Here is a 144179-nt window from a genome sequence, read left to right as displayed (position 1 = left end):
CGCCAAACACAAACGATCAGTTCAATCAAAACTGTTTGAACTAAAGTAAAGATACATTTAACGTCAAATATAGTTCGATTTAACTAAATAAATAGTCTGCACTAACAGAATCAAACGAAATTCACAGCGGAACAGGTTCGAATTTTCACTCGAAACCTCGTATTTGTCATTTAGCATTACAACACGTAAAATGAAATATATTATACTACAGTTCAACTACAAAATAGTGTACATGATATTACGAATCTGGCGACCCTAACCACGTCTCGGAAACCGCAAGGATCCATTCAACCGCGACCACGCATTATGTCTTTATAACCCTTACATGCTATCTGAATCCTCTTTATAGTAAAGATATTATTTATTTATAGTAATAGTTTAAAAGCTGTTACATCACGTAAACAGGCATTAAATAGTTAAGTTAAAAAAAATATAACAAATGAGTCCACAAATTCTAATAGAATTCGTTAGTAACAAATTAACTGAATATGGATTAATAACACTAAAAAGAAAATATGGATTTGTTGTTAATATACGTACATAAATCAAGTTGATTTACACTACAGATCTATTAAAACTTTATGGATATAGTAGTTCAGTTTACGCTCTCTCTGTAATCCAAGTTTCATTCAAATCCATCTATTCTTATGAGTATTAGAGTAAGAAACATGCAAACTTATCTACAACTTTTACAGTAATATGAGAGAAGCGGAATATTAGAACTTATAGGTACTGTTTGTAAAAAGAGTACGAGTATTACAAATATTTATTCTAAAGAAGCAGTTTACCGAGACTTTGCTTCGGTTAAGCACTCATTTCTCGTTCTGTTTAGATTAGTACCACATACCAAATAAATGAATGAAATGAAAATACAATGAATGTTACACCACATGCAAAATTGTAATATAGAATAGTTTAATTCTATATCATGCGCGTATAATTCAAGATATTATTTATAATAAATACAAATATATATTCTAAAATTATAATTTATACATACTACATTTGTATTGTATAAAATAACAAAAGTAAACAAACACATTTTAGTCACAATGTCAAAGTTCAGATGAGCATAACGTATCGGACGTCATGGACAGATGGACAGACATATCCGAAGAGGGGACGTCAGGAACACGCAGTGATTCAATCCAGCATATAACAATTACTCTGATAGATTCAATCTCGTAAGTTTATATAACGAACGTAGCAATTATATATATCTATAAGACCACCAACAAATCACGATGAAAAGAAATCAAAGAATTTCATATACGTGCTAACAGTGTCCTATGTTAGGTTGACCTCCACGCGGACCCCTCTGGAAATTATTATGGTTAATTCTGTTAAATTTCGTGGTCATACTATTAACTTGTACTGGTACACCTTCAGCTATATACAATGTTCAGTTAGCAAATAGTGCACCATACTATTTTAATCCATTAAAAATACTGTTCATTTAAGTTGAACATACTATTGCTTTTCAGTTTATTCTCCTAAAAAGCAACCGAAAATAACTTATCGTCAAATGATATATCGATCAGTTATATTTGAAAGAATAGCATTTGAGAAAAATAAAAGGAGTTACTGAAAAAAGGCACCGACCTGGAGGGCGATGCCTTTAAAAACACGCGATAAGGTGACTGTTTATTATCCGGTACTTGGGTTTGTATGTTACACATGGTACAAAATATATACAGCTTAAAAAAATATATATTTTAAATTTTATGTTCACCATCTGTCATAAATGACACAGATAGGATAATATCTAATAGTCAGGTAATATTTAATAACATTTAATAAAATCAACCAAATTAGAACGTCATTAGAAAAAGCAAGAGAAAAATAAACAAATAATCCTGCAACAATAGTGAACCAAAAACATGATGAATCTGAATTAATTAATTAATATTAGAAATGTATAATTAATTTGTGTGTTTCCCTGGCATCTACATTGAAATTTAAATGAAAAAACAATTTAAAAAATAAACAAATTTAACCTTATATTTACGATGTGGATAATATACGCTTACTAACAAGCGAAGTAGTACTTTGCTTGTTAGTTGGTTATTGATTAGCTGCGTTTGAGAGATCTGTGTATGGACACGGAACAATAAACGCCTTATAAATTTTCGTATATAATATTGGATAAGAAATCATAAACACAACATAGTCACGCGAGAAGCGAGAATCGAACATTGCGCTAAAACTATGTACATAATGATACAAATATTATTCGTTTCAGATATTAAAGTGCTTTAAACACAAACGGCCACGGAATCATGAATAATTTTATATTCTGTGACAGAATATATAATAGTATTCCGTAGCAGAGCGAAAGAACAACAAGTGACGTGACAAATGACGTGCAGGTGTCACGCTCGCTATCAGCCCGCCACAGCTGGGGGTGTGCCGTGATCGCGAATACGTATGCCATCCTATAACACAATGGGTGTGGTTACTTAATTGGAAAACTTATAAACGTTCAATTTGAGGTTGAATGTTAACAGGTACTTTTAAATAAAGCAAACAATCTTCTTGTTGATTTATGAAAGAATGTTTATATTGCTTTAACAGTTATATCCAATATAGCCTTATCCGGGAATTATAGTTATGTAGTTTGGAATGGAGTTAATATACAACTAAAGTTCCACATATAGACTTTATAAAAAGTCTGCGGTACCTATGTGTTGTCTTACCCATTACAACCAACCGCGAAGCAGTTTCTTTTGTGTTTCAGTTGGAAAATTTGATCTGGCAGTGTCATTACAGGGTGCATCACATAAGGGCGTGATATCCATGGTGCTTTTCATTTATAAAAGCGACATGGTTACCCACGTCTAGTTACATTAAAAATAAAACATTGTATAATATTAGTAAACTACTATACAGCTTACTGATTATTATAAAATAGACGCCGCTATCTCTAATCTTAGATATTTTTAATTAAAAAAATCTAGCAGCGGATTTATTTCAGTTTTCAGCTATTGTTAGTGATTCAAGAGGACTGTTTACGTGTATAATGCATATTACAATACAGAAAAATAAAATTGGAAGACTTGTAATGCACCTGTGGAAAGCCTGGTCGAGTCGCTAGTACAGCATAAGTAAATTAAAGTGATACCTATAAAACTTACACGGACTCTGGATTATAACGAGAGCTTGAATAATTCCCAGAATGAATACCCAATTCCATCGGTCAAAAATTAGATTCCACAAAATCAAATTAAATGCAGAGCGTTATAAATTAATACATTTTTTAAACATCAATCTTGAAGATCGAACATGAATATCTTTGTTTTATTTACTTATATTGTAAAGTAAAAGAGACTTTGTTTATTTCTTAACAGTTTAACCAATTAATTTGAAATAAAATTAACCAGTTCCAGTAGAAAATTTACGCATAAATTATATCGACGGTACAGTATCGTATTTGCCACCAAATATTTACATACATCACAGTAGGTACTTGCAGATGAGAAATATAATGTTGAATATTATATGTTGTCAAACTATTATTCATATTTCTTAACGTATGATGCACTCACATTAATGTACACTTCTTAACTCACCCCAGGGTATATCAGAGCAGGGTTGTCACTTAGCTTTGAACTGAGAAATAAAAATATCTGATAAAATCTCGTACATTAGCTCAATTTGGCTCTTTTTACCACGTATTATCATAGCATTTTGATCGATCTTCTTTTGACCTATTTTAGGTTGTAGGAGGATGAAATTTGTATTTGTAAGAGGATTCTCTTACGGTTGGTATCCCTGTATCAGACATCGTAGTCCGCAGACAGATGTAGTTCGCAAGTTTGCGTTGCCCACGCGAAGGAATAAAAATATCTAATGAAATCTCGTACATTAGCTCAATTTGGCTATTTTTACCACCTCCAGCCATCATTAAAAAGAAAATCAAGAAAATCCATCAAAATACTATTATCAAAGTATTTTGATGAATTTTCTTGATTTTATTTTTAAGATGTAGGTCCCTCCTACATCTTAAAAAGAAAATAAAGAAACTCAGAAAGATCATTCGGCAACACTGACTATTATATTGATAAACATCTCTAGTTTACGAATATATATGTCACATTAATGCAGGCAATGGGATTCAGACCAAAATATGAAAAATAATAATTAAGGTTAATTGTAATGAGTTAATTGTAAAATATAAAAAAATAATATATTAAGGTTAATTGTAATGAGGTTTCGGATATTAATATTGGTTGCTTTATTTATTTAACAGAATGCTTCATTGAAATTGTTTTATCTAAACATTTTATATATAAAATGCTTACTGAATATTTTTTTTAACTTTTTTTAAAGCATGGGAATAAAAATAAGCATTAAATTTATAGTTGGTTAGATTTTTTGTAGGAAAACTTTTGTTAACAGGGTCAGATTTTGCCCAATGACTCTTGTATTTGTATGATGATTACGGTTGACATCCCTGTATCAGATATAGTAGTCCACAGACAGATAAGTGTAGTTCGCGAGTTTGCGATGCCCGCGCCGCCGGAGGGCACCGTGACAAATGACATGCGCGCCGCGACTTTCGAAACGTCACGCTCCTTATCAGCACAAGTACGAAGTGAAGCAAGCACGTTAATGTGGTTGTGTACTTTGTGAGAGATGTAATTTATGTTTGTTGGAGTTAATGTTAAATAAGGACTTTGTCATGGTTAATAAAGCTTACGAGTTAAATAATTGCTTTTTTGGCAATAAAGAATTATATCATTAAATGTATTTGCAAGAAAAGTAGGATATATATATATATACCCCTATCTTTGCCTATCATCCGGGTTCGTGAAGCCTCAATCCACATGGAATCTTTATTTTGTAGGTCCGTTACAGAATAACTGATTGTTTGGAATGAAGTTTAATGTAAGAAGAAAATGAATGGTAGTACGTACGTACATTTACTACTGTAATATTATAATGTGTTTATACATTATAATATTACATAGTAAATGTACGTAAATTTAAAAACAATATTTTATTTTAGTGGTCTATGCTATCAGTAGAGTATATGATAAAAAGTTCTGGTCTGTAAACTGCAAGGATTAACTTTCCAAGCGAAAGGAATTTCCAAGCTGTCGGTAAATTACTTTATCACTACTCTTTTAGCTGCAAAAAGATTTGAAAATTTTATAGAAGAAAATTAACAAGGATGAAATTGTTTAGAATTAAAAAGACTGAAATAAAAGAGATATTTTTACATATATATGTAGTTTGTGCGTTTTTTATGTTTGTGTTTTTTTTATGTTCGTGGTACTAATGATTCAATTTTGAAAATTTATTTTAGTGTTAGATGACTTATTTATCAAGAGAGTCTTATAGCTTATATAATATTACGGTACGACCAAAGGGAGCAGAGTTGTATTGAAAAATCTTGCAAAAACGGGGTTACGGAGATGCGGACCAGTTAGATATATTAGGTGTAGTTATAATAAGAAGACTAGTTCGCTTAGAAAAAATCTACTTAAATTTTTACAGTAAGTTAACACCACGTTTCCCTACAATTATGTTATAAAATATTATTCTGTAGCCATTGGTCCGTCCACCAATAGTGAACGATACTTGTAATTGTATGACAGTTCCGTTTTTACCATTCGTACTCCTAAAATGACAGATGAAACCAAGAAAAGTCAGATAATATCAGTGGGATAACATTTTATACTTATTATACGTACAGAATAATCCTTTACCTCTGTAAGTACCTATTAACTTTCAACCATTTCCTGAATACAAAGTATAATTTTGATGTAAATGTACAATGGTTCAATTGTCTCATAATGTATGCAAATACCCCTTTGAACTCAGTCATAATAGGTATTATTTCAAGCCCCAAAACCACAGAATTCGGGATGATATCTCTAGCGATTCAGTTCCATTTTGTTTTCTTTTACACTGTACAGCCACGTACCTGTAATAACATTGAACTAAAGCAGGGACATTACATACTTTGTCCGCTGAATCCACACACAGTTTTATGTCCTACTGCTCTAGTAATAAGAACTGCGAGAGTAGTGGAACTATTGCTGATGTAGTTAGTGTTATCACCCATTACAGCCACGTGTGTAGTTGGAAGATAAAACGTGGCCGTTGTTATAAGGGTAACATTGAATTGCAAAGTCCTATTTTTTCGTATGTAACTACTATGTCACACCTTTAACGTCTAGTCTATACAATATGTAATAATAACTGATAATAATTAATTAAACTATCTAATATTACTTAGAAATTATGTTAATAAAAAATGCACGACAATTACAAATATGTGATATTCAATGATCACAAAATATTATATATGTATGTGATATCGAGATAATCGGAACACATTGTATTATAGAGAAGAAAAGCATAAAATGTTATGCCAACATTTTATGATACTAACACAATTACAATATACCAACCGAGCTATGAAGATCTCCGTTTTGCGGTCGATTAAAGATCTCAAAATACTAGTGGTAGCCCAGTGGTCGAAATTTGGTCATGTTGGTTCATTTGTAAAAGACTATGCTTGTCAAATACATATTGCGTATGATTTTTTTTTTATTGATCAAACATATATTTTATTCATTATTTAATAAAAAAAATAGCATTCTGCACTCTTTCTCTATATACGAGTAAACTATAAGTGTGCGAAATTACACCTTCGTTTTTGTAAAAAGGGGTACAAAGTTTTTACTTCTCATATACTATAGAGCATATCTGCACTATATAGATAATTAGGTATAGAGTACCATATTATACTTGCTAGTTACCATTTAACGACGCGGACGTTGATTCGCTTCGTCATTTTCGGGCCAATAAACAATTAAACAGCTGACAGTTCTGCCAACATCAACCGACGTTAATGCCCGCCGAATTAACTATTGGAATTTGTTTCTCGAATAAAAGTTTTACTTACTCTATATACATATATTTATAGATAGAGTACGGAATGTCAAGTACAGTATAAAGTAGTCTGTATTATCTCTACTGCCAAGCTGCAAGTTGCAATCTTTTTGCAAGCTACTTCCCTTCGAAGTTCAAAGAGAGAGATAACATATGACAGTGCAATTATTAGTATACAAGCGTTATATCTTAGTCCTTAAGAATAGTATTATATTAGGAGTGTCATTGGCTTCGTAATACATTTTATCATGGTTATAGTTTTCTTTTAGTACACATAGATATAGTTTTAATATTAAAATAATCTAATAATACTTTAAAATCTTGAATACAAATCGACTGGTTGAATAAATTGAAAACTCCAGAAATCTATTCATATGAAAACTACGAACGGCACGTACTAAAGAACGACTTCAAAGTTACAATAACACTGCTTTTGCGTCGGGGATAAAACTTAACATCAAATAAAATATCATATCAGTGATCCCGGAGAAGCATCGAAGCGTAATGAAATTGCAAACAACGATATATCCAGTAAAAGAATACAGAACAGCGAAGCTAATTCAGAAGCGCACGTGTTATATTCCACTCACGTAGTCCGTAAGTAACGGCGTCTTCGTACAGGGCATGTGACACCTAGCGTTAGGTGCTGTGAAAAATGGTCCATTTCCCGACGCGCGGATAAATTTATCTTCCCGGGACTATTCCGACGCGCCGCGTTATTCGAGTGTTAATATTCATTGTGGCACAACAACGTGACTTTTTAGATTGTAATCTTAAGGGTTTGTGGGCCAAATGGGGACACATGAGAGAAATTTTATATCGGCCTTGCGGGTTGTGTTGCGAATTAAGAATTAATAAAAGAAATCTCTTTGATTTAAAGTAAATGGATTAATAATGTGAAAGTATAAACAGTAACTTTCACCAAAAAGAAGTATGTTAATGAAATGAAAAAATCTTTATAAACTATTTTTTGTTATTAACTGTATAGTACTAGAAAACTATAAAATGGGCAAACCTCATTAGTTAATAGTTTATTGAAATTGAAAATATACTAAATGTTTTCATTTTATTTAAAGTCGTTATTTAATTCTGCGAAAATGGGCCTCGATGAAATTTTAAACCGATGACAAAGGCAATGCATCGAAAATGTCATGCGACCGCAATGCCAAACCAATTAAGCGTGTCTGTGGCTATAATTTTGCGCGGGAAAATGGCGCGCAGAGGGCGAAAATATGACGAAAATAGTAGAAACCAGACGACAGTAATTCAATTGTCTCCAGTCCGAAATTATCAGTGTTAGGCAGATCAACGTGAAATCTGATATTTGGTGGGGACCGCCAATTTCCTTACATCGTTAATGGATAGCGAGGGGTCTACACAATTACCCTAGTTACTGGCCACCAACGTTTGATCAAAATGATATATTGATATAGAAATATGAAACTCAATTAGTTATGAATTTAATCTGATATATGAAATAAAAAAGGAACTATAGTTACGTTAAAATATTTGCTCAAAATTGATTCTCTATATTGTCATCTGTAAGGTCATCTGAAAGGTTTTGTTAGACCCTATAATAGGTATGATTGTTTGTGTTAGTACAGGGTTTTTCTATGTGCCATTATATACCTATGTATTTACAAGAATAATATTATTTTGAATACTGCTCAGTTTGAAACTATACTTGACGTTGTGCAAATGTGCTGTTATTATCATCTTTATGATAACGCCGTGTGAATTGTTCAGGATTGTTTATTTAAGTTAATAACATTAAAACAATGTCAAACTTTTAAATAATAGTTTCAATGACCAAAAAAGTTCGTTGATACACGAATATGTCATATGTCAACGAATGTAAAGCGCTGTCCAGTACAGATCTGTAAGTGGTGGCGACACTCGACGATACCATGTCCAGTCCGCCCCCCCATGCATACAAATCGAGTTCTCGGCTCTCATTCGATTGACAAGTGAACAGTCGCTGCATTAATGTCATTTTACAATTGGATTAATCGATTGACTATTTTGAAATATATATTTATTATATTTTCGTGGTGACTGCGACTTCATTCGCCTGTACTTTTGTAGATACCGTGTAATGATAAATAAAACGTTTATAGGTGTAACTACGTTTATTATTTTATTACTGCATAAATTAACAATAAGAAACATACTTTTACCCCTTTTAGTATTTTTCTGAAATTTCTTCAGCTTATTTGACCTACACATTTACTCAAAACATTTTATTTTCGTCATTTGTTTTTATATAAAATCATTGCATCCAAACAGCAACCATTTCGCCACATCATAATTTTTATGTTATGATATGTAAAGTTTGTAGAATTAAATAACGATACCACTTTAATATTACTTATTTTTAATTCTTATAATAGACATTCAATAAACACTCCAGTCAGGCTTTTAAAATTTACTAATATAAACCAAATGTGGTCTGACATAAGGGTTGCCAACCATACTTTATAATAACGTATCCTATTTTATTTTAGGTAATTATGCTTTTACATAAAGCATGCAAAAATACTTTATTTTCAACCTTTACTGTGATGCGTAAAACAAATTACTCATTATGGGTACTTAACGATTTATAATTATTGAACGAAATCTTAGATGTCAATTGTGAGTTATGACAGTTGTAACAGCTCTAGTGTTAAAACACATAAAATTACGATTTGTATGCAAAAATAAACATTTTCTTCCTTAAACTTTATTTTTTTCCTATCCAAACTAACCAGTTTATGCGTACTTTTTGTCAAAAAAAAGTTGGCAACCCTGGTCTGACATTCAAATCATGTGTTGGAATTACTAAAAGCTTGCTGAATATTTGTTTAGATTTTATTTATGTCTAGGAGCATCAAATTCAATATAAGAACTACGTGTTGGTCCTGAAACAACAGAACAATGTAAAGTATATTAAATTTATTTAGGACATGTTTGTGTACATTAAACTTTACTTTGGGCCTTATATTAAGACTTAACTTAATAAAAACCGAACATTGAACTTTGAAGCCATAAGTCACTTAAAGTTGTCCTTTGAACAATATAGTTTGTTTTTTGTCCCGTTTCTAGTATTTTATCCGTTTATCGAAGTGATGATTTTAAATACTGTAAAGTAATTTAATTGGCAAATAGGCTAACGGTCATCTTATAGATAGTTGTGACTTCCACTTATACATAAATTAAAAAGAAATAATGATCCAGTGATATACAAGATGTATCATTGGGATCACATTCGTAAGGACCTCATATTCTACAATTTCTAAGTATTATTACATGTACTAACATGACTAAATTACTTATGTATCTTGCAGCCAAGATTAAAATTACTTCGTAAATACTATTGGATAAGATACCTCAGTCAGTAGTTTGTAGATTGTTGTTGCCGTAACTTCGCCGGAACTTTGATGGCATTGATCAAATTAATACTCTGTCTAGATATTCGTAGCAGAATTTTGATCATTAGTGTGCGGGTTTCTACGTTTACAATGTTGTTAGTTAGGAAATGTTCATTACTTTATATCATTTAGAAACAACTTCCTATAGCTTTATAGATATTTCAACATTGTATTTCTTATTTCTTATATAGTCTGCTCGCGTGATAAGCACGAAACGAAATATCCTTGTATTTATCTTTAAATATATGTAAAACGCCTTATTCTAATGTACAGAGTTATTCATCATCACAATCTGAAATTTTGAATATAGCTTCCACTTATAGCGTAAATATTCAATTCAAATAATATTTTTTTAGATAATTGAGTAGAAGATAATGAATTTGTATATAATCTATTGCTATTGATTAAGTAATAGACTCATGAACATACCTACATCATAACGATATTTGTTATATACAATGGCTTTTAGAAACTATTCACTAATTCCTCTCGGCTTAGTAGGTACTATACTGTGTAACCTTCTTGGAATTAGTTCAAATAATCCGACCAAAGTAAATATTTACTAATAGAAATTACATAACAATTTCCATATAACTTGTATACGAGAACGAGTATTTCGTATTTGACTATTTCATTGATCTAAATTACAAGTTGAAACTGTAATTACTTATACGAACTAGCATCGTACATTTAAAAAATTACCTTCTCACTTAACACTTTAAACGAGGTGAGAAGGTAATTTTTTCCTATCATATAAATTATGTAATTATTATATACTATGTGAAATATTTTTGCGCATGATATTAAACATAAAAACTATTCTATTAAACGGACATGTTAAAAGTCTTTATCATAAAAAAGAAATATTAAATTCACAAGTATATAATTTATAAAAAATATATGAATAATTTATAACTAAACTTTATTTACAATTTATATAAAAAACTACTTAAGGATATTGCGATATCGTTTGTGCTTATTCATAAGTATCAGATGAGATGTGAGTTAGTCCGATTAGTAAAATCAGTAATATAACTTAAGAGTGACCTATAGACTTATACATACATAAGAAACATTATAATCTCTATAATGAAATACAATAATAGTGGCACATCTTGGCTTCGCACTAACGGACGTTTAACAGTATTTTTTTTATGCCTTTGATAATCCAAGGTACAAAAAAATACTATAAAAATTTTGGATTCCTTTTAAAACCTAAATAATGTATACATTATGTAATGTAATACATTATTTCGTTTTAAGAGGAATCCAAATTTCTTTTCTAGTAAATAAATATAGCCATGTACACAAGGATTATTATATAGTATTCCAATACTGATTAAATGGGTTCAGTAGTTTTCGAGTTTGTTGATTACAAACATACAAATAAAAAGCTATCCTCTTTATAGTACTAAAACATTTATCATCGTATATCACTTGGCATCATCCGCCTGAGATAATACCAAGAAAGCCCACACAAAACAATAACCCTATGGTTGTAAGTCAATAAATCTGGTTAGTTCTTGAATTTCAAAGCTGTTAACAGTTTAAACAGCACTACTAGCGAGAAGTAATCTTGTTAGCTAACAACCTGCGAGGGAAGGGCTCTCGCTGTGAAGTTGAGGCAATTCCCTTTACTTCCAACTAATGTTGTAAGGTGTTTCGATCTACGGAGTAGGTAAGCCACGATTTTCCCAATTCATCGCTAAACATAAGTGCAATAATCAAATTAATTGAATATAAAAATAATGAAACAATGTTATTATTAAATACAAATGTGAATAGCAGGAGTTATTAGTGCATTGTATAATTATATTATCCTAATAAGGTTTATCGATAATATTAGGTATTAAATTTAACTCAATGTCATTTCAATTATAAATAAATGTAAACCATTTACTTTATTTCATTTAAGTGATAAATCATATTTTCTTTAAACTCGATAGGATATTGATAGCTTTACTTAGTAAAATAAGATGTATAATATTTTAACTTTAATAAAAAATACATTCTGTCTAGATAAATACGTTATCTTGAAATTGTATTATAATATAGAATATATACTACATACAACATTGAACTACGTGAAACTACCAATATAAAACCATATTTCGTCATATATTAATTTTCAATAAACCATTATTATGACTTTTGTTATATAGTATGCATATTTTTAATACGCACGTCGAATATTGAGAATAAGCATTGCAAAATGAATAATTTGAAAGTCATTGTTAAAGCAAGGGGAGCAGCAAGTTTAACTCCCTAGACTTAACAATGGAATAAGTAGCACAGACACCCTACTCTGGAGAGTTCCCAAACGAGTCTTCACGTAAAGCCCCAGGTCACGTCTGTCAACGTACTAGTTGATTTGCATCTCCACACTGATAGTTTGTGACATATAAGACAAATGAAATACACCACACTCTGATTTACGTCTACAGTAACCTACTACTTTAGCTCGGTTACGCAGACAATGAATTTAAGGTAAATATGAATAGGAGTATTAGCTTTGAATTTAATCATATAATTTAATGCATAACGTGAAAATTTAGTTATTGTTTAACTTGGTAATAGTTTGAATGCTTTGTCTTTAAGTAAATAATTTACATAAAAGATAATATGATAAAGCAAATAAAGAAGTATTAAATATAACACGCTCTATTTTCATTATTATTTACAACGATACGATCGATATATCGATATTTGATTAGTTTGTTATATAAAGAGCAGAAAAGGCGTAATATTATGTAACTAGATGATAGAAGAAACATATATGCAAAGCAAAAAGTATTCAAAACCTGTTACGAGCAGACGTCACTCTACCCAGCTGTAACAACATACTTTAGTGCAGCGAAACTTTTCAATTGGCATAAAGTTACGCGTACTGGGCGCCTGATCAAATTATTACCATGTTGCGGCTGTAGCTGCTACGGCGAAGTTACACGTCGTTTTCATTTGAAAATGCCCTATGTTCTTCATAGTCTTAAGCCGCATGCGACCTCAAGTACATAAATGTAGATAGAGTGATATTCACTTCAAAGACTTTAGAGTTCCAGTCATAATCCCGCATCCACCAGGGAAGTTAACAAGAATGATTACAGACTATGTGTTGGAACTTCTTAATAAGTCTTCACAACATTTGCATTGCCAACACCGCCCTTCTGAAATGTATACCAACTTGGGATGTTCGTACTCCTGTTGAATATACAAGTTTGGGTAAAGTCTTGATTTTAAGTTTAGTTAAAGTTTGGGACTAAAGTGTTAATGATTAGATACTTACAGCTAAAGGAAGTTTAATATTAGTTATAATCACTCGGGAAACCAGGCCTAATTATTTACTGTGTAAACACAGGCAGATATGCCAAAGAATTAGAAACCATTAGCACATCTGCTCTTTTTGACCATGTCAGTAATGAGAATACAGATTAAAGAAATAAATTGCCTTCAATTAACAAAAGCGCTACATACTCGTACTTAAAAGTGACAAAGATAGTACATAAAGAATATGTATTTTTTCTGCACAAATAAAAACACTTAACGATCTAATCGTGACAATTATTGTGCAGGACTAATACTTTTATTTAGAATATTTGCGATTTTATAAGAAATCTGGAGAGAAATTTGCTATCAGTTGCAAAACTAATAGAAATGACAATTTTCTTTTCTAAAGTAAGCCAAAACCTGTAAGTGGTCGATATTTTAAATACCCATACAATATGATGCATATGCTGGATAATTGGGGCGTTGTGCCGTATCTTGTATTTTCGCTAACATTCAAGACGTTGAAATGGCGAATCTTATTTGAAACTTGCTTACCATAAAATAATTATAAATCTATGATTGATGCGAATAATCCCATAATGAAAACAAGGATAACGAATTAAGTCTTCTACTTTTTCTTTTTCTAGTACTGGAAAAATCGTTGCTCGGAGCGGGTGATCAGTCAAGCCGAGTGGCTGCTATTGGACCGCACAGACAAGGGGATTGTTCTCAATGCACTTTATGAATTTATAGTTCGCCACGTTTCATTTTCTTCAGTCGTTTGTCATTTCCCTGTCAAAGTACATGAAAAATGTGAATGGAACTTAAAGATTTTTAAAACGATTAAGTACTTATAAGATTTGTACTGTTCCTTAAATAAATGAAATAAAATGTATATATTTTTTAATTTAACACTTAATCTAAAATTGCTATAGCAAGCACCCATTGATAAACTATTTGCTACAATGAATCTTGTACGCGACTCTGATAACGTTGCACTTAGGCAGTTTTTGTCACTTATTGTAGTAAAGTAAAATGTATTTAAAAAAAATAAGAAAATCTTCACTAGCTCATTAAATTATATAAACGATGTCAACAGATACAAGTGGAATTCATAGTGGCCAGACCCACTATGAATTCCACTTGTAGTCTGAACAATATAAGGGTGGTAGAGATTTTTATCCGCGTGGCGCACAGGAGTCATCAGTCAGACGAAGTGTTCCTCCCGTCTCTTAGCACTGACAAAGAAATGGTGGTATTTATTTTGTCGCTCATGCAGTTTTGTTATATTGTTTCTAGGTGTAAAACTACTTGTTCAAATGTATTATATAGTTTATTTACATTTAGTTTTATCTGTGCAATTTGAATAAATTATGGAAGATACTATGTAGACTGGATCTTTAAAATAGTATTGGAATGATCACGGGTTCAATTCTCACACAATGCAAAAAGTATCACTTTGGGACTAAATGGAGCACAGTGACGATATTAATTGTTGTGAGTTATTATTATTATTATTATTAATGGTAATTTAAAATACTAATTGTAAATAAACTTTTAAATATATAAAAATAATATTTCGGATACTAGGAACTTCTTTATCAAAATCGGGTAATAACTATTTGTGTTTATAAAGCGTTTTTTATAATTTCTCAAAATATTGTGTAGTTAACAGGAATTTGTCTTTTAAAAACTCATAGAAATCTTAAATATCTAATAAAATTAGACTAATAATATTTATTCTAGATTTTAATTAGAGTTTATCACATTGGTTTCATTGTATCATTGTAGCAATATACATTTATGTGGTATATTGCTACAATGATAAATTGACGTACAAATAAACAATAATAAAGTAACATTACTCATTAGTTCAAATGAAAACTCCATCTCTAAATATTTTTAATATAACATATGTTAGGAATAATTCATTTTTATATCTATAAAAAAGGATAAGTCATAATTTAACCGTCCTTTTTCTATAACCGAAACAACTGTCACATTAAAATCAAGTTTCAGGACATTTAAGGCTTTAAATTACAGCGGGAAGCATAAACACGTACGGAGTAAACCGGGTTGCGGCATTCCGGGCACATTATTATTACAGCCAGTGTCCCAATGTCATCCCATTCGCAAAGCAAATGTTCCAATTATCATAGCTAATGTCCCGAAGAGATGAGTGCGCGAACACGCGAAATATTCTCCGTTTCCCTTCAGATGTTCTCAGCTCTTTTTGTTTGGATTTGAGATTGACTTTGTAATTTACAACAATGACACATATTCCTATTTGTAATATAAAGAAATAACTATGTATTTGTGTATAATATACAATATAGGTATATATTTTTTTCATTGTTATTGTGCTGATATTCAAGTAGAATTTTTTTCTTTCATTAATCTATCGCCTATTTTAGCTGTCAAGCAGTTATAAGATGTGTTTCGGTTGAAGGGCGTAATAAGGTTCTGAAATTACACAACACGATGATGATATCATGGCCGTCATATGATAATACTGCATTTGTGGTGGTATTAAAGTATACATAGCGACTGTTCCCACTTACCATCAAGTGGACCATCAGCTTATTATTTAAAAATAAATAGCCGAATTATCACTTGTGAAATTATAAAATGAAATTGACATTTTTGGAAATAACTTATTTTGTAAAGTTTTGATTAAATATAAAAGCCAAATTTAGTTTATTTTATTGTTTACAGGTAAATTATAATGAGCTAAATGTTACTAATATTACGTGGCAAATAAATTAATCTTATATCTTATATACATATTAATCTCATATATAAAAATCCTTTTAAAGTTTTCAAAAAATTTTAATATTATGAAATATTTTTAAAATATACAACGAAAGTCTATTTTATATGTGTATTTTGTATGGTAGTTATACATATGTTTTTAATCTAAACTTACAATTGGCTGAAGTTTTGATCTGAAATTTCTGATAGACGTAAAATCATTGTTTGTTTTTGTAATATCTTATTATTAAATTAATGCTAACTGCATTGCAAAAATTTATTCAAATTAATAATAATAATAATCTCAGGACAGTTCACACAGTGCCATCTAGTCCCAAGTTAAGCTAGCTGAAGCTTGTGTTATGGGTATTAGATAACTGATATAAATACTTTGTACTTTTTTTTCGTAAATACATACATACTAGATAGAAAACATCCAAACCGATACAAACGACATACTCATGAATACAAATGTTTGCACCGTGCGATGAATCGAACCCACGACCATCGGTAGTAAGGCGGTGTACAAAACCGTTAGACCACTGAGGCTATCATTAAATTAGATAATTGTTATATTAGTACACACATATACTGTAAGTCATTTTTATTTAAAATATATTGTACCGAAAGACTTTATTTCGCGAGTGTCACTTTGCGACCCTTCAAAGAACAGAGATAGCGTGACCAGATTTTTTAGGCTCCAATTTTTATGCCTTACTTAGGCCTCAAGGCACGCTCGTTTATCTTACGAGAGAGATGTTAAATTGAGTTTAACTGCTTGCGAATAAAGATGTCCTTCTTAGATAAAAATATCCAATGGGGGAGGAAAGAATTTTCTAGTTTTCTTCGAAACGGTCTCGGTAGCAGAGGGTTCGACGGACGGCGACGAGTGACAATAAAATTAGATAAGTAGAGGATAGTCCAGCTTTGGACGACCATTCGGCATTTACTATTTGATTTCTTTTCACTTGGTAAAATTTTTATAGCAATTGAGTATTTTTATCATAAATATGTATACGGAATAATTTCCCATTTATATATTACGTACAAAATTGTAATTCTGGCAACAATTTAAATTAGATTTCATTTTTGTAAATAATTTCAGACTATTGTAATATTGTCGATTGAAATTGTACTCGTCGAAAATGTATAGGTATGTCTACTTTGGCAATGCTTAGTGATAAGATATAGTCTTTCCTACTATGCTGATTTTGTTGTTCTAATAAATTTGTGGTAAGATAATTAATCATCTAGATTTGATGAAATATTCTAAAAAAACCTGTAATGTAATTTTATATGACACATTTTTTTTAAATAAGTGTGCACTATCTGAAAATAATATCTGACTTTAAGCTACTACATTAATTACAATTAATTATTTTATTTCGTGCCCAAATAAAAAAACACCAAATAAGCCTAACCCGACGTCTGTCTTGCGGACAGAATCAATCGCAGTAAAACATGGTACAGAAGGAACCACTAGATTTGCTGTTTCAATTTCATTTATCACTAGATTTTCAACCTTATTTCATACGTATAAGAGTTTTAATAGCACGTTGAATAGTAAATGTAACGTGGCAAATGTGTATATCTGTTCGTTTTGCCGTAATGACACGAAACGAGTGGACTTTGAACGAAAACGAGGATATCAGAATGGATTACAGACATCTCTCCTGTAAATGGACCAGTAGAAAATGCATTACTTACTTTTAAAGTAGTGAAACCTCTTGAATATTAAATGTTTAAGATTGAGAAGGAATATAGCCTACTATAGCATAGAGTGGGCTCATTTTTAAGTGTAGAAAGATATCTTTTACGTGTTTCTAATAGTACGAGCAGTATAGATGTCAAGGAAAAAGTATTAGTTCTATAGATATTTTGAAATTAAATTAATAGGCTTTTATTAATGTAGATATTACAACGAAACATTACGATATATCTGATCTCTTTCTAATTTATTTAAGCACTAAACTATTAAGTTAAACTCTCGTCAGAAACAAAAACTATTTACTATACCTACCTGCATATCTGGACACATTGAGAAGAAATAAATTAATGTTATACAAAGGATATATTTGGGTGAATGCCGGTGATGACACACTGATAAAAATAAATCGCCTGTGAACGTTTTTTCCTAGTACTAAGTACATATGTTTTATTTACCTTAGAAGCTTAGAATTTCAAGGGAGAATTATAACAGCGAATGTGAACTCTAAAATAGTACCATCACTGTATATCGTAAATATACATAAAGATTACTTCTCTTTGCCATTTGGGTACATAGAAATAATTTCAAATACAATAAAACAGACAAATATTATACGATTACAATACTATATAAGAACACAAATAGGTACCATTTTTATTCTATTCTTTTGAAACCTTCACTGAACTTTATAAATTTAGTTTATGTAGTTTTTTTGTTATAGTTTTTACTACTACTACTAGAAGAGTATACTCTACAAATAAATCTAACAACCATATACGAATTTGATCTTTCATGTTTACGATAAATTAATTTTGTTTACTTAATATTTTCATCATTAAACAAAAACAAGTTAAGTACAATAAAATGTGCCTATAAGGTATATCCCTATCTAAATAATATAAATAAGCATTGCAGTACATTTGCATCCACGTAAATCGAAGATTTAACTGCGGTTTCGAACGCCATAATATTATAGGACGTGTCGAAAAATGAAATTGATTTTGCCCCCGCATCCGACTGCGTGCCGTATCAGCGAGCCTCGAGTGGATGGGGAGGCAGCGCTAATAACTAGGGATGCTGTAGATGTTTATTTAATGGCGTACCCATAGACGTTCTAATGGGGATCACACTCTTGCCGCCTATCTAAGGCAGGCGATGGTGAATTTGTTTATTTCAGAAAAAGAAATATGGTGATAAAAATGCACTGATATCTGATCGGTTGTTAAAATATAAGTATACAGTCGATATGTTAGGAATTTTATATTACTTGCACTAAAAAATATTAACTATAACAAAATAAATCTTCAAGAATAATCTAATAAGAATATCGAATTAAATTGTTGAATTAATATTATTAATATATTACAATATTGTATGAAGAAAATCAAAATAAATATTTACTGCAATTTAACTTTGAATATCTATACTACCTTTGTATCTATATTTTGTATCTGTTGAATTTATAGATGTAAAGTGCCTTGATTCTCTATTATTTGATTTATCAATCCTCTCAACACTAAGGTGGATAGTACACATATATCAATGTGTTATATATATTATCTTTATCTTTAAGAACACTTACAATATTACATTAATAGATATTTACAAAAAATTAGTTATTTACATTTGGTACTTAGAAATACTACTAATTGGTACAATATTTTATATTTTGTTATAAAGTAAACAAAATATTGGTTTCAAATTTAAAACTTAACACAACGCCCCGAGGCAATCTCAATGCTAAATTACATACTTACTTGGATAATATTTGTTTCAGAAAAAATAAAATATTTTCGGTAGAATATTAAAAGTTAAATAGCTTTAGATTATAAATGTTTAGAAAGCTAAAATATTTATGAAAAACACACGGTAGGCGTCAAATCCGTAGACACGACAACACAGAGAAAAAAAGAATTTCAACTCTTTTAATTTGAACTCGATTGAATTTCTGATCGCACACTACAGTCACGTGAGTCACTGCAAAAGTACTTTATAATTCATTTAAATATATCTACATATATAGAATATATTATTAAATTATATATATATATATATATATATATATATATATATATATATATAATATTATATTATTATTATTTATTAAACACATTTCGAAGGCTTATTATTCTATATTTATATACTATATAAAAACAAGCATCTTATCATCAATCATACAATTATTCTAAACCTTTTCTATGAAAAGTCAAACGACAAATTTATAGGGATACTAAACAAAACATCCAGATAAAGAAAAAACCGGAATGTTAATTTTTAAAATTACTACTATTGCGCGAGAGATCGTCAATATTTAATTTTATTAGCTCTGATCAACGGCAATCTGAGTATTATCTATATTGACATTTTTCTATCTTTATAACTGTATTCATTAGCCTATTTTAGAGATCATTCACCTTTACAATTGTGAGGTACCCTTAAATCAAGCTAATGTGACATTTCTGGCGTAGGCCCACCGTTCAGTTACACGAATGGTTCGGGGAGCGTATGCCCGGATTATCATTTGAATGTTCCCTCCGAGTCCTCAGACGATTGTTGGATTTCGTGACAGTCGTACAATGGGATGGCTGCCCTGAAGCAAAATATTTTCCGCATAAAAACCGGTGTTTTTGGTAACCGAGGAAATTACATTTTTATCACAAGTCACATTTCGTGTTTTTCCTTCTATCTTGGTCTTCCGCTTTTGTAATAGAGAGTACTTTATGACTTATTTTAATTATATTAAACTCTTTTGTTGTTATTATAATATACATGTATTATTATTATTTTATATCTCCACTTAGTTATGGTTAACTATGTTTTTTTATTTTAATGTAAATTATTGTATTTTCATAACAAATCTTTTCCACCTACGTGACTGTTTTTCAGGTGTTGATTAATTACATTATTTCATACCTGTACTAGGCTAACCTAATCTAATATCAAACAAATGTTTTCGCCAGTCATTGGCAATCTTCATAATGGTTTAAAAATGGTGTCATTTTGTTATTTCTCCATAAACAAAACTGAAATGGCAATGATAAGGCACGAATAATGGAAGCGAGAAATTACATCCAAAAGCAATCTTTTAAATTTATGCTATAATCTACATGACTAGGTAACTTGAATAAAAACTTGTCTGTTATAATTTATAGTGATAACATTTATGAATTAGCGTTTTGTACTTCCGAATATATACTTGCAATTATAGACATAGACTTAGTCGTCTAAAGGCTATATCAGCTACAAAGCAGCTTGCTTTGTAAGATTTGATTCGGTTGAAGGGAAGATAAGGCAGAGAAATTACGGGATATACATACGAATGGCAGCGCATGAGTAATATTACGGGCATCACATTATAACATGATGTCCGTAATGCTGTTCATATTAGGCGGCTGTAATCACTTACTAAGAAATAGGCCGTCAACGAAATTGCGATTTAAATTTATAAAAATACAACAGCGAAGAAAGTACACACCTAAATTTTTTTGTCAAAACGTTATAACTAGTTTTATTTTTGAAATAGAGCTGGTGATTAGCTAGCGATAAATTATTAATTTATATTTTCTAGCCAAAGTAACTTAACATTAAATCTATTGTATTATTATATAGAGGTTATAAGTGGACTATCCTCAGCGAGATTGTATTTGTATTTATCATTATAATTTAATACTTAAAAACAGAGTTCGTTAAACTAAAATAATTAATTCTGTCGGTTCTAAGGAATTAGTCACCCTGATTGTTTCACTAATGTAGATCGATGTACTAGGTTGTTTAAATTTATTTTACAACTCCAGAGCACCGATACTGCCGTATTATAAACCAAATGACCAACAATTATTCAATTCTCGCAGCGATAGTTTTAATTTAAAAAAATAGTTACAACCGTCCCGTCAGTCACTATTGATTAATGTCTGAATTGTCGCATTGAGTTCCCAATCAATCTCTCTGGTTGGGAGCTGATTGCGCGTGCAAGGCTAAAAGCAGATTTTTTCGCTATAAAGATTCATATGAAACTAATTATAGACGTGAAACAGATAATATTTTCTATGTCAATGGTGAGTTTACCTAATGAAATAAGCAAGTAGCATAATTATACCTGTATAGCGTATAATTATATATGAACAATTATACGAGTATTGGATTTTTTGCTAGTGCACGTGCCTGTCTGAAAAATAAATATTATCTAATAAAATAAAAAGTATTTATTCGATTTTCTACATAGGTAGTACTTTTTATACTGCGGCTACGTTACAAATAAAATAGATCTCAAAAGAGAACCTGAAAAGTATAACAAAGAAAACAAACGAAGACTCAAATAGAATTCAGCAATCCCTCCAAATTCAACAATTCTATTTAAAATAACCATAATAACGTATGCCGTTCGTGTATTCACATAGTTTATTTAGGCTTAGATCTATTTTATAGCTCCAATTGAATTTCAACCCTATTCTTTCCTAATAGAAATCTTAATATTAAGACTATATGCACACATGTTCTTTATGCTGTGCCATTCAAAAATTTAGTTGCTTATTTGACTTATTAGTAAAGTGCTTTGCTAGGTTACATAGTAATTATATTATAATGTTTATATTTTCTACAGACTAGGTCTGATATACAATTTTTGTAGTAAAAAACAGAATATACCACTGTTTTGTTATATTTTACTTACATGCACACATGTCACATATGTTGTTTGTTAATCATTAATAATGTTATTACATTTATTATGGTGGTTAATTAAAAAAAAGCTCTTTATAGTAAATTCATTAAGAATTAACCACAATAATTTCCAGAAAGACAATCTGACATAGTATGTTGCTGCCAATAGAATCACTGTTACTACTGATCCCCTCCACTATTTATTATTGCTTAGTAAACATATTAGTTAATCGATCAACATGAATGTCCAAATTAATATAGTTTCTATAAAAAATACTGTAAAAACTTTTTCGTTATAAATAAGGTTTTTCCATTAAAATAAATAACCGTTTATTTTTGTTAAACCCCGAAAATAGCTTCCCAATGGTACCTAGATGAAAAACAACCACGTGACCGCAGCAGTCTGCGGTCATCGAATTCATTTTACAAAATTTATTACATTTCGATAATCTGTTATTTTCATCTACCCGTACTCGGTTTTTAACAATGTAATAGAGCAATTGACAAATATACTCTCAATTTTTCATCGACTGTCAAATTTAATTATGTGGATAAATACACTTCTAAATTCCCACATTATTACTAATAATGTCTGTAAAAGAATAGCAGACAGGGTGGACCCACTGTCCTCTTTGAGTTATAGACCGTTTTGTCTCGATTCTTACTTCTACATGTTATTATAAGCAGCAATTGTAATAGTTTATTAATGAGACAAATAAAGATGATTATTATTATTATTATTATTTTAGGCAACTTATGTAAGTAAAAATAATATTTATTATTTCATTTTCGTATCTGGCTAACTCGTCGCTTTCTTTAAACAATAATATCTAAGACATAATATAGGCAAACTATGTATATTTCAAAAAGATTTTCACATTATTATCATAACGTACAAGAATCGAACCCTCGGCCATATGTTACCTATAACTTCTATATCACCAAAGTAAATTCATCAATTAATATATTAGTCTATGTATATATAATCATATAACTATATATACATTTCTACCGAACACTTGCTTTGAATAGCTAACAGTTCAATCTAAGACAAACTTCTTATATATAGAAATTCAGTCTGCAAATATACGGACATTATTCAACACAAGTAGCTGAGACATGTTCGAGTTTCGAGCTCCGGCATCTTAACGCAAAATCAGCGAAATATATTTCACGTAACACGCCCTGTCCGCCTTTACATGTAGGTAAACTATTCTTCATTGCGATAAGATAATATACAGCAACAATCATGAATTATGCCGTTCTGACATCGTATGGTGGTATTGAATTTATTTTCTGCCTACTAGATATGTATAAAGCCGTTCCTTTGCTTGATAATGTAAATCACATCCCACACTTTACGCACGCAGCGCCATCTAGTACAGTCTACGTCGATCGGTAATGGACAATTTACTTGAATATATTTTTTTTTAATAGTCTATTCTTATATTAGGTATACAGAAAAAATCCGTGACTAATTTCCTTGGTATAATAGAAACAAATATTTTGTATTATGAGAGAAATAGAGCCCCATAAAATACGTTATCAAATTACTAAACCAACGAAGTCTTCATCTATACTCTATAATATCATAATGAGTATGTGGAGTTTATTTGTAATTAATAAACCCAAAGAATATATACAGAATGGATTCTAATATACTTACATTAAACTATTATTAGTCTAATGTATCAGTAGAAGACATAATAATATTAAGAATAACCCAAGATAATCCTGATAGCGTCATCTAGTCCTAAGGTAAGCAAAGCATGTGTTATGGCCACTTATATTTGTATTTTTATTGCAATGCACTTATAATTTACATAAAAAATACCCAGATCGTTATAAACAATCAAATCTATAAAAATGTATGTATCGTGCGGAGAATCGAACCGGCGACTATCAAAAGTAAAGTAGTGTGCTAAATCACTAGGCCACTGAGGACGGAAATAGACTACACACGATCAGCGTCCCCGGATACAGTTTGTAATTATTTGATAACCTCGGTGGTCTAGCGATTTGGCACACCGCCTTACTTCCGATGTTCGCGGGTCCGAGTCTACTAACATTTGTACACATGAGTATGATTATCTGGGTGTTTTTTAATTATGTTAGGTACATATATAGTTACAAAAAAAGGTATTCAAGTATTTCTTACAATTTTTACTATGGCTATTAAACCGTAACACAAGTTCTGCTTAGCTTGGAATTATATATCGCTGTGTGAATTATCCTGATTTATTATTATTATATAAAACAAAAACAAATTATTTATTTATTAAAATAAGTATTTTAATAATTTAAAAAAAAACCTGAACAATTTTCCTTTCAGATATAAATTACATTTGTAATAAAAATTTTATTATACTTTGTATCATTATTTAAACTATTATAAATAATGAATGACAGTTAGCTAGTAAGAGATGGATGTCATTTGACATTTCAAAAACAGTTGTACCTATCAGGCAGTTACAGCCCGTAGGCACCTAATCTACGGAAGTAAGCGGATCACGTCAGCTTATTTGTGTTTGTTATGAGATCGTAGCCCCTTGGCGCCTTACAGTGCAGTTCTGCCGACAAACTATTGTGCGACAGTAGTATAATTCCTATTTATTCAGCTTACAGGGCCTTATATACTTTTATAAGTCAAGGGTAGTAATATTTTACATTTAAAAAAAAAATAACTTCGCACGTCACGTGGCGATTAAAGGATCACTACTAACTAGGAAGTTCAATTTCATTTCTTAAGTAAAATCTTATTTTATATTTCGTGTTTGAAAAGATAAATTAATAATATTGAAAATTAAATCTTATTTTCAAGTTTGTTTAATTGTTCAAATAAATCATTCATCTAGGACAAGTTAAGCACTCATGCAGGTCAAGTTTTTTGTTTTATTATTTCTTTCTGCACCGTCCAGTTTAAGTATTATTACTACGATAAGAACAAACATTTAATTCATGTGCATATTCTACATTACATTTACATGTTCATTACGAAGCATCCCCATTATTAATCGTAAAGCTAGGTAGACATTATATAACTGTTAGCATGGGTACCTCTGTGTCACCTATTTCTGCCGTCAAACAGTTTACATTTTGGTTGAAGACGGTGAAATAACAGGGTACAGAGGTTTGAAATCTTAGTCTTCTCTATTTCCAATACATGAGTGATATAATAGGGATCACACGATGACGAGATGTCCGTGGTGCCGTCCATATATGTATATAGGGGTACCACTTGCGTTCAAATTGTCCGAAAACATGTTTAAAAAATTGACAAGCTTATTTATATATATCTTTTATATTTATTTTTAAAATATATGTAGTTATTAAAACAAGGAGGTTTAAGTGGAGAAGTTTAGATAGAGATAATTAACACTTCATACATTGCACTATTACTATTAACTATTACTTTTATTACTTTTTATGAATTGAACATAAATATTCTTTACTGCACTTAAAAATACAGTAATAATATTAATTAGATACAATGTAATTAAGAGTGAATTATCTCAAATAGAGTTTTCTTCCAGCCAACCCAATAACATAAAAAACATGAGATTTAATTATTGTTATTATTCATGGTCTTTACAAAAGACATTAAATCTATTATTTGACCACTGTTCTATTAAACCCCGATCGACCTATAACGAGTATTAATCTACTGTTTCCGTTTATAATACCAGACCGTTGAATTGCAATCGCCCTTTCCATTGTGCAAACAGAACTAGTCCATAATACCTATCCGGTTTGAGGAACAATACCGTACCTAATTTATGTTGGTCTCACGAGTGATGACAATGCTAACAAGCCACAGAATAATGATTTATAATTCATTGTTTTATGATAAATAAATAATTTCACGGATATCTATGGGTACACAACCACGGTTACCTATGGATGTCGTTGTTACCTACGGATGATGTTGATGATTGTCATGTGCTTATCACTGCTTACGCGTACGCATATAGCAGAGAGATCCTACTTTCAACTAAGATCATTCATAGGCTACGGTAACTATTTACCATCAGATGGGCCGTATGCTTGATTACCACCATATTGCCATGGTAGTATAAAAAAAAAGATCAACCGTTTCTATACTAATCTAACTATAAAGAATTTCACATACTATAGCAACTATTTGTAATATAAAGGGGACTTGTAAAATAATTGTGTAATAATATCAATATTTTCCTCTTATGTAAGAAAAGGAATTTAGTCTACTAATGTCACAGATTACATACTATTAACACCCTGGGCGGTTTAGTTTAAGATTTAACTTTAAGTTGTGTAAACCTTCTTTTAATAGTGGCTAAAGAAAACATGATAAACAATATTATTACTAAAAAAATCATTAGTAGCTATTTCTCGGTACCCTGTAAATATTGTGCCATAAAAACCCTTCAAACCCTTGAAACAGAAACGCAAATTGCAAAGCAAGCTAATTTGGCGGCAAAAATAATTAGGAACCGGACAACACATACAAATGACATTGTACATAGTTTCTTTTTGAAAAATGAATTCTATATTAATAGGCAAGATATAATTCTTCGGCTAATTTTCTATTTGTGTTCTCTGTCGACTTGTTTATGAAAAGTATCTAAGTAAAGATTGTATATTTTATTTGCACGCATATGTAGAATATTTTTACGAGAACCTTTTCGTAAATAGAATTTAGGTTCTGTCTCCTAATTTAGTAACATCGATAGACTTACATTATGGATAAATATTGTTATATGAAGTTTTCACTTTGTGTGCTTGTATTCACAAAACGTATTATTATAATATAATAATAATATATATATATATAATAACAGGACAATTCACACAGCGCTATCTAAACTCAAGTTAAGCTAGCTAAAGCTTGTGTTATGAGTACAAATACATATATAATATTTTTTTTCGTAAATACCATCGGACGTAAAGCGGTGTGCTAGACCGCTAGATCGAGGTCGTCGTATTATGTCCTGGTCGGTTGAGTATACATATTAGGGGTTCCTTTAGCTACATACGAGTACAAACTTATATGAAAATCGTACTAAGACAGTTATGGTAGTTGTACTGAGCACAAAATAAATGCATAAAAGAACTCCATACATTTTTATTTTCATCGACAACAAGAACTAATAGGGTACATATAACATCGCGATGTAATATAATGTAATGTTATATTATGGAACAACAATGTACAAATATACAATAAAAATTGCGTGTTACTCGCAGCTTTTTACGACTTGTTCCTATTCCATTATTAAAAGGTATAACTCGTTTTCTCGAACTTTCTCAGAACGTCGGTTTGTGGAGAAAATATAAATATTGGTATTATACAACAACAAAGGAGACAATCTGGATCAGTATAAACAGATCGTTTTAATAAACAGCCGAGCACGCGCTGCCACATTTTAAATGTGAATACATGTTTACTTGAGCGTTAGTACAAATGCTCCATTTTTTCATATTAACAATCCAAATAGTATAAAGGCATTTGTTATGTGATTGTAATGGCAAATAAGTGACCTACCTACAACAGGTAAGTAACCCGATAATAAGCGGTAAATATTATAATTATGCCATACTCTTTAAATGTATAGAATAGAGATCGATATAGACTGTATAAAATACCATAGCATGGACTGTAAAACATAGAAATGTATTAATTATAATTATACAATCAATTTATTTGATCTAAAGGATCAAACCAAATTGTACTACAATTAGTTACATAAATATTTACTATTGGCAGTTCGTAATAAAAAAAGCATCCAGGTTTAAATTCATCATTGGCCATATACTTACACTATCATTGGATTGTATTAGGATGTCTAAGGTGTAGAAATTAGGTTTGATTTTTCGAAAGTTTTATAATTTAAAACAGTTTTTATTTTAGTTTTATTTATAATTATTCTTTGTAAAATACAAATCGTCCTCTTTTGTTTAGAAGGTGAAATATAATGTGTTGCGGACCACGAGACGGCATCGAAAATGTGTAAATAAATGTAGTTTTTATGTATAAATTTGTATTGTTTATGTTTAGACTATTGTTTGTGAATACCTTTTGTAGCGGCATAGATACTGTGAATTCTATGTCCGCCTATTGTTAAATTCTTAGGGATCATAGCTTTAGTTTAGCATGAACACATGGTATTTAGTCGCACGTGGTATTTGTATTGTTTTTATATTTTTAGTTTAAATGTATTGTATTTAGTTTAAATGTGTGAGTATTCGCTGTGCCGTTCCATCGGTCACCGATACGTGTTCAGGTATTGTCGGGGGAGTGAGGCGGCGGAACGCTCACGGCGCGGCAGGAGTGGGGAAGGACGCGCTCGGGCGCCCGTAAAAGGCGGGTCGATTCTCAGTCGGGCTTCTCTCCTCTCTTACACATTCGTCACCGACCAAGAACCACCGCTGGCGCAACGACAAGAAAACCCCACTCTGGCCGGCCGACCCATAGGATAAGAAAACGTAGGAAATAAGAAACAACACGAAATATAGTCCACATTTATTATTGTACCCCACAAAATTGTGGTCCATCGCAGCCGAATAACAAAACCGAAGATCACCCAATGGTGCGACGAATCGCCGCGGAAGATCACCCAATGGTGCGACGTACCTCGCCGAGGAAGATCACTCTAGCAGCTTACCGAATTTAGCTGCCGTTTTAAGGTGAAAACTGGAGGGTACGGCGAGGATAGGATAAATAACGTCTACGCGGTGTTTCCGCGGCTCGCATTTCTTACCACCTAACGGTGTCAAACGGTCGGAGTGTTACGGTCGTATTGGTTAAAGCCATTGAGCGGTGCAGTGAGTGGTGTGTCACTGCCGATTGTAGCGCAACCGAATAGCAGTTTTACGCCTGTACGTGTGTAACGTATAGCGGGGGCTGGATTGTCAGCACTGCCAAAGGGATCGGAAAGTCCGAACCGGCCCAGAACGCCCCATCTGTACATACGCACCACTGCAGGGTAATTCCTACCCTCCTATCCCCTCTGGTGTTATTCTGAGGGATTGTTAAGCGTTGACTTCAGAAATCACGCAGATGTCCGCGTCCTCCGCGCCACAGGCACAAGCCTCCCGCGCCGCGTTTACCTCGGACTCCGCACTGACGCCACCATCGAAGCCGCCTACGACAGATGTACGTCCGGCCCACACTACGTCTGTGCGATCGCGCCGGTCTAAAGCTAGCGGTATAGCTAAATTAAAGAGACTGGAGTACGAGGCAGCGCTACAGATGGCGGAATTAAAGGCCGATTTAATTAAAAAGAAGTTGGCAGCCGATGTCGCCGCTGTACAGGAAGAGACCAACAGAGATAGCGTGTGCTCCGAGGATAGTGCCGGCCTTCAACGTATAACAGACTGGTTTCAACGTACCGAAGTATCTGCTACAGAACCGTCGCAGATTATGAGGACGTTGGAGCTGCGGTACGGCCGGACAGAGTCCATCATTGACCGCGCCCTCGAGGATCTGAGAACGATGCCGGTACTGGGAACATCGACAGCAGAGGTGATTGACTTCGCCATTAAACTACAGAACATCACCACAATCATCGCGGGTATCGACAGAGGGGCGGGATACCTGCACAATCCCGCACTTGATAGACAAGTGTCAGAGAAGCTGACCCCTCACTTACAAGTCCACTGGTGTCACTACGCTGAAAGAAACAAGGAGGACACCAGACCCATGATCATCAAGATGGCAGAGTATTTAATGAACGAAGCCGATCTCATATCCCGGCATCTGCGAATAACATCACCAACGAGACGAATGAGCACGCCCCCGAAGCAACCCACACCGAAAGCAACGACGTCGACACCTCGGCGACAGACAACGGATCGTGGTGCGGCCGTATACACCGCCGTAAAAAAGAGTGAACAGAGTACCGAATGCCTCTGTTGCGGCGCCGCCCACGTAACGCCGAAGTGTAAGAAGCTGAACGACATGTCGCTATCGGACAGGTGGCAGTGGGCGAAAACGAATAAGACGTGCTTCCAGTGCATGAACAGCACACACAAAAGGTTTAAGTGCAAGGCACGCAAATGTGGTGTGAGAGAATGTCGTAAGTCACACCACGCCCTGCTGCATCCTCCAGAAGAGCCGCCGAAGCGGCAGGAGGACACCGCGATTAAAGCCGCAGCTCGCTTGCCAGAGAACAGCCAAGTGTTGTTAAATGTGTGACGGTTACGCTCATCGATGCTGAAATCGCAGAACAGATCGGAGCCGAAGGTTCGACACGATCTCTGAGAATTCAGCCCGTTCTGCTCGTTCAAGCCCGTTTGACCGCAGTCTCAACAAATGTTAAGTGATAAACCTGTCTAAGCATTTACTAAGATGGGCTAATTGACATAGTTAATCTTCATCCTGGAGGTGCACCAGTATCTGTGAACGCCATTATAGACTACCAAAAGGTGGAAGATCTGAACTTTTCGATGTCTTTTTATTTATCAATATTATACGATATATATTACATAACTATACGGATTTCGATAATACTCAGTCGCGATCAATATATGTATTTACATATATGTATTTCATTTATACTCACTCTGGCATTTCGTATTGCTCTCTTATTAACGGTATAAAGATTAGTAGTCAGTTTTATGGAAAAAAATAGTTGAATCATTTCAACGATTTACTTTGTTCTTCATGGTATATCTAATAATAAGGATTGATCATATTTATCACGTGACTTTTATAATTAACTGCAGGCAGACCTGCGTCGCTTGCATCATATATTGAGAGAAGCTCTGAAAAAAAACATTTTCGTTATTTTTGCAATAGTTTTCATTTAGGCTCCGCTCCTATTAGTTTAGCTTTCTGTGATGAATGGTCTACTTAACACTAAAATAATTTCTCAATTCGAACCTCTAAATTCGAATTCTCAATTCGTTACTAAGATTAGCGCGTTTAAACGAAGAATACAAACTAAGAAACAAACTCTTTAGCCTTATAATATTAGTATAGTTTTACATATATATATTTTATAATATCTAAGAAATAATATGCATTAAATACGTTGATATTTATTTTATATTACTAGGGTTGTAGTAATTGATATCGAAATTGCTTAAAAATGATAAATTGAATAGGGAATAGTATACAATTTTATTCTTGTAGATGATAGGATTACAATCTGTTTTATTATATCCTTATTTGTTAAATACTAAAATGACTAAAATACTTTTTTTTGACGTGGAATGTATATTTCTTTTCTCCTTTCTGTTAAAGTATAATTAATTCGGTCGTTCATGTACATTTCAGACTTTCATGTAAATTACCCTTCATCGGTCATACCACACAAATACTACCTAACGCGTGTAATGAATTGCTTCGCAAATATGCTAATAATATAATTCTCTAACATTAAAATGTTTGTAAAAAAAAACAGTATTCGCAATGTCTTTAAGGGTTGTAAAAAAAAATTAATAGTATTAAATTTAATCTTATATTATAATAACTTGTAAAAAATTAATAACATGTTTAATAAAGAATGGTTATTGATTACCTTCAAATTTTTTTGTTACTACTGTCAATAAATTATTATGTCTATATATTTTATTCAAAAAGTTGAACTTAAAAAAATAGTATTTTGAAATAATTATTTAGTATATATTCTTCACTAAATTGTATACATGGCGGGTTTGATGCCTGATGGGATTCTCTACCAGTCAACCGTCGCGTTGATCAGAGATAATGAAAAGGTGCAATTTAATAGTTAATATTTTATTATATACAGTTATTCTATGGTAATACTATGTACCGTTGACAAACACAATAACGATCCAATAATCCATTAAAAAAAATCGTTGGTAATCAGACAACGTATTAAAAATCAGAGATGACAGTTGTCGAATATAAACACAATAAAAGTAATTCCTGACCAATTAATAGTTGACAACCCTAGTTGTCGGTAACACGTAAACACAAGTTGCTAACGAACCGATGCGGCCCCTGCACAAATTTGCAATTTCGATTGGGACTGTTTGCGTGTACCTGCGCTATACCTACTCAACAGCCACATGACTGTGTGTTGCCATTTTAAAAATTTAAAAAGTTACCGCGTTTATGTATCTTGGATGTTTTATAAAATTGGAGTGGTCCTTTTAATGTGTTGTTAACGGCAAATGATTTTAGTATTTTTTATTTATTTTTTAACTCAACTTCAAAATACTTTTCAATATTGTGGGAAAGTAAATCTGAAATCATTTTACCAATACTTTATAATTAGGTAATTATAATGCGCTAGTAAAAATTTATTATTTCAATTATTTTATGAATTATTATTGGTAGCTCGCTACTTACGAACGATATTATGAGAAATACCAGTATTTTGTAGTGAGGACTATTGTATAGCAATACATTAAATTATTTCTGTACATAAAATAAGCAATAAAGTGATATAGAAAATATTTTCCAAAGATAATAATCCACCCCAATTAATAATAACTTAAATGTAACTGTATTCTCAGGTTGACATTACTTAAACTATAGTTATTATTCTGTAATAAGTCCAGTCCTAGTAAAAAATATCTAATTAAGCCACCACGGCACTAGATATATAGTAACAGAGGCTGTTATAGTCTATGTTATAGAGGTAAATTAATAACAATATATACATGCAATGCATTCGATGTTAAAATGTATCATGTAACCCATTCCCATTACTGCATAACCACCAAATTGCATAGTGAATATTAACATTATTGAAATATAGAATTCTATTCTAGTCTCTTTATATCCCCAAAAAGATTAATGAATACGGGATTTTTAATTATTATTATGTCCTTCAAAAACATGTTTAAGTAACTTTACAAGTCGACATGCTACTTCTACAGCTCCATCGATTCTCTTATAAAGATGAAATAATAGCCTTGTTTCTTTACGATAAGATCGTAATTATATTTTTTTACAAGTCATATTTAGTATTAATAAATGATTATGGATTAAGACACGCGTTCTATCCCTATTCAATATATGCCTTTCGGTAAAAAGACTCGTTGGATTTCACTAATTTGCTCCTGCGTGTTGTCTAAAAATCCCTATGTCTCCCTGGTCATACCATAACTTGAGAACGAGTATAATCGAAACAATGAAATAATATCATTTATAATTTTATTGTTTACTACTTACCTCGTACTTGTTTACTACTTTACTGTTTACCTTGTAGAAATTTCTTACAGAATGATAAATTTAGAAAATCCGCAGAAAACTAGAAAATTTGAGAAACAAGAAGACTAGTTCTTCACTACTGTTCGACATTGTGAATATTAAATTTAATTGTTCATTCGCCTTACATACCTACTATGACAGGACAACGTCTGTTAGATTCACAGATATTTTATTTTTTCTAACAAAGAAGAATCAATAAATTTGTATTTATACAGCATAAAATATCTGTAAATATACAATTATACCAACATAAACAGTCTCCTGTGGATACTCGCAACAAATACCGCTTGATGATTATAAATTAAAAATATTTATGTACTTAAACGAATTCAAGGGTCAAGACCTTGGGAATTAGTATGCAAGCAGTTACTTATTCTATCAATACTTAACGTAAATCTCTCTAGCAATTGGATTCGACAATCGAAATTAGTTATTCAGTTTGAGGGGTAGGAAATTTGGATTCCCGGGAGATAGGGTCTGGTGGAGAGAATTATACTGACAAAACCACGGGGCGATAGAAAGATGATGTATTCTTTCACTAAACTAGCCTCTAAGGCATTTAACATATAATTTTATTTATCATTGTAAAGGGTAGAAAGTTTACTTACTCAAAAATTTAGGTACTCAAAATATTAATCATTCATTCATTTTATTATAGGCAATGGTCGAGTGGTTTACTTTTAGGGATTTACCCACCTTGATTGCAAAAACGAAAAAAAATGCCCAAAGAAAGTCAACACAAAAAGACTGCATGAATTTACATTAACTTCCTAGTGATGGAAACACGTGTAACAAACCAAATCAATCGGACGCCGCAACAGGCTTGCCTACTGCCACGTTGAATTTCATATGCCTACCCCACGAAATTTCAAGAGTTGCGTTCACTACAGCTTCAACAGTTGCACCTTATATATTTTTTTTATTCCGGTAACATATTGCGGAACTTTCATTGACTAACTATTGAATAAAAATTATTTTTAATATTTCAGCTAGTATTACCATGTATGAGAATTTATTTTTTAAACTACAGTGAGTTCTGAATAGATATTTAAAAAAGCTATTATTATATTATATGCATTATAACTTAGTAACCAACCTAATAGAATTCATTTTGCATTTTATGGATGAACAATAGACTCTATTGCTTTCCACTTCCGATATAATGGCATAAAACTGCAGAATCAATTTAATGACTTTTTTACAGTTTGAATATCCAGAAACAATGTTATAAAATCGTTATGCTGTGTAAATTGATATTGCCGTTCAATTATGTACATTTACTGAATGCTAAAATGTACTTGCCCGTAAACATTTTTTATGATACGTAAGTGTAGTTGTAAAATACCAGCAATAATAGTACATATTCAATTGCTTATCAAAAGTCTCACTGAAAATCAAAGGTTTTGTATGTTTACTAAATAGTTATCGTTATAAATCTGCTTACATTATTCCTGAACACAATCTTGTTAGAATCACAAACTTTCAAATTCAGTATGTAATAATTAATTTCTTACGTGATAAACACTAAGTGGTATTGTTGTACATGTTTTACGTATGTAATCTATTTTTGGAAAAATTCCTAGATTGGTTATACAATAAACATCTGAAAAAATCTCTCGACTCACTCAATTATAGTACAAAAAAACTAATACCATGTTTCTATACTTTTTATACAATAAACCATTTTGTATTATTTACAATCATTTTTATGTACTTTTTTATACATAAAAACCGTCTTCGATTTTTCTTTATCCTGATAGAATCGTAAAATCATTTTATGTGATCTCTCGAATATATCCGCTCCCATAGGATCTTTGTCACAATGTTGTTTTTATTCGAGTTGAATGTAAATTCGAAGGTGTACTCAATTTTGTGTTTTAGTGACATAAACTTTGAACACACATCCTGCGTATTTTAAAAGTCATTAGAATAAAATTACGTAACCAAAACAGGCTTAACATTAAATTTTATTGTCATTCTTATGGTCTATATTGTTACTTCTATGTAAAATAGTATTTTATGCAAAACTAAGTACCTACGTACAGATAATATATTTGGAATACATATAAACGTTAGATAATTCCAGAATTCTCTATCTGAAATTGAAATCCATTACATTATACAGTCACATTCACATTATTAATGACATTCACTAAGAAATGTTCATAGAGTGAAGCCAAGGGAAATACCGTATGCAAAATAATGTAAGAATATAATTTTTGTATGAACTAATTCACGAACTAAAAACCATCTACCACACACATATTCCTTATAAATAGAGAGATATACTTTTTGATTGAGAAACAGAGAAAGAAATGTGTATCTAGAGTCTGAAATGTAAGAATAGATTAGTAATACAAAAGATAATAAATGTTATTAAACATTCAGCTTTTTATATTATGTAAAAAAAACGGAAAAAGACTAAACAAAAATGATTTAGTCGACTATTTTATAATTACAAAACTTAAATATATAAAGTATATAATTTAAATGAAACACTATGCTGTTTATATTTTAAGTATGTGACGAACATTCTTATTGAACATCTCTGATTAGGTCACCCATTGTTACCGATGCCTCGGAGATCTAGTGGCATACCGCTTAACTTCCAATGGGCGCGGGTTAGATTCTTCGCAAGGTGCAAACATTTGTATTCATGAGTATTTTCTGTGTATATTATGTATGTATTTAAAAAAAAAACTAAATATTTACATTAGTAGTCCATATGTCCCTATAGACATTACACAAGCTCTGCTTACTATGACATTAGATGGCGCTGTGTTAATTGTCCAGGGTTATTTATTATTAGCTATTAAAGTAGTTTGCATATATATTATATGTATTTAGAAGACACTTCTTTTTGTGATAACTATGTGTATAATAAAAGGTAGCTATGCGTTTTAATAAAATAGGCATGCAACACTCACAAAATAGCGAGTTCCGTTTCCCGGACAACAGTAACCACTCAGTCGTTTTGCAAGTTTAACAATATTTCCCCGTCATATGAACAAGCCAGTTTTATTTTATTGCCGATGCACGATCGACTGTCATCATTTTATTTCCTATAACGCTGTTACAGTGAGAGCTGTAACGTTTTACATAGTTTAAAGTTTATTTTCTAGTACAGCAAACTTACTTTGTGAAATTTTTTCTGGAATGACTAAAACTACCTCGTTAGCTTTTTGTGCCTTTCCCCATTTTATACATACTAGTTATGTTATACAAGAACACATACTTTTGCAACCTAGTACATAATATTAATATTGCCAGACCATAAAGTACTAAATACTGAAATTATTCTCAATAATATTAATATACCTCGTATTAATTTTATAGTCAACAGTAAACACCTTAATCAAATACAAACATCGACTATAACTGAAGATGACAAATTTAAATTCGATTGTGTCCTCAAACTTAATATTGTTAATAACTGAGTCGATAAATAGTAATGGAAGCCGGCCACAATAACCATAACGTATCGTCATCCATTAATTTGAACCTAGAGTACGGCTAATTAAAATCCAATATCGTATAGCTAACCGAAATTGAATTCTGATTACGACGTTAGTTCAGCAATATATGACCAATTTGCGTTTATTGGTTGAGACCATAACTAATATTCTCGAGTTGTTCTACGTCTCATTTCCATTATTCAATTAAACATGATTACAAAGTGTCAAACATTTACCAATATTTTAATATTAATAAACGTTATACCCAATACAAAAAATAACAAATAACTTAATAACGACCTAGGTGGGCTAGCGGTTTAGCACACAGCTTTACTACCGATGGTCGCAGGTTAGGTTCCTCGAAAGTAACATTAGTATTTATGAGTATGAATGTTTGTATCGGTTTGGATGTTTTCCATATACCTATATAAAATATATGTATTTACAAAAAAATGTTTGAGTATTATATTTCTATCAGTGACTCAGATAATTAATTACAATTATAATGGCTTCAGAACATATAATGTTATTCAGTAAAATTATTTTTGATCTCACAATTCAAATAAATATACAAATACAAAATATACACAAAGTTAAAGTAACTTTATGTGCCGCAAAAGTGAATAGGTAACCAACTCAGCGTAAAACTACAAATCAATCTACAGCCTTAATATTTTGTTCACTGACATGTATAGTTTTGATTATACTTATATTGTACGGTTTCAAAAATTGTAAATAGATGAAAAGTCTTACTAATTTTATTGGTTAATCACAATGAACTTTTCAACAGACGTTTCATTATGAAACAAAACATGAGTATCATATTAGTTTTAAGTATAAATTATTATTTATTCAAATATACTTAGTATAAGCTTTTTGAATGCTCATATTGTTTTATTCTACTACTCATTTGAAACTCAGACTGATCACAAGAAGAATGAGCAAGAAACTTACATGTTGCTTAGACGATATATATTTATGTAGAAGATCCATCTTCTATTAAATGCCAAATAATTTATTTATTATTAATGTCTTAAAGAATAATAATACAATAACATAGTAGTAACTAAATTTAATAAATACGCTTTATATTATACATATATAATAATTAGCTGATAGTGTAATATTTTGAAACACGGTTTGTGATCGCTGCGTAGAATAAAATGAAAGTTGATAATACTGACCTTTATTTTTATTGCGTTTGTTTTCATGATGAAATAAAAGAACGTGAAATAAACTTAGTGATGTGTATACGTTTACAAATTATAATAAAAAGTATATTAAAATGGACATATCCAATTTTGCCGTCGCAGTTCAATTTTCCTTCTTCATTAATTCATTACTACCAGGACCCGGTGAATTGTTCTCTGACTCTAACGCCGCCGTAGAATTGGCAGCTCAGTTTCGCGTTGCGCCAGTGGACAGCAAATTAATCCAGCAGACAATGCTGGCCGTGACGCGGCCATGTTTGCACAGACAATAACAAATTATTCATACTCGGTGATGGAATGTAAACAGAATATGATTGGCTATTAGCATGCAGGGTGTTGGGGACATCAACACTCCAGGGACCGAGGGACTACACACGACCAAGGGATCATCTCCCTACGCTATTAACAAGTCCACGGTAGCCGCACCAAACTTTGTTCGTAACGTATTCGGAACTTAATTTAATTAATTACGGACCCCTCCGTCCTACGAGTCCATTTCGCTAAATATTATTTGAAGCAACTAATAAAGTAAGATCAAACGGGCACGCTCTTAATACGATATTTTATGATGTAAAACAAAGTTAAGTCACTACGCCTAGCATTAAATTGTTGGCAGGTACGCGATCGCATACTATTTTTATTGATCATTATTCATTATAAATGTCGGTTCATACCGGTCGCTCCATGTTGTATTAAGTTGTTAAAAGGGTTTATTGCTAGAAAGGAAATTGAAGGAATTTCTTTTTTATAGCCATTTTTTTGGAACAAATCTGCTTGCCAGTTTTTATTTATATGATGTGGTGTTTATTATTGTTAATACATATGCTTACTGGGTAGCTATAATTCTAATTTATAGTTATCCTATAAGCTTCTGGCAACGAGATTTCAAAATTCGAAAGATTTCTAGCAGATACAAATAAGAATCTATTATTGTTGTTCAGTTCTATATTTTTCTATGCACTTAGAAAAAGTACAGTGTGAAATAACAATGAATAGAAATATTCTCTGGAAATCAGGATGTAGTGAAGAATTATTCAACGAATATTTTAATACAGAATTAACATCAAATTGATTAGTCATTTCTCTTTTACAGTTTATTTAGGGTTTCGTCCTCAAATAGATTGGACGTTTAAACAATAATTGTATAAAGTTGAATCGATAATTAATTCTTAATTAAATACGATAATTGAATCGATTTCTTATCCGTATAGTTAATATTAAAAATCATTTATTACTTTATTGATGAAATAAAACACATATGCCTAAAAAACTTACGACGAAGTAGATTAGTGTCATAGAATAAACCGCCGTTTTAAGGTGTGATTGGAGATATAATTGTATCTTCTCTAATTCAATGTATTCTAGTAATATTTGTGACTTAAAACACTTTCAGCAACTTTATTTTCAATCTGACTAAATGAAATAAATATTTGTTTTTTCCACATAATATAAAAAGATGAAGAATTATAATAATATTTAAAGAAATATGCTGCTTCTTGTCGATGTATTCACTGGCTATTTCTGTAACGTACTAATAAAACCCTTATCATCCAACTACGTTAATAATATTTTATATTTGATTGGTTCTCTGCAATATTTGACGAGTCACGCTTTCCCAACTTTTTATTACCCAATGTTCCGATGTAACAATTCCGCCACGTTAACGAAGCGGCGTGCTGCAAATTTGCAATTTTGATTGGCGCAGGCTATCTGCATTCTGCGTTAGAGTGCTGATTGTTAAATTATAATATAATCAATATGTTTTTGTTGGACGATAATGCATTCCTATTGTTTATGGTAAATGGTCCTGAATGACTGTTATTATCAATTGGCGACTTTACTAGCTCAACTTCTTGTAAAATTGTTATTTTAAATTACCAGATTAATGAGAGTATAGAGGGTTAAGTTTTATTTTGCTTTGTTACTTTAACACTAAACCTAGAATAATATTACCCATGTGTATCGGACACATATTAATAAATATCAATTCATTTTAGAATTTTTCATATTTATACCGTTACTGGGTTTAAACTTCTATTATTTATACGGTGTCTTATGACATTAAGAATACCTATATATAAAATATTTACTATTATATTGTTACATTTTACTGATATTACATTATTTTCTCTTTACATTTTATAGCACTTCATATAAGTGTTAAATTTGAACGGAGATATAATCCATCAGTGTACCAAGCAGTATTCCCTGGCTCCTGTGCTCAATCGAAGTCACCGTTTCATTCGATTTATTTTATAGCTCGTAAACAAAGCTGGTTACTTCTGCCACTCTCGTTTGACAGTTTATGGTAAATAAGATTTTATGGTAACGCGAAATTTACCATACATTCAACAAGACATAAATATTTTCTATTTACATTCAAATAACATGTTGATATGTTTTACATTCTATGCGAAATCTATGTAGTTAAATTACATTATTTCGAACGAAATAGTATCAAATATTTATTCATAAAATAAAATAATTTTATAGTTTTGTTTTTTTATTTTGCTAAGTCGATGAAAACCTTTTATTGGCTTGCTCTGGAAATATTCTATTTATTTTAAATATTGGATTGTAAGCAGTTGGTTTCAAATAAACAAACAAAAGAATCAAATAATAATATATCAAAGAATAACAATCATTGGAACTTGGTATATTGTAGGTATAGGATGTTTTATTACGTGAATAATTATTATAATGAAACCAATTTTATGTTAATAAAATAAAAAAAAAACATAAAATATGTGCGTTTTTTTAATTTGAGACTATCCCTCATGGACACCTGCCAAAGTCGTAGAAGGGACCGTGTTATAAATTTATACTGAAACTTACCTAATTAAACAAATATAGGAACTAACTTTAATGCTTTGAATCGAGAATGGTGTAGTATTAAACAAATACCACTCGTATCGAAGAAATTGAGAAAATTAACGCCAGTAATTAAATTTTCAACTCGAAGAAAAATTCAGCGGTAAACTTTTCTAGCTTTTAAAATCTGAGAGTACAACTCTACCGCTGTAGGTTTTTTAATAACCACGCCAGCTCAATGTTCAAATTCTAATCGAGTTTTAAATTGCTGCAATTCTTGTCTGGTGAGCTCTCCTCGGACTGCTGAACTTTCATCTCCGTTCCGATCGTCGTTAGCTTCCCCTTAAAACTTTATCCGACTCCGACAACAAGTTTTTTAACTTAACTGGAACTTGCTTCCAATGATTAATTAATTCGATTGTATGTGAGTTATTTGCGACGTGATCACCTGCTGTGGTGTCCATTATTTCACGATTTGGGTCGATGGGGGCCTTAGTAAGGGTATTTTCTGCACGGTCACCGCACTAAACAGTCTTGTTACACCCCGCTTTACAGTTTTCGTATTTTTTATTTCTTAAAAGCGGAAAGGGGAGGCGTATTTCTTACAGACTAACTCAATTTGGACGTTCATTTTTTCAGCAACTGTTTTCGCTTCGGTTAATGATGAATTTCAGTTTAGTTTCGTTCTTTCTTTTCGTCGTTTATTTTCGTCTTACTGTCGGTTACGTAAGCACCACTTAGACTCGAAAAAGTATATTAAAATATACTTAATCATGAAATGTATTTCGGCGAAACAGAAATACGATTTATATTATGGAAGTTTAGAGTCCTTACTAAGAGAAATGAAGTCATTTTATTAAATGTGTAATAAAGTAAGTAAATTCTTATAACTAAAATTGTGTCTACTTATTATTAGTTAATCAGTTATAAAAGTTTTACATTGTTTCTAGAATAACCGTATGTCACTAGAACAGCCTTATATTATAAAATGTAACCAACAAAATAAATAGTATTTTTACAATGACACTTTTTAACATTCAACTAGCCATTTATTTATCGTTCAAATCCACGCGTGCCACGAAAACGTTATAAAATAAGTCATTTTAATTATACGCTGGAATAAACACGTATAAGCCGGCATATTTTTACTGTACATAAAAATGAGCAACCGCACGTTACTTGCGGCTTTGAAGGCACGCAATGTAATTTAATTAAAAGCACCGTATAAAACATCGGGTTGGGTTTGCGACGGCACTTAAGGCAGCCTTAATTCAGCGCTTGATGAAGTTCCCACGTGTAGATCCCCCTAATGGGCGCATTATTCCGACGTCGGATGATTGTTTATATGAGCAACTGTGGTTATGTCGCTATTGGTGTTTACGGAATGAATTCAGGTTGTATCATCCAAATATCTGCAGTCTGTATGATAAAGCTGTAATCTGTAAATTGTCTAATATAATAAATAAATAAATAACCCTGGACATTAATTATAGCGCCATCTAGTGCCACGGTAAGCAGAGCTTGTGAAACAACGGATATAAATATTAATTTTTTTTTTGTAAATGCATACATAATATACATAGAAAATAACAAAACTGATACAAACAATCATACTCATGAATACAAATGTTTGCACCGTGCGAGAAATCTAACCCGCGATCATCGGAAGTAAAACGGTGTGCTAAATCGCTAGACCACCGAGGCCGAGGCCGATAATATATGTATGTTTATGGGGAATAATTAAACTAATGTTTTAAAAAAAAAACAACTTTATAATTACTGGATAGAAAGACAACACTATAACCCACAGGAATGACTACGTATACCACGTGTATATTTATTTACTTTTATATATTTATACAAAATAAAATCATATAAGAAAACAATGTCTCGAGGCATCTTTTTCTTCAAGAGCTTGAGAATCTCATTTCTCCATTCGAAGAGTTTGTCCAACCTCACGCAGGTTGGACAAACTCTTCGAATGGAGTCCCTATGCAGGACTAAACAATAAACTAAACAATGAGAATATAATTATTATTATATCACGTGTAATATATTATATTAGATTATATATATAATGTATAAGTGTACACACTTATAACAGATAAAATCATTTCGACTCTATGTCGTTGCATAAAACACGAACTCAAGTATTTCCTATTAAACAGTATTAAAATAATGTGCTACTGTACTACTATTTATTAAATTCATTTGAAAATAGTTACACTACAGGTAGGTATAATATGGTCTAAACTTATGTACAAAATAACTAGCTAAGCTAAACTAACTTCATATTAAATAAAAATAAATATTCTGTTTGAGCAAAGAGATGTTAGATTAATTGCTCGAACCAAAAACATTTTAATGAAAAGGTTCCTAATAATGTTGCAAAATAGATGAGAGGTAAACCGATTACCTAATGGTACCAAAGATTTTATGAATACGTCCCCCTGATATTTTTCATTTTTTCAATTGACGACATTCTTAAAATATCTCTTTTCTCGCTGTTATATCCAATAGAAACCTTTTCAATATTCTTCCCATTTCGAGACTTATGTATTTGAAAGGGGTTATTTCTTATTAATATATTTTTTTTGTATTCTGTTTTCCGATTCTAATATTTTATAAAACTCAAAATATAAATCAGTTCACTTATAATTTTATTAATTACTGTGAATTAAATAATTATGAATATTGTAATAAGTACCTACTAATGAAGTATAATAATTAAATTCCATAAGCAGCTGAAGTTTTCAAGAAAAGAACATATTCTATAATTAACACAACAACAATAAATTCCTTGTAATTTTTCTAGAAAGAAAGAAATATTGTTTCTTTCGTTAAATAAAATCATTAGTAAATTCATAATGAATTTTGTAGACATGTTTAATATAAGGTAGCAATACTATAGGTACCTTTTTTCATCTACTAAAATACGATAACAGACTATATTTTAATTTTGCAATAATATATACTAACTGTCAATCATAACTTCTTCTGCTACTTTTTATGGTAAAAATAGTCCATGTGGATAGACATAAACTAAATTGCTTTAAAATCTGTTCAACCGTATCGTCGTATAAAGGTTACAAACTTACAGGCACTTTCGTACTTACAGTATTAAATTAATTTATAGTATGGATTATATATATATTCAGTATAAATATATATCAATATGTTGTATATAAAGTCAGTCAGCTTTTGACATGTCGAACATCTTGTTAGGTAGATATTCGTTCCATACCTATGGGAATTTCCGAGATCTTATATTTATTCATGACTTTGTCACTTATAGAGAATCTATGTAATATTTTTTTTTCCAGTTTAGTCTATATATTAAAATATATGTTACATTATGTCAATAATTCACCTAAGGATTGTAAGGAATATATGTACATTTATAGCAATTTTACATAATTTTGGTCTATATTATTATAAATATACTCAAATGTTTGTGTTATCAAAAAATTTTGTTTCGGGACAAATATTGATCATCCTTTACCTTTCAACAAAAATATGTGATACTAAAAAATTCTTACTATTGTAAAAAAACGTCAATTTAAGTCGGAAAGACAAGGCAATTATAAGTATCTCGTGGCATATTTATGGTCCTAACAGTGCGCAGTTATGAAATTTAAAATACCGCAGACAAAGTTTTCCTCGCCCTCCCTTCTGAATACAAGAATCGTTAATAAATAATATCAACGGATAGATATAAGACAAAGAAATGGTAAACGAGGGAGACAATAATTAATTAAATTAAGACCGGATAAAGTTTGTTATCTTTTCTTTTATGTCTCAAGATGGCTATGGGGATAACCCAGAATATGATTCAAACGATTCAAAACTTAATTATTGCAGTCGTCTATGAAATTGTTATAAGCTTGTATGGATGTAGACGATCGAGGACCATATCTTAAAGAAAATATTTATTTAAACGTCATCGTCGTCGATAAAAGGAGAGGACAACCGTAAAAAAGATGGACGGACTGTGTGATATGTATAAAATGAGAGTAAGCTCAGATATGACGGCCGATAAAGATCAATGGAAGAAGATGATATGCTGCTCCGAGCCCAAATGGTAGAATAAGTGTCAGAAAATTTAGCTATTCATCCATACTTTTATATTAATACTAACTTATTACAACCATAATAAATTAAATTTATATATATTAATATTACTATTAAAAATACCCCTATTTTTCATAGTGATATTAATTGATGTAAGTTTAGGAGTGTAGTTCTTTTTAATACTACATCATAAGATAATAAACAATATTATTCATAAACAAAAAAATCTCTTTTTTGGTAACAACCTATTCTCAGACCGACAGCATTAGACATCTCAGACAGACTCAGACAGCATTACAGCATTATATTATATCAGCAGCATTACATTATAACAGCATATCCACATTACGTCCATATTAGTATTAACAATAAATTATATAATTTACAATAATAATGTTTGTACTTAAAAGTTAAACAAACCAAAAGTAACTCCCACTCAGCATTTATACTGTAGCATAACCAGGTTATACCACAGCGCTGATTTTCAGTAATAGCGCTTTTCAGAAAACTCATTACTCTTGACATTCAATTCATATAAAAAATATGTTTTAAGGCAATATCATTTTTTTTTCTATTTACTTGTAGTATTTCTTACAATAGTTATAGGTAGTGTATAAACAAATGTAATAAGTGAGGTGTTCATTTCAAATTCATGGCAGTATCGCGACCTTTTCTCTTGGCTCGTCACGTACGGCATAAGAGTACACTAGAAGTTCGGCAATGCTTTTCATTTGCCCAAAAGTGAGAATTCCTGCTTGCTATATAACTAGTGTTATCACTTCCGGTTTTTTGAAGGAAGTGGGGCACAAGATGGCAGCCTATGAACAGAGACCGTACAAAAAAGGCGTAAATTTATACGAACAGAATGGAAGAGTTGTGCGCATGTGTCTAATACTAAATAACTTAAGTATTAACAATTATTGTAATATATTAGTATCTCATATAGGCTTACCTCTGTAAAAAAACAATTTTCTTATATTGGAAAACAGTTTGAAAAAGTGATTACTACTAATTTTATCAACCTTTAGTTATAAACACCAATATATTGATTAGTATTAACTGAAAAATCTTGATGGGGAAATTAAGTGTGTTTATTTAGTTACATTGTATGAATATAACCAACAAAATGTTTATATTCAAAATGTGGTTATTTGTAGAATAACTAAACTGATTCAGTTGATAATTTTTTTAATATATAATAGGTATCGGTATGTCCGTTCACAATAACTTAGTTTAAGTTTGTACACCGCCTGACTTTCGGAAAGTATTCTTAACAATCGATGATCTACTTGGACTATTGCTTTTTTAACCATTGAAGAATATATTCCAAGTACTATTTTCTCATAATAAATTGGTTGTTGAATTTTTTCAGGAACGAATCGAGTAACTTTACCGAAACCAAATACAACGAAAAGAGTTCAGTCAATATGTCGTCTTTAGCCGACCTCTATGAATGCGCTATCCAACAATAAAAGAATTTTCAAAATCGGATCAGTATTATTGGAGATTACCTCGCATATATAAACTCACAAACTTTGCCTCTTTATAATATTATATTTGTACAAATAGTTTTATATAAAACTTTGCAGACACTTGCTATAAACAATATCCACGAAATAGAATAGAATTGAGAAGAACATCTTTAAAAGTTTAAGATAAAAATACTAAATAAGTAAATATTTTCACCTCAAGCTTCTAAAGCTCAAATAAATCTTTTCAGACATAAAAGTAAATGTCTCCAAATATAACCAAAAATCCGCTTAAGCTAAAACTTTGCATAGATGTGAATAGAAACCTTCGAAAGATAATATAATGCGCTAGTACTATCGAGCTGAATTGATGCTGAGTTATAGTAACTTACGGTGAACAGAAAATCCTTCGAGATTGAACTCATTTGTGTCAGACGAGTTTTCAAAGTTAGAGTTTAAATCAAGTGAAAAAGAATTGATATACCTAGTTGAAAGATCAGCAAATGAGTAGCAATGGGATAGCGGAAAAGGGAAATAAGCGGTCTGAAGTAAGAATGTATTGATACTTGAAATAATGTAAATCGAATTATTAGAAAACATCGCAAATAATAAGCGCATGCAAGTGAATGAAAATTCTCTCCGCACTAGATTATAATTTGTAATATCTTGGAACAAATTTATATATAGATATTATATTCTATTGAAAAGCAGCGGTTGACAATATTTCCTCAAACGGTTTTTGACAGTTTTTCTTAAAAAATATAGTGGCATATTCTAATCCAAATCATATCCAATAATATAGAATAAAAATTAAGAAGGCTTGAAATGTATACAGCATCTATTTGAAAAATACTCTTTATTTTCCTCAAAAGAAAAAAAAGACACGAAAGCATGTCATCACTGTTGTTGTTATTTAGATTTCTTAATGAATGGTGAGTAGCAGAAAAATAGTGAAATATAGTTGTATAAAGATATACAACTGCAAACTTTAAACTCGAGTCCTGTTGTCAATGAATGTTCAATTCTTTATATAATGAAACACATACATACATATAAGTTTTAGGTTAATACCAGTGTACTCGTAATGCATAACGTACTATGTATTACAAAATAGTTATACACTACTGTTTACATTACGTACAGCTTACGTAAAACTCTTTCCTTTTTTCAACCATCTTTCAATAGAAATAAGTTTTAGACTCAATAGTATTTTTATTTATATAATTATGTTATATACGAATACACTGATCTTCTTTTTGCTTTTTTTTTTACCAATGCGAGATAGTCTTATGTAACATTTGCACTTATATTTACAGTATTATTATGAGAAAAAAATATATAAAATCAAATTTCATATTTAAATAAAAAATAACATGATTCCAGTATTCTCTATACATTCGCTGTTTTGAAATATCTGTATACAAAATGTATACAGATATTTCAAAACAGCGAATGTAGTAACATAACAATGTTATAGTTAGATAAATAGTTACTTGCTTAATGTTTCCATACATCGAAATAATATGTTTCCTTATAGACGTCAATTCTCTAGTGAATATTAGTACCACAACAGTAATACAGCAAATAAGATAAGCGTTGGTATTTATGAAGGCTAACACAGAGCAAAAAGCTACCAAGGGAAAGCGCCTCAGGCGCGGTTCCATTCGTTATATACCACGGAAACACTGAGATGATCGAATTGTATAGCCATATGGACGTTAAATATCACAATATGTATTATTTTAAATAAGTGATGGGGTGCAATATATAATAAAAATTCATAAATCAGTTTATCATCTCCAATTAAAAAATAATTTGATGATTTTATTAATCACAACAATTTATTAATGGCTCAATCCTGTTATCGGTACTTTATTTACTGCTTAAGTAAAATTTCTGTGAAAACCGTTGGTTATCATTAAAAAATGGTAATTACATAGTATAATATACATTTACAGTATAAAAATTATATCGTATCTAACTTTTAATTTATGAAACAATAACTTCATCATATTTTTTATATTTATATTATAAATACTATTGATTCTATTAGTACCTATTTTGACTTCATTTATTATTCAATTTAACAATAATAATAAAATACTAAATCGAAAATGTACTTGTCTAATTTAATATTTATTATACATATACTTAAATAACAAAGTGGACGTAACACCCGCAACATTATTACTACTATTCCAACTTAACATTAGTAAGTAAGTAAGATAATAATTTAAAAATTTTATTATGAAGACTTGGACTATAACCAAATATGAATTCCTCACAAGTCCCACAATTTCATATCACACGTCATACAAACGGAGCGTGAAATGTCGCCTGGCTCAAAGCCAGTATTACTGCCAAATAGATATCTTTTATTCAGTAAAACTCAAACTTTTCTCGGCATAAATTCACAACTAGAGGGTACCTTCATGAAAATGTAATGAGGAAGAACTATTTATGGCTAATCCTTTCGGAATAAACTGCGCAAAGTGCTTGTCCGCCTGAATTCTACGCATGGTAAGTGTCTGGTGGTAACGAAATGTTTGTGGCAAAAAGTAGTGACGGGTAAGCAGGACGGATTTACTGCTAGGTGTCAGGTGGAAGAGAGAGGGTGTGACAGACAACCGAATGAGCTATAAGGCAAAGTGGATTTTTGAATTGCAAATGGAGGAAATGGAACTGCCACCGCCTTGGTTGGTCGCCACCCTCCGAACCTCCGGGTTTATAATCATCTCTAATAACAGAGTGCTTAATGAATTTATGCAGTGATCAAAGCGAGAAGCCAACATGACATTTTACAAGAAACATATATGTATATTTTTTCATTTTTCTATATAAATCGCAATATTTAACGAAATGAATTAATTACATCTTCGAATATATGATCAGAATCAAATGAACATCGCATTTAATAGTCTTAATATTTTTAATTTTACTACTAAAATCTCAAAAATATTGTTGGGAACTACCTAAAGGTAGGTAAATTGGGATAAAAGGATTTATTTATATAACAGTATATAAAAGAGAACGTCAGTCTGTCGACCTTTTAACTACTAAACACATCTTAATATTAATGAAGTTTGTCATTAATTTATATAAACTGCATTACAAGGTAACACAGGTTGTCGTTTATCTTAAAAAATATTCTATTATAGAAGTGTATAAAATAAACGATTGAGAAATGATAGATTTGCTTATAGTCTTGAATTTAATGCAGTTAAATTACAATTTTGAAACAAAAGTATCAATATTTTAAGGTGTTGCATATAATAAAGAAATACAAATTAATAAAATCAAAACAAATATTTGTTTTATAACTTGGATTCTTAATAGCCATGCCGACCGAGCAGCTAAAATTTAATTCTAGCAGAGGCATTCCACCGCAGATTGCATTCCTGTAGCGGTAGTATACCGCAGTTGACGCCTTACTGATGGAAACTAAAATGTTTTCATACGAAGCGCATTTTTTGCGGTAGATCTCAGATTAAGTTATTCCACAGAAATTGTTTATGGTAATTTGGTTAGAGACCCTTTTAGCTGAGAGGTTGCGGTGTTATTTTCATAATTTCAGATGAATTTGACTTCGTATATTATTTTATTTTTATACAACATTTTGCAGGAAGTTTTAAATAGAACCGGATGATTTTGTACGAGAAATAAGAAATAGCTATAAACATAATTCAATTATTAAGATAAAACATCAAACTTATATATAAAAATTATTAGATACATTAATATTAGTTTCATTAAGTAATAAAAACTAATAATATCATTATTAAAAATAAACCTTCAGCGCCTTTCGATAATATCGTTTAGTATTCATTCATATTTATAACAGCATAACGAAGCCAAGAGGCAAAAACGATTGTCTCAAAGGGACAACACTCGAGGTTCTCCAGTGGAGTGCATGCAAATTGATACCACTCCAACATCCAAGTTTGAGAGCGAGTCTACAACATTTATATACTAAACCAATTACAAATTGAAGTTTATTTGCATGTTTCGTGTGCAAACTTTAATTGTGTTACATTTACGTAGAAATGTTTTATTATTTTCACACAGGAGAACTTCGAAAATTCTGTAGAAAACATGGTTGAGTTTTTGATTTGACAAAAGATATTCTGAGGTCTCCTGTACAATTAATACAAAACAAAATAAGTGCTTGTTAAGTAAAGTCTGTTGCTCCCTAAATAATTTATTTGGAGACAAACACGCATAGGTAAAATAACATTACTTATATGCGAGTTTTCAATTTATGGAATTTATCTGCATATAATGTTCAAAGAAGTAAATATTATATTAAGATTAATTTCAAAAAGAACAACAATAGAGTTCTTAAAAAGTAAAATACTACCTGAACTGAACTGTATAAAACAATATAAAAACCGTCGTTTGCAGGAGTCATTATAAGTATCATATACACCATTGGCCATATAGGCCGCCCATTGTTACCTCTTTGTCTTGTTTATTGTATTATATATTTTTTTTATCATTTTATACATAATTGTATATGAAATTGTATTTTCTGTGAGAGGAACAATAAAGAGTTTCATTTATTCATTCATTCATACCAAATTTTGTACCGTATATATTTTAGCTACCAAGCTAGTAGTATAGCTACAATACTTAATAAATGCCTTTTACTAAATTTAGAGTCTTCTTGGCTTATATCTGAAAGAACATAACAATTATTTAGTAAATTTTTACCTACTACATAGATTTTATCATTCTTGTTTTCAACCGATGTAATTTGTCCAGGATTATTATTATTATTACACCTTCTTCTATTATTTTATTAGCAGAATGTAATGTCGTGTTATATATAGTAACTTTGTCCTAATTGCAGGAAGTTTTGAGATTCCTATAAATATAATTTTATAGAACAATGTTAGCATAACTTTATTGGTCATTCAATTGCACTCTTGAAAACTCGACATAACGACGCTGAAAGTTCGATAATAAAATTTCTCAAGCGAAATATTGCATGGAAATAATTTTAATGGTAGCCTGGAAGCTGGCTTGTACGGATCTCTCAACCCACTTTTATGAAAGTGTAACAAAGAAACCCAATAAACTGGATTCCGAATAGCCTCGGACCCGTGACCTTTGGAAAGTATTTTCTTATCACAAACTCGACGGCTCTGCACCTACCTACTTCAAACAGAATTAACGAAGATTGCGTTTTGTTGATAAAAGAAAAGTTCGTAGGCCAGCTTGTGGCTCTACATCGTTGTATTTTTTTATCACTAAACAACCTTAATTCTACGGAAACTTTGTTATTTGCTAAAATTAGACAGCAAAGAACTCCATTAGGTTAATTGCTACAAATCAATTCAATTTTATCCGATTCTGGGAGGGTATGTAACGCTTTCATTATATATTGATAAAGTGTAGTCCTAAGCTAAACTAACTAGATACTACTTAATATTTACTATCACTTATGCTTACTACTTAATACATAATATGTATAGAAATTATAGTTCTCCAAAATGACCGGATCATTTACCTATTATCTCATCTGCCAATAACTGTCTATTGTAAGTATAATGACAAAACATCTTATTAGTTTTATTAATATTATGATATAATTTTGTGAGTATACATATATAGATAGATGTTTGTTACTCTTTCACGCAAAAACTACTGAACAGATTTTGTTGAAACTTTATAATAATATAGCTTATACATAGCAATACTTATTATAGGTTTATATAAATATTAGCTGTTACCCGCGACTTTGCATGCACAAACTTTTAAAGATCAAAGATAGCTTATATCAGTCTTCTTGGTACAATATGCATTTATCTTAAATTTCACTAAGGTCCGTTCAGCCGTTACGTCATGAAAAGATAACAAGCAGGCACACAGTCTTTCACATTATAATATTAGTAAGTAATAATAGATGTACATGTTATATAGCTCATTTATTCAGTCCAGGAGATATTTAAATTTAGCATAACTAATTATATTTCATTCAAACTGACGAGATGATATTTCAAAATACTGCAATTTCTACCAATATTTGATATTATAACTCCATAAATGGTAAGTACATAAATATGTGATTATAGGAGGTCGGAGGGGATTGTTAGTAACAGAGAGCAATGTCCATCATTTTCTACCATCATCGTTCATTTAAGTTCGACCTCCATGCGATCGCTTCTAGAAGCTATAGTTGTTAATTCTTGTTCAACACGACCGGCTTACTAGCATGTTTCATCCTCCTTCTGTATATACTATTAACCTGCACAAAAAAACATATACATAGTAGATTTTGTTTTATAAAAAATCCCACTATTTAGCGTTATATTTTATTATAAGACTAAAATAGAAGTAGGCTCTGTCGAGTGCTGATAAAGCATAAAAATCCATTCAGTTTTGGTGAATATATTGCATATTTCCACATAAAAAATAAAACCTCCTCTTTTGCAGTACAGCAACGTACTGCAAATAAAATGGAACGATAATCCAAAGGGGAAACACAATAAGCGTTCTTGGCACCCCGTCACTTGGAAAGGATCTCCTTGGTCCTGACGAAGAACCTGAGAAAATAATCTGTATATATAACTTACGTATTTCGTTATTATTTCACTAGTTGACCTGTGCAGCACAATCTACATAACATTTTCCGTGCATATGAAACTATTTTCATTCCTACTCCAATGTTTTGGTTGTAGCATAATATTGTATACACGTATATACATATCTGATAATATATAACACTGCATAGCCTTCCTCGATAAATAGTTTATTCAACACTAAAATCATTTTTGAATTCAAATCCGTAGATCATGACATAAACGTGTACAACCATACGCACTCTTACTTTTACAATATTATTAAACATTTATTTATTTATACTAATAATTTGGAGTACAGTTTGACAAAACATCGTTGAATTATATTGTGTTTTTTTTATGTACAATCAATTTAGGTTATGAAAACATTAATTTCTGTGACAAAAGCGAATGTATAATGTATTTACCTCCAACTACAAGTTGTATAATCGAAAAACACTCAACTGCATGCGGTAAATAATTTATAACTCGCACCTATATGCACAACGGCAAAGGCTATTCTCATATAGTGTATTAGCCGCTCCAGGCGATATGACAAATTTTACCGTCGGCTTATTAGAGCATAATGCTGATGGAATTTCGTTGTCACAGGCCGTGACCGCTTTTACCAACTACTAGAAGCCAACCGACCCGATACTCGCATGAACTTGCTAATTTCCATATGAAATTAATGACTTTGCATAATATTTGGAGAGCGGCGCAGCATGTATACAATAGGTAACACAAAGAATCTATTTATAATTTTTATATGTTGCTATATATAGTGCTGTAATATATATACTGCATTGTACAAATGTTTACTAAAGGTAAACTGTAAAAAGCCATCTGCGTGGGTACCTCAGTTCCGCATATTTGTAGTACGCTGCGATTAGACAGTGTAATTAATAAAGGATAAGAGACATGATATCGTAGTCCTCTAGTAACGTGTTAGTGAATAGTAAAGTGTTATAGACATATGTATATAGACGACATTTACCGCTTACTATCAAGTGGTACGTATGCTAATACAAGTCTGTAAAAAAGTGGCTTTAAAAATAAAGCTAAAATGGATAATAAGTCTAGTCTAATCGTTGAAATCGGTACTGAAGATTATTTTGTCTCTCAGCCTGTCTGATAAATTTTCAGTTGTATTCGTTTATTAGGAATTTTATTAGATAGAAATGGCTGTTTCTCTATCTAGTTTTCATTTTTCTTTTATTCCAGATCATTTAAAAAATATATAAATATCACAAATTAATAAACAAAATGTGAAAAAACATTAATTAAATGCCTGGTCAAGCCTTCATCCTTGACGTTTTAATGTGCTTAAATTGATAAAGCTTTGGAACGACTTATGTTCCAATTCCTCGCTAAATAAATGAACTTATATTATTTTGAAATGCTGGTGTCATCAGCACAAAACTCTGTTATGTTCTGAATGCAGGCTATGTATAATTTGATTATAGATTTTTTTCAGTAACATTTGTCAAACTGTAAAATGTTTTCAATAATTTGCATACGCTGAATCTGGCAATAAAATTCTTTAGATACAAACTAATTACATTTTATTGCAGCATTTTATCTATTCAATATAAGTAATTGTAAATCGATATAACTATATATAATTTTTTTTTTTCTGAAAATTGTAATATGATTTTTCACTCCTGAAAAATCCAGATTTGGTTTATTATTCCATAACATTAAAAAATTTAAACTATCGCAACAGGATCTTTTATAACTATATTTTGATTTCATGATTAAACACTATAAATCAGTCTGCTTCAATATAAGTAGTTGAATGTATAACAAGTACATTGTACTAAATATTAAAATTGTAGAACAAATTTAAATTCAATACTTTCGTTACTAGAGTTTAAGCTATTTTTAATGTAAAGGTGTAGCGAAATTTTCCAAACGCTGTCCACATATGTATAAAATCAACAACATAAAGTCGTAAAAGTAAAACATAGTTGTGTTATCGACAACCCAACTTATTTAGATAGGGTAAATAAATATATGACATACCTGCTCCATACGAGCACAACAAATAGGGAAAATATGTCCGAACTAAATAACTTGTCAATTACTGATGCACACGGGGATTCGGGTCAAATTTACCATAACACCATCAGTAAATTAAAATACTGACTGCATGCTGTACAAGCAATAAAGTTATTACCGTGGCCTGTGTCGACAGAAAAAAGTAACATTTTATAGCGCAGCGTGGAAGCATGCAAAAGTGGCCAAAAAATATTAGCGCTATATACAGCGAGCTCTGTAGTGAAGCACTCTGTATATAGGCTGTTACGAAATTATCTGCCCTTCTTGATATTCGACTTAGTGTTAGCTTTTGTATATTACGATAATAATAGAACTTCATGTATTGGAAACATAAAATATTTATATTAATCATTCAATTCAAAGGCAGTCCATTTATCCTTTTTAATATCTACCAGAGCTTTCTATGGCCGAAGCGTAATTAAACAGAATATTTATTTTATTATATATATATATACATTTATGTTGTTTTAAAAATAATGATATTAGGGACACAAAATACTATTATTATTGCAATGTATACAACTAATGTTATGCTCTGTTGAAGAGGATGCCAATAAGTTGGTATCATTCTGTATATCGTTTGGCTAAAGTTAAATTGTATCTCATTGTTGGTGGACATTAACTACAGATTATAAATCTCTCTCGGTGTCCTGCACTCGCTCGGTTTCGACGACTATCGCCCAGATACTAGCAATATGCGGCATTCGCAAACTCATTTACAAATTTTCGCAGACGAGTTTGCGTTTGGCTAACGTTTGTTTCCAGTGATAAACTGCTGTGTTAAAGAACTGCAGTGCTATTATTTAAGACTAGCTTATGCCTGTGGTCTTACCTAGACTTCTAAAGTGCCTGTGTGAAATATATTATTCTCATAGTTAGCCCATAAAATATAGACCTCTAAATATAATGTAGATTTAAATTTTACATATATGAATATGTAAATAGACTTCTGAAGTAAAGTTAAACCTACTACAATGACTAACAGATAGAATTCCTTTTTATTTTACTAATTTAAAATAATATTATTAAAAAAAATAGACTAAATAACTTACAGAATGAAGAATAGAAAGCAACTAACTACCTAAATAATATTTTTACAATTAAATGTGTTAAAATAATAATAATAACAACCAAGAACAATTTACTCGGCGCAATCTAGTCCCATGTTAAGCAGATAAAATTAAACCTATTTTTAAATGTATAAATAATATTCATAGAATACAACCAGTGAACATCTGATATCAAGCTTAGCATATATTAGGAATATCAACAAGCACTGTGATATATCTTAATACAAAATGATAATCGAAGTACGAATGTACGAAGTATCAGTACCAACAGTTGACTTAGATTGAAGTCGTATCCATCATATTGGAGTTGATTTTCTGCTGCTCCATTATTCATTCCACAGGTTGGAGTGCCCTCTGCACTCACTTCCTTTTCATCCGGTGAAGCTGTAAAGGCCAGCAACAGTCAACAGCATTAGTGAAGTTTTAAGAAAAAGTGGATACATAATAGTATGAGGACACATTATTAATCTCTAAAAAAGTAGACCAAGTTGGGAGTAATATTCAGTCAGGTATACAAATGCAAAAGTTTTATCGAATTGTCTGTCAGTCTGTGACATTTTCACGAGGACATTATAATATGTATGCTATCTCAAACGGCAAAGTAGCGCTTAACAGTTAGTTAAAACTAACTGTTAATTTATATTAAAATATAAATTCCACTTTCAATGTATAGAAATATCGTACAATAAGTACATAATAACTGCCACGTATTCTCCTAATGCACAAACGGCCTAGGACTGAAACAATCCTCTGTTAAGCCGTGCTCATATCCATTATAACCACACTGTTGTTTTGTACTCTATTGTTTGAGTTATAATGTAAAATGTTGCCATACAAATAAAAATAAATAGGTTCGGTTTGTAATGTACAATATTTATTATTCTTCTAATGATTATTTACATTCTTTCACATTTATTGTAGGTATCGCGTCAAATGTTTACACTTCTACACTTTGGCACAATAATATCTACCTTATTAAAGCAATATATGCTTGCATAATAGGTATAATAAAAATCGAAGATAGATGAAATCGACGCTTGACATTTCTATATACATATATACACTGCGTATATAGAAATAAATGTGACACAAGAATGTAATAGCATGAAGCCTACCGACGACGTTTAATTTGGATTTGACCTCAGGATTTTTAGATCGTAGTCGTGGTAAGTAGCTACTATTAAGGCAAAATGGCTCTATTGTTTTGAATTATGAAAATATGTCTAAGAGAATGAATACGAATTAATATTCATAATAATGTATAATAATATATCCTGCTAAATAAGTACATGCGCAATAAATCAGGGACCCAAATGAAAGAATAATTCGTTGTATTGGATGTATATAAATTGTCTTTGATAGAAAATATTGATAAAAATTGACTTTGGTGCTTGTAAGAATTTATTGTGGATGTTTTAATATTCTGTTTTTTATTTTAGGAAATGAGTATAACGTACTAAATATATAACACTTAAGAAGTACTATTTTCTGTGTAACAAATTTCATTAAATTCTGTTTAGAGATCTACATGAGATGTCATTTAAAGAAAAATATCCTCACATAAATCTTTAGCAATTAAACTGCATGCCTATATATGTGTCTTCTTCTTCCTCTTAGCACTATTCTACTTTATGCAGGGTCGGATCTTCTAATTTTGTACCGCCAGGACTATCTGTCATGGGTTGTCGGTTCGGGAAAATTTTCCGTAGCGATATGCTTACTTATGCTGGTCCACCATGTGACTGGAAGATGCTGTGTAAGGAAATTAAAATAAAAAAAACTCAAACGTCAACCTCCAAAGGGAGAGATGTTCACGCTCACACAATACCGAGCCGAACCTTAGGCATTTCCTAAGGTATGGCTCGGCAATGGAATTGGGAATGGCACCCCATGAGAAGCAGCACAGGCATCATAAGTATTTGCCATTAAATTACATAAAAAGCCACGATACATTATGATAATAGAAATGGTGCTGTTTATTAGAACAACTTGTTACATAAATGTTCATTAATGGTACGAGTACATCCACAGTTTAAGTTATTCTTGACCTCTAGAAAAAGAATTTTCATTAAAATCTTTGATAACACGCACCACTGAATGAAACTTGATAAATTTTCCCCTATAATGGAAAACGTAATAAGAAATCGTAATTTATTTCTTATTGAAATGAGGGATAATAGGCGCCCGCAGCCTCCCTAAGAAGTAGGTACCAAAATTGTTCCCCGTCGAGCGAGGTCGTTGCAAGCACGTTATTAACATTATAATCCAATTTGTGGTTCTAGCGAGGTGGAACTCATTAACAAACTTCCTGCATTATTGCATCTGACATTATATCTGACGTCTATCTAACGACTACAGCAAACAAGCAACTTTTAATCGCCCAGAAAGTAGTCTCGAAAAATTTACTGATTTAGTCCAGATTATTTTTGCTAAATTCATTTAGTGCAAATATACGACACAAATGTTATTTAAATTTATTGGTGACCGACCATCGCAAACTCCTTTTATATTTTTAAATATGTATGAATATGTCATTTTTATTGTATTACATTTTTTTCTTATTATATATTTTAATATATCTTTAAAATCTATGTGTTTTAATTTTTTTTAGTTGCAATACTCCACTCATTAATGGATTACTATTACGTAGCTTTCCTAATAACGTACGTATAGTTTAAAATTATACTATATTGTTTGAATATTATGTACAGAACTCTTCTCTACTTCCATGATTGTTTTCACCTTATGTAGCTATGAAGAAAGTTGAACACAATATTTGACATGTCCCAAATATAGCACGCTAAAGCGTTATATTTGAATCCATGTGGCACTCATCTACCATATCTCGGATTACTTTGGTTTGTAATCTGTATGCATCAACAAGAAAGCCGTCGAAAGTGTAAATTGACACACGTTTGTTTTATTCGATAATGATGACGTATAATCTTTTAGTATTTATTCGATAATATATGTACATATCGGCCTAATTTGTAAACCACAACAAGATCACAAATATTCTATATCATATCATAATAATTTTTTTACTATATTCAAGCATTATAAATACGTTACATCTATGAGCAAAATCTTCCGTAACTTCCATAACTATTCACAGCAATTTCTTTTATTGTAGCTCGTCTGTATTTTAAGAAGCCTAACCAACATTAAAATAAATGTTTTAAATGCATTTTATATCAAACAAACGTCAGTTGAGCGGTCCTAATTCGCCCCGGGAAGTACCTAATAAGATTTTCTGTAGTCACATTACTGTCAAACGAAAATTGAATAAGTCTAAGGAAAATTAATATTGTTCAACTAAATATTCAGGATTACTGTAGAGGAGACACTTCTTGTATTCATAAATTTATATTTATATATTTATATTCAGAAGATTTGTATATATCTCAGGTTAATCATAAATAATAATAATATCTCAGGACAATTCATACATTGCCATTTAGGCTCAAAGTACCTGCCGTACTTGACAACTGATAAAAATATATTTCTATGTATTTACAAATGTTTATGCTGTACGAGGTATCGAACCCTCGACCATCGGAATTAAAACGTGTGTATCGTACAAATTCGCAACATTATAATTCGAAGGTATCTATCCGTGTGTCCGTTTGTTCACTTTACTGTTTAAATGGCTAAACGGATTCTAATGAAATTTGGATGAGATAAAAAATATATAGGAAGGGTACAACAGAGGATGGAAGTTTATCGAGACGAAATCGCGTGAAATAACTAGTATATCATAAATATTAATATAATGTATATGTTACAAATTTTTATATATTAAAATGAAATATCTATCAATATTAATTTTGCCTGAATTTATGAATAGAAAGCATAATGTTGTTATTATACATTTCTACAAAAGATTACGTAAACTACTGTGTAAACTAACTTTATAATGATGTGTTTCCGAGGCTGTCGCAAAACGTTTGCATTCTATGGCTTTGCAATAAGAACCATATTAAACGTAATGTACTTTGAATAAAAACTACTTATGTTTGTGCGCCGTCAATTTAAATCCTAGTGCATAATTGATGATACCAACGAGCACGTAATGGATGGTGGATAGAATTCTATGTCTATTCCGTTGTGACAATGTGTGACGTTATGATAACTACATTTTGTTCTTTATACAACACTAATTGTCACATGTGACTTAGTCTGCTCTTTTTTACTTAAACTATTACCAATGTCCTCATGATCTAAACTATTTGTACGGTAAAATACATTAAACGTTTAGTTGTAAAATTGTGATGAACATATAGACACATTTCACATGCATAATATTTTTGCATAATAACTAAATATAACACTACGATATCCCTATGAAAATTCATAAGACTATCTCTGCAAAATAATGGTATCCTAATGTTTTTATTTATATTTATGTACACAATTAGTAGTTATAGCAAATAGGTAGACAAATAGGTAGGCCTACCTGATAGAAGTATATATTTCTCTGTCATTGAGTCCACTCAACGGTGTAGTTAGTCGCTTTCCAGATCTAGACATATTTACTTGTAATTTGCTGGAGTTTCGTAGGATGGCAGTAGATTATTTATGTAGTATGTTAAATTAAGATTAGGTACTATTATTATTATTTTATTTTTTTCTCTTTTGTTTCCTTGTATAATTAGTGTATATGTAAGTAATTAGTGTTTATAATTGTGTGTATTTGTATATTATCTTCCTAAGTGGGCATATTGGGAGACTGTAAAGTTCACTTAGTATGACATAAATAAATAAATAAATAAATAAATATACATGAAGGTAATCATCATGTGTAGACATGAACAACACTATACGTCATAAAATATATTCTGTTGTTGGTATTCCTCATACCTAAGGACTTCAATATGAGCATCTTAATAGAATGTACTCTCACGGCAATATGATGATAAAATTAAAATATAAAAATACCTAGGTACTAAGTTATCTACTTACACTGAAAGCTGAGTGTCCTAAATATGCTATTATATATAAATCCATAATAGTATCAAATAATATAAAAATATCTTGTCTTTAAAGATTTTCCATCTTTCCTGGAAGTTTAATATAGACAAATACTAGAAATCCCGAAATATAGCGAGGGACAAATACTAAAAATCCCATTTTATCCTAGATTATACTTTATACTATTACATAAATGAAAATAGAAGTAAAGAAAAAGAATATTGCTAAAGTAAACAATGACAGAGTATTTTGTTCGTCAATTCTTTTTTCTCAAATAAATCACTATTATATTTCGATTCTCGTAAATATACAATAACTATCTGTGCATTTAATGTTTTATTTCTAATGAATTAGTGCTAGTTGGTATATTATATTATATCAACATATATACTTAAAAATGTAAAGTTCTAACAATTGTTTAAAAGACTAACACGCAAGTTTCTTGCTCGTTCTTCCTGTGAAGAGAAAGCTAAAAAGTATGACTATTCTTCAGAAGTGTTTAAATTTAAGTTTGTTTGAATTAAGAATTTTCTATTCTATGTATTTAATTATGATAATTTATTGTGGTTTTAATAGTAATTAATAGATTGATGTGGTAAACTCCGATCCAATATATTTAAGCACATGGAAGTTAGGTCAAGTTAAAAAATCTTAATTATTTGACTCTATTCATAAACAAATAGACCATACACTTAAGTACACAATTCTTCTACCTCCTTTTTGCAATCAGTTCAAAACCTGAGAAACTGAAGAGTTATGACTATGCTCTCGCAGACAACGAGTGTAATAAATCCATGAAAAATGAAAAATAAAATACTATTTTTTACTTGTAACTTCTCGGGGACTGTAAGTGGATTACAATGTTAATTTTATTGATGCGTCGACCACCCCGGAGGATAGGCTCAGAGGGCCGTAGACATTAGTATGCTGATGGCGGAAAAAGATAAATTTGTTGGTGGAACATTTAATTTATGCGATTTTTTCATGGCTACACAAAACACTACACTTTCTCACAAAACATACAGCGGTAATAATAGTGAATACAAAATACATTATTATATTTATAAAAGAAGTAAATAACCCTAGACAATTCACATATTCTTATGTAATAGAGGGTTTGATGATATAATGAGATGTGAATTATCTTAGGATTTGTTAGGACTAAACAACACTTATAATATGTATATTAGGCACATTATTGACATAAATGATATATGTTAGTAAGATCAGATAGTACCAAACACATCACGTAGTTATAGTGCATAATATTGCCATAATTTTAGTTCATTTACAATTGACATGTTACTCCACGTCGACGTCTTCTTATTCGATTATAGCTATTATTTTCCATAAGAATATACATTGTCATTAAATGGTAGATATAAATAATAAAAAAAACCAGAGTTATGGGACCCGCACACAACCAGTTATGATTCTAATAAAATACAATATTATAGTAAAATATAATTATTTAATATCAATGTAGGTATCATTGTCTATAATGTAATATATACACATATAAGATAATAATTGAAAACCAATTATTGGCACTGTAGAATAGCCAGTATAAAAATAGAATCATTCCCATAGCTTTTAGGGGCTTTACCATTCAGAGCCAAGTTTCAGTCGGAAACCCCTTACTGATCCAACGCTGAAAGCTTAAAACACGCCCGCATTTTCTTTATACTTTTTTAAACAATTTGAAGCTCGAGAAGGCCCTTTGTTTTCTTTTTCCAGAACCATGCTTATTTTGTTACAGAAAATAGACTTATACAACACAATTCACAATGGCTCCATAAGTAGACATTAATCTTTATGAAACACTTCCATCCATGCTTAATAAACACTGATTAGGCCTCCCTTATTTTATTTTTTATGTTCTTTATTATATATTATGAACAATTACGACGCACGCATTATTTCGTCACTGAAAAATAGGTAAAGAAGTGGTAGCAGAAAAGTGAGAACGATTGTTATATGATGCAATTAATATTTTGTATCGTTTTCATCATGAATACCGCGTCTGTAATATACACACTTTCCGCATTATGATTAAACTAACACTACTAAGAAACTGTTCATCGCCATAATCCTGGTCACTGATAACTCTAACTAGACACGGGTAACTCTGCCTATGCTTTGTAGGCAGAGTTACCCGTGTCTATTGATTCCATGATTTTTTTTATTTCTTTTAATTTTAGGTACTTTTGTACAATCTAAAAGTAGTATGTAGTATGCTAGTCCCATTGTACCCTAAAACTAATTACTCCATTACCTCACCAGTGAACAAATTGCCTTAGCCGGACTGTCTGAAGGATCGGCTAAAGATCCCATGAAATGTGATAAGTCATTTTAATAAAAATATAATAAACCTTACAAAATATAATTTGATTTAATTAATGCATACACCAATTTTTATAATAGCTGAAAAAAGCAATGCATACTCATTAAGTCATTTTGTAGGATGTACCTATATATAAATATCTTACTGTTCGTATAGTTACACACAAACAGACTCCCCTGCATACTGTCACATCATTAGGGGAGAGTGCTACTCGTAAAACCACTGGTAATGGCTTTTATCTTGGACTATAAAATTGTTTTACCCTTCTACCATATCATCGAGACCTCACTCCTTATGTGCATTGCAAATAATTAATTTTCACGTCAAAACACTACTATATAACTAATTCATTATTATAATATCCCTTTTAAATGTATTTTTGTGAATTTTGTTTACAATTATTAAATTTGTTTATATAATTATATTGTAACTGATGGATGTCAATTCATTACAGTATTAAAAAACTAATATGGTTATATAATATAACTAGCTACTCGCCCCGGCTTCGCCCGGGTGTACATGTATTATATATATAAACCTTCCTCTAGAATCACTCTATCTATTTAAAAAAAACTGCTTCAAAATCCGTTGCGTAGTTTTAAAGATTTAAGCATGCATAGGGACAGACAGAGCAGCGACTTTGTTTTATAGTATGTAATGATGATGATGGTTAATGAATTTTCTCTTTAACTGTTTTGAGCAGTTACCAGTACTATGTATTTTTAAGCAAAATTAGTTCACTGTCAGTAATCACGATAGTCGCGTATACTCATTCATCAGTCATCCAACTTTTTTTGTAGCAACTTTAACAGAACAATCACCAATATCGAAGCGGTTTTGGTATGAACTTATGTCATTATGTACTGATATATTTTATTGCACATGTACATATGTATTCTGTGTGTTATCATGTATCATAACATTTAATTTAATGTATTCTGCACAAATTAAATGCCGTTTTTACCTACTTTACAACTATGAGATTAAGCCTATATTTCAGTTAGTCATCTAGAATAACCTAGATGACTAACTTAAATATAGGCTTTATCTCATCACAGTATAATATACTACTCCTTTCGAAGAAAGTGCTGATCGTTAGTTCTTAATAAAATTCTTATGGTTTAAATACTGTAACGCCTATTTCTGTTACAAAGCAACTATTTCTACGAAGCAAAGGAGCGAAGTAATAGGGAAAGATATACCTTTACCTTACTCTTCAAGAATAGCGACACATAAAGGGTACATAAACATAGTACGCATATGCGTACGTATGTATGTATATAATATTATATACATTGTACATTTCTGATGTCCGTATTACTCAAGTTTATAAGCAACGGTTTTTTTACACGAGCTTGTTTTCCATTCTGGTATTATAAAAAATACGAGTATTTCTCAACAAACAAATTAACTACCTGCCCCGCGCTATTTCGTTCACGGCTCATGCCATTAAAATCTACATAATGACTTTTATGTTTTTGACGCTACTCTTGTTCGAGCTGGCATCAAACATCGCGAAGCGCGTACGCATGACACAATTTCTTTACAGATCAGTCGGGTCGACCTATCGAAACATGATCGTTTGGCATATGAGGAAGCCAGTTGTTTTAGTCAGACTGATATCATATGTTTTTTTATGGATGTTGTTTACGCTGGCATCATACTCCACTGGTGTCCAGTGGAGTATGATAAGATGAACATGAGGTCAGGTCAGTTAGCCCAACGTGACAAATTTACCAGGAATTTATCACAATGATTTCCAAGGGGATCCGTGTGGAGGTCAATCTGACATAATACATTGCTAGCAATGGGGTCATGAATCCACTTTACTAACAATCCCCTTCCCCCCACTGATATAATATTGAGATGTCCTGATTACATTGTTAATAATAAATTTTGGAGTGCAATTTTTGTTTTCAAATTCATACAGATCCGACTGAAGTAGTATCTAGAGTAATAAAGACTACATGGTGCTTCCCGACAATTTTATTTTGATCATGATCATATTCCTAAAGAAATCAGGTAAGAAAACTAGTTAGTCATATTTTTTCAGTTATTTTTGTAATTTTTTCCTGTGACTATGAATGAAATCCTGTTGAAGTTATGTAAAAAGATTTACCATATGATTACCAAAAGAAAAAGTCATCACGTCTCTAATCCCTATCCTCAACACTGCAGGTTGCATTGCTACTATGGTCCCTTTGCTGCCATAACGGGTACCACTGTATAATAAATCTTGCCACCCTAACCCTGTTTCAGCCTCCTTTCAGGATACGGATAAAAGGTCTTTATTTTTTCTCGTTGCAGCCCCTTTATTGCGTTGTGTTTTGATTGGTTGGATTTTATGGCGAGTTGATTGTTGTTTCGTTCTGTTACGAAGGTGTCATGTTCTAATTCCCCGATTTCATTCTGTTTCACTTTATGACCTACAAATGTGTGTGTACGGTACTTTAAGTAGAATGAATATTGTTTCATAGCTGTTATTCGCCCTCTTTTTAATTGTATAGTACCTTAACGAGAAAACTGAGGAAAATTAATATCAAACACATCGAGGTAATTAAAAAATATGTGTACATTTTAAAAACTGCTGTAAATACGGTTGTGAAACTAATTATACTGGGATTGAGATATGACACTTCCATCTTTCGGAAAGGAAAATTAATAATATATGAGTTACTACTGGTGTCATTATGTATTTTGTTCCGAGTATATCTATTGCTATTTATTTATATGCAACAGTTGCCAAATTACTACAGCAAGAGTTGTCATCTTGTGCGCCATTCCAATTGTATGAAAAACAACAGGTGTTATTTTACTATTAGTACTATTAATATATACTAACTAGCTTTTGCCCGCAGCTTCGCTCACGTTAATTTATCCCCTTAGAGGTAAAATTTATGAAAATCCTTTCTTAGGGAATGTTTACGTCATAGTAGCTTTATGCCTGCAAAGTCTTAGCCCGATCGGTTTAAAATTGACAAAATTTCATACAAACTTTCATCCCCTATTTTATCTCCTTGAGGGTAGAATAAATCAAAATCCTTTCTTAGCGGATGCCTACGTCATAACATCTACCTGCATGCCAAATTTCAACCCGATCCGTCCAGTGGTTTGGGCTGTGCGTTGATAGATCAATATGTCAGACACCTTTGAGTTATATGTATGTACATAATATCGATACAGAATAAATGCTCACATAATTCGTACTGAAGTGTTATACATTTATCAAATTCAGAACAAGCAAATCATAAATACCCTTTGTCATTTCGATTACATCAAGCTATGCAAAAGTATAGATAATAATATGGATGCCCAAATAGACATTAACTGTTAAAATTGTATATGGTTTTCTTATATTAAATAAGTAGTCATTAGTAATTCAAAAGATCCCACTGGAGACTGGATATAAATGGATGTGTCCGGAAAAAGTGTAGAAGATAATTAATTCAATGAGTAAAGATACTTTACTTATTGATAATACGGTAATGGATTATTCATTAGTCGATTGTTACGTTAAGCGCTCAATCAAGCGGCCATCACACGAATGTACAGACAAATAAATTAACAGCCAATAGAATGAACACGTCAACCGGTGGAAGTGTTTCGTAAAATTGGAAAAGCCTTTCGCAAAGGCTCCCAAAATTTATGCTACAGTCTCGCTCCCTTACAGAGACCATTAAAACTGTCCGTCCATCCGTTTGCAGATTTAAACCAAACGGTCGACCGTCACGAATCTAAAAAACATTTATCACTCTCGATTTTCCGCCTACAATTCTATCGCACTGTGGTGCTATCGGTTATAATGAAAGCAAAATTAATAAAAATATACAAAGTCACAAATAAATTCAATGTCAACATAAAAGTGTACATTTCTTTGAATGCTTGTTCGGAATCTACAAAGGGATCATTCCGACTAATACATATATATTTACGGTAATTATCAATGTGAAATGAAACACTGAATCTGTAGCATAACATAGGCATATGGCGATGTTTGTGTACGATGCTTGGGGGCATGTATTCTTTAAACACGAAATATTTATATTTATATCTTTTTAACTTGAAATATTGAAAACAGAGCTATACGTAGTAGTTCAGTTAATATACGAATTATTAATGTAAACAATTTATATATTTTCGTGCTACAATCTATGTTAGTAAGTATATTCTCGTCAAACTTTATAATCCGTTTGGGCATTTAGTCTTGTAAAGGTAAAAGACTGACATACTTAATGATTTAACTTTAGTAGTGTGGAAATATGTATATTTCAATATATCTTATTTCCTTTTTGTAATTAATAAAGTGAATATTCGTTAACACTGTGCATCCTCCAACCAAGGAGCGTGTTTACCGAAAATTTTTCATGGATTGTTGTTAAGTAAACGCGGTACGGGCAAATTTTATGAGCTCACTCTGATTCTAATCACTTTATACCTACAGTATTAAAGGTGACCAAATAAAGTGGTATACTTCCATAACCTTTTAATCGGTACGGTTCTTTGAATTCCTACTAACTAATAATGGAATTACTGAGTCACGAAAGAATTTTACATAATAATTATCGGGACGAACGATAATTAGAAAAGTATTTTTTTAAATAACTCCAATGATAAATATATCCTTCTAGATCTATAAAAAAAATCATCATACCATCATGATGATTTTTTTACACTTGACGGTAAGTGATAACCGTCGATGGACGTTACGTTGTTTCATATGACGCCCTTGGCATGTGTTGTCATTCCGGATGACTAGTACATTATATTTTCGTAAACTGTAATTTCATCTTACAATTTCAAAGACAGTTTACTTAGTAAGCTGCTTGGCGACAGAATTAAGTGAGAGAACCCCACAAAGAATGTCCACAGTACATCATAAGTAAAAGGTTGATACATAATTCGGTTTCTTCAAATAAATTTATTTAATGTATTGTTACATGTCAGTTTTTTATCATACAACATTATAAATATGTACGTTAGTATGATTGACGAAAATCTAAGTTTCATAGATAATGTAAAAAATCAATTAAATATAATAGAACATACAGTTTACTCGTAAACATGGCGGTAGAAACACTGCCAAAATATCGGGAACTCAATAAAAATAAAACGTGGTAAGATCCCGTGAGTTACTAATTATAGTTATAAGTAGAAAATAAACTTATAAAATATTTTTTTAATAAGTCAGAGGACGGAACCTGTATTCTGCCCCCTAGTTAAGGGGCACTGGGTTTATGTGTAATCAGACAGTTCCATTGTATATTGATAATACATATTACACAGTTAATTTATTGAATCACTGGTACTTAATAATTCAGTTTATAATAAAATCTGTTCAAAAAGTTTATTTTACTGCCTCAAGGATAAAATAAAATAATGTAAAATAAAATGAGTGCAGTAAATAATAGAACATTCCTTAATGGTTATAGTATATAGTCCTTAGATTTATATTTAGTAATACTGTTTTATATATATACTATAGATACCTAAAAATATTGTAGCAAAGTCGCGGCCACTATTAACACGCTAATAAATTAATTCCACGCAGTTTAGACAGTTTAAGTTCAAAGTTTCAAACAAAATATCAAGTAATATGTGTTAATGTTTGTAACAAGCGTATAAAAGCAACATTTAAATAAGGTCTAATTGCTAAATGAATGTCCTACACGTTTACTCCATTACAGAAAGTAACCCGTGCAATTTTACTTTACTCACTGCCGGCTGGCAATTTTGGCTCTTTGACATTCATTTATCTCTATTATAGATCTACGGGTAGCGTTGGCCGTACAACGAGTCCCCAGCGTCTCCTTCCCTTCTACTAGTAGAGAAGATAATGACGGAGTGCTGGAGGGTAGGTTCCAGTAGGCGATGCGGACATGTATTTTGGGCAATTTTATCTACATTAGTTTAAATGCAATTTGTATTTTATCTTTTAAGTTTTAAACGGCAAGTGTTAAGGTTATTTAGTAGTCATATTTCCATGCAAAAATTTTGGTGTTTTTACATAGTATAAAACATGATCGCTGTCTGTTGCTTATATCTTATAAATTGCACTACGAATTATAATGCAGTTTTCAGCATTTAGATAGAGCGATTTAAGTGGAAGGTTTATATTATAGTATTGAACAGGCCGAGAAATTCAAATATTTTATAATACAATATGTTCGACTGTTGGTAGTATATTATGTTATCTATGGTAGTATTAATGAACCTATATATAAATTCAGTCTATGTTTAGGTGATTTCATTGATTAAAATTTAACGCAATAGAAAATAATTGCTATGATTAGTGTAAGTAATTATTTATAATATAATAATAATATACCAGGACAATTCACACAACGTCGTCGAGTCACAAGAAATATAAACAGAAATAATCTTTATTCAAATAAACTTAATATAAGCACTTTTGAATGTGCACATTTTTTTATTCTAACGCTTATTCGGAATGCAGACTAATCACAAGAAGAATGAGAAACTTATGTATTGCATTGTGAATATAAGCAGAGCTTGAGTTATGGGTACTAAACAACTAATATATTTTTGTAAGAATAACATGCATAATATACACAGAAAACACCCAATTATAAAAACAATAATACTGATGAATATAGACGTTTGTACTGTGCATGGAATCAAATCCGCAACCAACAGAAGTTAAGCGGTGTGCTAAACAGCTCGACCACCGAATCCGTTATAATATTATAATATAAGATATGGCCCTTATTCTGAAAATTTTATAGTTAAATTTCAGGTGCATTAGCTATAAATCACTGATGTGAGCTAAGGCAGTGAAGTTACAGGACAGCAGCATTAACATTTTAATCCTCCAGAATGTCAACGTACGAGTGGTATCCACGGGTAGTAGTAGCTCGTGATACCACTCGTAATCATGTGATAACTTTCTCCACACTAACGATATCCGGCTGCAGCTTGTTTGCCATTTCAATTACATAAAAAATAGATAAAGTAGTACTAGCGCCAGCTATTATTATTCCTCATACAAGGATTTAGGACTAGGATTAGGACTACTATTGATCTACAAGTCTGTTATAGTGCTGCTCCATTACATGTGCACGGATAACGTGCTTATCACCATTTTTCGTCTGAAAATCTAATGACGGTAATTGAAAAAGCTGTTGACGTTTACTAATATTGTCATATTTATAGGTATTCCAGTTCGCATATAAATACAGCTTTTTAAATATGGGTAAATTAGTATGAAGACAAAAAACCAGACAGTGTACCTCCGAGCCGTCATTGCTGAGATGTACTTCGAGACCATAGCTAGTGCGCGCTAACCGACTCATCGAGAGAGGTAAATATTATTATTTACAATAAAATTACTCATATTAAGACACGACAACAATACAATACATATTTCTATAATGTATATTTATATATCATTTCCTTATACTTTCAATCTTCTTGTAATGGAAGACATCTTTCTATCTTGAAAGAAATGGATAATTCTTAGATTTGTTAGAATTCGTTACGTCGCTAATTATATTTAATGACATGCTCCGGATAGTCGAATAATTCAAGTGTAAATAGTCTTAAGACAGTAAAGGCAAAATTACCTTTATTATTTACTAGCTTCTGCCCAAGATTTCGATCGCTGAACCATAATGGCCCTAGATAAATAGTAGACTTCTGATTTAATGATATATATATGCCAATCAAGAATATTGATTAACCTGTTAAGGTGAGTAACAGGAACAAGCAAACATTACTTAGTTTCGGATTTATAATATCAGTTAGAATCAGACCGTTGTATATTATAGAGTAATTTTTATTACCAAATTTCGTAGTATTTACTTAATTTCAATTATAACCATTCCTAAGAATGGATAAGTTTCTTATTACTTACCCATGTTATGAAGATAATATATACTTGAATATACACAGCAGGCTGTAACGCGGTAGGAATCTACAGATTTCTGTAAATAGATCCTTTAAAGTTCTTTCTGTTCGTTTCCTTTGCTCTAAATGTGCTGTTTTTTTTTATAATTGTTTTACCTTGTTTAAATTTTAAACTGAAATTTTATGAGTCTGAATATTTTTTATGTCAATTTAGATCTGTCTAACTCTCTGGTGATGGACACATCGTTAACTAACCAATAAATACACCACTACGTTGAATTAATATTAACCACGATGTTGGCAGCCTTTGACAACCTTATGTGGGATAACAGTTGGGGTTGGCATTTTTATATATTAGTACCATTATCTTTATATTTCTGTCTGAAAGATATTTACTAGAATTTGCGATAAAAGCCATAATGAACTTCTTTATACCGCAGAACTGCCAGTAGTGCCATTAGCAAGACATGAAAACCATTCTAGGTATATCAATACTTTTCATACATTTCATTTCAAAATTCTTTCTCAATACTATTTATTTTCTTTACTACTCAAGTTTTACACTGAAATTTCATAAGTTCGAGTCTGCTCAACACCAAAATATTTTTTTGCGTCAATTTATATCTCTCTGACTCTCTGGTGATGGACATATCGTTAATTAACCTAAAAAATATACCACTACGTTGGCAGACTCTGATTACCTTGGGATAACAGTCGCAGTTGGCATATTTATTTATATTTTATTATATGATATCATGAAACCGACATCAGACTAAGTATAGTACCATTATCTTTATATTTCGGTCTGAAAGATATTTACTGGAATTTGCGATAAAAGCCATAATGAACTTCTTTATACCACCAGTAGTACCATTAGCAAGACATGGAAAACCATTCTAGGTAATAATAAACAATACTTATCATTCTCATTTCAAAATTATATTTTCAATAATCTTTATATATCTTTATTTTGACATATATAAACTACTACCAGGTAAATAAATAAACTACTGAATTCATATAGATCTATGCAACCAAATAAATATAATTTAACTATTTTTTATATAACTGATTAGCAGACACGCTGGCAGTGACTTGATGGTAAGTGGTAAATCGTCGTCTATAATAAACACCATCACGTCACATGATGATCACATCAGGTTAGGTTAGACGTGCAACGCTTGAGGGATAGCCGTCATGCGTTGCCATTCCGGAGATCTAAGTCGATATCCCTCTGTACCCTTAAATATATGCCATAATCCCAATTATACTACTCGCACACTGTCATATCACGTTCTCCAACCTAAATACAGCTTAAAAAACATGCTCTGTGGCGGCAAACATACTTACCTACCCCACTACTACTTAGACACCCAAACAGACTACTTTGTGTAAAGTGTACTTCTATCTTATAGAAAGTACCATGCTGTGAACTTTACTTTACTCACTGCTTGCTGTGCAATTTTGGCTCTTTGAGATTTCCTTATTTATCTATTATAAATCTACTTGTAGCATTGGCCATACAACGTGTCCCTGACGTCTTCCTCCCTAGTAGAGATGATAATGACGAAGTTCTGGAAGGTAGGTTCCCGTAGGTATTGCATTGCAATGTTCCATTAGTAGTAATTAACTTTCATTTTTAATCATATAACCAAATCAGTATAATTGAGTTGGATTAAAATACTCCTAAAATTATGTATAAATTTACTAATTATAATAATCCTTTCAGATAATTTTAATTTTAATAAAGGGGTATATAAATCGTGTATTTACAGTACTTGCTTGGTTTTCCTGTGGTGTGGAGTTCCTTATATTCGGATGGTCTTATGAGGATGTTCTTACACAATGAATAAAATAATATGTAGAATTCATATATACATATGTATATGTGGATGAATAATTAATTAATTAATGCTGCCTTTGTTTGACAAATGATCTTGAAGTGCATAGAATTTGCATTAGATGCAAGGGTAAAAATTTGAATAAAATTCCCATAAAAGTTTTATTGTTGGTTTAATTGTCATTTTGTTTCAATGTATTATATATTTAAATGAGTTTCATAACAAAAGTTTAAAGTAGTAAGTATGTATAAATAGGCTTACACTATCATTATGACTGTAGTATCAATGATAATATGTATCATGTTACGGTTATGCGTTAATTAATTTTACTGAATAACATTATAAAAAAATGCTTTATTGCGAATCTTTAATTTTTAACTATAATATTTTCAGGCCAAGAAACTGGAATGAGGAATCACTATTAAAAATTACTAGTCTTTATAATCTTTTTCTTAACAAAAACAGACACAAATGTTTATTAACAAAACAATATTTTGTCTACTTAGTTTTAGGTAGTATGCTGTTAACTGTGTATTTTTTCATCGACAATTAAGCACCCATTTCTTGTGATAAGTTTTTCTAATAAACTTTTAATTGTATAATAATATTCTTTCGATTCAATACCAATAAGTTATAAAAAAGGACATCAGTCAGACTACCATTTCATTTTTCTCAAACCAGTTTCTATGCAATCGGTACCAATATATATTCACTAAGTACAAAAATATTAATTTCAGAATATCTATGAAGAACATAAGCATTTAAATAATATACAAAAATAGCCAATCAAAATGTATTTTATTTTGTACTCCTTCCCATCAGAGCAACTGGTTAGAATGCGGTTACGTGTCGTTAAATATCGAAAGCATGTCGCACATGATTATATTGAAGAATTTTTGTCTATATATAACTAATAAGTATATTATAACAATGTTCAAGGTAAAATTAACGACATATAATATTTGAAATTAGTATCTATATTGCTCATATTTGTACAAAGTTTCATCGCGTATTGGTGTTCTAATTCAGAAAATATACAATACTATACAATTATACATGAATATAAATATTCATTTATAAACATCTTTTTACAAAGCCCTTATAATATTCGAGTACCCATATTTTCAGGAACTAGTAAACAAAACATTACATTGATCCAAAGATCACTCTATAATAGGCGAAAAATTACTCAAGGTGTTCCTTTCATAACATGACTAAATAAGTTAAGTACAAAATTGAAATTTAGTATCATTATTATAATGTCTTTGTTTCCACAGGTTAATATATTTACACGACTATATACAAAGCTATCACATATTACAATTTCATTCGTATCACTATTTACATTATTGCAAGTTCATGTCTCATTGTCAATTAGACGATAACACGCTGTCACTGACGTACGTCGTAAAGAAATTACATTTACCACTTTGTCCTTAGAGTAAAACTTTTGTTAGACGTATACTATGTGTGGTTTCTCTGGCGTTCTGTGGTGTGGAATAGTTTCATAAGCGAACTGTTGGTAAATATGTTCTTCACTATCCTCTTGATAATAAGGATTTTTGTCTACACTATGCCAAGGTGGATTTAACGAATGAAAATTATTAGTCACAGAGGAACCGATCATTAAATATCGATCTACTTCTCTCTTGTTTTCTTGCTCTCTTCCTCTTGTTGAATACCCTAACCCATTTCCTAATTTAGATACATCACCGTTCAACATGACACTTGTCATCACCTGCTTCGATTTATCGCCTTTACACTTTTTTAAAGGTCCCAGGAAATATAAAACTCCTCCGATTACACTTATAACAATACTCACAGTTAGCACCACTACTGCCACTATCACCCATCCACTTGAGCACCCAAATTCCGATTCCGGAATTTGAACAAATAAAGCGCCTTTCAAGTGCATAGGTCCCGCACACCTCACTTCCTCATAGTCTATTTTTAGAATCAAGCTTGAGTTATCAACCTTTTTACTATTTATTTTACTGTCTTTTCCTAGTTTCCATAGCCACAGTAACGAACAATTGCATATAAATGGATTCCCAGATATTTCTAATTCTTGCAATCTATCTATTGGGAAATGAGAGGCATCTAATGTTTCCAATGCGTTATTTCTCATATATATATGAGTCAGCTTTGGATTACCATGGAAAAGTCTTGGTGGAACTTCCCTCACCTTTACATTTTCATTCATCCATATCTTCTGCAAATTTATATTGTCGACGAAAGCTCTAGAGTCAATTTTATCAAGTTCGTAAAGTCTGCTTAAATGCAAATGTTTTAAATGGAAAAGACTTTGAAACGATAGCGAAGTTATATTCTGAATGAAATTTCCGCTCAGATACAAATGAGACAAATTCGATATTTTAGACAGTGCTGCTGTCGGAATTGACGTAATGTTATTGTCGCTCATGTCTAAGTGACGTAGTGAAGGTAAATTGTGGAAACCTAATTGGTCCACTTTATCGATTAGATTGCTATTCAAATCTAAATGTTTCAATTCCTTTATATATGGGATACCGTGCTTTGGTACTTGTTGTATCAAATTTTCTGATAGGTCTAAATATTCTAAATTAATAACAAAGAAAAGATTTGATGACGGTATGTCTAATATGCTATTGTTTCTCAATGACAATACCTTTAATATTGACAGAGGCTCAAATGTATCCAGTTCAAAGCTCACGAGCTTATTGTTTGATAAGTCGAGCCTTTCTAACATAGTTAAGTCTTTGAAAGTTTGCGCATGTATATTCGATATTTCATTATCAGATAAGTCTAAATCCATAAGTCTTTTTAGTCCCATAAAGGTGTCCTTGTCTAAATGCTTCAGCATGTTATGACTCACATTAAGATTAGTCATCTCCATGTTGTTTTCAAAATTTTTACTACCTAATTCTTGAATCCTGTTGTATGAAATGTCGAGAATAGTGAGCTGGGTATAGAAAGTGAAGGTGTAGAGAAGACTGTTTATTGCATTGTGAGTCAGGTTGATATGGGTAACCTCCGGATTCAATTGTATGGGGACAATTTCGAGGCCAGCGTTGGCGCAAGAGGCAGCCCTCAGTGAGTCGTCGCAGGCGCACCGCGGAGGACATAGCGTGCGGGCTGTAGCACCCCACGCCCAAGCCATCACCACCACGCACCAACGCCATTTCGTTATGCCGCGTGAGCCCATAACATCTCATGTACATACGCCACCGAAATCCTGAAACAAAATAAAATAAAACATTAATTTATTTATTCATTGAACATAGAAATTTATCCTATGACGTTTATTAAATTCATTAATATAAATTAACTAATTACTTCAAATATAAGCATCGCTATGTTTTAAGTTAAGATTAGCCTATGTTACTCCTTATAATATAAGCTATAAGCAAGGGAAAATTGGTCTTGCCTTTTTAGATAATTACAAGAACAACCAGACAGACAAACAGATAATTTCTTTTTATAATAAATTTTGATGAAGAACCCTATATAATTTTATATAGTGAAAACTCAGTATACATTTGAAATTACAGACAGATACTTGTTTTTACTTGCATAGATAAAAAAAATCTATACAAGAGTAGGTACAATTCTCTCAGGAACAAAAGTAAAAATAAACAACACTATCACTTGCCAAAATCTTAATATAATATCTGGAGGAAAGTGTAGATAACAAATTTGCCGCGCCGCAATTTGTATGAGGGGGAATGAAATTGTTTGATCCAAATTAGGCCGATAACAGACGTGCCATGTCGACTGAATAGTAGCGGAGCCACCTAAACTTTTTTATTATCTTTCCTACCCTATTACTGCCTAGCATAAAAGGACAGTACAAGTTTCATTTAATGCAAATAAAAGTAGTCAAGAGATAGTTAGGAAATGATTTGTTATAGGTATGTTTATTATATTATAATTTTAAATGTTTTTTATAATATCGTTTTGATTTACATACATTTAATTCATGCCTTTTTTACGTTTTGTATTTAATTCTTTTTATTTCATCTTTTCCTCACTTGCTCTGTGAAAAGTATTGTATTAAGTGTGTGTGTGCAGTAGTGTCGGTTCTCTCCTTTTCCCTTATACACTATTAATTGATTATGTTCTGAGGCTTTGACACAATTCAATCGTGAACTGCGATCGTGTCGACTGCTATCCTCATAGCGTGAATACTTACGATCCTTGGTGTTATATTTTCTTTTTTTGCAGCTGCGGTTCCTGCATCCAACACTATGAGATTTTTGAACATTGTTTGTTCTGCGTTATCTAGTATTATTATGGGTTTATTTTTATATAGGCTGTATAATGCCAAGGTAAATGTGTCGTTCTCAGAGTATACTCGTAGGTGTAAGTTGTATTACCGGCTTCCCTCGTTACAAGGAGAATTGCTTGTTATTAATTGTTCCGCGTTCAAGACGAATGTTCCCGGTAACGGGAAACTAGCGGCTAGCACCCGCCGCTAATCCTCCTCCGCCCGAACGACTCCTCAACAATGCCTCCTAAAATGTTCGTCGATTTAACAAAGGAGCGTTTGGTACTTTAAATTAAATGTTCGGCTTTACAATTCGACGGAATGTATAATGAATAGCACCGTAACATCTGTTAACGAAGGCGAACGATCTCGAAAGTTTTCACGCGCGGGAATAACTAATTGCGAAGGTTGGAATTCAATTTATGGCTTCTAGTGCGCCTCCCGGGAGATCACGCCATGCTAAAGTATTAATAATGCAAAACAGTGTCACGAAAAGTTTTTGATTCGAAATGCAAATTAAATTAGAAAACAAAGTTGTGAGTGTTGAGCTGGTTCCGCTGCTTTATCATTTATTATCGGTTGTATTATGCTAAGCGATTAACAAACAACAACCATTTTGTCCAACAACATAAATAACTACAACGATGGGCCGTACAAGGGTTTAGAACTCCTTTACAGAATACAAATGAAAAACATATAATAAATTTAAAATATATCTACAATGTTACGGAATTAAAACTAGTTTCTTATACTGAATTAATATAACAATTATAAATAAACACTCTTCTTTGTATACAACACAGTAATCGAATATCCTTGAATAATTAGTTTAGGAATTGTGTATTACAATAATTAATAAAATCACGAACAATATACATAATGTAATGTACATAATACGATATTCGGGTAAACTTATAATTATATATAAGCCTATTTGTAAGTATATCATACTTCATATAGGCTCAATAAGTCGAATATCACAATTTTTAACATCCTGTTCAGAATTATATGATTTAAAAGGGGACTATTTCTGAAGACCCTAATGTGCATTTTAAATAACTATTTAGTGAGATGCGAGAAGACATCAGGCTCCCCTAGTAATATGATATGAGTTGAGTCGAGGCAAATGGATTACGCCAGCCCGCCAGAATTACAGAAACCATACGTATACACTTTATACATGAAACATTCCGGTATTAGGATGGATTAATTCGGTTCCAAATGTATTCTAGATCACGTGAACCGAAAGATGTCAGTTTAATCATCTTATTATACAGACTACAAAATATAAAATCTGTTATCTGAAGTAGAGCCTGTATTAAGTATTATTCTTAAGTGTTAGAAAAAAAATATAAAGAATATGATATTAATGAGAAAACGTTATTTATATTAATAAATAATTCATTTGACTCCATTATTAATTCATTTCAGAATGTGATTGAACAGTTTGCTAAACATCGTTTGCTTAGTTAAAAGTTGTTGGATGTACGGCACGAATGCGTAAGGGCGAGCATGCCCTCCATTTCCGAGCTTAATCTGCCCTAGCCGGCACTCTTTTGTCTTTTAATTTCCTGTCCAACAGAGTGCGCTTCGATCGTGAATTTCGCTTTCGTGAGCTTCGTTAACTTGTATCGACCTTTGTTGTTGCCTATTGAACTTTTCCATTACCAACGCCATCGATTGAAACCGCTAAATTCGTTGGAAAATTCTTGTCGCTGAAATCAACGCGTCCAACAAATGAACAGCTTCCGATATCATCCCATTTTCCTTAACAGAAACGAGTATGTTTTTAACTTTATGTTTTGTTTTCCCTCCACGGAATCTTTTGGAATGGAAATTAAATATTTTCTTATAGAGAAAGTTAGAGTGTTACATCATTTGGATGCGGAATTTTAATAATTGTAACGGACTTTCTTTTGTTTGCGACCGGCTGGCTAATGTAATTTTAAAACAATGCCGTGTTTTATATAGGTTTATTCAAACTCGATTTTATTTTCTTGTTTTGTATCCAATGACACTGGTTTTACATTTAAATACAGCTGAATACAGTGAATTTGGTAAAAGGCTTCAAGGCAATCTAATACAATATCTTCATAATGATATAAATAGCTTCGCTTAATTTATCATCGTAAGAATTGGTCAAACTTAATTGTTGAACTGATCAGATACATAGACTAATAGCGAGTTATCACGGTGTTAAATCAACTTGTGATGTTACTTATACAGAGGACGGTTTACGAGGGGGAACCGAGACAATAAAACCAGTGCAAAAGTCGGGTAACCGCTTCACTCGCCCACTCCCTGAGAAAATATCTTAGTCTTCTCTGCTTTTATGAGTTGCTTAACTTATGCGCTACCGTTTTTAAAACAGTGTCTAATATAATCCGAATTTTTTATTGTCGTATTGAAATAGAACGATGTATATATACAATATAATTTATCTTTACCATGTTTCTAACAGAGATGATGTGCGGACTTTTTAAGTCTTTATATTATCATGTATTATATAGTCTTAAGTCTAATGCTTTCAACTAAATTTTAGATCAATTCGGATTTTAGATATAAGGGAATGCAATTATTTCTCCTAAGGCTGTATACCAGCGAGGCAACAGTGGAGGTAGCACGAGGTCATATCGGTAAGGTCGGTCAGCCTATCCTGAAAAATTCTAATGAAATTAACCACAATATTTTACTAAAGAGACCACTTGGAGTCGGTATAACATTGCTAGCAATGGGATTGGTCACAAATCCCCATTATTAAAAATCCCGTATTCAAATAGGAAATAAATGTACTGACGCTTGACATCTATTCAACCAAACTTCCTTTAGGTATGATACATAGATATAATTATAACGTCTATTGTATAGCACATACACAATGATGGACGTAAGTAATAGTGTTAGTAACGGGCACTAAGGAATATAATGAGAAAACTTGGGCTGCAGGCGTGTGCCTCAGGCAGGGGCAAAAACAGCAGAGCAACCGCTCTTCTCGTTCCGGATTCAATGTGCACGTACATTTCTTAGAAAATTAATGTAAATAGTTTTTATAGTGTATTAAATGCACTGGTACAATTTTAATGTCAGCTGCCAACAAAGCGCTGTTTATCTTTTTCCTAGTAATAGGCATACTGTTTATTGTAACTTTATAAGGAGATACATTAATACATTAATATTTATAATTTATGGCAATATACAAATTTACAGGAGTAGGCTGTGTGTATATATATATAGTGTTTCTCTAAAATGTTACAATATGTTTATATACATCTTTAAGAATACTACAAGATATATTACATTCTATATACTCATAACAACAACTTGAGTATTTAATACAGAACAAAAGTAATAATACTCAGGTACTAAGTAGGTACTGTTAGGTATACGTACTTTCGTAAACAGTATATATCAAATAATTATACTTTCCTTTATTTCTTACTTACTCCATGATTAAGTTACAGCAGTACTTTTCATTACTAAACTTCGGTATACCTGCATAGTTCTAACTGCTAAATGGTGCAATTATCCGACGTTTAATTAAGCGCACATTAAGGCCACCGATTATTAGTTACGTGTTCGCACCCTAATCGCAGGCAAACACATTTTAATATCCACCGCTGGAGCTCACATACCAATAGTTACTCGCCACAATTATTGATTTTGCAATCAAACCCTGATTATAGATGTCGACCACATCCCGTTGACTAAACTACGTAGATTTATTAATATATATAACTCAATTTAGACAACTCTCTGTGCCTAGTTTAACTTGTTGAACAATTTATAAAAAGATTTACATAATTTGAGAGATATATGTACACACTTCAAAGCAAATTGAAATACATATATCAAATACAAAGCTCTACTTAAGTCCTCCAATTACTTTAATGTTAACGATAACTAAAGAATTCGAAGAAACGTCACGTCGTTACATTGACAATACAGAACGTCGTCGTCACAAAATATCTCCGTTCAGATACTCCCCCACAACACTGGCTTACGGCGGGAAGAATAAAAAAGAACTTTAGCGAACAAAACATCTACACAATTCCATTTTCTCTTTCACCGACGAAGCGACTCTTAGTAAATCAGGGTTCTGTATGGGCGCCTTTATAAACGCAATAATGAGAAGTGCTAAGGCGGCATTCAGGCGTGCCCCTACCTAACGAGAAGCGTCGATGAATCATCCATGAAGTGACTATGAAACTCGACAGCATGCTATCGGCGGTAATCGCGAGATGGAAAAGGCAGCGCTGCGTAAGCTTTAGTCGCACCATTCTTAAAACAGTTTAGTATACTAGAATAGATTATATATCACTTGCCATGTAGCAGCAATAACATTGAAACACAATAAATTTGACTATTAGTCATATTTCTTTCAAAATAACCTATTAATTAATTATTTATTAAAAAAACAACTTATATGAAACAGAATAATGGTTGACGAAGTTTTATTTTCAACAGTATTTGTAAATAGAAGTTAGTTTAGAACATGTCGGTAGCAGTCTGTAGTCTGAACCACACGAAACGCTTTAGCTCTGAATTTCCAAAGTTCGACTACTTTGCTCGCTCGCTTGAAAAAATCTGTACAGCTACCATGAACCTTACAAATGTAACTAAAATTTCATCTTTGAGAAATCGGGTTCGTAATTAAAAGTTAGTACCATTTTGCATTATTGTGAGTAAGTTAGCTTTGGGGATAAGGTTAAGATGCTGCCCTATTTCGAGGAAATAATCGCAGTGAGTTGCAAATGACGTGCTTACTTCGGTGATATCGTGCGGATCGCCCGCTAAGCCCGCAAAATGGTTTCGGCGTAAATGAAGACGCTCCGCGCTCTTAGAAGGAATACTGCAAAATTAGTCAATCCTATCGTAACCATCTCTAGCGGACTCGGTGAGGCTGAATAATGAAATAGCTCGTTGAAACTGTGAATAGGCGCTATCGACAGTACGGGCCATTGGAATGCGATCGCACCGCGCTCAAACCCGGAAGAAAATCCCACGGATTCCGTATGAGATATCCAGCGGCTCTTTTAGGGTTATTAAATGGAGTGGGTTTTATGGAAATGAGTTGTAAAATAAATCTACTCACCCCAGGAAGAAGAAAATCTGTGTATATTGTAAATAAGTATAATGCCTGTGAAACAAGCTAGATGGGGTCATATATTGTCTTCATTGGAGCCCTACGAGCTTGAAACCGTTATTCGGAGTATTCTGAACAGATAAAAATCCGCACTCATATGGGCAGATTGCCAATAAGGAGAATGGTAGAGGAGTAGGTAGTTAATAGCGCCCGAACCGTTGGTTTAATATATCGTTCACCATTGGAACGAATTGCTAATAACACTAGTGTAAATAAATAAATATTGAATGTGCTTCCACCTACTTATTTCAATGAATTTACATTACTAAATCGAAATTCATGAATTGTTTGAGAAAAAAATAAAAGAAAAAAAATATTAATGACTAATAGACATCAGTTTAAATTTAACTTTAGTGCTTTCCTGTATTTTATATATGTAGATACTTAATTACACAACCGTTCCTATAATTTAAAAAAGTCGGCTCTTTGTAACTTAATATAATATGTATATATTGTAATTATTCTCAAACTAAACCTACGAGAATTACTTTTAAATATTTGAGAGATTTTATTTAGAGATTTGAAAACATGTATATAGTACATTTATGAATCATTAAATCTATAAAGGAAAAAAAACTGTTCTGTAGATTGTGTACATCATAGTGAGAAATACAATATAGAAAATTTGAATTTCTTCTCAAACAATTCAAAATATATAACATTTCTCGTTTATATGGAACCGTCAATATTTCTGTCTTTGCCTTTAGTAAAGGTGAATACAGAATACTTTTATAACCGGTAAGCACAAAGCCCGTTGCAGCGCCACGGAAAACTAAGCTTACCGGCGACGGAACAGCGTAAGTTGCAACTAAATCCCGGGTTACCTTTCTTATTCTATATTGCACCGTACCAGGGATATCCTGTAACATATTCCGCATATTCGAGACTAGAACTACAGTGCGCAGTGTTAGTAATGCTTTTTATGAATGAACGAGCGAATGAATGGGAGGATCACTTCCCTCTAACCATTTGTTTGAACAAAAACGTACTAACTTTAAATCCCTTTTTATGCAATTTCGCAGCTAGCCTATTTTGCTGGCAGACGATAAGCTAATACTTCTCAAGGAATATTATAGTTAGGTTTTGCAGTTCCATGTTACTATAAAGTTTAAAAGAGAATATCATTATATTATTATATAAAGAGATGCAGTTCTGAAGTTTCTTGTAATGTAAATTTTTTCAACCGGCTTAAAACGACAATTGAACAGAAATCTCTTGGTTCTTCGGGAAAATTACGCAATGGTTGGGGGTTTTATCAATTTTTTTTTATTTGTGTATTATTATTTATCACACTTCTGTATCTGTTACAGATTAAATATGTTGATATTAAAACTTTTTTAATGTAGTTAAACAATTCCTAAATGATGTTACATTCGTAAATTAGGACAAGCAGTATGAATAACAATCATGTGATTGAATATCTGGGACACAAACTAAAACAGTACAACTAAACCTAAATATTATAAATGAATACACTCATTTATTTATATATATATGTATATGATTCTTATTTTACTAAAAATACCTAAAACAACTACTATCAATGCTTTCAAACAAATAATTGTTTTCTTATCACTGTCATATATTTGTTAAAAATATAACTTAATATTGTATAATATACCAACAATTAAATTTATTTTTTTGTTACACTAGTCTAATCAAGCTATACTGATTTGAAAACATAATTCATACTCGCATTATATTGCTAAAAAAAATATACATGATAAGGCAACCGTCACGGTAAATCGACGCGATCCTTTTGAAGACATAATCAAAGTCTAATAATAGAATTAATAACAAAATCACAGTCGTTATTTTTTAATGGAAATACATATATCGATTTATTTCCAAATTGAATCACAGACAATTAATATATCTATAGTAATAATTCCGTATTTGAACTGATTACCAATTAAAGTGAAAATACAATTCACGTTTTAGGTCTTAAGGAAGAATTATAATTATTTATTTTGACTGCACATGGTGCCTTTTCGTCGTCATTTATCGGTATTTTTTTTATTTTATCACACATTCGGTATGCAGATAGTATACAACAATTTATCTGTTTCTCTTTTAAACATATGAATGAAATTATATGGTCATAATATCTTAATCATGAGAAAAACAAGAATGAACGAAGAGACAAAAATATTACACCGACTCCAAATAAATGGATATGAAAAAAGCAGATGATGATGAACATCTTAATCATGAGTGGTATCACAAGCGTCACATGATAACGTGATGGAGGTTCTAATAAATAAGCTAATTACTATAAGGTGGACGTTCAGCTTCTTTGCTATACCAATTACATAAAAAAAAGTGTTGCTGAACATACATTCCTCAAATTTTGTGTGAAATAAGCTACCAAATAGTATTCGCAAAAGTTAAATATGAAATAAATAGTTGCTAGTGTAGCAAAATAAATCAGTCTTCGTAAAAAGTAAAGTCCTCAATTGAAATTAAATAACGACTTTGTGGAAGCCATCAGGCATTTATTAATCGATGTGGCTCAAACCGTTGGCGACGTTCAAAGGCCAGGCCAGTCAATTAATTCGATTTGCTCTCTGGACGCTGTGATTGCGATTGCAAGACCAAAACTGTTTTCTGTCCACATTCTAATTCTAATAAGTAACTATGTACCTATACTTAGACAATTTATTTATATATGTAGAAACTTGAAAGGAAGATATCAATTCATAGGTATTGCTATTTATAGCATCGTATGTATAGGTTTTATCGATATTACATAAATATTCTTATAAAATAAATACATACGTAGTAATAAAGATGTAACAACGATGTTCCCTACACTCTTTTTTAGAGATTTTTGAAGAAAAGCTGTTATTGTCGTTAATAGAAGCATTGAATATTTTATAAGCACTTTCAACCTTTAGTGTGAGACAGCGTTTAGAGTTTGAATTGAATAATGGCAAAAATGTTTCAGACTGATAAACTCTTTGATTTTGGAGAATAATCTAAAATTCTTTAACTATGTAATATAAAGTTTATTGACTAACTACCATTACAAGGTAAATACTTATTAGAATATATACTGTCAGGATTTGAATCTTCTAATAATTTCGCATAAAGAAACCTATAATTTACTTAATTGGTCTTTTTTTAATTTAAGTGGCATTTATTGGAAATAAAATAATATAAGAGTAAAAAAGATAGATCTGTATTTCAAATTCACGTACGATACTTAATAGTCTACTTAATAATTTATTTTATATACACTTCGTATATTTCGAGTAGTCTACCAGAATTCCACAACGGACCGCGTCCTGCGTTTGAGTGATTGTAAAAACACGAGGTGCGCAAGCGCCGGTACCGTAATACCACTTATACTACAAGTTTACAACTTGTATGCTATCTACTTGACAGGTGCTTCCGCCAGAGGTCACTGGTCTAACACTGTTCGATATAAATTTTTATGACATTCTTATTTATGTGAGAAAGAACCTAGGTAAGTAATCTAAACATTACTCACAGTAAAACAGCGAAATGTGGAAACTCCAAGAATAGTTGTAGTAACAAAGACAGACTATAGCACGTTTCTTAGGCACAAACTAGCAGACATATACCAATAAAGGGTCTTTGAAAACTAGATATCATAGGAAATGGAGTTAACGAGTTCCTCGTGGGCGGAAAATCAACGAGTGGTTAATAGACATGGGTCGTATGAGTTAGATAGTGCTGACTCGATTCTTGGTCACGCCAATTTTGTTTTGATTTCTCATATAATAATGATTCCAATTCCTACAGGAAGAACAAAACATAACATATAAATTGTTTTTTAATAAAGCATATGACCGGGTGTCTGTAAGAAATTGCTTTAAGGGATAAGGCCGCCATTTATTAAGCACATTCATGCGAAGTGTTCTTTTTGTACATCATTTTCTAATGCGCAATTAAGAATTTTTATTATTAAGAATATTAATAATTATAATTAAAATAATAGATTTAAAATTAATTATTATTAATTCTCTTGTATTTGTTATATATAAAATATCAGTTAGACGCTAGATGGGATACTGAACTACAAGTTTAGTATATAATATTAAAATATTACAGACTTCCTAATTAGCAACACATCTATTCAAGTAACACATAGGTGTTACTTGATATAAATAACAGATCTGTTATTTATGGCGTTATACTGTATTAAAAATTTTCCGTGACTATCAGTAGTATTCTTTAAACGATCCGACACGAATTACCACGGTTGAAATCGAATCTATGTTCCCACGATACGATTGTAAACAGAAATAACTATGCGACTATAGTAGACTACCTATACCTACTAGATTATCAAATGATAAAAATTTTGCAGATATTTTTTCAATGACAAACTATATTAAAAACACTAAAAATGTATATTTTGACCATTTATCTACGAACTTATTTTCTTTACAATTGTACTTAAAAACTGTGAGCTTAGTAAAAAATAAAAACGGTACGGTCACACGAAGGATCATTAGTCTAAATTTTTTTATAAGGCTAACATGGTAATAATCTTTGTAGTACTTATTGCAAACTTTATTCTCGTACTAAAACTTCCATTACTATTAAAGTCAGATTTAATGTATCCAAATATTGACTGTTTATTTACATGTTGTGAAGATCTTTTATAAATTAACTGAAAATGATATTTAATATTTCTTTAGCAGTCTAATACAGTGCAAAGAACTGATTATCAAGTTCCCTCATCGGCCGGTCATGTAACCAAATCGTAAACCATACCATTGTACAATTTCCATTTTATACAGTCGCTTACTGAATAATAAAATATACGATAGTCTCCCACAAACCGCCTACCTCAGTGGCTATCCGTTATCTGATTTTTGAGACGATATTTAACTATATTGTGACCAATATCGAATATCCATAGTTAATGTAGCGTATTAAATATATAAATAACGCCGTCATGTGCATGAAACCGCAGTCTGTCTATGAGTATAGTAACAATGAGTAATAAACTGACCTGTCAAAGATTAGTAAATACATGAAATGGGGGTCTACTCCGAAATTAAAAACCCGAATGTTTAGATACGATCTAATTTTTTATACCACTGCCAACTAAAATGTCTTCCCATTCGTCAGCGTAGCTGCAGTTGCTTTGTATTCTCTTTTACATTCACTACGACCTCTCTTCACCGCAATATTTGAAATGCAAATTTCAATAAGTCTGAGATTGTCATGATCGCATACCTATGCTGTAAAAACTCCCTTGTTCTTGCTGAACTTGTGCACTTGTCTTTATAAAAGTAGTGCCATATCTCATTTTTATTCAACAAGCTTCGCTTCTCTTGTACTCTATGCTTCTACATGACAGCACTATCTAAGAAGAATACGTAAAAAAAAGGCTAATATTTTTTTATGCCATCACACAGGTACGTACCTACTTTATTCGATAAAGAAGATCGAACTTTATTAAATTTATTTTTAGTGTCAGACACTATTATTATACAGGAACACGCCTCCATAATACACCATAAATAGTGTCTGGTAATACCTAGAAATATTATTTTTATACAACAGAACATTTCTATTTCACACTATAAAAGTAGGAGCTATCATTTAGAAAGGTAAACATTGTAACAACTTTGTCGTCTTCGTTTACCTTACCTAGAACGTAATGGTTTCGTTTAAATAGAATGATAAAGTTACAAAATGTGTACAGTATTATATGCAAACTTTGTAACAGTTTTATACTCTAACTTTATATTATGTAGAGGTATAATTAGAAAAGAATTTATTAATTCCACTGACTTTCTGTCAGTTCAATACTCGTAGAAGTAAATTAAGAGGTTGCATTGTTTTATTTCACAGTGCCTAAGACCAACACCATAGTGCGAACGTTTTGTTACTTAACGGGGCATGTTAAGTCTTGCCTTCACATTTTGGTTGGGTATATTTCAATTCATTGGAATCCACCTTAGCAGAGGCTGGCCTTATACACAATTTTAAAATTACTAAAATAAGAAAATTTTCTTAATCATTGATTTGAATAATCATGTCAAAAAAATAAAAAAAATTGTTTGTTTTTCTCATATAGAATATTTTCTGCTATTGCATGTCAAACTTTTTTATCACCATCTCTACCGTCCAATCGTATTATCTATTAGGTTGAAATAAAGATACACACTATAAGTTTTTAGTTAACAGTTATGCATCTTTCACCGAAATCAAAACAAACAATTTCGGTATACAAAACGGTTAGAAAACATAAAACATAACTAACTTGTGGTATAAAAGCCGCAAGTTCCGTTCGGTATCAAATGTAGATTACACCGAATTCAAAACGTTCTCACCGTTCCGCTCCACTGCCAACGAATAGATATAACTCGTAAACCTCCACAAGTAATTATTTCTCTCGTGAACCAATACTGTAATGATACAATTCGTTACGTCCAGTGATTGACTTTGGCCCTACATATTATAGGCAGTAAAAAAGGTGGATGATCGTTTATAATTGATAAATATCATTAGTAGCTCCGATTCGCGGCGCAGAGGGAAAAACAAAAACAATTTGGAATGTTACAGAGGCCATTAAAAATATTGAACTATTCGTTAAGAGATTATAAAATATGCTTTAAACTGTAACGGTCACAATTATAAATAGGTAACTACTAAAGTGTTGTCTATCGATAATTACCATTCATTTATAAATTTTTAAAAGATTTTATTTAGCAGTTCAATGTCAAGTATTTTACCTATACTATAAAATTTTCTTCGACTTCGAAAAATAGTAGCTATTTGTTTGTGACGCGATAACAATTGCGACAGAAACTGAACAGATATTGATGATTATTTTTTTAAACGATAATGTTTTTCTCAAGTATTCGCCGTATGCGAATTTTCTATTGGACTTGGTTTTCCTTTAGGGAAGTCTTAAATTATTTCCACCACCAAAGTAATATAGGTACTTACTGTGCCTACATTATTTTTAATTATTAAACAAAATTGTTGATAACATAAACATCAAAGCGTCGGTGGGAACCGTAACAGCACGTTTTTAATAAGGAAAGCAAACCTTAACAAAATATTGGTCATCTCGAGTTTTTATAAGGAAAGCACTCATCCCTTTTCGTCTTTTATTTTTTTGTTTTTAGAACGCAAGCTGTGGGAATTTAGGGCGGTGTCTACTAAGGATAAACTGGTTGAACCAAGCGGAAAATTCAAGACCGCAAAGTGTCCCTTGCAATAGTCACAAATAAAACGCTGCAGTCAGGAGCTTTACTCATTGTTGGTATATAGACATGGATACCCTTTTTAGCCACTTTAAAAAAAAGGTTTTTAATTCGCATTGCGCTCTGCATTTTTAGTATATTGATTTCTTTGCTACACAAAAAAATACTGTCGATTAAGAAGTTCTTTTCTTCGTTTTAAGTCGCTTGTTAAAATGTAACAACATTATAACGAGCATTGTGTGAGTAGAGACCATTGTACATACATATTTGTAAAAAAAACACAATTTGAACATTACATTATTCCATCTGAAATAATGTAAAACATATTTACAAAGTTCAAAAAATTTCATTCATTTCATTTCATTCATAGATTTTTATCTGAAGTAACAGATTCGTATGATTGTAAATTACATTTATTTCAATTGACTTCTCCACAGATGTGCGAGTTCTATCTGTGTGCAGGGATCAGTAAGTTCTTTCATAGACGGAGTATGTATTAAGTTGAATATACCGTTATTTTTAGATCAATGAAATCAACGTCGAAATGGAACCGAATTCAATTATTTCGTTTTATTTTGACGTTGGTTTTCATTTGTTTGTTGTTTACTAGTGAGCGCGGTCGAATTTATCTGCGTGTGCAGTTAAATGTAAAATCCATAGGAGTATAGATACTGAAGAAACATGTATCCTGTCTATGAATCAATTATAATAATATGGTGTATCTAAATTCTAAATTCGTAACATGTTCGTTCAACGGTACTTACCTAATTGACAAGTAAATATGTGGTATATTTACTTGTCAATATGAATATCTCTTTAGCATCATATTCATAATTATATGTAATATTTGTATATATAATACCCTCCAAATATTCAGGCAACTAAATAAACAATTATATATTTCTCAAAATAAACAAATGTAAAAAATAATATTTATCACAGAACATAATATAATAAAATGTCTGCAACTGAACTAAATAAACTAAACATTGTGTACTTACTTCAAACAAGTTCTCAGCTTTTAAGTTATATTAATGTAGCAACTATATTTTAAATAGATATCGCAAATTATGTTTAGAAAAATAAATCCTTTAAAAAATCATTTAAATATAGTTAACACTATTGTACTTACGTTCATTAAAATAAAATAAAAATATTTTTACGAAAAGAAATCAATGAATGTAGATATATGAGAGGAAGTAAAATAAAACAAATAATATTTGTCAAAAACTTTCGTCAACCATGTACACATATGGGTACGGATTACATGGGTATTTCTCGTTATTTTGCCAGTTTGTAAATACAAAGCGAAGTGTACATACAACAAAGGAACGACACACAAGACCGCCGACGTCCCCGCCCAATTCGAATTCACGTCAAGTCGACGTATCTGTAATTCAAGACGGAGCCCCCACGTATTGTTTCACCTACAACTTAAACGTAAGCTCTTTGTTCACTCGTCATACCTATTATGTTAGAATTGGCACATTCAAAATCAATTGTGGAACAATATTAAATTAATATATATGCAGCAACTGACCTTGTAAAAATGCTCCCTAATTCAATAACTTTATTTAAACAACACCACACCACCACAAACACTACCTCCATTAATTAAAGATACTGTTTATGACTTAAATTGAAAACAAGGACAAAACTACATATATAAGAAATGTTATTTTGAAGAAGTAGTAGATATACAGTAAAGCATTCTCATTTATTTATAGATATACCGTAACTTAAGTTAAGTTATATCTTTTGTTTTTAAGTTGTCCAATATCCATTGTCAATATTTTTATATATATATATATATATATATACATTTTAGAAGCAGTTTTAAGTACAAAGGTCGAACTCATCTCTAATGCAATCTCTTCTAGACAACCTTTCAACGGTTTATTCCAATTTAAGCTCTAATCGCCTGATCTGTCACGATGGATCATATCGACAAAGTGACCTTGTATTGGGCCTGAAGTTTCAAACGTATTTAAAATATTATAACAGAGTAATACTTATAAAATTTGACAGTAATATAACATTTTGATACATATGCACAATTCATTTTTATTGTATTATATAACGTATAGAGATCAATAACATTAGATACATATCCATTTACTTCTTCGAAATACACTTATAGCTAGGCTGTTATTTGAATAATTAAAGCAAACGTAATATTAAAAACGGATAATTGGCAATGATAGTAGTTTCATATTTAGATAATTATATGTACCATGTTACTGGATAACAGTCATTAATACAAGTCAGAACCTTTCGAGTGGCTTGTGATTGCCACTTACTACACTCAATCTACTATTTGGTTCACATTGTGAATTAGAACAGAAGTTCTAGCAGTAAAAACATAGTAAATGTACTTACTGATTATTTGAGTCTTAGAGTTTTCTGATTATAACTCTTTGCTATAAGCATTATAGCATAGTAAGTATATGATACCAAAGTGATTAAAAAATAATTAAAACATTGTAGTATAAAATTATCTAATTACTTGCATAAATGTAGAAATTGCAATTATTATTAAAAAAATTACAGTTTTACGATAATGAGCGTAATCAACTAACTTGTATATATATTTTATATTTAGTACAAATGTATTATTTAATATTAGTGGCAGGTACTCATGCATTATTAAAACACCTATTTATATTATTATAGATCGTATAAGGATAGGTATATTCATTACCTTTAGGTTACCTCCATTCTTTACGCAAACAAGCAAAGCCTTGTGGCGTCGTATGCAAACCAATTTAGAAGGGATCTAATTTCGATGCGTTGCCTGGAACGTTAACCGCTGTTGAGATGACGAACGTAAGCTACGTCCGAGATGCTCCTCTTCATTAAGGAAGAGGGGACCGAGGGGGCCGCGGGCAGGCGATGCTGTTATGGGACAATTTGCATTTACACGAACCCTAGCACAGATTACTCCCGTACTTATCCGCCTACCGAAATGAGGAGTTTGCCACCCCGCAGCCTCTACAAGCTACAACCAAACAAGCCTTTGTTTATGTTCCACTGGATTTTTCGCCGGCCATTTGTTTTGACGGGCCATCACTAAAACATAAAGGTTTTCATCCAAAAATGCTTTAACACGGCTAAATACTTTTGGCAGTTTTGATTTTTCTTTTAATAAAATGCTTTTAAGCTTAGGTGCCTAAATTAATTTAAATACGTGAAATATATTTATATTCTGTTTTAGACAAGCCGTTTAGTTTTACAAAGCTTTTGGGAATTTCAAACACTTGAATGGATTTTTTATTCAACTGTCTACGTCCAATATATCGTACATATTTTTATTATTATAAAATAGCATTATTTATTATTTTTTTAGTGTGTGTATCGAATAAATTTATTTTACAAATAGATAATAATAATCTCATAGTATGTATGAAAATTATATAAAATAGCGAGACAGTCCTTTATAAAGATACCTTTAGCTAACGGATTGATATTATTGTCAGCAGCGTATATAAAATACGAATACAGGTGTTGCTAAAAATAAGTTATAATAAATTTCATAATGTCGACAATAACATGCAAAATAACTATTGAGAGAATGCTAACATAGCTGAAGAACAAAGGGTATGCAGCTGTCAGGCATACCCATTCAGAAATCCTGGGTGACCCACTTTGGGATAACCACACATGAATCGCCCCGACAAAAGCTTGTCTATCCAAGAACATAATGTCGGGTCATCGAAGCCTCAATTTAGAGCCCGTATAAGCCTATCGATATTTGCCGTGGAACGACGAAGCAACTTTATGTGCTATGTACTAGCACCCATTATATTATATCTGGAGCAACCCTAACGACCTACACCACCGTTATACCAATTACTATAAACGATTCCCAGTTCTCTATAAAATTTTATCATCCACAATACTGTTAAACGAACTTTGAACTTAGTCTAGGTTCGTAGTTTTCATCACATACGTAGTGTAAATATTTACATATCATTTTCATTTAAATTCATGAAATGTTACTACATATCGACTGTATAAAGAAACACGAAGAGTATCGTTACTTTTTATGTTACTTCAATCATAAATTGATACTTTTAAACTACTTTTCTATTAATATTTTATAGTATTTTTTTTTTAATCTTTATAATATTATCCGTGGTGCTGCGTTCATTTACATATGCATATGCGTATATGGTACATGGTTTGGTAACGTCCTTATCGACTATAAAAAGAATCATCAAAATACGTTCAGAAACGGCAAATACATAATATTAATGTTCTCATAGTGTCAGAATTACTAAAGGACTAACACAAGCAAAAATTGATCATGCAAAATAAAAAGAAACAGTGAAATAGTTTTAAGAAAGTGAATTGAAGTAAGTAATATTTTATACAAACTAATAAATGTATATTTTACCGTTTCATAATAAATAAATACAATTATTTGCATATTGATAATTTAGCGATCCAAACTACCACTAATAGTTTAATTACATTATAGGTAATAAAATATCAGGCGTGGGTACTCGCTCAAAGGCATATACATTCAAAAAGCCATTTGATTATAATGAACATGCCATATCCAAATTATTGAGTTCGCCAAACGCATAAATATTCATTGCGGATACGAAACGTTTTATATATAACAATCTATAGCCGTCGTGTATTGGTAAAATCCACTGTACAAGCGACAAATGATTTATTATTTTTTCCACAAAAAAAACTGATTTCAATCTTGACTAATTTAGCTAGAAACGAGCGCGGGATTTTGTTAAAAATTCTAATTACAAGAGTGTAGTCACAATTTACTAGCTACTACTACTCGCTACATATATTATATATATATAAAACTTCCTCAGGAATCACTCTATTTATTTAAAAAACCGCTTCAAAATCCGTTGCGTAGTTTTAAAAATTTAAGCATACATAGGGACAGACAGCTACAGCGACTTTGTTTTATACTATGTAATGATTGTTTTTAATGGAGAACCGTTATGTAATGATTGTTTTAATGGTATACCGTTAGTGCAGACGGGTGCACCATTCCTCCCGTCTGCACTAACGGTATACCGTGCTGGGACTCCAGTGAAAAATTAAAAGCATGAAATCAGGTCTATTGGCGCAACGACTTTTTTTTTATGGATGATAATGGGATGGTGCATCCGCTTGCGCCAACGGTTTACGCTGGCGGGGCACCAGTGAAGGATGATAAGATGAACATGAGGTCAGGTCAGTTAGCCCATCGTGACAAATTCACTAGAAATTTAACACGATGGTTTCCAGGGCGAACCGCGTGGAGGTCAACCTGACATAGTACATTGCTAGCAATGGGGTTATTAGTGTATACTACTAACAATCCACTTCCCCCCGGCGCAACGACTTTGGTGAATTAACTATGATGGTTTTGAGAGATGGATGCGGCCACTCTTCCTTATTACTAATAATCCCTTCTTATGAATTAGGAGTAGTTAGCATAAGTCTATTCAAATAAAGTTATAATAATTCCGCTACCATTGAAAATAAACAAGATTTATTCATCAAGGAACTTCATAGCTAAGTTATATTTTTTATGTATAGTATCCAATATATAGTAAAAATTTCTTTTATAGTATACTACTTTTTTTATAGTATACTAGATAAGTTAATCTAAAAATTTTCGAAGTAGCGTGATCTATCTTAAACTGGGTATGTATTCAAACTGAATGGATTAGTTTACACCAATTACGATTAAACTTAGGAACTTAAGGGTTAAGATTGGAAAGACAGATACTTGCAGGTTTAGATATGGTTTAGGTAAGATAGATAAGAGAAATGTCAATTTAAGTGATGTGGAACATTTGCTCCTAAAGATACCAGCATCTGCAACTTCAATGACGATACTTTGAATTATCAAAATGCATTGCCCATATCTATAGTACGTACTTACTCATGTGAAGTTTTATCACAATTAGCTGAGCTGTTAAAGAACCTAAACCTAAAAATGCAACAAATGCAACAAATACATAAAAGAGCAACTAAAATTAAGTTAGTACTGAATCTATAAGACGTAAGTTACAGAATTTATTTAAACTACTACTTTATCATTTACTAATTTTAATAATGCAAATAGTGTGTTGACATACGCTCGAGATGAAGAAATAAGAATACAGATTATCACTAATTGTTTCCGTCTCCAATATATCATACGCTACTTATACCTCCTGCCTTGACTGTTTTTTTATGTTGACAAATGAAGATACTCCGTTATTCCATCTTTAGAACTCAGATGGTTCCACAAGATATTCCATTTTTTAAATTCAGTTGAAGAAGGAAATTCCCTGAACTTTAGATTTCTTACCTATACAAATCCCTTCCAAACGTTTATCCTCTTAAATATCTCCCCATAACCACAAAAAAACATTAATTTGCGGGGAAAATAAATACCCAAAATGGCATCACTTCCAGCATACTTAATAAAAAAATAACAACAATAAGTTGACATAATGACATTGGTAGCTCGTATTCTAAGAATATGCAAAAATTTAATAGCAAATTAACTTCTGAACATCTTAAGGGATATGAAAAAATCTATACATATATAGACAGAATGCTACAAAAAATGACCCAAAGGTCGAGTTGACTTTTAGTATAACCTTGTTTGTTCTTTACGAAAATTATACAAGAAGATAGAAATAATAATAGTAATTACAGTTAATACAGTAGGTATACACCGTACTTTGCATATTTGAGTTATTATACCATTATGACTATAATTTGAGAATTAAGTTTAATATTACACGTATATTGAACAATATGTTGTTGTTTTAGAACATAAAGCAGTTTTTGATGTAATTTATTTAAACTTTAAAGTAAACTTATACTATAAAGAATATATACCTATATTACAAAAAAGGGCTGCCAATTTTGTAAAAGCAAAATCGATTTAAGAAATTCTTTCACTGTTTAAAAAGCATAGTTTTCCAGAGTAATATATGCCACCTGTAAGATGTTAACATATCCAGACTCTAGTTCTAGACAAATCTCGTAATGTTTAAAAAAACTATTATTACATAAAAAAATTGCATATAAATAAAAGGACATAAAGAATGTCAAATAGTAATGAATGTGAACAGAGGGACAAACTACAAGTCGTTGACATATGACAGCGTCATAATAATTCATTTTTGACTCGGAGCAATAGAATGATGTAAGTTAACGATGACAGATTTTTCTTGGAATAACAACGAGACGACGATTCTCGCGTCGTTAGTTGTAACACAGAATATATATTTTTCTCATCTTGTATATTACTTGAATATTTTACCACAAACAAGATTGCAAATAATGAATGGCTAGTTAATTTTTTAAAATAAAATATTGCCAATTTTACTCAGTTATAATGTAACTTTCTTTAAATAAAAGAATTTATTAACTTTTCTATATACTTTCACAAATTACACTTACCAACACAAAATATTATGTGTACCTGTCTATACTTAGGTACGTTATATTTTTTAGTAAGCCTTTATAAATAAATAATATGTGAAATAAATATATTAAACCATAATAAATACAACAACCATTGCATACATTAAAATAAACAAACAATGTAAGAATAATGTAGACACATGGTACAGTATATCCAACAACAACTGCAACAGTTGAGATCCGAAACAGTTTTTCAATCTCGGTACAAATGGGTAACATTTACAAAACTTCAGCTTAAAGGGGTAACACAACGGTCGCGCACAGGTGCTGTTTTATTGAAAAAAAGATACAAATTACCCTTTCCGCTGCGATTTGATGGCGGATTGATGGCAGTTAGCGGAATAAGTTAAGGAAACGTTTCGCAAATTCACCAATACGTTTTCACTGTCTTAGGAAAACAATATTAAATTGTGTTTTAGATTGTTCTATATTATATTTATTTATCTACAAAACATATATTAAGAATCATTTACCAAGACACAGATATGCCCTTATGAGAGAAAACTTCATGTCATTAATTGTTTGCATATAGTATAATATATATATGTAATTTAACTATTTGATAAATTATCTCGAAAGACGAATTCTGTCTAATAGTATAAATTTTATTATATATAAGCACCACGTAATATAACATCATAACTGTAATGGGTGAGGGAATTACAAACATGCGAAACCAAATAGCAAACATAACAAACAATTATGTAAATTCCCAGCACAATATAAACAAATATAGCCACCGCCCCAAAAAATCTCTTATCTATATTAAAAACAAAAAAATAATATGGATGTAGGAATGCTTAACAGATTAACTACTATCCTTATAATTTTTACCAATACCTTAAAAGTTTATGTGTATAATCCGATTTCCTTCGGTCAAGAATAGAAATTCAAACTCGAGTCCTGAATTAACGTGCTATTAATACTACAACGTCGTGATCAAAGAGATTGAAGGCCTGCAAAGGTGGGTGCACACGAGATGAATACCGAATTGGGTACAGCTATATGTGATACATTGTGCTCGATAACGTAGTTAGGGACATACTTATCAACAGGTTTATTCAGTTCTTGCTTTAAAAAGGAGCTTAAATTTGTTCTACTATCTAAGTCTATTTGTGTACATATGGTTTACTAAAAAAAGCATACTATACATTGAATAATGATACAAGACTCCTAGTATTAGTGAGTAGCATACTAGCTTAAAACAAATTAAAAATGGAATAATGTATATCTGATCTAATTTATACATAATATCTCTCTTTTTGTAAATTGACATATTAACAATCGTTAACAATGAACCAAAGTGATTTATATAATTTCAATATGTGTGTATTTTCTTGATATGGTAGAAAAGACAAATCTAGGGTAAATATGGTAAGATGATATTGGGGAGTTAAGCGAAATAGTGAATTTAATTAATGCTTTGTGAATAATGTTATATGAATTACCTAATGTTGTGCAGACTTGATGTTATAACTTTTCAGTGCTCCCAGTCATGGACACGAGTTTCCAGTCAAACTCCTACAGGTATATCCTGAAACAAGGAAAGAAAATATTTATACAGTAGAACTTATTTCTAAGAATAAATTATTGTTTTATTTAAGCAATATTAGCTATTTATAATATTTAAGGCACGTTCCGTCTAAACGATTTGGTCTAGTATGTAAGGTACGGGAAAAAAATATATTTTATTATCCCGATATTTACAATTTTCTTCTCCAAATATTTAAAAATAATATCGTTCAATATTCACGTCATTTTAAACCAATGTCGAATTACCGTATATAGCACTAGTAATGTAAAACCGAATTAAAAGGAAGAAAATCTAAATTGGAAACTTATAAAAAAAAGAATTAATACAAAACTGAATTAAAAAGAAAACAATATGAGATAAAATTGCGTCCTGTCGGGAAAGTCAAACGGCGCCCGCATCAGATCTCGACGATAAAACTTCGCCGGGAAACATTTCGAATTCCAAAACAAAGCGCGCAGAAAAGTCGACTCGCAGATGGCGCAGGTGTCCCCGGCGACTCGCACGTTCTCTAATCAAGCGGAAATGTGTGCTTGGACGACCGGACCGGACCGGATCGGCCGACCGGCTGACCCAACGCTAGCTACACCTGAACACGACGTATTTGAATTCACTTCGGTCAATAACGACCGGAAATTTGGATTTTTGTTGCGACCTATCTTTGTTTATTCGAGACTGATTCACACCACAAACGATTTTCATGTTAAAGCAACTCGCTTTTAAACAGTTGTTATTGTAGATAACAAAACGTAACAAAAAGCGTGAACGGGCATTCCTACAATCAATTAAACAATGCACGCTAGGGTTGCATCATGAGCTGAAATTAATGTGAGGCAGACAAAGCTGGAGCCACTCTGCTTATCTGTGAGAAAGCGCTGCGCCGTCGACGTCCGGACGGACGGCGCAAAACAACTGATGTACGGATAACAGGGCGAGCATTCTTTTGTTTTCATTACGTATAACCGTGCCTCGTTACCGCAAAGATCTTCGTAAACCTTTTGACGTTTCGCTAAAAGGTTCATTTCGGCTGATTAATGTTGTAATTCCTTCGGTTGCCTACAAAAAAAGACACTCGAAACATTTATACGGTGACGGCTCATGAGCGAAAGAAAAATGATGGAAATTTATCTGGGCCGTGTATCGTAGGGCGGCCAGTCTCTATTTTAATGCGAGCTTTAGGTTGCCTATTCTTCAGACGTTAACGATGAAGAAGAATAGAAAAACAAGATAATGGGACTAACCCTTATAATTTAGGTGCAACCAAGAACTCTAACGAAACAATTTAACGTCTTTATATCTAGACCGTGCACCGTAGATTAGTATCGTTTAATATTCTATATGACTTCCGTCACATACACTATATAGCCTTGTAAAGTCGAGGTAGGTCCCTAGTTTTTAATAAATGATACCTTTGCACTAAAACCCGTTTCCACATATTAAACGTTTCAATTCCAGATACCGACCACCCTCATGGCGAGCGATTAATTGCATTAGTATAGACCTATACAGCTGCCCAATCGATCGTTAGATAAGCAGTTGGGTTAGGGGACCAGTCAGGGTTTTATGTCTTTATTACACCGTAACAATGATATAAATCACAATGCAGGAGGGTACCATGACAGACCATGTTTTTTTTCATAAAATATTTATTGTATGAAAAATATGTATATTCAGAGTACAGATCATTTATACAAAGCTTTACAGCCTAAACCAATTCATATAAGTGTAATAATTGTATATATTTTTAAATTAATACTCAACCCTAAGTGAGGAATGTACCAGGCAGAAAATAAATATAAAGAAATTTAGTATGAAACTTTGAAAGTCAATGATAATGGCAGACTAGTAGCAACCAAAATATAACTTCTTAATATCTTCAAGGTGTAAATTAGAAGATTTTTTAAAATATCGGTTATTCCCACGGTTTTTTTTAAATCTATCTCACAGTCGTTTTATCTTATGAGTAATACTATACGTAAAATAGAAATAAAATAGAATAAACCCAATAATAAATATAAAAATACCTGATTCATATTAGTGAAAATTGATATATATTAAAACATAATAAGGTAATGCAATGTAAAAAGTATACAACTATCTATTTTTGTTATGGTTAATAGTTAGTATTCGTACTGTACGGCTGCTCAGAAAACTAGACGTAAACAGAAACACCTGCCGTAAAGGCGCGAGTCGAGCACAACTAACAATCTATCTCATTAGTACAGGTATTCTAAAACCGGTTTGATAAAATATTATCACAGATTAATTCAAATTTAACTTCTACAATATTTTCGCCCGTTAACGAGGTAACTCTCGTGCCTAACAAGTTACGTAATACTGACTTTGAACTAGCTCCATCCTCAGGTCCCTTAATTTTCTTTGAAAACTCTCGAAATTTTCATCGCTTTTAAGATTCGTAAGTTTGTAATGCTTTGCAGTGAGAAACTATGTTAGTAAAACGAACAGCACTGTAAAATGTTAAGTATTTACTGCCCAAGAATGTTTTAAAGAGATATGTATATTTTTGTAAATGAAATAAATAAGCTCCTAGGTATGTCGTACTACGCTATCTAAACAGAGTGCTATATGTAAACTATTTGCCACAGATTTAATACAATTAGCTTTGACTTACTTGAACACAATTATAAATGTGTACTATAAACCAGTAGTATAAATAAGCATTAACCAATACCAATTGTAAGTTACCTATATAGCGAAATCGTTAAAATAGCGAAATGTTCAACCATTTTACAGTCTACAAGAACTTTAGTGTCCAACTAAAGTATTAGGAGCAAGCAACCTCTTTATAGCGTTGTATTTTTATAGATTTATCTCATGGTATTAAGTGTTTTGTCGTACGTGGGCTAGCGTTAAAGTTGGCGTGGGATGTTTATTTATATACATGGATTAAAGACATTTTTATGCTTAGACCTGTGTCCAGTATTCCATTGAACAGGTTGTTCATTGATTGTATCGCCACGATACGCCGTTTATTGCTAGTTTCATTCTTTATTTTTACAGCACTAAAAATAAAATAGAATGATATAAAATATGTCGATACGTCATAACAAAAGTGATTTTATGAATAAAAACTAGCAGATACCGTGTTTCATTGCTGTGTAAGTTTATATAAATAGATTGGAATAAAATAAACACTAAACTTTACGCGAATCTTACAAATATGCTAGTGAAAATTGCTCCCTAATTGGTAAAGCCATCTCTAAGATTTCGCGTACATAGGTATAGACAATGAGATAAAAAATTACAATTCTTTGTCTACTTTTTGGTTCTATTACGTTCATAAAGTCTCTCAATAGTAGCTTTACTAATATATATTTTATGTACAGCAGCGATGAGTTACATTGATATTGCATGTGTATGTTATCATAATATATTTAAATAACAAAAAAAGCGGAGTAAATTGAAATACAAAATGGCAGAATCTTGACAGAGATTATTAATTTAAAAAGAAAAAAGACAACGGCATCTGATTAAAATTAAAAAGTACTTTATAACATACGTCAAAACACGACTTTATTCTGAGAATAAAAAACAAGTTCAGTTTCGAGTTCCGAGAATGATCGCCTCGTTCCATCTTCAGAATTACGCTGTGTAATTGTCTGTATTTATGTAAGCATCTATTAAACGTTCAGGTTTTTAAGCTGTACCTATATTTATAAATGAACTTCATACTGAGACAGATGTAGCAATTTGATTGTATAACTTTAAAACAGGTGCAAGACATCCACTATTAACAGAACAATTGAACTATAGTTCAAGTAAATTATTTACTACGAATCTAGAATTATAATAATAAGTATCAATTCAAAGATCCTTAAGTATAGGTAAGTTATAAAAAAATTAATAACACGTAAAGTAGGTAACACTAATAAAATAACATTACTTTAAACTCGTATATACATCACGACTTTAAAGTAATGTTTTGTAATTTTCTACACAGCATGAATGTACTTATGTGATATGAATACTATGGAATTAACCACAGTAATAAATTGACAGGGAACTAATTATAAAATTCTTCATAATTGATAGAAATAGATTATAGGAGTAAATATAAGATCACAGTCCTTATAAGTGTAAGGTGTTAAATTGTTTAAAAATATAAAAAAATCAATTGTTTCGTGTTTGTTCGTTTCTGAATGTCTTTGTGTTCCTAGTAAATTCTTATTAATCGCTATTCTTATCAAAATAAAATCGCATAAAAATCCTCAGACGTAGTTAACAGAGAACGAAAATTATAAAGCAAACTCTTTATTCCCAGCTTTGTGCTACATGCTTAGTTAGATAAACACAATCCCAACTGCCAACTTCCAACCGCTATTATTATAAAATAGTTCATTGACACGCAAATAGTGCCCACTTTATTCATTTACAAAAATAATCTTAATTCATGTAGTTTCAGCAATAGTTTCCACGTTATTAATGTTACACATAAACTTGCAAAAGACTGACGCGTGGCATCCGATGAAGTGTAATAATAGTACAATAATGTAGACAAGTATGATACGGGGCGACCCCACCTCCCTGCAATGTGTTATACACGCGATCGTGGTGATGTACTGTCATATGGACAAGTTGTGACAAGTTATCGTTTGTTGTTCTTTTATTAAAACATCATTCAAGTTATAACAACAAGAAGTGTAATTGAAAGAAAATAGTATGAAACGGAAGCTTTTATTCGCATATTGTAATGATCAATTGTAATTTCTTTTCCTTTACGACAACTTATTTGACAAGGGTAAAATGAGACATAAACATTATTAAATTTATTTTTAGAGTTTTTGATGTAATATAAAATGACGACACTTTTGTGTTTTTGTTTCTAACATTGGGTTTCATCATACATTTCTTTCATTCTTCTATGTTTTATATTTATCATTCATAGTTTGTACGAACAGACAATACTTGAATATGTATACTGGTAGATAGATAGAGTGACATTAATTCAAATTAAAAGATTAGTCTTTATAATACCAAGTAACGTTTTATATATATTTATATATAATATACATAGATATCTGTGATACTACTAAATAGTTACAACAGTTTTGTTGTTGACAGTACAGACTTGGTTACATTTTAGATTATTATTAATTATTACGGTCTACTAGAGGCATGTGGTGTGTACAGTGAAGAAAAAATGCTAAGTATACATTTAATTTCAGCCCCCGTTTTGCCGGGTGAGGGGATGTAGGTACGTACTAATTAATTAGACACCACCTGCCACGCGAGTCACCCCAATCGCGGCTGTGTGAACTGACCATAAATAAAACCTTTATCATTTATTAAGCGCTACATAATTATTATAATGTACGTTGTAATATTATTAAACATGTTTCCATGTCGTTGTGCCTATTTAAGTTGGTATTAACGAAATGTTTAATAATTGCTCACGACGATATTCATGGGTGCAGTGTTGCCAACAATATTTGGGCGAGCCCACTAGACAGAAAAACAAACAACACAGAAAAGCAGTATAATATCGGCTAAATAGACTAAAAGAAAAACCATTTCAGTTTTTAATTTAGTTTAATTGGAATATAAATACAATACAATACCACATTGATTCAATTCCATCAGATTTAGTGGTGGTGAAATCCGTTTCAAAAATAGATAAACTGTCATAATTAAGTTTCTATTGTATAATAACTATCGTACTATAAATGTAATACTACATATTTATGTAAGAAGCTAATGAGACTTTTGCTGTTGTCTATGGAGAAATATTTATTTAACACGTAAATAATCTGTTGGAAATTCACATTTATAAGTACAAACAAGCAGAAAAATTACATAAATTATGTGTCATTGCATGTCTAGGCCTATTCGCGACTTGTCATCCTCAACGGTTAGCCATTTCCAAGCTTTTTCTTGAAATATTGCCGCCGTTCGCTGCCTCGTTGGATGGGCGAATTTGTAAGTAATATTTATGTGAGCTCGAGGCGAAATAATGATATGTATATTATTTGGGCCCCGAGAAGCGCCCAGGGAGCACCTGGTAAGAGCCGCATTTGTCAGTGCCCGGGCAGGTGGGCGGTTACGTCTATGGTCCTGTTATTACTCTATTTTTTGGTTCATTTCAATAACAGCTACTTATAAATGTATGGAGAATGGGCAGCTATTTTTTTAGCCTATCCCCATGTGTGGTCTCGTAAATCGTCACAACTTATTTACGGCAGTTGGTAAAATATTGAGGTTAGTTAAGCAACTCACCTTTATGATAAATATCTGATATACATATTATTATATTGAAATGCAGAGCCGTCTCCAGCAGTGAGTGCACGGGATATAGTTCAGTCAGGAGCAGTAAAAAGGCTACCTAATTTAATTATAATAAAATACAATCATAAACGATTAAATACTTCTGCAGTAAGTATCAGCGCATTTAATGCGCTAAGATTGTAAAATTATAAGAAATTAGGTATCCTAACGGTGTTTGCTGAAATAGAGAGCACCCGAAACGGGTTTCGTACCTGGGCAATGAATAACATAGACGCTGTTTAATATTTTAAAATAAAATAAAAGAACTATTCCAAAAGGATCGCGTTCTATCAATTAATGTTGATATAGTAAAGAAAGCAGTCAACTTTACTTTATGTCGATGATCTCGCGTTTGGTTGTTAATATGTTTTTATAATGAGCCAGTAACGGCATCTTTGACTCTATTACGTAATTAGTAAAATTAATGGAGCAAACATAATCATAAATATTTTGCTAATAACAAATTAAATACTAGATATATGTGTCCTATCTATACTACACATACAAATTAGTTACTATACAATATAGACGATGACGATTGATGATACATAACAGGAGGTACCGATAAATACATGAAGAAAGAACGTACGAGTAGCTATTACTGATACAATTTTCGATAAAGTGTCGTGTACGCGGTCTTTTACGATTGGTTTAACTTCATCTTAGTTCATACAGATTCAGAAGGACATTATCCGTAGATGTCCATCTCTATCGGTAGTGATTGGACGATATAATAATATGTCGGATAAACGAGCAATAATTCCGCCCAGTCAGTGACCGGATCATAACCGAAATGCTCAGTAAGTCAGCGCAAGACCACGTTATACGATGGCGCGGGTGAAAAACGACGTCCATTAAGGAAGTGAATACATTTAAAATAATCGGCTTAGTCGTCCGACGTTGACGTATATACGTACTTATCTCACGGAGATACCGGCACACAGATATCCCTAACTAATCCCTTACACAAACATCTGAAAAAGACTCGGCACTCCTTGTACGGATCAGTCGAGTAATTGAATGGGTCGCCAGAGTTTCGACTTGAACAAAAGCGTTTAATAATTTATGCCTATAATCTGACGTGCACTGCCTCTCTATATTTTTATACGTTTGTCACTATCGGCAGTTTATTTGCCTTTGTATGGGAATCGAATATTAACTTTACAATAACATTAATAGCCATAATATTGTCGTATGTCTTTTTTATACAGTTCGTAGCTTTATATATGTCTAGCTTTCCGATTTACCGAGGTAGACTTTGTATAGAGTTGTCAGTAAGTACCTACATCAGTGTCTCCTAATTCAGCCACCAAGTAACATGCTTTGTAAGATATATTTCGGCTGATGGGTGAGATAAGTCAGTAATATATCGAGGCAAAACATATTTGTCCTCCAAAATGACTAGTTCTATGGGCATGACATGATAATGTGATGTCGTGGTGGTATTCCTGTATTGGATGTATTAGCTATGGCTACTAAAGCCATAATTACCACTTACATAGGTTGTATTAAATTCCATCTACATTGCATATAAAACATATCTTTTAGGCGTTGGCAGAAAAAGGAAATTACAATTGACTTCTATCTTTGTTCATAAAACAAATATTTACAACAATATTCCATGACGGAAAATTTATGGTTACTTAAGTATAAATATATAAAAACTATGAATATATAGGAGAATTGTATAGAAAAAATTATCTAGTTTGTCACATAAAATTCTTTTACGTCTATGAAATATATTAAAATTATGATCTTAATAATATAAGGTGGTATGCCTTTCGCTACCTTACAAAATAATAAAGGAGTTATGATTTTTTGGCTCAAAAGTTAAAAAAGAATATTAAACTGTGAAGTTGTTTTGCCAACAAAAATAGACACAGTATAAATACAACGCATACCTCGGATCTTTAGAGTAATCAGGATGTCTCCATTAATTTTTAAGGACTTCCTTTGAGAAGCACCGTGTTTACTTTGAAAACAAGGTAACTTTTAATGGAATTACAATTCGTTGACCCTCAAAAGACGATTTCTGAAAAGTGGACAGAGTTGTTGGCAGTATTAAACAAAGTGTGCTTAAACAAAATCTCATTTATATTTTATTGTTTACTTTAATTATCTATACATTTATATAATATTTTTTATTATAATAAGTTATTCAACGTAGGAAATGAATATAATCTATATCTCTTTTGATACCTGCGTGGTACTACTACTAACCACCATAACAATATAATTATTTATGTTACTATATACATATATAATATTTATAAACTTGGAGTTATATATATAAATAATTTTCCAGCTCAGTACTGGTAGCACCTACTAAGTCTAACCTCTACAATGGAAGAACGTACTGTACTGAGACAAATTTACCAAACACCTCTATGTTTTATATTGTCAAATAAATTTAAAAAAATACTAGTTATTGTATAATGGTTTGTATATCTACTCAATAAATGAAGTAACTGTAACTTATTGATTAATCAAAATTCAGAAGCCTTGTTTAATTGAAAACTTGTTTTAAGTTAAACTTGCCTATATCTACTATAGAATCATTATGGAATATATTAATATATTGCAAATAGGTTCATCAGAACGAGATGAAAAGCAAACAAGCCATACTATACCACTATCTATATAAGAGTGTATAGATACTAATACAGTAGTATTGGATATTCAAATATATGAACCAAGTCTACAGAATAGAATCTCGTTGAATATACCAGAAGCATACTCTCAAACACGACTTATCGATTTAACAGCAGATACTGTAGACGTATCTCTAATTAAGGTTCTAAGTAAGTATTATAAATAACTCAGTCCAAATGTTCCGTTATGCTCGTCTAGAAAAGTAAGAATTGCTCAAATGTTTCCGATTAAATCTATACGTTAGGTATACATATAGTTAATTTAACGGATTCTAATAAATATAGTCTCGATAACTTTATTTAAATTGTGAACGCAGGTACAATACATTAACTTTGCAAAAATATTCTGTAGCTTTATCGTTTACTTGATATTTATATACCTACGTTGTTCACAAACAATATTAAACTGTTGGTACTTATTTATTTTTAATTAGAAACCTGTATGAAACTGTGTAAAGAAATACGAATTAAGAATACTCTACCTGCATTATAACAATTAATATATTCCCAAACTTTATTCAATACAAAAAAACATAGAGAATTAAAAAAAAACAGCAGCGAGCACTCAACAAATTGAAGTGGCAACCACATCGCCATCGTCATATAATTTATTGTTAGTCTATCTAAAGTAGTGTTTTCACTTGAACATCCACTAGTCTGCCTTGTACAAATAATTATGACAGTTCACATACGTATGACGTTGAAGCACCTGCCAAGAGGCAGAGGCGGTTGTGAGAATAATTAATATTTAAGGGCTCCCTAAACTAACATCCACACGAGTTCCTATCGCTTGCTGACAAGCGAACTATTCCGCTGATTAAAGTATACAATTTATTATGTAATTTTGCATTCTCAAATGCAAATAAAACTTTGATGTTTGTTGTTTTAATATTACGGCATTTTTAACGGCAGCGTTTTCTAAAATGTATTGAAATTTTTTTTAGTTCTTAAACTCTTTGTCATAAAAAAATACTGCTACGTGATATCTATACGACAGGAATTATTGTGCTCTATGACGAACATTTTACTTTTCTCTCCTGGTTCTCATGAGATATTCGTCATCAAGTTTCCTAACTTAAATATACTAGTTTGAGGATTATATAATTGATGTTAATGTAGATATTATGTAAATAATGAATATATAAAAAACGATTGATAAAACTCATCGACCACGTTACAGATTTAACAAGGATTTCGCTTGTCATATGGCACGTTATGACATTTAGAAATGGGCCTGACCTATAATTATTGCGGATACTTATGGATACAATTAAGTGACTCAAATGTTCGTTTGCCTCTATGTTGTAAAAATACATGCGATTGAGAGCATTTAACATTAATCGTGATTGTTGCTTATGTCTCATTCATGAAAGCGGGATATCTCAATTTTTAGAATTGAAAAATGATAATAGCTATAAACAGTCAATTAACGGTAGTGCTATGAAGGAGCTGATAGCTACAAATCGTTCACCGAATACTTCAAGCACTTCAAAACTATGATGTGTAACGTGACATCTCTCAACGCTCCCGCGCATTAAATACATTTCCTTGACAGCGGCGCCCGCGCACATGTAACATTTAAAAACCCTCTTCCCGTGCCATCGACTCTGACGAATTAAGTTATTAACGCGCGGGACAGCTGCTTCACACAAATCAAAGGACTTACTCCCGAACGTTCGAAGAGCACGCTCACCGCTCCTTCCACTCTTTATGACTGTTTTACGATCCCTTTCATATTCAACTTTCAGTCGTAACACTCTGAAGGGTGCAAGCGATTGTTTCCAGGACAAAATTAATACGGGTTAGTCGTAACAGTGTTTATTTTATACGCTGTCTAGCGATATCCTCGGTTATTGTACTTTGATGTTTTCTTTGATGTTCCCGATATTAAGTAGGTACTAACGTAATACGTAACATTTTAGCAATTGAAAGGTAAGTTTACATTGGAATATACTATCAGTACGTCTTTACTTAGCTATTTAATATTCAAATTCATTTCGGCCGCGATATGACTACTGCTTCATCAGCAATAATTGTACTTAACTCGAATGTAGTAAGCAATATTTTCGCCCTTTCCACCATCTTGTCATCGCGTTGCTTGGAAATATCGTAAAGCGAGGCGGTTATAAATTATTTACAGTTTCCACGCAAATACCGTGTATTTGTCACCCGGGGCCAAGGTATTAAGATATTGCTTCGTATTCCTATGGGTCTCATTACAGGGTGGGGCGGGCATGCGACACCTCTAATATTTCATTCGTAGCAAGGGCCGCAAAGAGGCGCTAGTCAGCGAACATTCCCTAAAACGATACACAAAAATTTCCCAGAGTTTTCTCATTTCTGTAAAATATTTTTGCACTGATGTTTGGCGTACTTTTCATAGGATATTTATTCTTAATTTCATTAGGAGCAAACTCTTCGTGGGAAAGAGTGCAAGAACGATACGCTGAAAAGGTTGTTTTGATGGTAGTTACATTAAGGTAATTGGTGTACGGCTGCGAAACAGTTTTATAGCCCATAGCAGCGGCCGTTTGGGGCTGCGCTAGGCCAATCATTGTCAGTCTTCGCCGCCGGCCAAATTTAATACGGGATACAATGTTAATGGAACGAATTTAAGTATCCAACGGATAAATTGGCTCTCAAGATTTATAGAACAGCAAACTGCCGAATGTGTGTATTTAAATCAAGAGCTTGGGATTTACGATCCTTTATCAAGTACACACGAGCAACTGTGTAATTTGTAATCATAAATTTTGGTAACTGTTTGTGCGTTACACTAATCTCAATCTATCTAAAATATCCGAAGTCATCATTATAGCGTCATATCTGAAGAAAAATGTCGTGCCTCTGTAATGTAATAACCACGCCCGCGCCCATCAGAAAGGCCCACAGATCAATTTACTCTCACAATGACCTTAATATAAAGTCGTCGTATGGACGGAGCATAATTTTCATGTATGAGTATTAAAGAAATTCTACATCGATGTTATCTCGAGCGTGAGTCGCGTGTGCGAGAGGAAACTGAGAGCGACGTTATTAAAAAAGCACATGTGTCCCGAGATGTGTATCGCAGCGTCTGTTAATTACTTTTGACACGCAGCATATGATTCAATTATCATATGATTTATTCGGAACGTAGGGATAAGCGTGGGTGCGGGGTGTGCAGGCTCGCAAGTTTATTTAAGCGTTATCCATCACAGTAATTTTAACAGAGGATCGAATTCTCGGCAGATGGCAAGCAAATTCTCATGGAAACAGTAGCCATATTTTTTCTCTGTGCCAACAACACGCTATCAATTTGTGTGGCCTAAACTTTTAGAAAGTCCTACATTGCCACTAAAAAAATTAAGTAATTACATTTAGTAACTTTATACATATGCAACCTAATTATTTAGAAAGCATAAAATTATTTTAATAATACTATTTTATTGACAACCTTAAAACAAGTCATTCATATGTAAATTGATTAAAATATATAAAATATGACATATCCGTAATTTTTATAACTAATGTATACCATGTTCAAATTATTTTAAAATACAAATTTTTCTTAGCACTATTATAAAACCATAAATTCTATGATTATCGCGTGCCACATCTTAAATGTCGGTGTTATTCACATAAAAAACAGCTTTAATTGCTTAACTCATCCGTCGTGCAACCACATAATTCACCTCAGCCGCTTTCACACCAAAGATCGCTCCAACTTCGTTAAGCCCGAGTACGAGAACCTGTTAGTAATAAATACTAATTACTGGTAAAATAACATGATAACATCGCGGCCGAAATTCTTAGCATTATAATGCAGCAATGACTCGATGGCAACGAAAAAAGAATCGTTACCATACATAGTAAATCTTGCGTGACGCGTAATGGTCTTAAGGGTTTATTTATTGTCGTCGGTCGTTTTGAGTGAACCGTTTAATAAATATTATCACACTCTGAGTCGTCAACAAACGTGAGAAGATAGTCGTTTGACCCGGTTCGTGATATTTGTCTCACTTCGGAGATTAAAATGTGATGTTGCGGAACGGCAACCTCTTCGCGTTTGTTGAATCTGTCTCTAATAATAAATAACGCAGGTTTATGGAACTCTTGTACGAGCAGCTTGTATAATTATTAGACCCCCGTCTATAACACTCCTTTTGGAGTGTTCTTGAATAACAAAAGAGGACTTAAGTATATAAGTTTCTGAACGAGAAACCTTCTGTTAATTCTAAAGACGTTTCAATGACATCTTGAGCGATATTGCAGTTTAATAAAGGTGGTTTTTTTATTATATATCCGGTGCAATTATAAAGAGTGGCCCGATCTAGCAACGACATAAACGCAAAAAAACGCTTAAGAACATGAAAAAGATTTAGACGCTTTTTTTAAAGTCCAAACAAATAAAAATAAATATACCTACATGCTCTTTTTTTACTTTGTCTTAAACGAAACATTAATAAGTCCGTATAAGCTATAATAATTATAATCATTTTAAAAGTAGACCGAAAATTTTCCTTTACAATTACGCTTTTCTGTAGACATTCTACATATTTTTAATTAGAAATAAAAGACATTTTAAACAAATATTTCTGGAACACGCACATTATAATAGCACAACAATGAAGTAACAAAATCATTAGTAGGACAAAGTCTTGGCGGGGTTCCCACATTTGCCACCACATGGCTCGTATTGAAACATGTTTCTACAGCTACTTTCAATAAATCCGGATTATCATTTATTTAAGTACATAAATGGAGGCTTGCGAAGAACAACATAAAATTGAGTTTTATTTTCCCACTTACAAAGTTTATATTGGAACGTAAGTTAATTCAAATGTGCAAGTATTGTGCTTTCAAGGCGGAGGAAGTGCGTGTTATTGCAGCTTATATTTCGAAGTCGCCTGCTGAGATATTCGAGGCACCCGTCCGTTTTTTGTGACAGACCAACCGAGTGCCATAAATAATAGGTAGGGGTTCCCAATCCATGCGTGCTTTGTAATAAATTCGATGCTCTTTTAGTAGCAAGAAACGGGCCAGCCAGGATTGAATTATGGTGATGCGCTAAGCCTGCAAACGCCATTGGAATCCAACATATTTATTTTCTTTTCATTTCAGTCTTAGCTGCAGTTTTTTTTTTTGTATCATTATAAAGTTCCCCGAAGTCACGTCTCTGTACTATTTAATGGACAATAAGTTCATTCTGCTACACGCTTGGCTGTTAGGAGTCGTGTATTGGGTTACATACTACTTTCATTTGAAAGAACACACATTTATCGTCTGTATAGGTTTTCTGTTAAAACAGAAGACATTTAAATCACATGGGACCGTCCATATCCGTTTCCAAGTAAACCGAGGCGAGTATCTGGAGCCGTTTTAAACTAAGATAGATTAGTGCCGGAGTGGGCGACATGACGCGGCTTATGTTCAGGCTAAAGACGATTCTGTTTGTTCGTCTTTGCTAGTTTCGGTTGAACATTGTCTCCTGACAATACGACCACACAGTTCTTGCTAAGTCTACTTACTATATTTTATATAAGTAAATATATGCTATGTACTCATTTCAATGTAAATTAATTTTGCCGGTAACCCAATATTGATTTATGCACATCAAAAGATCGAAATATTCAATAGTCAAAAATCAAATATACGCACTAATAAGGAAATTTATTAGATGTAAAGTCTTGCCGTGGATACATTAGTTTGATATTATACATATATCATATAATGTCATACCTTATTTTTAAAGATGGTGGAAGATTATTACAGTTTAACATAATTTAGGAAAACGTAGTCTTCATGTTGAAATTTTGACATTAAATAATTAATGTATTGTAAGGATTTTCCTAAAACATGTAGAACTCTCATGATTAATTATTAATGTAAATGCCTAATTCGAAATAGATTTACATATAAGTACGAGATCTTTAGTAACATAAGTAGTATATTCTAGAATAAAGAATTATAATAAAATATTTTTAAATTTGCGATAGGTACTTGTTAGTTACACATATTGGAATTTGTGCAAAGTACCACATGGAGATAGGCTAATGTCTAAGGACAAGTATACAGATAACCGTAAACGATTGAACGTTCATTTTACTATAAATATGCAAAGTATGTGTTTACAGATATATTATCTCCATAAAGTCTTACATACAATTCATAAAAAGACAATATTTAATTAGTAAATAAAAAGTAAATAGAACGTCGAAATAGTCAACATTAATTGTGAGAGATAAATAAATGAGACTCGCCTAAGAAGCACTTAAAGGGTTGTCGACAGTGTTAATTTGTTTTAGTTATGAAAGCGAGTATGTGTATCGCGTTTAAAGAACTTTCAGTGTACCTGTCACGAACTGAGTAATGTTTGTCCCGTGTGAGTGACTAGTATAGAGTTACTGGGAGGCATCGCCGCCGCCGGCCGCACGTCGCTAGGCCCTCTCAAATTACCCCCGGATAAGTCAATCATTGGAAACGTCCACGTTTGCCCAAAATAAAACGCTATACGAATGTTGCGTGTGGCGCTCCCGGCATAATGCGTAGCGACAGCCGACATGTTTTGTGCGAGAAAATAAAATTGATGGCACAGGGAGCTCCAGACTTAAATAGCACACTATTCGTGCTGTAGCTAAATGCTTTTGTCTATTTTATAACCGTCACGTCTCTCCGTTCACCTTTTATTTTCGTGTAACATATTCGTTTTTCCGACAACTCGACATGTCACATGGAAATTGTTCTGTCACATTCGCAACGTCCATTAATGAAATGAGCGCCATTTTAACATATTTAACAGTTGAAAGGGAAGTAATTGGACAAGTGTTAGCGAAACAAGCGGCTTGCTCCAATTTCCTCCTCTGGCCGCACGCAGTCTTCGAGCAAATAGCTCTTTGCAAATCAAACAAGGGATCGTCTGCCGTATCCACATATCAACTTCGCATTGTTTCACTCCTATCATCCGGGGCTAACCAGAGGCGTTTTCGATTATCTGCCTTGCAGAGAACAAAGCCTGCGACCGCAGAAGCAAGTCAATTACATAGTTCAACAACTCAGCCCTTATAACTTTCATGGGCTACCACCGGAATACAGAAAAGGGTATCTGTTTTCAATACTAAGGGCACGATTGACCCTTCCGAGTGTCCGCATTGACTTTTAAATTACTAATCCCGCGAGAGCAAACAGAAACAGATCCCGTGTGCTGGACTGTTTGCACGGTCGAGTGCACTCGCATATCTTCATTAACGTACGATAAGTAGTACTTTACCTGTATACCGCTTACTCAACCCTTGTGTGGCAATCGCAATTAGGACTACGTTCCCTCTGGATTTAACCCAAAATCTACAGGTTTAAATAGAACATATCTTACGGTTGAAACTATATACTGGATATCATATACTGGATTCACATACTAATGGTTAAAAACTGCTTTATAAAACAGTTTTTAACCATTGCTTACATATGACTTTTGAGTGAGATTTTAAAGTATATCAATTTAATAGTCAAAAGATAATACCTAACAAATATATTTCAAATATCTTTTATTCTTGCTTTACTCTCTCCCTGTTTTTATAAAATGTTATATAAAAAGCATTCCTCTGTTGTATAAGTTTCATTATTTATTTTAGAATCTAATCATATTTCATATAAATATATTATTATTTATATGATTTTAAATAAATTCGTGAGTTCTATTACAAAATAGTCAATTAAATTTTAATTTTGTGAAGTAAGTACAATATTTACCCATAAAATACATAAACCATAATAACAAAATATAGCGAATTTTTAAACTGCTATAATGTAACTCAATAGATTATCTATTTTGGTAAGTAATCAAATTTATTACAAGCTGCGAACTATGGCAAGACAACAATAAAATTAATAAAAACCTGACATATGAAAAGTAAAGTTCTAAAAATATTAATTTATAAATAATAAGAATATCAAACGAGTTCAAGGCGGTCGGTCGCCAACAATCATTAAAATATTACTTCTAGTTTTCCGTGTCAAATTTTTCCTAAGTGGATGTAATAATTTACTCAATTTTTCCAGCCCCTCAATACGACAGTCCACTTAATGGAAAGTTACACCATTCACAGACATTAACCTTTAACCTTACCTCGTAACGTATTATGTACAGATATGCTAATTTATTATTACTGAGTACTGTAATGATCTTATATTGTAGGCATAACGTTGCATTATTAGATAAAGATACAGAACTTTGCCTCTTACTTTTCTTATAATTTATTATTTCTATAAATGTAAAAATATAAACAAAAATGATATTACAAGTTAATTACAAGTAAAAAGTAATCGCACTCAATCTACGATAACACAAACTATATATCTATGTTTCTGACCAGTTCTCACTACACACGATTTGAATTCTGATGGAATACAAGAATTGGGCATTCGCGCCGCGCATGAATATGACTTTATTAACATAAACTTACAAACAACATTAAACAAAACATATTTGATATACATCTTGACTGGGCGTAATGAATTAACATTCCTTCACATCATTTAAAGTATATAAGTGCGGTGTACATAACTCGTTTTCCGGAAACAATTTAACTTGTTAACCGGTGTTAGAATAGCAAGAGACTTATTAATGTTTATCTAAGCATCAAAATGTGAACGTAGCCGGCCGCCTGTGGGGAAGCAGCGAAGCGCGCCATTTCAACCGATAGCTATAGAGCACAGTACAGCTTTTTTCAACGTCAAACACAGTACCCTTTCAACCCGAATGAATTACTTAATTTTTTCTCGTTGTAAGACCCTCACGGTTGCTGGCTGCCAAAATAAATTAACATTACCTATCGTGGTATACAATAGAATATAATGGTCTCAGTGGTTTTCGATTCGTGACCAGAGGAGGGTATAATTTTAGGCAAATATTTGAATTTGGTCATAGCTCTCTCTAACAATGGGGCCGGAAATTATGAAAATTAATTATTACTTATTATAACAAACCTAACATTCGTCTATTTCCATTTTTATTGTACTTTTAATTGTAATTAATTAGGGTGTAATTACTTGAATAACTCTGTTAGCGAATTCTTGTCCTGTTTACCTGAAAAAAAAAAGAAATTATTAATATAATTAACAAATAACAAGATGTACATGTTTACAAAATTCTGGGTTTTTCTTCAAAACATTAAAAAAGTAAGAGTGTAAACTAGAACGTGGACTTACGCTAGCCAAAAAAATCTTTAAATGTATCTAACTATATAACTAATAATAAATCAAGCTATGTTCAATTATGAACTATTGTAATATCCAATGTTCCTATATAACTTGTATTGATAGTAACGCGAACATTTCCATCTACTATACAATAATATAAATGCATTCTCTTTCGCTCCACTGCTTATTAATGAGATCAAAATTGTTAATAACGATGGGTACAGAAAATAAAAATAACGATTAACTCTGTTAAACTACCGTAACTGATTGGAATTCGGTTCGGCAGCTCAACTCCGCTATTGTGTATCGAATAATAGAAGTGTTTATGTTTGGGTTATTTTTTTTTAGAATAACTTCATAATATACACCCGTCTACCTGACGGTAGATGATCCATCACACGTCATAACGAGAAATTATCGTCCTTCTTTATTGTTATTCCTGGAATAACTATTACGATATAAAATAGAGGTTCTCATCTTTATATTTGCAAACATTTTGTTACCCTATATAAATTATCCATATGTATTAAAATGTTTATATTCGATAAAGCAGAATGGACGTGTTAAATATTTTATTGGATTTTTTTACACGGTACACTTTTTAGATATACTTCATGGTTTATGCAGATGAGCTCGAGTCTCGCTTAGCTTTTGTTTGTAGTGAAGATCAGTACAAAGCGACAAGAGCGTGATGCACATACAGTTTCTGTTAAGTTCTACAATTGATTGAAACCATTGAACCTTATTATCAGGGATAATAAGCTTAAAATACACTGTAACATTATTCGGAGACATGCGTGGTAAGTTGGTACATTGAATATGCAGATTAGAGAACGGATACATGTCTACGCCGCCCCACGATCCAAACCAGAGAACACACGCACGTGGGTTCGTGTAGAAATTATCATTACTAAGTGAAACTCCATAATATTAGTGAACACATTCGGTGTAAATTAAGAGCGGCAACAAAACACATTTATTTACATTTTCAAAATAAATTAAGCTAAGAATTTGTGAAAGAAAACATACATTTCAAATTATGTGATTCATTTTTAGGTGTTGTTGTATTTGTATGTTGATTATTCGTTTAATATTAATATGTAAATGATTTTGTTATCATTCTTAATTTACGTTGGATTTATCCTTATTTATTCAAGTGAAAGATAAAAAAAAATACCTTGAGGTTACTTTTACAAGTTTAGGTAATTCTGGAATGAAGATATGTTTATTTATTTATTGTGTTACATCTACAACTTGTACATTATTCATACATATTCTTCCTTATTATTCTTAAGCATAAATATAAAGGAACATAAGCGAGACCGAACATTCTGTTTGAAATAAATGTGCATATCATTACACTAACAAGAGATGTTGGTGAGACCGAGTGTGTGGTCCTACTGCCCACCAAACATTTTTTATATATAGTAAAATAAATTATTCGTATCAATTAATGGGTTACAGGCCGAGACGCATGTAAGCCATTTGGATCATTAGACGAAGGCTTGCTTTTCGGAACAGAATCTTTAATTAATTAACAGCTATTAACTAAATGATATATATTAACCCTAATGTTTAGAATACCGCAGTGTACCTTTATTTTTTTATCAGTTTTGTAAACTCATCCTTATTGTATACCTATTGTATTGTGAAAAATTGACAAATTGCACGAACATTGTGCCATAAAAGTAGGTTACTTCAAATTATATATACTAATTTTTTACCCTCTTTTTGGTCTTATGATATTCATCCCCACAACTATTGAAGTCTATTTTTGAATATATTAACAACCAAATATTAATTGTTTTAATCCTTGTAATAAATGTATATTTTAAAAGTAAATATAAGTATCCAATAATAATACAAAAGTCACATCATGTCTCTATAATCAATGCAAAAATAGAAACACTAGAAAATAAATCGAAAGCATAACATTCCCGGAAGTTCATTAATTTAATTAGCCTTTAGATATATAGTTACAATTTATAAAAAAAAGAGAAACAATCTGTAAAACATAAAATATAGGCTTCCGTTTCACTAAAAATATTTAAAATTGTAGATACATTAGTAGTTATATTGCTAACGAAATAAAGTTCAAAATTAAATGATCACTTATCTAACGGAACCAGCTGTACATTAAAATTTTAACAATAATGCTCAGTACCTCATGATGAGTCGACAATACCAAATGTATCTGTTACATGATTAGAATGGCTATTGTTCATTCATTCCTTACACATGGCAATGAACAATCAAAATGTGTAATAAATGTAAATATATATTTAAATTACAATAATAACGTAGGCATACATATAAAACGATAAGACCGCGTGCATAATGGTTTTAGATTGATTTCCACAAAAGAAACTACTACAACCTTTTTTCCGAACTAATCTAATACTGTTGGCCCCAACTAGCCTTTACAGCTTCACCAGATGAAAATGTGGGCGAGTGTAGAGGGCAATCGAAATCCGCGGAAGGATTTATTAAGCAGCTATATACCAACTTCTGCCAGACAGATACGATTTTTACATGTGGCATCTCTAGATGTTATTGAGAAGAAAATATTTATTTTACTATTTATATTATACTAGGCCACGCTTGCTGTGGCTATGCTTAAATAATAAATTGATTCTATCTTTTAAGTTGGATCAAATTAAAAATGAATGAAATCAAATCAAATTTGCAATCGGTTCAGTAGTTTAGGAGTCTATCAGGGACAAACAACGTGACACGTAATTTTTTATAAATATAAAGATTGTATATAAAAAATACAAATAACTAAACAAAAAGAGAATGTTTTAAACAAAGTAAATAAAGACCCTAATTACAAATAATTCAAAATATCACTCTAACTACATAGGAATAAAATTACACAGAAACATTATTAGTTAGATGTATTTATTTACTACTATTATAAAAATTGAGACCACTGTTACGGCAATACCACTCTAAAGTGACTACACCACAGATATGTAACAAAGTATGCTAATGCGACTATAATGGGGCACAAAACAATAGCCTAGCTGGTCGGTAATAGAATCCCTAAGTAATATTAAGCAAGCTCCATCAATCATCCGAGATATCGTATATGATCTTATCTGAAGTGAAACTCATCATTTATAGATCTGTCCGTCCGCACTGGCCGAATGTTATTAATAGATTTCTATCTGGTCATCATCTGAATCTGGTAACGGTAATCCGAGTCATTTTGTCGGCCTGCTGATATCAGTAACAAATTATATGGGTATCTCATCGTCGAAATATCGATACATGTATGTTGGCGGCTAACAAAAAGATCGGACGTTGTTTTTTGTCCAATACTTTTTATAACTTACGAACTATATACTAATGAGAGAATTAATAGTGGAGATTGATATCAAAGTTGTTCAAAATTATATTTGATACATTAGTAATTTGATACGTGACTATCATATGAATCGATTCGTGAAATACAATTTGAAATAAATTTCATATAAAAGAATTTAGTTTAAAAGAGTTATTACGTAGTTTTAACCTCATTAAATAAATTGCAGTCCTTAACATGTAACAATAAATTGTGAGACGAATTTCGTATGTCATTAAGTAGTAAAGCAAACTATTTATTAATAATAACAGCTATCCGAAATAACCGTACATAAAATCTAAATAAAGTCACGCAAGCCTCGAAGACTGTGTTAAATATAATAAAGAGATTTCTAAACGATAAAACTCCAGCATTATAGGACGAGGTAATTTGAGCTTTGGTCCTAAGTGGCTCGGTTGTAAACCACTAAAACGTTACGACGCTACATTAACGGCTAATAATTCGTCTAGTGACGATTTCGAAACGTCACTACACGGACATTCCGTGAGATGTAAGATTAGTAACTTTGACAGCGACGATAAGTTAAAAACTTTTTTCGTGTATTACGATAATCGCATCGTCCAGTCGTCTTAGATGCAATAGAATGATAAAGAAAGGCTTGTCAATATAGTAATGAGTGTTGCCACGTACACGATGGTACATAATGCGACCTGCTTCGAGATAATGATTGTTATTTCATTACGTCCATATGTTTTACACGATCCTGTCTTGTATCTTGTCTCGATAAGCAAAAAGATTTTGTGTTATTTGTAAGCGCGACGAAGCAGAAAAATGGTTATTATGTTTATATTACATTACTGTTATATAGCCTAAATGTAATATTGTTCCATAATGAAATCAGACATTGTGAAATCGATTATAATACCATGTTAGCACTTGTAAACAGTAATGTGCTTGACATGGCGGGATTTTTTTAATTTACATAATATATTTTAAATATTATATAAACTCTATATAAATGTAAAGCACCATGTGGAATACATTATACTTCACGTTTAATTATACATCGATAGAACTATAATATTTGACTCCTGTAGCTAATTACTATGTGTAGGTTTAAATGGCAAACTGTTTCAGACAACCTGGATACCATCATAAACAAATCCTTTCTTTCACCGATTAGGCCATCTTGGTTATTTATTTACAAAGTCTTACATAGCCTTCTTTCTGCACTTCATATAATGCTCAAGAAAGAGTTAAGTTATTATTATTCTCCTTTATCTTCCCTCCTGCAATATTTAAATCTATGACGTTGTCACATTATTTGTGTCTATTTTTATTATGCTTATCTATGTCCACATTAGAGTTCCATTTCGAAGTTTGCATTTTAATATTATTAACAGTGTTTTAAAAAAAACTTTTGTAATATTAACTTAACATTTTCATGTCGGTATGTTATGTTGATGTTTGTGGGATGAACTTTATAATGTCAGATAATATTAATCCAAAGTTGAGCCTATAACTTGACAACTTGCGCTCATTTCCATAACACCTAAGCGCATCATAGCGGGTTGCCCATATTAATAGGTTTACATAGTCAAGTGCACTCCATTGAACATTCAAACACGCCTTGTGGACTAGCACTCAACAAATATATTCAGCAGGTGTCCAGATATTTACATACAATTTCCAAATCCATAAATAAGATAACACCCTCTTTAGTCAGATCCGGTGTGATTGGTTTTATAAATGCGTGTGGTTTGCGATTGAATGGCGCTATTATGCATTACGTTACAAGCTGTATGACTTTCATATGTAAGTACAATAGAGTAATGTTAGTTACTACATCACTTTTAAATTAACATACGGATTTGTGTATAATACTCAGACATATGACACAACCACTAAGAAGTTGAAATTATTTGATGGAAGCATAGAGTATTCAGAATCGGTAGTTTTCGTTTTTATATCGTGTATAAAATAATATGTTACATTTCTTTTTAAACATTATTCATCTCTTGTCTCTTTTTTATACTTTTATTATTTAATACCGCAAGATCATATATTATCATAAAAATCAACCACTTTTAAGATTGCGTTAATACTGTTATGTATTAAAGACATGAGATCATTAAGATCATGCTATTAAATTGGTATCTATATCAATAACCTTATACACTCACGAAATGAAAACAACGAACAAATTAAGTACATTTGGAAATATTTCACATTATTCAATTGAAAAGTGATCTTAAATACACATTGCTATGTGTTTTGCATTAACAACACTTGAATCGTTGGAGTGAACTTCGCGAAACAGGAAACGTTAGGCAAACAACATTGAATTGTAGGCCACCCTCGCTTCGTATGGGGCTGCGCCGCCCACCCGGTCGTGACGAGCACTGCCTACTGCACCACGATATTTGTACAGTGCCAGTAATAGAGGAGGCATACGATTGAGCGGGCAAAATCAGATAAAGAAGCAAATAATCAGGAAACAGCAAAAAAAAACAAAAAAGAATACGTATTATTAAAATAGTTATGGTTTGCATATAAGTACAATTTAATTAAAAATAGAAATATTAATACAATACCTAACTATTTAAAAGCAGACTAATGTAAAAGCTATGTATCTGTATATGAACGGAGTATTCGTATTTTGTTCAACATGCATCTAGTTATTCGCTAGCACTATAATCTTAACATACTTTCTCACACACAAGTTTTGTTCGATGATATTTGATCTGTTACGCGTAGAATATCAATAGGGCGAAAACTAAAAATAGAATATTCCGTAGATATTGTACTTGTTCATACTCGTATTGTTGTTACAACTGTTAGTACGTTTTGTATTAAATTTAATTGAATTGGGACCCCACCATTCACTAAACATTGAATAATGAAATTGTACGTAAGTAATGGAACAAAACTTAGTTTTGAATAATTTTAAATTTTATCTTTATTTAAAGACGATTTATCAGTCAAGTGATTTCATTAAAAGACCATAAAATACACATATAAAATAATTTCATGGTGTCGATTTTAATTTTAGTTAGTATTTCCATATCCTCGAACACAGTTGATGTTAAAACTGTTGTTAAGCCTACGTCTACGTACGTGCATTTATCGTACATCTAATACAGTGTATATATAGTGCCTATAGTTATAACTAAATATTGCTTTCAAGGTCCAGATTATCCTACGTATCTAGTGTTAATTACTTGAATTTAAGCCTGCGATCTATTCGAGGACATAGCATGTAGGGTATGCACTTAGTCTGATTACCGTCTAATTGCCACCGTCATCAAATCATCGGCTTTAAGTTATATTAACTATAAATACATAGTTTCAATACATACTGATTTCTTTCACAATATCTTTCTTTATTTATTACTGGTCCTAAAATGTGCGAGAGTATTCCTCAAAGTATTTATATCAGTAACTAAAATTATTCAAGTGTCATGCAACTATCGCGTTGGCGTCTCAAACTCGCGTTATCACAGTTATTAGCTTTATTATTTCGGGGGACGCCTTTATTGTGCTGTAAATATTTTATATAGCGATAAGAGCCATCTACAGATAAAGCAAATTGATCGGGGAATAGAGACCAGGGTTTTGGAAGGTTTACGAGATACGTGGGCGGGTTTAATTGATACGGTGAGATTGTGCGAACGACGCCGTTCATATATTAATATTTAACGTGCCTGTTTAGAGGCCTAATGCATAATTATTCAGATAAGCCTATAATATAGGCAGTTGGGACAATGAAAAGACTCGACGCACGGCTCAACGCGCGCCGACGCATTCCTATAATGTTTGAGTACCGACGGATAATTTCCGTCAAAACACCCCATATTATGCCCTCCTGTTCGCAACATCAAATATGTAACATTGTCTTAAACATATTAACACAAACATAATCCTTCAAAATCAATATAATCATGATACAGCATATCTAAGAAGCGTTATTTCCTCGAATTTGACGAACCCTGCTTTCGTCGGTATCAAGTTTGCCGTTGCGCGATCACTCACACAATATTATCTTTAGCTTCGTCTGAACATTATAAATTCACCCTTTTATTATCTGTATTAAGTACGTATAGAATATGAGTAGGGTGTCTCTTTTTATTAAGATTTAATTTTGAGAACATACTTTAGTCACGTTTCAAAGTTACGTCTCACCGTATAAAAAACTCGGTCCAAATTTTTCAGTGAGTAGGTACATACATAAGCTGTACCTATTAAATGTTGTTTAACCCTAATAACACGTTATCGAACATCTTATGTATTATTCAGAGGAGATTAATGGTGGGTGCGTCGAGCGCGTGCAGACTAGGCTTTTTCTTAATGTTAATATACAGCTTAGTATTTCAATATGAAAATCGCTTCATATTAAACGCAGCGGGGCTGCTAAGCTCCGTCAAGCAGTACGCTTGGAACGAAATTATTAAAGTGGCTGATGATTAATTAATCATAGAATCGGTTTCGGGAGCGTTGCTTCTTAGCGTTGCGATTTATTATTTGTGTATTTAATAATTAATAAACAAAACAATATTTTTTTGTTATTTAAAATCAATTACATTTTAAATAACAAAAAAATTGAGATTTATTACTTTGATCTAACTTTTTTTCTATTCAATAACATTATTTTCATTTAGTGTTTTTAACTTAGACTTTAGATTTTATTGTGGAATATTCTATTTTATAACGAATAGCTATGGATATCATTTATTTGCTATTTGATCCGTAGTCAAACTATTATTTCCATATTTTTTTGGATTGCATTCATTTTCATTTAATGTGTTGATTTCTTGAAATCCTGTATGACTTGTGTAATAAATTTATTTATAAATAAATAATTTTATTCTGTGTGGGTATTTTATAATAATACCCGATCAAAATATAGAATCAATAAAACCATAATGAACTTTAGTATTTTTGATAAATAGTCAATAATTTTACCACTTACTACCTATATATTCATAAAAAATAAAAGATGAATAACAACCACGCAGCCACATAATTCATCGTTTCTTAGAGAATGCCCTCTAATTGCCCGATCGTTCGTATATGTGAAGCGTAACTGAATACAAATTAAAAATAATGACTGTGGAATAATATTTTTGGAATTCAGTATTATAATAGGACTACAACTCTGGTCGTTGGGCTCGACTCGATGGCCGCTTGACGGTCAGGCAGCTGCAGGATAATATTATACGCGTTTTTATTTGTGAGACCGACCGCTGCATACACCTGCCCGAGCAGCCCGACTCATCGCGGCCACGATTGACACCTCGCCCATTATATACGATGCTCCAGAGATCGACCGAAAAAAATCCGGACAATAAGCTCGATCGCAGACGCATGAGAACTTATTATTGGCCCTTCATAAGGTAGGCCATTCATTTTTACATCTTTATACAATCCTACCCATTACCGAGGCGTGTGGGCAGTGGGCTCGCAGCTAAATAAAACTATTGTTGCGCCTAACAAAACATCCAAGTGAACATCTTCATAAAACGACGTCTCAGTCTATTCTATTGTTACGAAAGGTTACGTTCCTGTCGCCGAGGCGATATTTTAGACGTGAATTTATTGCCAATTTCAGGGAATGTTTACCAAAAAGTGAGTGAATGGGAGGCGAGTGAATTACTTATTGTAATGAAATAAAGGAGACCAGATTGAAAGCGTCCGATGAAAGCCGACGGAACGTCGGTCGGAGAACAGCTTGATGGTAATGATTTATGGCGACAGAAGCACAACGCGATTTTACGCGTTAATGCTAAGAAAGATAAATGTGTTGACGTCTATTTTGCAAAACTGTGAAAAATAAATAATGTTTTATCGTATCCCAATGACAATAGCTGCAATTATGACTTTTGAAGTGTTAACTCTACAAAAACATAGGCGTGCTGTTGACGCCGTATATAAACAAAATAGGTATATATTTTATAACTATCGTTTTACCTCATAACGACAGTTAACCGATGGTGTGAACGTAAAACAGCTAACCACAGAAAAGCCGAACGTACCGCAAACTTGTTGAAGAGCAATCATCTCGATAGATAGCGATCTATATTTAGATTAACGACGAAGACAGGATTAGTTGCAAGGTGCAAGACGAGTCAAACGTAACTACACGCGCCGGCTTTATATTACATTTAATTGGCAATACGACAAGTTATAAAGCACCTATAGAATTCGAGAAAATGGTTTCGTGGTACACGCAATACTTAATTAGTACCTATATAGCCTCAAACGCCGTACACTGATCATTACTGAAGTGGACGAAATTGAACGGAGGCACCAAATCGTCTTCTGTTAACGACAGTACAGCATTAATGATTGCGAACGTCGACTCACTATTCGGGAGCAAAACTGAACCTTCAGGTTATGAGAGTTAGCAGTACGAGCGACTTCGTTAGCCGTCTTTGCTATAATGACTTGCTTAATTCGAGATAATTACGCTTCCAGCTAACGCAAACGTGGGCCAGTGAAATTTATTGAGATTATACTCTCCGAAAATAATTTCCGCTATATTTTGACGTTTCATTTAATAAAAGAGTGTAAATATCGTATGTTTTAAATCCCTAAATATAATCTATTCGAGCTACCATAAAGTCGAATAGATAGCTCCACCTTTTATGTCTTTTTAAACGCTGCCTAATTTGTATGCAGGCAGAAAAGCGCTTCCCATCACGTAATTACAATATCCGCTCACATTTTAATAAACAACATTAACCTTAAGAATCACGTTCACATCAGTCATCCTGTTCAAATAGGGTATTTTTAATCAGAAGTGATTCAGGCAGTTAATATTCGCGATTCGCTCGCAATGCGGCACGACTCTCATGACATCCTCTGTTTTAATATTCGTCAAGAAACAAAGAATTATATTTGTTAACATGTTTTTTATTTTCATTTAGGTTATATTTTTTATTAGAAATGATACTTAGGTATTCTGTCATTCAACTTGGAATAATTCTGATTAAATACACCTACCGCGCGATGGGTGGTAGTTGAATGTTAAGCGGCGGCGCCGCACCCGCACTCGCTGGCTAGAATTGGAAATGAGTGCGGTTGATGTTTTGTTTTAATAAACTCACATATTTGCCTTCAAAGTAAAAGCTTTTTATTTGATTTGTTCTCCCGAACAAACGAGTTCCAGTTACATGACGATTAGGGTTGGAAGTTCGGAAACATAAAGTTAGGTTTGAGTTTAGAAAACTCGCTGGAACACAATCGGTCCTTTTATTTTGAAACCCAGCATTCTACCGAATGCGGATTGCTTTCTAAAATGTATTTATTTAGTCGAAAATTATATTACAGTTTCGCAAAGAAATCAGAATTCATTTCAGATAAATATTAAATTTGTTTTTTATTGTTCCCTATTCACATGAAAATGTAATCCACGGATTTCTTTTATACAAACATTTCGTAAATTCACAATGAAATTATTAATTTATAGTATTTCATTCTATTATGTAATAATAGCATGAATGTGACTAATATCATTTGTACATTAAATAAGGTAGATGAAAGTAGACAGGAATTAAAAGTATAAAATTATAGACGTACAGTACAATAGTACAATATAATATAATAATATTTAGTAACTTCAAACTAGAAATATTACGTCTAGACCGAGAGGAACGTTAAAAGAGTAAAACGAAAGCGATGCGATGTGGACGAAGCGCTATGCGAGTACACGCGGCCGACCTATTGTTAGCGTGATACACCGCTGTAAATTCTATTCTAACTACCGGCTTTAACATTTATCTCGGTGCACTATAATTACCTCATATAAATATATAATAAATATCGTCTTTCTTTATACAAATATATTTTTTAATAAATTATACACTTTCAATGTTCTAACGAAATAAATCCAAAACAATTAAAACACGCCAAAGTTTTTCTTCATAAAAATGTCATGTTATGGATTTAAAAAGAACTTAGCAATTTGTACTAAACAGTATGTTCTTATATAACTGTATTTATAAATTAATCGTTTCCACTCTTAAATGTATAATACATATGCAAGTCGATAAAAATGACAGTAACCTACCCCACTGATTATGAAAACATTATTTAATTAATTTTTAAGTTGAAATCACTACTAACTTAGTTTTTAGATAATAACTGGCCTGATTTATAAAGCTTCGCTATGCTGTTACGTGCTAAGCGATAACAAATTAATTTGAATGTTTATCATTGCTATTTAGTTTATCCGATAGCGAATAGTGCTATCGCGTTGGAGTTTGTTCGTGACATGAGAGAATTAATTTTTTTTGTCTGCCGACCGCACAGTCAGGGTGTAACGTCACTCTATTGAACATCGTTTTTATTTTAGAACATTTTTTCCTAAAACTGAAAGCATTTAAAATATTATATTAATAAAATTACTGTACTATTACTTCTAGGTACTTTCTAGTACACCCATATATATATGTAATATGCACATATATATAATATGCCCGTGTTATTATTTAACACGGGCATATTACTATAAGTGTCATATTTTAAATGCCTTCTTAAAGCCTTATTGTAAAAAAATTTCTGTATATACTTATCTATAAACCTAATCGAAATACAAATAATCTATTATTTAAAGTTAAGTTATAAAAAAAATATTTTAAGATTATTAAAACTGTAACCTTTACTGGAAACAAGTTTTTTACAGATTTTTTTTCATAAATTTCTGAATTGATAAATTGTATGTTTCATTTTTGCTTCGTTGGGATACGAATGCTACTACAGCTACTTTTGGAGGAAGGGAATTTGAAACATGTTTTTAATTATATTCTGATCATGACGAATACGGGATACTCATTAGTATAAACTTGTGTTTATATATATTTTTCTTTGTTATAATTTACAAAAATATCAGTTAAATATCAATATGACTTGCATTTAACGTTTTTATCTTATAACTACTTAATAGTTAATTATTATTTTAAATACTACTGAAGTTAATTTTATAATAACAATGGAGATATACTACGATACCCTACGTAATTAAATAACCATACAGTATACTCAATAGTAAATTCTTACGAACGGACATTTTAATTAAGACGCATTGTTCATCGAACCAGGGCGTGACTCCGCCTTTAAAAACTTGGTCCCCATTCAAAAAAATGTTAAGTTAATTACAAACACTTATTACCTTCCATTGTATACCTGGTTAATCTTTACATTACACAGGTCATTTACGAATCAAACTTGTTTTGGATGAATTTATATTATTTCATAATCCGAAATGTTTCTAAATTGTTTTGTGGTGTAAAAAAATAACCCAACCCTGAGAGAGTAACACAACTAGATTACAAATTGTACACCGTTATTCTTTGAATAGGAGAATCAGCTACGCTTCTTTATTGATTCCATGTTGAGATATTGCGACCCGTTTGAATACCTATTAATTCTTCACGACAATGGCTGTGACTGGAGCAGCGCCATGTTTTCCATCTCGCACTTTTTATTGTTGTTTATAATTGATTTTTATTTATCGTTTGTAAGATTAGCTGTGAGCGAAGCACGAAATAACATTGGAGCGAGACAGCAGAATTCAATCTAAACTCTAAGCAAACACCGCGAAAGGCGCTCGAGACGTACCGTAGACAGAAGAAAAACAAAACTGAGCGCGCCCGATCAACGCTACCAGGTCTGAATAAAAATCAAACTTAAATGAAAAAGGATGAGTGTAAGCCATAAATTACACCTGCCTCGATGAAATATAAAGAGAAGATATTGTTTTAAAAGTAAGAAGTCCCGAGCGGGTGATTACGGCTCGAAATTCCGATAGTTTTTGCGCCAGTAAAAACTGATATTCCATTCGACCGCGTTCCATCCGCTGTATATTGAGTTAATGCCGGTCGTGATTGTACATCTGTCCCTTTTTCCCACACCACACATAAATGAGAGAGAGCATTGTTTCAGCCGGGGTTGGTTGGAATCGCATTTTATGGTAAGTTGGCGAGACGGCAGGTGCATCGCGTCCACCTGCGGCGCGGTCGACCGAGATGGGATCGCGAGAACATCGAACTCTGCGGCCAAGTATCTCCGCATAGATAAAGCCGTCCATATAATTCTGTGTCGAATGTTACATAAATTAACAATGATAAGACATGTCTGAACACTAAAGGATGTAGTCTGTTTGTAGCCGTAAATTTCTAAACCGATAATCTAGATAATTTATTACCTAATACATTTGTTCTTTCCTTCTATTATGCATAACTTTGATGGTGATAACGACAGGTTCAATAGCCATGATCAAATTTATTTCTGAAAGTATTTGAATACAGATATTTACGAATTTACCTATACATGCAAAATTGCAGAAACAGGCGATGACTAGATGGCATTAGTTCACTAACATATCTCAACTCAGCAGTAGGTACTTGTACTTATAGAAATATGCAAAAAGTAATTATTACTTGTGTATTAAAAAATATTTCATAATTATTACAAAACATAAACATAATATTTGCTTACCTTTTTTACTGTACTTATAATGTAGCACTTTTGTATAATTGTTTTTGTTACATTTTAAATTACCATTCCAATAACAACCGTAGTTTCAGAAATTCCCAAAATAAATAAGATTACATTTCATATTTCTAAGGGGTATTAAGACTGCGTAATTTAATATTTTAATTTTGCAATATTTAAAAACTCACTACTACTATGTAATATTATTATATGTGTGCTAGTATTAATAGTAAAGAATCTTTACTAAAGTTATAAGGATAAGGAGCCCTGTAAATATTAGCCAATCTCAGCACAATGACTCTGTAACTACGAATGGGCGTTAAACATTTGCATAAACAAGATTAAAGTGATTGGTACCATTCAGATCGAAAATTATGGAGTCCATTATATTGTAAAATGTTGTAATCTATTGTATATCTATATTTGAAAATTATATTATATTATAATATTTTTTTACCGTTTAGATTAATAACTTTTTTTATTTCAGAATACAATCACAAATATTTTAATAATTACATAAAAAATACACCTAGTATTTTTGTAATTAAATACTACCATATGACAGACTAACTTATTCATTATCCTTGATATTTTATTTTTATTTTACAAGTTTCTTTTTTCGCGGATAATTATATATTATTCATTAAGAACAAACGAGTCTTTGTTGCATAAAAAAATAATACGTACTATTTTATATAGATAAAAAATATGATAGTTAAAACATCATTCTCTGCGACATGACTCTTAACGACCTGACAATTAGGCTTCTTTAAGTAACAAGTCATTAAAATATTGTTCACACACTCTACCTGGTGGTCATATTCAGTGCATTAATAATTTGTGAGTTATTATATTTATTATTTTATTGTAATTAATAATGACTTCTGCTGTTTAATATTATATTTTTGATAAAAACCGGTATACGGATGTACAAATGTATGTATACATGTATGTATGTATATATAAATATATCGCTAAATGCTAGAATTGCTGCAACGTAATGCAAATAGGGTTATGTAGGAGTTTATCTGTCATTCCATCCGATAGAAGGGAAGACAGCAAGTAGGTTGTGAGTAATAGTCCGAAGCCGATGAAATAGGGTAGATACAGTGTCTCGATTGCCAAGTTGCGTTAAATAGAAATAATTAAGATAATTAAGAATCTTAATATTTTCTCATGAAATGGCTCTCATGTTCATTAAACTTTCTTTCAATTAATATATTTGTTTTTTGTTTTGATGAGAAAATTTAAATACGTATATTTTACTATTTTGGATTGACATTAGCTCAATAGTTTATTTTTAAATAGTGCTAAAATAAACTAAACCATATAAACACAATAAAATAATTTTAAAAATATACAATTAAAATACATACTATTAAAGATTGTAATTTAAGATTATAATAAGAACTATATTCTAGAAAATAATTCTTAAATATATGTTTTAGATCAATTATTTTGAAGAATTATCTATGTATCTAATAGTATTGTCAGGGTTTAAGAAGTGTTTCATGTTACTATTTTAATTTAAACAAGCCTGTACAACAACCACACATAAATCCGTGAAAGTAGTTGGTATATCCGGAATATCCGGCGATCGGAAGAGGCGAATTCTGGCCGGATATTGAATATTGATCGCACACCCTTAACCCTGATGTATCGCCGGTCGTTACCGGCCCTCCAGGGACGATAAAGGGATATTTGCCGATTATTCAATTGTGTACGGTAAAAAACACAATATCGGCGAAGATTTCGACTCCATAACGAAACATCGATTAGTTATCGAATTGAATTCTTTGTCAATCTACGACAGCCATCATTTTCTACGACATTTATTCAACCACATATTTAAATTCTAAGTACTTTTCTGAATGTAGTATAACTAATAATGCTTATTCAATAGAATACAGGAATATAATTAAATGCGAATTAAATAGCAGATGTCAAAACCAGATAAAAATGAAATATTATAATGCAGTGAACACTTAAAGCCAGTTGAAATAAGTGCACATAAATTTCAACCTCACCAAATTCTCAATTTACATTCAATATTTAATTACTTTTGCAACTTTGGTTTTACCATACGAAATAGCTTCTTTTCGATTATTATAAAATATTAACTTCCCTGGCCACTACTTCAACCGCGTGTCCATGACAGTCCAGTATAAAAAGTAGCCAAATCAAATTTTGTTTAGGATTCAAGAGGTAATTAATAAAAATTAAAAAAATTAATAGGCAAAAAGACAGTTAATATGCTATTTATAATGTTATTATGGTTGGTCATTGTAACAACATATGGTGAATATTGAAATAATATTTACACTATTTACATATAGTAGTACATAACTATAACCTACAAAGCACATGCCCAGCCGTGTACGGATAAGTTATTCATGTCGGTTGTACTTCCATATACGTGAGTTGAGTTCTGATCAAAAATAACACAGGAAAACTGCTTTTGTTTTTTCAGAGAGCGTTGCCGCCCTTTGTGCCCTCGAAATATAATATGTTTATCAATAAATATTTTATAAGAATTCCCAAGAAACGATTGGAAAGTTTCAGTATGTACTGTAGTCGAAATTGTTTTATGTTGACGATTGTAAAACGGACTATTAAAATTATATTGTGGCTCTTAGTGAACATTAAAGTAAACGAAAATAGTATAATCAACTTCAATGTTGAATTCCAAATGAGCTATCATAAAACCCGTAAAGTGATACTATTGAACATGCTTGTACTGGAATTTAAACATTATAGGAGCTGTTTCTATTGTGTTGTATAATTCTAAATATTCTTTATATAAACGTAATAACAACATATATAATAGTAATACTAAAAATTTCATTTTTATAAATAAAAGCACTACAATGCAGACATCCTTATGATTAAAATAATATAGCCAAAACATTTCAATAAATCACTTTTCACATCACATTTTAGGAGTTTATGAGCTCTGACGGACGAAATGCCATATCAGAAAGAGTATATAGTACATACTATAACACTACGTTTCATGCGAAGATAGATTAAATTTTAGCACTACCTTTGTCATAAGTTGACTGGAACAGTCTTTGAGTGTTAATTTGAACTCGTCATATTCGAATTAACTACATCTTACCCCACCAATGAAATTTTTATGTATTAAAGATATTAAAAATCATAAATGAAGCATTTGTGATGATATAGGCTTAAACAATACAATATAACCAACCTTCAAGTGAACGTCTCACAAGACTGATTTCATATTAACAACAGTCGTAAAAACGAGTCTCTCATGAACTCAAAAGAACCTTACCGCGTCAAGATGAGAGCGTAAAATTGTGAAACGTGATCAATTCTTTCCCCGACTCAAATAACTTATTTCACATTTGATGATTTTTCGCTGGGAATACATAAATTACGTGTAATACCTACTTACAACCACAACCAATAAAGAAACGTTCTGTGCATATCAAAGAACTGTTTGTAGATCTCTTTCTTTTTAATGTATGCATATTTACTAGATATACTTATATAAATCGGAGAATATTAACGCAGAACTGAAACTATTGTTTATCTAGAATGTAGGTATTTGCTACATTTACTTTATTGATACTTTTCACTTAACGACAATTATATATAGATATAATACTTAGGAACCACTTGTTCTTCGAAGTGTAAAATATCAGGTTATCAACTACTGAGTTTGGTACTCTAAAAGTAAAATGTTTATGAATGTAAGAAGAAAGTTTCGAACTCGCTGACGAACTTTTGACACCCTCCCGCGGATCCGGGATTACACGGGAACTGCGTTAGGTCACTTCGCGTCGCCGATAATGGAATAAAATTGTGAAGCCTTTACGCCGTAATAATTCCAAAGTCAATAGTAGCCGCAATGTCAATATCTGAGAGTGATTTTCTGTAACTTTATAATTAATAACAGGTAATTATTTGATCAAATATTTATAACATATATATTTATAATACTTATAGTACTTCTTTAGTAATTTTTAATTCCATAAGTCTAAGTAAACGTCATTACCTTTCAAATTCGTGGACATAGGAATTACCAAATCAATCAATCAATCAATTTGATATATACTTATAATCGAATCTGAGACCTTAATTATTAATCTCATCAATGTTTTATAATATAAAACCTACATACATATAGGTACACCTTTATCTATAAACACCTTTATCAATAACTGAAATAAAAATTTTACATCTAAAATAAAATACACTGGAATAAAAAAATTTCGTAGCATAATAATGCAAATAAATAAAAACAAAATATCCATGGCAGAGTACACAAAAAACTTGTTAAACAAATTTCCAACATGAACAGATTGTTACGGAACAAACTTCCAACATGTTTCAATTATACAGGTCGGCCTAAACGGAATTAGTATTCAAACTTATAAAGATCAACAAATTCGTTCGCTGACGGAAGTACCACATTTTCTCAAGACGATCCCAACAAAGCCGCAGGCGGTTTCTGGTTTAAACACAATCTTCGACAGCAATGGCCACAGATTATAACAGTATACAGAGCAGTAATGGTGATTAAAAGTCCCATACAGCTTTTACCATAAAACGTTTTGTATTTAAAAGAAAGAGCAGATGATACAGTTTCGCTTTTAGCAGTAAGACCGTCCTATATAGAATAGTGTAACTATATTTTAAGTGAAACATATTTCTAACGCATTTTATACATATTGTAAAATACACATGTTTATTTTTGTATGATGTAACATATATTATACAAAAACAAAATGTAAGTAGCGAAACATTGTCGTGTCTGTGACATGTTATTTCGTGGAGACATATGTTATACTACAAGTAGAATCAGATTAGAGACCACAAGAGAAAATAGTCATCTGGATAGTATTTATTTGTATTATACTCGTATTTAAGCTGATAAAGTACTAGTTATTTTTGTTTCAATATGTAATCTTACAGGTTACATTTGAATACTATTTTGATCTCTACTTATTAAAAAGATACTTGATTTTGAGAGGTATTATGAGTAGGTTCATATCAGGTTTACCTAAACGCTTGCTCCCTAGACATAGTCGTCATTAATTACTACTGAATTAACTCGATGACTGACTGACTCGACTGACTGATCTATCTTCATCCTCATACATTCAACCTCCACTAATACTCACCTGGCGGGCAGGTTGTTGCACCATTCCTATTATCTGTAAAAAAAATGCCTGAGTCTATGTGTTACCTTTTCTAGAATAAAGAGAGCAATGAAACTCAATGATTTGACGTGAAGTTACAATATATCATCAAGGCAGGCATAGGCTTTAGTTTTAAAAACGCAAATGAACTCTTATTTAATTTATATCTTTATATAGGTGATATTGAACTTGCAGGAGCCAACTCAACTCATTAATCTCTATAGTAATAAGCAATAACGATATGAAACAAATAAGGTATTCTGACAGACTTCCAATTAATCGTAATAATTGGAAGCGATGGTTATTTGTACATAAAAAAATGAATGGTGTTTATTTCATACACACCTGTGGCCTCTGGGCAAACGGACTCAATACATTTTTGGTCCAGTGACGCCATTTGTATTTTTTTTATTATACCTATTCTCATTTAAATAATACCTGTGTGTAATAAAACACGTTTGTTATAAATAGAACGGTATGCCTGTAGAATTAGTTTATTTTTTAAGTTGTAATCTGTATTAAATTGTTTTTTAAGTTGTATATACTTTTGTATATATATTATAAACATTCTTCGAGTAATAAATGCAATATAATAATATCATAGAATTATATATGTAAAACTTTTTAATATATTTAAATTTATTTAAGTAAATAATTCAAGGTTATTATATAGGTTAAGGTTTATATTACACAGGATATTTTAACAATTATCCATCAAACCTGATTCCGTAATTTAAGGACCAATAAGAGGCGTCCGTGTCGACGCCACGTCTCGAAGCGTTGAGACAAATATTCATTTTATATGTCATTCTGTCTCATACTCCAATATGCAGAAATTAAAAAGGTGTAAGCATTAATGAAATATACTTCATTATTAAATATTTACTATTTTATTCGTTTAGTATAAAAATGCTAATTTTATCATTACATGATAATCTGACCAATGAATAAATGTCAATACATGAAGATAAAACTATGTGGGTAAGAACCTACGTGGTTCTAATTTTATCTACATATACACGTATATATGCAGTGAATATCTCATAACATTTGTTGCACCAAGTCTAGACTAGATACGGATTATAGAACTACCACTCTGGAGAACACGTTTCAGAATTAATTGAGATAAAGCAGAAAAATGTTGCCCTATTACACCCACGTGTGTTGAGTTTCTTATTAAAAGAGCTATAGAGTATAAACTACAGCTGATAAGTCTGTATTTTTTTGTATCATTATGGTTTAGAATTATAGGCTTATGGTATCTACAGTAAAGTTCAATAATAAGTATGTCGAAATAAAAGATCGAACATATATGCCTTTTTAACATCTATAAAATCGTAGTTATTGCTTAAATTCTAATAATATGAAACCATATATGTATGATGTATGGATGTTTGTATATCATTGAAGTTTTACGGTTATGGAATGACAGGTGGTTTGGATATTTTCTTGGTTTTGACTACAGATAACATAATATTACATTTCTAACTAAAACGTAATGATTATTTACTCAGTAGCTTATTCATTCCTAACAAAACGTGCCAAAGATGTCAAAATATTTAAAAACTATTAATTCCAAATTCAAATAAAAATAAATCATATTAACTTTTAAAAAACTATATCTTCTTTCTATTGTAGTACATTGCCCATGTATTGAATCCTTTTAAATTTAAAGCTAAATGTAAAGACTAATCATTCCAAATTTGAATAGAAAGAAGATATTCTTTTTTCCAAAGGGTTTTCGTTTTCTTGTTTCGTTTTAGCGCGAAATTACAATCATTTTCTAACGTAACTAAAATAATAACAGATTAATATTACTATACAATAATTTTCATACAACCATTATCATATATTATCTTCCTTAACATATAACGCACATTAAAGAAGACATTCTTTATCCTATGTTTTGGCGCGAATATAACCACTGTCAGACAGCCGCTAGCCGGAGTAAAAAGGTTTATACTTTTTATAGTAGTCGTGGTAGTAGTATTTTTGTAGATTTTATTGTGATAAGCAATCCAGCCAATGATACATTATATCTATGATATGATAATTGGATGCCCCAAACATGCTGTTAAGTTGAATTTTGTCATTAAATTCAGTTAATTACAGTCTACGATTGGTAATGTGATTATACTATTAAATTTCCATATCGTGTCGCTGAGATTTAATTGCTTCGATTTGAATTTTGTCTATATGCCATAGAAAGAATTTTAGATTAATAGTTTTAGTAGATAAAGATACCGTACATGAAAGAATAGGTGCATAATTAATATTTTACGTCCTCAGTAGTGTACATAAAAAATACATTCCAGGTACATGTATGTACGAATATAACAGAATATATGGTCGGTCGGTACCCATACTATATTATTAATATGTATTTGAAACTGTTTTTGAACTAGTTTAAGTGATGTAGATAAAAGTACTAAAACAAATAGAAAACGGCATTAGATAGTGCTAAAGAAATAAGAATTAATAATTTAGAAATTTTAGACAAAACTTACCTTACAAAGTCTTTGGCTTGAGATGAGCTTATATACAGGCTTGGACTGGTGACCATGCTAATTTTGATTTTTGTATTGTGCATGCATGAAAAGTTACGCTTCATGGTTTTTTATGAAGTGCATCGTGAAACGTTCCGTTCGTGACGTAGGCGTTTAGGTAAGTACACCGCGACGACAAACAATAAATGCAGTGCGTGCCGTTTGTTACATTGGGTGCGTGACACGGAACGCTTTGCGTGAAGCCGTGAAGTGTGTAACGTTACATAACTATTACTATACACATTTGCGTATATGGTAGACATGGTAAAGAAACGGTTAGCAAACAATTCTAATATGTTTTGAGCTCTTTTTAATTGTTTATTGTTATATTTTTATCTCGTTTTAATTGTCATATTTATAGATCTTTAAACAGTAATTAGATTATTCATATTTATTTTATGTGATCGCAATTCTACATAATGTCAGTATCCCGATTTCAGCCGGATTATAATATATATATAACAAACAAAGACATTTAATTAATCTAAAATATATTTATAATTTTTAATTTTATTTTTTAAAACCGTTGACGTACAGTAGTAATAGTGTCACTACTAAAAACAATTTTATTAATACCAATAATATTAATACACTTCTGATTAAATACCTAATAATATTGATTACAATTAAAATTAGTAGGTACCCATGTTTGTTAGACAAAATAAAATGACTGATTTATACCACTGCATAATTCTAAAGCCAATTGACTGGAATAGCTACCAGAAATAAGTTAGTCAGTGTTTTGTTCTTATCTTTTGATTGAGATCTAAAAAGAAAAATGGCACATTACACTTTATACTGTTATAAATCCATACAAATATAATAAATTTGAAAATGTGTCTGTTCTTCGCTCTGACTATCTAAATAGATTTTAATAAAATTTTATATGAATATCACGGGACGGACACAGGTTAAATTTTATATCAAAAATTAAACAGCAAAGAATAAAAAGGGTATGAAAGTTCGTGGCTAATAGCTCGTATATTATATATTAAGTTCTCAATATCATATTTAAAACATCAATTTTGTATCGACGGACTCAAGTGCGATGCGACAAAGATGCACCGACCGGGCGGTCCAGATCAATTTTCTTTTTACGACGGCCGGTCATCAAAGGCAACCGACTTGCCCACTAATTGGTGGTAATAGAATACGCGGTGACTCTTGCGCATAAGTTAACATCGAAAGTAATATGCATTAATAATGTATACAGTTACGCGTAAGCCGGTAATCTCATTTTCTATACATTTTATTGCATAGATAGCTAAATATAATTAAATACCGTTTTTATTTACTTTTGACTTGATTACCATTACGCCTGTAATGACGGTCTTTAATGACTATGGAGAGCATTTATGAATAAAAGGGTCACGACCCGCTCGTATTATTTTCCGTGTCATAAAGTATACTCTTGCCTACAGTTTAATTTCTTTTTTAAATAATATCCCACATAAAATATATTAAAACAAATGTACTTTTTGGTAAATTATGATGAACGCTACGTCATCTCCATAAATGACAATAGTACTACTTCTAGCTTACTGAATAAAACATGATAAATAGATATAGAATATCACTGACATGAATAAATAAAACTAGACTTTAAACTCAATAGCGTAAACTCTGGTATTATCTCTGAAAGTTTGTAATTTGTGACTCGCTATGTAATCTTTTCTAAAATTCATTATTTGAATATTATATATGAATCGATTCTACACTAGAATTAGAATAATAAGGAGAAAACATACGTGCGAACTCACATGAACCTTGTCTATTTATAATATGAACTATTTCCATACATGGCTGTAATTACCTGCACATAAGTGGGTCGTATAAGTTTCCGTAAGCTAACAACTAGTTTTTCAATTAAAATTTCAACAACCAGTAACCGAGTGTCGAGGCAGTGTTTTCCTAAAGTTTAGCAGCGTTATTTTCTTTACCTCGAACTGTGTTGATGCATTCATTTATTTACTTTGAATGAAAAATATTAAAGCAAGTACATATAAGAGGGACTTACTAACATTGCTCTGATCATTTTTTGTTTCATATCGATATTTCCAATACCTATAAGTTTGACTGACTCCGGACAGACTTACAGTCCTTGGGAGGAAATATAAATTAGTAGATAAAATTATATCTTCATTATATTCGTACCCACGACCTTTAACACTTAAGACAATGCAGTAAACAACTAAGCAAGAAAGTTCTCAGTGACTGACGAATAAAAGCTTTTATACATTTTTAGGTATGTTTATAAAAAGATATATCGTAAATACAATTTATTGATACAAAAGCCAAGGTTATAATGATGAAATAGGAAAATTGTTAAATTTCGTATCTCAGATTCGTCGGAAATATTAAATTAGGCACGCATCGGCAGCAAACATAATACGGGGTAGGTACTCGGTACTTCTAAAGATTTTTTGCTCGAGAAACTCCCGTGAAAGGCCGACAGTAATTTGGGAAACAAGACTTTCACGAAGTAAGGGCCAATGCCTGCAAAAGCGGCGATGTGTGGAGTGGAGATATTTAATAAGAAGCCAATAGGATTTCCATTATTTTGCTCTTTTTAACTCTCAATAAGTATGTATCTATGTTCATGTATAAGTTCTTGATCCAGAGCTAATATAATAAATATTAAAATGTGTTTGTCTGTCTGTTTACATCTTTTCGCGACTAACCGGCTGAACGGATCTTAAGTTTTGACATGAAGATGACATATATTACAAGAATGTACATAAGCTAGGGGTGTAATAGAGGATGAAAGATTGAAACAGACTAAATCGCGAGTCACAGCTAGTACCCAGTAAGTATACTTACAAATTCATGTTGTGATCGAAGACGATTCATTAAATTCTATCCTGATAAAGAGTTGGTATCTTATAAAGTATACCTACATAGAAAACATCAGAAAAGGTATATTATCATACCTATGTAGGTACTGTAAAATTAATGGAAACAAATTGAAAAAAGAATGAAGGCTCGTTTAATTAATAAAATTAAACTCCCAATTTTAGAACATAAGAATTCCTTTACACTAAGATGTTAAAAATGTACTAAATCTTATACGTTCTTGGAGCATCGGTAATATGCAGCATGTAGGTACAATATTTGGGATATTTTCCCGTCTGGTAACGTCGGCAAAGTGGAAATTCCTCTCGTGTTTCACCGGACTCAGCGATTGCACGTATGATGTTAGTGGAAAAGTTACCAACATTTGAGTAACGGCAAAAATAAAGATCTTTCTACCGACTAATAAATAAACAAGTATAACGAAAGTGAAGTGCAATGAAAATTTTATTAAAAATAATACAGAAGTTTAATACATATTAAGTAAATTATTTGTATTAATTATATTTATAATTATAGATTAAACCTGTTTTTTAATTTTTAATTAGTAAAATTATTTTAATATAATTGTAGAGTTTGCACTTACCATATATGAAGAATTAACATGCATGCACGATTTTTTACTATTTTATTTTTTAGTATGTTAACATATTCTCTGTATTGTCATTTTAAAAATATGAAGATATCTCGTTGTTATATGCCATTATGCCTAATTAAAAATAACATCAATACATCAAATACTCACTATATTCCAATATGGTTTTTTTTAATAAATTCAGAATCACCTTTTTTTTATACAGTGGTAATTAAACAAACTAATTATCTTGTCCCTTGATCATATTATAAATTTACTACGTAAATACAACAACATCTATATATATGTACAACTTAAAGATAAAGTAACAAACAAGATATTAATATTGCAAGCTATTATATAGGTATACAATTAATGTAATAATTTTATTAATTAATTAATGTAATAATTTCATTTAGAAGAACAAGAGAATCGAAACGTTATATTGTTATATTTTATCACTTGCCTTCTATTAACAACATATCCAATATAACAATGACGTAGTAGGGGTTGTAAACTTTATAAAAAAACGTTATAGAGGAAATCGTAAAAACGATTTTATTAAATAGGATTCTATGGACGGTCATTTAAGTTTTGAATTAAATACCTATTTAATAACACGATTATAAATCACACATTATAGAGCAATGGGTCTAAGCATAACATAAATTGTATAAAGTTTAAATAATATGTCTAAATTATAATGTACTTCTTACAATTAATAATAATTTTAGAATAATAATTTCGAAGCAGGTGGGTATTACTTTATTTTTATTGAAATAAATATAAATAAAAAATGCCTGATATAAATATAAACAAACTCTTTCCAACGGAACTTTGTTGAAATCATGCAGCTACTCTATCTATTATTGCTCATTACGCTTCCTAATGAATATTATAGTCAATAGTTTAAGGGCATTAATTTATATTAAAATTACCCACAGCATAATTACAAACTATTAATTCAATAGATAAAACTCATAACATATTGATATCGAGAAACTGACAAATAAATCATTGCTTTCTATGCTAGAGATTACTGTTTCACAATAGGTTACGTCCACGTTATATTTTATCTGAGTATATATATACCTAATATCTCGGTTTGACTGCATATCTGGTATCATTGTCACATCCACTCAAATTTATGGACATGATTTTTTAATAAACGGTTGAGAATAAATACACTATACTTACTACGAACTCTACACTAATATCTTATGTAAATAATTGTTGGAAACCAGTTAAGTGATAAGACAAAAGAAAATGTAACGGATCTTTATCGATGAAAGACTATAATTCATGTATAGTTGATATTTATATCCACAAACATATGTTATTGTTAAAAATAATGTACGCTATAATAACGGAATTGACCGCTTCTTTTACGGTCTATTATTACGATATCTACCCACTATTTTACCTCTATTAAACGTACTTGTATACGGTAGGTAATAGCTCAGTTGCTTTAAGGGTTGACGGAAACAGTAATTATGCAAACACATACCTTATGTCCGCATGGAGAAGCGTGAATTTTTAATGATAGTCCGTTCTAGGTGTAAATGTCATTTAGAATTAAATGTCAACACTTTTTTGTTTTTAAAAAAAATAGTCCACAATGTCGTAAAACACGCACGTCAAAATCCAGTTCTGATCACACAGTACACAAGTTATCCTAAATTTTTAAGTTTCAATTTATATTAATTTATTAGATCGAGCGCGATCGCGTAGTGAAGGGGAGGAAGACGGGGACATACGCTCTAACCGCGAGCCAAGCATCAACTGACGGTCGCCTGGTTGAACAATTGCTAAATATACACCCCCCGACGCTTCCCGCGCACCCTATGGGCGCAACGCGTATACCATGCAATTTTCTATAAATTTTCGCATAAGCTCCGAATCCGTGCTGTCAAAAGATGTTTTTCGCTGAAAACATTAGGTGCACCCGATGTAATTGAATTATCTGTAATGTGCCCTTCTAG

At 31.6% G+C, this 144179-nt stretch overlaps 1 protein-coding gene across 1 annotated transcript; it reads right to left on the bottom strand.

The window, feature by feature from the left end:
- Positions 1-73741: 73741 nt before the first annotated feature.
- Positions 73742-143972, bottom strand: LOC131843413 (tsukushi-like). Its single transcript, XM_059192048.1, has 3 exons — positions 143705-143972; positions 99066-99151; positions 73742-76800 (listed from the first exon to the last, which is right to left on the bottom strand). Exon 3 carries the CDS (start codon positions 76768-76770, stop codon positions 75040-75042), a length of 1731 nt encoding a protein of 576 aa, XP_059048031.1. The 5' UTR covers positions 76771-76800; positions 99066-99151; positions 143705-143972; the 3' UTR covers positions 73742-75039.
- Positions 143973-144179: the final 207 nt, after the last annotated feature.

Source organism: Achroia grisella, unplaced genomic scaffold, assembly GCF_030625045.1.
Source record: "Achroia grisella isolate CSIRO2021 unplaced genomic scaffold, CSIRO_AGI_Agris_v1 utg308, whole genome shotgun sequence".
In the NCBI taxonomy this organism is placed as follows: domain Eukaryota; kingdom Metazoa; phylum Arthropoda; class Insecta; order Lepidoptera; family Pyralidae; genus Achroia; species Achroia grisella.
The sequence above is the reverse complement of the archived record's forward strand: the minus strand, read 5'-3'. Positions and strand labels throughout refer to the sequence as shown.

Coding starts and splice junctions, on each gene's coding strand:
- LOC131843413 (XM_059192048.1), bottom strand. CDS start 76,770: ATGGGCTCACGCGGCATAACGAAATGGCGTTGGTGCGTGGTGGTGATG.